The sequence below is a fragment of the Gadus chalcogrammus genome, chromosome 19, assembly GCF_026213295.1.
Source record: "Gadus chalcogrammus isolate NIFS_2021 chromosome 19, NIFS_Gcha_1.0, whole genome shotgun sequence".
NCBI classification, from domain to species: Eukaryota; Metazoa; Chordata; class Actinopteri; order Gadiformes; family Gadidae; genus Gadus; species Gadus chalcogrammus.
Window position 1 is genome coordinate 889,221 of NC_079430.1, and position 144,179 is coordinate 1,033,399.

The following is a 144,179-nucleotide window of genomic DNA, read 5'->3' on the forward strand; positions in this document are numbered from 1 at the left end:
GGGAAGGATTGTCACGCTGGGGACAATGGGTGCAAAGATGGACAAAGAGGCCTCGCACCGGGGAGACCTTTCAACGGACCAAACCTACTCCTGGATCCAATCTGGGTCAGGCTGTGCAAAGGTGCCAGTTCTGATGCAACACTATGGAAGTAAATCTGTGCCATCGGATTTTGAATATAAAAAGCCATTGAATTCTAAGCACAGAATATTTATGCCTTCAAATAACGTATCTGGATTTTTTGCCTCTGAATTTAACTCTTACAATTTTCAATAAATCATTTTCAGCTTTATTGTTCAATGTTAAAAAATTCTAAATCTAATATTGTGTATTCTAAATCTAATATTGTATAATATATATCTAATACTGAAAATTCAGTGTTGACATCCGGGGACCCAAGGAAGAGCAATCGATCCTAGATGCTAGATCGCGGCCAAGCAAGGAGAGCGAGAATAAGATCGAGCGTCACTCACTGGTTCTTTCTTTCTTGATACAAACATTAATTCTAAACAGTATTTCACACAGTAGCCTATAATAGGAAATGCTCAAAAGTACTAAAACACTGACTGTAGCTTTTTATGGGGAGAGAAGCAACAAGGTGGTGGTGGACCTTACTAAACGCCCTATCCATTGTGTCTGTAAAATGGTAATCAAATCAAATCAAATGTATTTATTAAGCACATTTAATAAGGTGAGGGGGGGGGGGATCTTATGTCTTATTTATGTTTTTGTTATAATGTACACCAGTTTTTTTTACTGCAGCGTGAAATAAACGATGAACTAATGCCTGCATGAGATGTGTGTGTGATTGCAGTGACTTGGTTGGATTTACATGCAGCGTAAGGGTAATTGTATAGGGTCAAGGAGACCAATTTATTAGGGCACCAATTTGGGGCAATCCGCTGAGGTCACTTTGCCTACGTTTGGTGTGATGCTGGGGCGATCTGTTATGTGATGCTGAAGCCCGCTGCCCACTGTGGAACGGGAGCGCAGAGCCGACAGTATTGCGCAACTGAAGCGACAGCAGCCTGTAGTTCCAGTGGAAGCACAGCGTGCCTCGGGAAGAGGTGCCCGACAGCAACCTGCTTTTAATTAGTCATCCTCATATCTGTATCATGTCACTCGGTGCGGAATAGTGTTGGCTCTGCGCGCTCTTGCGCTCTTGTTATGCCACCATATCAACCATTTTGCTCCAGCCACTTAACGTGCACCCGGTGTCACAAAAAGAATAGCCCTACCCCCAATCCGAGTGATCGATGACGATAGAGGCGTTGAGTTTTAAGCTTGGGCATGTTTCCGTACGTGAACGACTTCATGCCTGTCTACGCTTCAAACTCGTGCATGTCGCAGAAAATGTACAACAGCGCCCCCTGGGGTCATGCTTTTCGTTGGCTTATCTCCCCATAAAAAGCTACAGTCAGTGTTTAATGAAGTCGATTTACCTTTGAGCATTTCCTATTATAGGGTACTATGTAAAATGCTGTTAAGAATTAACGTTTGTATCAAGAAAGAAAGACCCAGCGAGTGACGCTCTTATTCCTGCTCTCCTTGCTTGACCGCGATCTAGCATCTAGGATCGATTGCTCTTTCTTGGGTCCCCGGATGTTAACACTGAATTTTCAGACATTGAATAACGTTGAATATTTTATTTTGAATATTTTTACATTGAATAATAAAGCTGAAAATGATTTATTGAAAAATGTAAGAGTTAAATTCAGAGGCAAAAAATCCAGATACATTATTTCAATGCATAAATATTCAGTGCTTAGAATTCAATGGCATGTTGAGCGTTAAACACAGAAGGTGATGGAAGATCCCAAAGCAGAGAATCTGAAAAGAATAACTTCAGCCTAATGTTGTTTTTTTTTTAATGCTGAAACCACGACTTCTTTGACGTGTGGTCAATAAGCTTTGAGCCGAGAAATGCGAGCTAACAGTCTCCATTAAGGTCGGCAAATTCAAAGTTTTGAAAATTAGGGTGTTTTGATTACCTTAATCTCCTTAGTCTTTCTAGTCCAAGTCTTATAGTAAATTACACCATACGATTATTAAAACAAATATATACATCTTATTATTCATAGTCAATGTTATTTCTTACACAATATATCACCCAAAACAAAATTGGTTTAAAACAAAAATGCTTTCCCGAAAGCATAGTTGGTAACAAACGTCGTGAAAACGCTCATAGCTAACGAGGACTCCAGGGGTACTCGTAGGATGCTAAGAGCATCGTTAGCCTACGATAGCCTCAGTGGCGTCACCAGCGGACATTCCGTGTACTGGATGCGTTTTATTAGAACACATCCAATACTACGGAATGTCCAGCTGGCGCAATTTCGCAACCAAAAACAGTGGTTACCGCCGATATATTACTCATAGACTACAGTTAGATTTAAACAGCAAAGATAGAGACATGTTAGAAGTCAACAACATAATTTATTGCAGCAAATTAAAATTCCATTTCCATACACACCCTTCAGTCCTTCACCTGTTCATACACACCCTTCGGTCCCTCACCTGATGATACACACCCTTCAGTCCTTCACCTGTCTATAAACACCCTTCACCCTTCAGCCCCTACATTAAGCCCTGCCCTGAAGTGGATGCAGAAAACATGTTGAATTACCGAATGATATGTCAAGTTTGGGAGAAGAAGAGATAGCCACACATTTTGGCTACAGACTATTTAATTTGTGGACGAACCGAAGAAAATAAATATGTGTAGCATTTAAAAAAGAAATGCATTTCTTTTATTTTTAGAAAAAAAAAGTGACACTCATTTGACAATGATCATTGTAACAGTATTCAAAAAATGAAACATATCTATAAACATATTTTTCTCCTTCCCTCATGCTGGGTAAAGCGTCCAATAGGGATCAACCAGGAAGTGGAATCACAACAGTGTTACAATCCACTGGTGCGCTGGGGAGAGGGGTGGAGGGTTTTAGAAGGAAATGGTGGATAAGGAAAGGCTCTTTAGCGATGTTTCACTATGGGGAATTGGCTGGAACTACTCACACTCAATCCTGACTATAGGGGATTGAGAAGAGTAAAATGGCTGTCGTTTCCACGCCCCATGGTGACATCGCTAATAGACCCCTTCGTATTATTTCCCCATTTCCTCACTCGAAGAACAGGGACTCATGCCCTGAACAGCAAGTGTGATACCATAACATATCCATGTTTACAGCAGGCAAGCAGGTCCAAACAGATCATAATGATAATCATACAGACTGACTTTTTTTTTTACAAAAATTGACCCAGACACAGTCAGTCAATGAAAAAAAACCGGAAACAATATACATTTTCTTATTATTCTGTACAAATGAGTAACATCACAAGACAACATCAACGTTTAACAAACAGTATTGTTATTCTCGTGCCACAGGGAACAAGATGATGGGGGAGCAAACAGGCAGGTCACCTGGCAGGATTTGATGCCGAACAGTGTGAGTCAGCTGACAGGAAGTGTGCAACTGTGACACTGTCAACATTGGCTACAGCACTCGCTCTTACAAAATGTACAAAACACTGTTTTTTTTTCCTAACTACAAATATTCACACCGACACGGGAAGCAGACGACTCCAGGTTTCAAATGGTTTCAAGGGACTTAAAGAGCCCCCATTTGGAAAATCTATTGGCCTTCACAAGCCATTACAAAAGTAACCCATTTGTGACATCAAAAGTGGGAGTCTACCCAGATATATGAAAGATACAGAGCAACCTACCAGTTTATTGAGCGGATTGTACGAACTGGTCTGGTCTGATCAATCCATCATGCATCTGGATTGACACAGAATATTTGATTTTTACATGGCTTGTAATTGCTAATCAATTTCACCCTGGAGGTTTAATAGGGGCACTTTACAAAAATTGCTTCAGCGGCCAACACCAAGAACTGAGCAGGATTTTAAGGAAATGTGGATAGCCAACAAACCCCCCACTATTAGTTACATTGTTGGGATATGATATGTTTAAACTGCACGATCTGTACGCTAGGTCCAGAGGCAAAGCGGGAGAAAAGCAAAGGTATACCAAAACCTCTGCTAGTGTGGTTCTGTTGCTCAAATTATTCATTATTGTTGGTTTAGCTGGCAAGAGGTGGTTGTGTTTGTATATATCCTACCTACACATCCTTAAAAATGCTTGCCCGAACCCGACAACCACTGTTGAATTCTTCTTGAGTCAATTGTTTCTCCTCGATGCAAAGGGTTCAGCTTGGCAGGCTAGCAAAGGGAGCTAAACAAGCTTATGAGCTAAGCTACTTTGTGTGATAAGTTTGTTTTCTAAATAAGCTGGTGACTATGCTAAGATAATTTGTGAACCAAGCTAATTAGCAAGCTAAACTTCTTTGTGAACTGCACAAACTAACAAGCTAGTTTGTGGGCAAAGTTAGTTTGTTAGCTAAGATAGCTTGTGAGCTAGTTTGAAACCATTCTAAAACGTGCCGTATGTTCTCCTCCCCACAGGGTATTAACCCTGTGGGGTGTAGGGTTTCTCCAGCGTTCTGCTGGGGTCAGCCGATCAGCGGGGTTAGCAGTCAGAGCCACGCGGCCGTGCGTCCACCTCATTGTGTCTGGAAGTGCTGCGGAGACGCAAACGTGACCCGGTGCTGACCCCTTAGTCATGTGACCTCCGTCATCGACGCCGAGTGGTTCTGAAGGTCAGGAGGAGGAGGGGTGAGTGATGGTGTGGGTGAAAGAGAGGAGGTGTACAATTGAAAGAGAAAGATAAGAGTGATGGATAATGAAGTAAACAAATGGAGGGCGGAAGAAACGGGGGAAACAACTCATGTCAATACAGTAAGGAATTGGCATTGCGGTCAATTCAAAGGGTCCTCAGTTCGTGTTTGTCTGTGTGCGTGGGAGATCATCTTGATGGATGGAGAGCAGAGGAATAATGTCTAAATAGACTATTTTAACCAGGGGGGAGCGTTGGAGCAACACGAGGAATGAACAGAGGAGGTTGTGTGTCCTCCAACTCTCATCCATTACCAGTTATCACCACACAACAAGAGGCAGACGTCTGGGCTGCTGCTCGCCCTACTGTGTTTGTGTGTGCAGATGAGGAGCAGAATAACAGAGGGAGGCTGTCTGTGTGCAGGGATGTGACTCTCATGAAAGCCTCTCTCCCTCTCTCTCCAAGGTGTTTGTCTTTCAAAGAGCGCTATTTCTTCTGGGTGTGTGTGTGTGTGTGTGTGTGTGTGTGTGTGTGTGTGTGTGTGTGTGTGTGTGTGTGTGTGTGTGTGTGTGTGTGTGTGTGTGTGTGTGTGTGTGTGTGTGTGTGTGAGGAAGAATGTTAAAAAGCAAAAGGGATCAAATAAGAAAGTAAAAGGGAAAGCAAGTGAGAAAATATAAATAAAAGAAGTAGCGAAAGAAGGAAAGAGGAAAGGAAATAGAGCGAAAGAAAGTAAAGAATTAGACATTATATAGGATGAGTTCTGGAATATAATTATATGATTAACACAGGTTTGTGATATTTTGACATGTGACTGTGTGTCTACACCAATGTACTGTCAATCACTGTTAAGCAATTATTGAGGAATCGAATGGATCAAGTTATGCAACTTACAAGCACTAACAATGATAATCTAGTTTGAATGTCTCTAGAAGAATGAATATGAATATTCAGCACAAAACATTCCACCAACATTTTAAATATGCCATGGAAATTAACCACAAAATATTTGCGGGATAGATTTTACATTTAAATGCACAGTACTAAAAGTATCCTGAAGGAAAGTAACAGATAGCGGCAGAAACACGCATAGAAAAATGGCACAAACGTACACATAAACACACACACGCTTATAAGAACAAACAAACACGCGCACTCAAACACACAAATGTTCAGTCGCTTAGGGGTGGGGCCTTCCATTTAGTTTAAGGGCTGAGTAAGAGGTTTATTTAGGTTTAACGGTTATTAGTGGGTTTAAAGGGGTTTCAGCAGATTTAAGGGGGTTCTGTGTAAGCGAGAACTTAAGGGTTGCATTATGTTTGAGGGGCTTAAGCATGCTTATAGGGTTTCAGCAGATTTAAAGGTGTAGTGTATAGAATGTGTGTTGGCACAAATTTATTCTATTTTTAATATTTATTTTTTCATAAATAGTTATGTATATGAATCGTTGCGTTTTCGTTGCCTTAAAATAAGCCACTATCTAACTTGCAAGCTATGACCATACTTTTAAAAAGGTAAAAAAAAACCTCTATATCTATTAAGGAACCTCATCCCTTGGCTGCTAAATGCTATGGTAGATGTTAACATCATTTTTGAAGTAACTTCAGGCAACTTACAGGCCACCTTAGATTATTCTATGCTGTTTGAAAGAGAGGGGAGTCAGTTGGTTTTAGAGGATGATTAAGGGGTTTTGCTAGGTTTAAGGTGTTCTAGGTACCTGAGTATTAAGTGTTACAGAATGTTTAGAGAGGAATCAGGTTTACATTTTTTATCAATTCACCATTCAATCAGAAAGAAAGAAGATAAAGGATACATTTATAATTGCGAGCAAAGTGCCAAAAATAGCAAACTAATACTGAGCACTGGGCCTATTGTATCAGATAATGAGGTGAAAACGTACGTAGGCACCATGAGTCAAAAGGTTGTCATTCAGCTGTCAAGATGTCCTTCAGCCTGAGGTTGTCAATCAGCATGCTTCAGTAATCATCGGTCCTATGGGTATTCACCTTGGACTGCATTTGGGTCTAATTCAGTATATTTGCGTGCTTCTGCAAGTTGCATTACAAAAAATTAATAGCTGTTATTTTTAAGACACACAACTGTGAGTTTAGTCTTTACATCAATTTGATTCATACTTCTACTCCTTGATTAGTTTGGGGTGGCAACCTGCCAGTTTTAAATTGTTTCAGTAGGTTTGAGGGGTGTCGGCAGGTTTAAGTAATTCGGGATAACTGAGCACTAAGGGTAAGAGTATGTTAAAAAGTGGTTCTGCTTACCTGAGCACTAAGGGTTTCCAAAGGACTCTCCACCCGTGGGAAGGTCATTAAGGGGAGACCGCGGTAATCTTCAGTCTTCTGTTGAGTGACAGCACCGTGGACACCCTTAAAGTTGTTCACCACACACACACCCTGGATAGTAACACACAGTTAAATTCAATTAATCCCCTGATGCATTTCCTTCAGCTGTAAATCTACGTTTATAATTATTTATATTAAGGCTATGATTAAGATCACACCCAACACTTGATCAAATAAAAGAGGAATAGTGTGATGTGACGGTGAGCCGTGGTAGATGTGTAACCTGTCAACACCAGCCCTACTGCAGCCGGTGGATTTGCTGCAGCCGCTGTATCTGGGTCGAAGTGGATGTGATACCACTCTATGATCTTCTGAATGCAAGTTTGAGTTATCTAGGTCTATTCATCGCGTTAAACTGCAGGGAAAATCGACCAAATAATGCAACTTATAATGAAACATTCAATGTTATAATTTGGAAATAAATTAGAAAGTATTGTCTGTTGGGGTCCGGTCACACTGTCACCCACTAATGGACGGATAAATCACTAAACATCCACCAGAGACCCCTCGTCAAGTTTGACTACAGCTTACCAACCCCCCCCCCCCCCCCCCCCCCCCCCAAAATGCCCCTGTATCAACCCAGCACTGTGTTCCATCATTGAGCCGGGAGAGAAGCGAGGGTGAGGTGGTGTTAACTACACAGGAGAGCAGCGAGAGGAGCACAGAGCACTAACACAAACACCACCTCCATAAACACCATGGGCCCACCCCTGAGGAGAGAGAGGGGGGGAGGAAGAGAGGGGGAGGGGGAGAGGAGGAGAGGGGGAGAGGAGGAGATGAACTGTCGGAGGTGAGGAGAGGGAGATTAGAAGTGGAGAGGGAGATTGGAAGTGGGGCGGGAAGGAGATAGGGGTTGAGAGGGGAGGAGAAGAGTGATGAGGGGGAGGGGATGCGAGGTATTAATAACAGAGGGCCGGTTGACATCTGTAACAGCTGAACTGGCCTTGATCAGGTTTCTGAACCCTGCCCTAGTAACCATCCAGCAGCCAGCTCCCCAAACCACCCCTCCCCAAACACACACCTCCTCCAAACACACACCTCGCCCAAACGCACACCTCCCCCAAACACACACCTCGCCCAAACGCACACCTCCCCCAAACACACACCTCGCCCAAAACTAACAAGCCCCCCAAAACACACGCCTCCCCAAACAAACCTCCCGAAACACAAAAACCTGACCCACACCTCCACTAAACATACACCTCCCCAAACACACCTCCCCAACACATGGCTCCCAAAACAAACCTCCCCCAAACACACACTACCCAACCACACCTCACCCAAACACACCTCCCTCAAACACAGACTTAGAAGTTCACAAAACACTTGTCCAGTTCATATGCAGTAGGAACCTTCTACAACAGCCATATAGTACATCTCTACTAGAGGCAGGCGGGCATCCTTCGATCACAAAGGCCCTCCCCTTCTGCTGTCACCCATCTGACCGCATTTCTGAAAGAATATGTATATGGTAGTCACGGGCGATAGAGAAGCCATTTTTTCTTTCCGTTTGAAATGTGCCATGTATGAGGGTTACGAATTCAAAAGATACCTTTGAAGTCTAAGGTGACATATTATACCATCAGATGTTAGTAAGATTAACCGTTACATGCCGTTTGGAAAATCTGCCTCTTCTGACATCACAAGTGGGCATGTTCACCTTCAGAAGAGGCAGATTTTTCAAAACAGCTTGCGAAGGCTAATCACACTCACATCTGGTGGTATAATATGTACCTTTAAGAAAGTCGCAGTTTGTTGAAAAATACGAACATTTAGTTTTATGTGAAGTGCACTACATCTCTTGTCTTGCACAAATAAATCATCAACACCAGCGACTCCAGATCATTTTATAACGTCACTTACGTGGCTTTTGGGTTTGTAGCCATAATAATTTTGTTTTAGGACAGTTTTTTTCAAAATTCGGACCTTCGTGACTAGGTTCCTTTTAACTGACATAAATCCTCTGCGTAATTCAGCCCATTCCAAACTGTATCAGGGACTGATCAGTCTCTAGCTGTCGACTATGTTGTGCTCTTCTATGGTTCGTGGCGGACTGTGGAAGGGAGGGACTCAGGCTCTCTTCAGAGGAGGGGTGACCTTTTAAAGACATTTAAATCATAAAATAAGATAAGAATTTGAAGATGAATGTATAATAAAGGTAAAAGAAGATTGAATAAAAAATATTCCCATGCAGTCATTTGTAATAGAAAGCTATGGCAAACAGGATCACATTGAACACCTAGTTCAGTTATTAATCAGTGGAAAGGTCTGGAAGTTATATTTCAGATGCATTTCTAATCCAGAAATGTTAACTTTAATTTCCTGCATAGGGTCATATATTAATGGGAACGGGGATCAAAATGCTTCATCTGTGATTTGACAACAGTATCAATACATCTTATTTTGTTTGCAAAAAAGCTCAGTCTTTGAACAATGTCTGGAAACTGGACACTTGCTGAATAAGGGGGCTCCTCTCATTCGGCGAGTCTACCGGTGGCTTACATCCATAAGGGTTGCATACCGCTATCTGCTGCACTGTCAATGGCCCATTTATTCTGGCGTCACTAAGCCACGTAAGAAAGAGCTGCATGGCTGATCAGTAAAGATCTCTCATGCTGCTTTAAAGGTTATCCCAGTAAATTGACTTAACAATGTTTGACAGAGGCCTAGCGTTGTATATGGTATTGTAGAGCGCCGTGGTATATTAGAAAGCTCTAGAAGGCTGGCTCTGCCCCCGTGTTGCGGTGCGGTCTCAGGGGTTGGGGTCCCCTGTCCGCCCATACCTATAGATGATTCCCCTCCCCCCTTGGGCAGTACCCCCCAGAGGTCAGGGACCTACAGCCATACACCCGGGGGGCCTCAAGGGTGCTAGAGGAATACTTTGATGCTACACTGTTAACTTTGGTGTGATATAAACGAGGAAGGAAACAGCCCATAGAGCAGACGATAGAAGCCCAACAATTGATGAACACGATTGTTTTGGAGAATAGCTGTAGTATAGTGCTGTAGTCCAGTGGGAGCCTCTCTCCGGACACCCACCGGTGATAGATTATGAAATGGCTTAATAGCTGATCAATATCACACCTGCACAACCTGACCATCCCAGTCGCATAACTTTAACTGAACCTGCACATGTTCAGTTAAATTGGGTAAATGCACATGCTGCATTTACCCGATTAATCAAACTCCAGAGACGACACAATCTCGGTCTGTGTGTTAGAGAGTGTGTGTGTTCTGTCCAATTATTGAGGACCAAGATGGCCGTCCATCACATGGTTCACTGTCGACACCCACCTCAAGGGGGTCATTACCCACTATGATTCGATCACACACATACACGCACACGATTAGAGAGTGAGACAAAGGGAGAGAGAGAGTAAGGTAACATGTCTTCACTGTTGGGTGATGCTGACCTACAGCTGAGAAGCAGCTATCGGAGAAATCCATCAGTTCCCTCTCCTTATCTCCATGTCTCCCCCCCTCCCTCTGAATCTCTCATCCCTCTTCCCCTCCTCTTCAGGTTCTCTCCTTCTGCCAATCCTAAAACGTTCTCCTTGCCTCCTCCTCATCCCTCCACCTCATCCTGGTTCTCCTCGTCTCTTAATCTCCTCCCCATCTCTCCTCACCTCTTCCCATCTCTCCTCATCAGCCTCCTCTATCTCTTCTCACCTCCTCATGCCTCCTCCCCCTCTTTCTCCACCTCCTCCCCATCTCTTCTAACCTATCATGCCTCCTCTCCCTCTCTCTCTCCACCTGCTGATGAGTGTCTGTGACATCCTCCTAAACTTGTTTTGTAGATGCCCAGGTGAAGTGGGTCATACCATGCGCGTTTTGTACTGGACGCACTTGAACACAATGCCTTTGAATTACACTCTGGAAACGTTGGTTTTCCATCAAACCAAACATGAACCGGAATCCACTCATTCGAGGTAGGAACCCTGGAATAGAAGCAGGGACTGGTTCCTAATCATTGTCAACCTTCAGAGCCCTTTCTCCTGATCAGCCCATGCACGGCCTGTTAATCACCCCACTGCCACTATTTATGAGCGTACAGCTAATAGACCTGGGTTGCTCTGTATACCTGCACCATCATCAATATCTCTGGCCAGGATCTGCTCAGATCCTTCACACTCAACGTCCGAAGAAAAATGGATCAGGCATTTCTCTACATTTCACAAATTCAATGTCTACTGGTCATAACACCCAGAACATACTCGAACATGAACAGCTATTGTGCCGCAGACGTGGTTCTGGTTCTGTCCAATACTTTCTTTATGAAACTAGTTTGAGCAGCACTGATGCATTTTCTTTTTCTTTTTAGCTAACCCAATGTTGACTGTCTGCTTTGGCTGTAGTTCGCCTCACTAACTACAGTCAGTCTACATTAAAACATTCTGTCTTTGCCAAACAACGTAAATAATCAGGTATTATTTTAAAAAACAAACATTCCTCCCTTCTTCCAGCGTCAATTTCTACAGTTTACGAGGGGACTGTGTGCCCTTGAGCTACGGTATTAAATGTACGGCAACCTCCTTTAGGTCCTCAATCTACTTTGATGTCACTAGAGCACATGTACAAGGCGTGGAGAATAAACTAGATCACAGCAGCGGCTTCTGGATTAAACCATTCAGCCCTCAAGGAGGAGTATGTGATAAGAGAGGCTGCCCCTCACCCAGCTGACTCCCTCTGAACACCGTCTGACAGCCCGGCAACACACTCAGCACAGCAGAGGGGGAAGGCTGGCCGCTCTGACCCAGTCTTGTTTTAGTCTTGTGATAGACTGGTCTTGTTATAGTCTTGTGATAGTCTGGTCTTTTTTAAGTCTGGTCTTGTTTTAGTCTGGTTTTAGTCTGGTTTTAGTCTCTCCCTCTCTCTCTCACTCCATCTCTCTCCCTCCCTCTCTCTCTCCCTCTCCCTTGTGTTCAATAAAGCTTGACCGACGGCTGAATAAATGCCTGGTGATGTAGGGAGCGCCCTCTGCCTCCTGTGTGTCTCTCCGTCTGGCATGCGGAGGCTGCTGCTGTCAGACATTCTGAGGATGCGATAGCCTGGCTCTCTGAGATAGCTTTCCCTTTCTTTTAGTCGGTCGGCCCCCGGTTTGGAGACTGCAGAGGTCAGCTCTGCGTGTTTACCTTGGCTTTCTTCTTGGTATTCAGCAGCATGGACAACCTTAGCACCTCACCACAGTACCAATGCCGGGTTACAGGGTCTCCTCTATACTAGAGGATCATATAATATTATTTAACAATTATTCGCCGAAGGCGAAGTGAATAGTGGGGAATAGCCCCTGAGACTGAAGGTCGAGGGGTCTATTCCCCACTTTTCACAGACTATTCCCCACTATTCATGGAGCCTGAAGTATTAAACAAGATAACACCTCCACGCAATATCCCGAGTTTGAGATCTCAATTATGGGATTGCCCAATATCCCGAGATAGCGAACCAATTAATTTGCGCCATCTTAGGAGGTTCATGTGTAGCATATACTAAACTACTATAGACACTACACTTCTGAAGGGGCTTTTCTATTCAAATGTATTTCTGCACTGTTGCATTTTAGGAGTCTTTGTAAAGGCATCTGACAGAACTTTGTGTTTGAGGTGAGCTATAGAAACAAACCTGCTAATACCGTAACCTGATTCTACTAGTCAGGTTCTAGTAGTCCCTTCTAAGAAACCTGTTCACGTTCACGTTCATGGTTCACGTGCTCCACAGAATAACTGAAAGACCATTCCTATCCCATTTCTCATTTCTGACTTTCAAATGAACAAGGCAATACCTTAAAACATACTTAGCACTCCACGTACGTTTCATGAAATACAGTTGGGACCCATATTAATTCAGAAACGCTTCATAATTCTCTACAATCCCCTTGCACTTTCTTCTTCTCCATTTCACCCCTGCATTGCAGTCCCTGAGTCTCCCTGTAATATCCAACCCGCCCTGAGCTCCACATTAATCCTTTTGCTTGGAAGGACTGTTGTGCCCATCTTCATAAAGTTAGGAGCACCCACAGACCTGTAGAGGCACCTCCTAATGAAGAGTAGGGAGCATCAACAATTTGGGGTGGAAAAGTTCCCACAATAAAGCTTAAACATAAATGTTTTAGAGTACTAAGTGAATTACATCCAGCAATCCAAAAACAATATTCAACATTTGCTAGTATATTCGGCAAGTTATCCTACTGAAAAATAAAATTACAGAATAAATTTGAGACTTAACAAAAGAGCAATACACCTAAACTTATGGACATTATGTTTCCATAAAAAACAATTTCAGATCTTACAATGTAGCCCTGCATATTTTAAGTATTCACTAAATAAACACCCCACCGAAATGGTACATTCCCCCGGGAACACCCCTACAAACACGCAATGGCAGCGCAACATGGTGTGTATTTAATTTGAACAGGTTTCATTTAATGTACTGATTGATGTACCAACAAAAAAGACAAAGTGAATTAATCTGAACAAGGGCACATACTGAGAGTGTCAACTAGGGTTTGTATGGATAAAAATACATTTTGCACAAATGCTCCCAATTTTATTTTGAGGTTGAATGGATACAATTCGGTTGCCTAGTCAACCAAAACAGTTGCAATTTCAAGTCGCCTCTCACCCAACCTGTTTCCCTCACCCCTAGACACGCTCTGCCCTCCGGTCGCGTGTTGCTTGGGTTCACCCAACCCTCCAGAGGTCAGGGCAGCAGCAACATGCTATACTATGAACCGGTTTGGCCTTTGGAGCCGCGCGGAGTAACAGACCAACGTCCACACAGAGATGGGGAATATCCAGTATATATGCAGGCTTGGCCGTTTGTTGGATGACCCCTTTGTGTACAATTCATTGGGGGCCCGGTGGGAATCAAACCCCTAACCCTGGCAGTGTGTATGCCTTGCTCTGCCAGTGGAGCGAGACAGGACCAGATTGATAGATATATCTATACATCTATCTATACAGGTATAGATATCTACATATATATAGCTATATCTAAATATTTCTAGATCTAGATCGATATATAGATATATTAAGGGTGATAAACGCAATAATAATGTTGATGCAAATTTTTGTGAAAGCCACAATGAATGTGGATGCATTGACGTCCTAGTACTGCCCTTTAGATGCCTGCGACGTGCTCAGCTAGACCTCCATCTCATCGAGAGACGAGCGTGAACTTATGGTCAGATGGCCATGAGCAGCTACAGGAGCCGACCAGGGGACTCACAAACTATGGTGCAAAAGTCGAATGTGCACAAGACGAGGCAACTAATGTTTGTCCATCATTTAACGTACTTCCTCTTAAAATCGCAAAACTCTCATAGAGGCAGGCTACACCGAACCATTAACATATAGACCGTTTCATTGATCTGAGTTAAAGGAATAACCAGCCTGCATCTCACTGGAAGCAGGCTTCACTCCCCCCGTCTGTGGGTTTCATTCTTTAGGTTTGAGCATATAAGAGTAATCCTGTGCTCGTCATTATTCACACATCCCCTGTTGGTTGTAACTATTGAAGTATCCATACCCTCACAGGACAAGGCTGCTCCCCCTGCTGCTATCTTCTTTATGTGAAACTGACTTTAATGGGGGATCAGCGAATGATTCCCAAAATAATGAGGTCTCTAAACGGCATGAACCAAGAACACTTGCATGTCAAAAGTTAAACGGGAAGCAAAACTAGTCTTTCTTCAAAAACAAGAATAAGATTGCGATGAAAGACTTGAATCTGTATAGGCTCCTTTAGCAAACTGTTATTAATGAGGCCATTTTTTACTGTTGTTTTGACTCACTTCCTTACCCAATGATGCATTGATCAACTTGATTCCATGAGTGCAAAACTCCTTGAATAAATCCCAATCAATGAATACTAAAAATACATATACCGTTGATCAACAGTTGCTATGTGAGCTTTTTTGGAAATAAAAAGAAGAGGGCTAGCAGCAGGTCTTAAATCATCAAGCATCTTTCTAATCATCGTTCTAATGCTGTAAGTCGAGATTTAAGCATATCGGTAAATGTTTGCCCAGATGGTTTCAGCCTGTTGTTTTTTTGTTAAGGCTAGACAAAAGGTTGGAAACACTAAATTGTGTTTAGGTTCTTATTTGATGTACAATAAAATATAAACATAAATTTTTAGCTAGCATAATTTGTTGACTCCCATGGACAAATATACAAGTAAAAAAAAATCCCTTTGTGGTGCATTTTGAACAGATAAAAACAAATGATGTGTGATTATTAACTATGGAAAACATGTGATTAAGTATTTGAATCGCTTGACAGCCCTGAGAGAGAGAGAGAGAGAGAGAGAGAGAGAGAGAGAGAGAGAGAGAGAGAGAGAGAGAGAGAGAGAGAGAGAGAGAGAGAGAGAGAGAGAGAGAGAAATATCTATGTATATGTTTATATATATAGATATAGAGAGGGAGAGAGAGCGAGAGCAGAGAGAAGACGAGAGAGACAGACAAAGAGAGAGAGCAAGCTTGATAAAGGGAGTGATAGACAGATAGATACAGCGATAAAGCATCTATTTCGCGTCTTTCTCACTCTCTCTGAAGATAAAACCATAGATGGAATATTATACAGGACGTCTAGATGAAATATAGCAGGGAGCCTTTGACGGTGACCTTATCTGAACCAGACCCCTGTGAAGTTGAGTGGAGTCTCACCAGGAAGAGGGCGACGGCCGTGCCCAGGACGAAACCGGCCAGGACGTCCGAGCAGTGGTTGCGGTACTCGGACACGCGGTTGAGGCCGGTCAGGAAGGCGGAGCACAGCGTGACCAGGCACAGCACAGGCTTGGCCAGCCGGCTGGACTTGGTCCTGATGGTGCTGGTGATGTACATCTGGAGGAGAGGAGCACGTTAGCACTGAAGACGCCCAGGGACCCTTCCCCCCCAGATCCGCATCCCTCCCTCAGGGGGAGAGGCAAAGGGCCTGAACAGGACCTTCTACCCACGCGCAGTCAGGCTTTGAATGCACACCTTTCTAAATCCATTATTCTAAATCAGACAGACACATGTAAGAGATGTAAACGTTCCTTAGAGCTGAGGTAGACATTAACAACGCATGCCTCATTAATGTCACTCCACAGAGAAGGAGGTGGGGAGAAGTGTATTTGTCGTTGTTTCTCTTAAATCACCATCAAAATTATTATTACCGTATTTTCCGGACTATACGTCGCTCCCGAGTATTCGTCGCATCAGTCAAAAAATGCTCCATGACGAGGAAAAAAACATATATACGTCGCATTTATTTTAAAACATTTAAACAAGAACGTTTAGTCTGGAGAGACTGAATAAAATTGCAATAGCAATATAGGCTATACATAAACATAACAAGCCAAAAAGTCCCCGACTTCAGTCTGCATCACCAAATCCATCGAAATCTTCGTTCTCGGTGTCGCTTCTGAACAATTCCGCCATCTCCGGAGGAAGATGAAGCGCCGTCTCCTCTTCTGCTGGGCTGTCATCAGACTCACCATCAGCGTCAGTTCCAGTTAGTGCGGCCTTTCTGAATCCTGACAGGATGGTTTCGGTTGTCACTGAAGTCCATGCTTTGTCGATCCATCCGACAACTTGCTGGAAGGTTGCATGTCGCATCCTCCCGGTTGCCGTGAAGCTGTGCTCTCCATCCACCATCCACGTCTCCCACAGGTGACGTAAGACAGCCTTAAAACTGCGGTTCACTGAGATGTCGAGTGGCTGGAGTATTTTAGTTAAGCCTCCAGGTATGATGGCAGGTATGGAGTTGCAAGCTTTGATTTTGTTTTTAATCTGTGCTGTTGTGTGTGCTCTAGGGATGCAAACAATTAATCGATTATCGATTAATTGTCGATAAGAGATTACTCGATTAAAATAAATTACTTGCAATTAATCGCATTTTTAACTCGTAATTCCCCAACCGTCCACGTGAGGGCGCGCTTGACGCCAGACGTACTTGACGCACACGCGGGAACACAAGCGGGATCACAAGCGAAGCAGAACAAGCCAAACGAAAAGCGGGACACTACTAGCTGTGTTCGAAATCGTTCCCTATCATGGATGTAGTGCACTAAATAGGGTGCACGCCATTTTCTAGGGTGTTTGAATTCTCAGTGGTCCACTATATAGGGCACTATATAGTGGACTTAAAATAGGGTACATACGATGTTCCCTACATGTTACTCCCGTATACCACAATGCAATGCGGTTGTATTTTTCCAGGGGAGAAGAAGAAGCCGAATAACCGCGAAAACGAATACATTTAATGATGGAGTCTCCGGCTTTCGTTTAGAAATGTCAACAATTTATTTGGGATTTAACATAGAATATTTAACATTCAAAATTAATTAAACAAGGAAATGTAACATTCAACATCAATACAACCTCCAGCTTTCGTCGTGAGTGCCCGGTTTGTTTACTTGATGTGGGCGCATCTGTCTGCGTCACACAAATACCCGGCGCATTTACTGACGCAAATGACGTTTAGAAATGTTCAGCGTAGTGTCCGAATTCTCGTTCCCTATTCCCTATATAGTGCACTATATCATGTACACTATATAGGGAATAGGGAACGAGTGTATAGCGAACGATTTCGAACACAGCTGACACGATGAAGAGGGCAAAACGGAGTGCAGTATGGAGCCACTTTAAGTTGGTTAATGACGACAAAGACGCCAAATGCACAATATGTGGAAGTATTTTGACAAATGTACTTATTGTAAGTCGCTTTGGATAAAAGCGTCTGCTAAATGCCCTAAATGTAAATGTATTTTAAAGTACAACAACTAAACGACTTCGTTGAATTACCACCTAAATGTGTCACATTCAGAAGGAAATTCAGCTTCTCAGAAGAATTGCCGCTTATCAATTAATCGATCATCGATCGATAAGATGAAACAACTATCGATTAATGAATTACTCGATAATTTGCATCCCTAGTGTGCTCGCATACTGTCCATCACAAGTAGGGCTTTGCGTGTTTTAAAGAAGCCATCAGGACGTTTAGAGAAGCACTTTGTTAACCACAAGTTCATCTTTTCTTCATCCATCCACCCTTTCTGGTTTGTGGTCACGACAACAGTGGAGGGGAATTCAGTTTTCGGCATGGTCTTCCGTTTGAAAATGACCATCGGTGGCAACTTTGAACCATCTCCACAGCATGCGAGCACCACCGTGATGTGCGACCTCTCATGACCTGTTGTCACTATGCTCACACTTTTTTGCCCCTTCTCTTCAACACTTCGATTCATGGGGATGTCAAACGTGAGGGGGACCTCGTCCATGTTAACTATATGGTCCGGTAACACATTGTGTGTATTTACCTGCCTTTCAATGAAAGCACGGAAACTGTCAATCTGGGCTTGAAAGTTCGGTGGCAGTTTCTGACACACCGTGGTCCGTGCTCTAATAGACAGGTGGTTGCGTTGCATGAAGCGATAGCACCAAGATGGACCGCCAGCAAAATCAGTGATATTCATCTCCTTGGCAACTACCTAGGCATGGAGACGCAGCTGCACCGTTCATAAGCCCCGGCCAGCAGCACACTGTTCAATGACCCATCTGTGGACTCGTTCCTCCAGCTCTGGCCATCGGGCTTTCAGCCCCCGGTTAGCTTTCTTTGTTTTTTTCATCGCAATTAGAGTTTCCTCGGCTTTTCGCCAGTCCCGGACAAGTTTTTCACTCACCCCAAACTTTCTTTCTGTTGCTCGATTGCCGTTTTCGGCTGCATACTTTATAATCTGCAGTTTAAATTGTGCAGTATAGCTTTTTCTTTTGTGTTCTCTTTTGTTTTGTCTACGGTCTAGTTTATTTATAATTCATTCAGTGGTGCAGTAGGCTTGCAGCGTTCAGTTGTAGGCCTAATGAATGACGGTGCCATCTTGCGGCCGAAGATTATGTACGCACAATTTTGGCATATAAATCGCTTCGAAATATAAGTCGCAGGGCAAGCCAAACTACAAAAAAACCGCGACTTATAATCCGGAAAATACAGTATTTTTTTTTTTTTTGACCTGCGGCCCTTTTTTAACGGTCTGAAACGCAAGTGAGCAGCACGAAGTGCAAGTAGCTTTGTGGGCGGATATCTGGCGCTGTTGCTATCATAACTGGTCTGAAACCCGTAGGTGTGTTTTGGGCATAACGTGCAACAAACCAATGAGAGTTCCATCTCCCATCCCCTTTAAGAGCAAGCACATTTGAACTTGACAAATTAATATTTTGACAGCGCGTTTGCAGTCTCCGCTGAGACAGATGCATGACCACATGAATTTCAGACTTCAAATGGCTCAGTTTATGGTCAAATAATAGGCCTAATTCACACATGGAAAAGCACTTTTCTTCTACAACTTCAGAAGCATTGAGTCGTCATGTAAATTTGGGCAAAGAGAACCTGATGCATATATGATATGCGGATATCCGCAACTGGGGGTCTATTTAATGATATGCGGCAATGCATAAAAAAAACTTGTTTCTTACCATTATTGTACACATTATCGTTATCGCCTTGTGTTCATAATATGCAAGTGTCCCCCCATTAATATACATTGCCATGGACTGTATTATGTGTTACGAGTTTAGTTTGCATGTGTTCAACAGATGGGTGCACAAACACGCGCAAAGCATCACCCGCATTCATTCATTCTTTTTTACACTCACTCGCTGTAAACTTATGTTTTTTCACGATCAAATACTCATCAATCCTAAAGGTTATGGGCTTGTACAAGATGTCTATGTCAAGAAAATATGTGTTTGCTGTACGGTGTTTGCAGAAGCATTGTTTTTAAATCCAAGTTCTTACCGCTGTATCAACTGTTCTTTCCCAAATAATTTAAAGGTCCCATGGCATGCTACGTTATGGATGCTTTAAGTGGGCTCCTAACACAGTATTTGAAGACCCTCCCGAAATTCAGTTGTGGTGCAGAATTATAGCCACTACGAGTCAGTCGCACATTGAGCTTTCCCCAAACGCGTCGTTTCGGTGTCCGTAGCTTTAATGCAAATGAGGAGGAGAGTAAATAAAAAAATTCTGTGAACACTCCAGATTCAGAACACTCCGGGTGCTCCGGCGGGAATCCTGGAGCTCTATATCTAAATAATAAAATATAATACCTAGACATCTATATCATATAATATATATTATCACGGCCAAAAGCTGTGTGCGCCTCCAGACGATATTATGACTCTCGGGTTCTCCGACATCTCTGGTTCTTCCACTTCCACATCAATCTGAAGTAGACTTAACCGCATGCAGCCCGCTGCCGGCTGGCAACAATCCCTTTCTCCTCCATGTCGCATTTCATGTGCTTCAGGGAGTCAAAGCCAAAGATCCTTTCCCCCAGTTCCTTCTCAACCATGGCTGAGATAACCCCAACTACAGTCTTGTTGTGGAAATACCAGAGACGTCAAAGAACCGACGTGTTATGCGCCATAACACCAACAGCAGAACGGTTATCCAAATAACAACACTTGCTTTACAGTGTGTGAAATCACACACACACACACACACACACACACACACACACACACACACACACACACACACACACACAGACACACACACACACACACACACACACACATTCAGAGCTCGCACAGTCGTAGCTTATTGTCTAATTGGCGGGCCAAATCCTCTGGGCGTGCAAGGCATAGAAAGGGGAGAAAACTTGGCCCCTTATGACGAGATATGGGGCCACATTCCAAATCAGCGCGCCTGAGCTTCCATTTTTTCAACGGCGAGCAGGATACCTACTGCTCGTTTTACACCGAACGCAAGTATTAGCCACAAGGGGACGATAGGCAGGCAAGGGAAACTCATATTAATGTCAGAAAACCGTGAGATTTTCATGCCGTGGGACCATTAACCAACGTTATGATTGACCCTTAATTAGATTTTGTTTTGGAAGGCTAGGATATAGCCTACTTTGCTTGAGTTTATTATTATTCTATAACGAATGGCATAGCCTACTACAGTGTTAATTCATGCAACCCTATGGATACATTTTTTTCCACAACCCACATCATCATCATAATATTTAAATTAGGCTAATCATTTGCACGTTTGTGCTGTGTTTAGCCTACTGGTGTGAAGGCTAATGTTGCAGTTCTGACCTGCCATGGTACGTCAAATTAGCAACACCAACTGCGCTATCCACTAGTGCACCTAGACCGGGTATTTTTCGGTCAGTGGCGCAATGGCTTTTTCTATCAGTAAAATAGCACCATGTATCATTTGAGCAGGAACACGCCTCTGCTTTTCGCCGACACGCCTCTCAGGGCTAAAGTGTAGTGGCGCGAGTTTGTTGCGGGGTAAAACCAGCTTCACGCCGGGTTCAAACTAGCAACGAGACATGCGTTAGTGTAGAAAGTAAATTGCGCTGGGTAGAAGATAGGGCCCCTGGTGAGAGTGTTTCCTAAGTGAAGTGTGTTTTTAGGAGAGTGTTTACAGCATGCTCCGTTGATAGCTCACTTTACTTAAAGTATGCAATTAAATATGCTTAACAAGAGAGGGAGAGGCAGGCAGTGGAGAGTCATACACAACGTGGGGGTGACTTCAGCATACTATCATTTAAACCAGCATTGTATCATCAGTTTATTTGTAATAATCATTTGCAATCATTGCAGCTCGCACGCTTTGTTCAAGATATTGTGGCAGACGCCAGGGAGGAGTGAGGGGAGTGGTAGGTCCGGCAACCTGCTGGCTCCACCCCCAAGCCATATATGGACTTCCTCACGTTAACGAGGCGAGCCTGGGGATCGTTGAGCAGGGGAGCTTGTGCTTAAAGGAGCTAGCAAACAGACATGTGGGGAGGTTGATGTTGGAAGAGGAGCTAGGGCTAGGTAAGGACAGGCAGGATCTGTGTGATCGCCTGGCAGTGTGGCACGCCCAGAGAGAGAGAGAGAGAGAGAGAGAGAGAGAGAGAGAGAGAGAGAGAGAGAGAGAGAGAGAGAGAGAGAGAGAGAGAGAGAGAGAGAGAGAGAGAGAGAGAGAGAGAGAGAGAGAGAGAGAGAGAGAGAGAGAGAGAGTGAGAGAGAGAGAGAGAGAGAGAGAGAGAGAGAGAGAGAGAGAGAGAGAGAGAGAGAGAGAGAGACCCTTTCCCACCCTTTTCATTTACTAGGTAAATAAACCCTTCGGCACTGGAATTGCTGTGTGTTGTCATTTATCGGTTCAACTTGGTAGCGTGGAAACCCCACACCCACTGGCCCGCTACAATATAAGGTGGAAAGTCTGCTGTCAGAGGGTGTACAATTCCCAGGAGGTACAGAGTTTTATTCCCCAGTGCAGTCTGCCTCCAAGCGTCGATGAGCGAGACGCCATGGCTCCTAGCTACCCCTTGATGACTGGTATCTGAATTCTCTGAATTCAATATATTTCAAATGCATTCCTAGTTCATGACACCCCACATTTGGATGCACCTCCTCAGCCCTTAGAAGGTTGTTATGTTGTGCTACTCCTCCTCCTCTCCGTACACTTATGTTTTAGCTTTGCTCCCACAATATGGTTAGCCATTTCAGGATGAGGCTCTGTCTCCTCCCAGGGCCATCGCCTTCATAACACACAATCTCAACACTTGAGGAGTGGCAGTCTGTTTTCTTCTTTCAGACTTCTCCCCCTTACAGTGTCATGCTATTCAAGAACAGATACTTAATTATCCTTATTTTAACTTAAAAGCTTTAGATGTTTGTGATAACAGATCTGCGGCAGCAGTCGGAATACAGAGAGAAATATTAATAATACATGATACTACTGCAAAGGTCCCAAACGTTATTGGTGCTTAATTGGCAACTGAAAGATTTGCCTTAAAGTAAGTCCTCCACCAGCACCAGCTCAGCAGACCATGAAGAATATTAGAGACTAAATGAAAACTGAAAGGAAAATTGACTGAAACATTCTTGCCTCATTGAGAATGAATGTCAGGAATACATAAATAAGTTGTCCTACAAAGTTTAAAGGCCTTAAATCCCCCTTTAACAGAAATGTGTTAAGTGGTTATACCCCAAAGCCAAAGAAGATGGGGTTAATATCCCAACCAATAGGATAGGGATGCTAGCCTCTGTACAAGTAATTTACGTGTACATGTATGAGTGTGTGTGGATACTTAGATAGATGAGTGAATGCATGTGTACATACATGTGTGTGTGTGTGTCTCTCTGTAGCCCCTTAAACACATGGTCTACGACTAGTGCTAATCCGGAATATTTGAATATTCTGATATTCGTTCAATCAAATCAAATATTCAGTATGCAAACGCTTTTGGTTCCTTTTTTTTTTTTTTTTATGGGAACATTTTCTTCATGATTTCAATATTATTACAACCTGTGGTATATTTTCAAAGCGCAGGTGGAAGGTTGGGTTTCATTTAATCTAAAAAGCCAAGTTAGATCCCAGGAAAGAACTTGTAGGAAACATGGAAGGGTGCGTGACTTCTGTTTGAGACTAAGGGCCTTACAGCCTCAGTTGGGTAACGGCAGCCATCATCAGAAGGGCCATACATGGGGTGGTTCAACATGGGTTTCAACTAACAACCCCATGTTACTAAACTAAAAATAAAAATATTTACTGTGTCTGCGTGCGTGGGTGCGTGTGTGCATCTTCTTGCTTGCATGCGTATGTGCGTGTCTGCATGCGTGTGTGCGTGTGCGTTTTTCCGTGCGTGCATGCGTATGTGTGTGTGACTGCGTGTATGCGTATGTGTGTGTGTCTGTGTTCATGTGTCTACGTGCGGGTGTGAGTGTGTGCATGCGTGTGTTTATGGGTGTGTGTGTCTCACCGTCAGGTAGACGGCGGCGTACACACTGAGTGCGGCATCCTTGGAGGGGAAGGAGCGGCGTGCACGCTCCACCAGCGCTGCGCTGCCCGTGCACACGTTGCCATGGGCGACAAACTGCTGGTGTAAACGGCAGTCGGCGCCTGTGTAGTTGGGCTTGCAGATGGACAGGAAGTAGGGAGACAGACCGCCCGTCACCACCTGGCCCGCATTAACAAAGATGTCCGTCGCGAACAGACCGAAGGCAAACACACCTGGAGTAGAGAACACAAAGTAGAGTAGAGAAAATACAACACAGATTACACTAGAGAACACCGATTGGAGTGGAGAACACAGATTAGAGTAGAGAACAGATTAGAGTACGGAACAGATTAGAGCAGGGAACACAGGGTAGAAAACACAGATTAGAGTAGAGAACACAGAGTAGAGTAGAGAACACAATCGAGTAGAGAACACAATAGAGTAGAGAACACAGATTAGAGAAAACAAATTAGAGTACAAAGATTACAGTCATGAACACAGATTAAAGTAGAGAACACATATTAAAGTAGAGAACACAGATTAGAGTAGAGAACTGATTAGAGTAGAGAACTGATTAGAGTAGAGAACTGATTAGAGTAGAGAACTGATTAGAGTAGAGAACACAGATTACAGTCGAGAACACTAATTAGAGTCGAGAACACATTAGATTAGAGTAGAGAACAGGTTAGAGTAGAGAACAGATTAGAGAAGAGCACACAGATTAGAATCGAGAACACATTACCGTCATTTTCAGACTATAAACCGCGCCTTTTTTCCCATTTTTCGATTCTGCGGTTTATATAACGGTGCGGCTAATATATGGATTTTTACAGCTAACGGCCACTCGGAAAATTAGTATTCAAAGCTTAAATCAGTATTCGGAGCTTCGTTTTTTTTTTTCACGTAGGCTACGTGACGTTACCAGAGCGAGGGAGGCAAACTATAAGCGTCAGCGACACCAAGCAGAGAAGCGAGAGAGGTGGAGTAAGAATAGATATCTTGTTTCCCTTTACTTTATAACACAACATTAGCGGGATCTCGGGAGGAAAAGTAATACTTAGCGAAATGCTAACCTTAGCTTAGTTGTTTGTTTACGTTCGCTGTAAAGCGCCGCGCCAATCCACTGTGGCTGGTTTGCTGCAGAGCGTGAGCGTCTTGGGAATACCCGGACAATATAATGGATATAATATGGACACATAAGACAATCAATATTCGGTATTTGTTATGGATTTATTGTACAAATTCCCTGAAAAGATGCACGTTCCAGGATGAATTGAAAAGCTCCCGTAAGGGCTGAGATGGCAGAGGACAGCTGATTAGGAACGGAGCAACAGCTGTTCGCTTTCACGGGGAGAAACTAAGGAACCTACTTAGGCCACCAATTAACGTTCAAAAGCTATTAAATCTTCCAAAGAAATATGCAGATACTGTCAAAATCGGTTCCAGGAAGTATATAGGAATTATTAATGTTGTTTTTGATGTTTTTTCTGGAACGAGTATTCAAATATTCGGTCGGAAAAACCAACGAGTATTCGAAGCCTGAAAAATGGCATTCGGGCCAGCCCTAATGGTAATTAAACATTAAAACACCTGCGGTTTATAGTCCAGTGCGGCTTATATATGTACACATAATTAAATGTATCTGCTGCGGTTTAAACTCCGGTGTGCCTTATAGTGCGGAAAATACGGTAAATTAGAGAACACAGATTAGAGTAGAGAACACAGATTAGAGTAGAGAACACAGATTTGAGTAGAGAAGAGATAGAGCAGAGCACAGAGTATGATATATATACAGTACAGACCCAAGAGTAGAGCAGGGTAGAGAACAGATAGTGTACAGTAGTGGAGAGCAGAGTGAAGAGAATTGATCAGAGTATAGAGGTAAAACCAGTGGCGTCACTAGGCTGTTTTATTCGGGGCTTAAGCCCCGGATATTATTTAATTAGCCCCGAATATAATTTCTGGGTCAATTAAAAAAATAATAATAACAAGTTTTTTCGATATTTATTGGTATAGATACTGGTAACTATGGATTGCATTAATTCAATTCAGTGTTGAAGTGATACAATGATTCTAGTCACTAATGGTAGTTAATTATTTAGAAAGAAACATGGGGATTCCAGGGACATCTCAAAATAAAGTAGCCTAGTCCTTATGGAAAGATAATAAACAGTTTAAAAACATAACCAGACTGTTTACCACCTCAAGTGAATTAACCTATCCTATCCCCAGTCAGATCCATCTATCTATCCATATATATATGTGTGTATATATATATATATATATATATGTGTGTATATATATATATATATATATATATATATATATATATATAGTCTGTCTCACTTGTATTCATTTTACTCTGAAATAACTTGAATGGAACTTTAGATGTTTGGGGATAAGCAGCACAGCAGTCAGGTAGCTATTTAAAGCTATAATAAACTGCGTATTTTGTTTATTTAGGTAAAGCATTATGAAAATATTTGCATGCACAATAAAGCAGACAAAGAAATTAATAATCTTTTTGTTTGCCCACAGGGATACGTTTCTTTTCCCTCTGGGCTAAGCCCCGGATGTTTCTGAAACCTAGAATCGCCCCTGGGTAAAACCGTACAGTACAGTGGAGGGTCTACAAAAATAAAATAGAGTAAAGGGTAGGAACATGCATTTATATATATTAGGGGTGTGACGAGATCTCGTGCCACGAGATCTCGCGAGATTAAACTCAACGATATTACCCGTTGCGTTAAAAATCTGTCTCGCGAGATTTGTGAGCTATCCAAACTTCTATTTGTGGCCTGTAGGGGCAGTAACGCGCCGTTGCTACGCATAACCCGCCAGAACCTAACGAAGGAGAAGGAAAAGAAGAAGAGGAGGAGAAGGAGGGGAAGCAGGGGAAGCAGCCATAGGCAGTCAGAATGACGTCGGAAAATACCCGTATTACCGTCGAAGATGCCCCCGCCACTTTTAAATCATTTGTTTGGCAGCATTTTGGGTACCCGGCGGAAATTACGAATGGCAGTAGAGTGACTGATAAGACACGGACAATACCAAGTTTTCAGTGACATACTTGGTCAGACTCTGTTTGCACTATTTGCACTCTGTATTGACGGAGTACAACTTTGATTTGGTTTTGCAGATAATATTGTTTATTTTACTTCAACTTTTATAAATTTTAGTTTTAGTTTCAATTTAATGCATGTGAAGAGTTATAATAAAACATTTCAAAATGCATGTGCAACTCGGTTAAAGGTCCCATGACATGAAAATCTCACTTTGGGAGGTTTTCTAACATAAATATGAGTTCCCCTAGCCTGCCTATGGTCCCCCAGTGGCTAAAACTTGCGTTTGGTGTAAAACTAGCACTAGCTGTTCTGCTCGCCTTTGAAAAAACGGAGGCTCAAGCGCGCTGATTTGGAATGTCTGTGCTCATGACGTCATCAGGAATCTCAGCTCCTCCCCTTACTCTGCCTGGCCCGCCCAGAGACGTTGGCCCGCCAATGAGACTCGACTGTGCGAGCGCCACATGTGTGTGTGCACACACACACTGTAACGCAAGTGTTTCTTATCGGTTCTTTGACGTGTCTTGTATTTCCACAACGAGAGGTTATCTGAGCCATGGTTGAGAAGGAATTGGGGGAAAGGAACTTTGGTTTGACTCGCTGAAGTACATGAACTGCGACATGCTGCCAGTTGCCGCGAGGCACCATCGCCCGGCAGCGGGCAGCCGGCAGCAGGCAGCGCGCGGTTCAGTCGACTTCAGGTTGATGTGAAAGTGGAAGAACCAGAGACGTCGCAGAACCCGACAAAGTCGTTTGTGATTCATAATATCATCTGGAGGCGCACACAATATGTTATATGATATAGATATCTATGTATTATATGATATTATTTAGATATAGAGTTCCAGGACTGTAACGCAAGTGTTGTACACTTCCTTGTTATTTGGATAACCGTTCTGCTGTTGGTGTGATGGCGCATAACACGTCGGACTCTCGTCTCTGGTATTTCTACAACGAGACTCGTATTGGGGGTTATCTCAGCCAAGGTTGAGAATGAATTGGGGGGAAGGAACTTTGGCTTTGACTCCCTCAAGAACATGAACCACGACAAGGAGGAGAAAGGGATCTTTGCCGGGCAGCGCTTATGCAGGGACCACCGCCTCCGGCGGTGGTCCCTCAGCGGGGCTCAAGCGGGAGACATTCGCCGCCAACAATCCCTTTCTCCTCCATGTCGTGGTTCATGTTCTTGAGGGAGTCAAAGCCAAAGTTCCTTCCCCCCAATTCATTCTCAACCTTGGCTGAGATAACCCCCAATACGAGTCTCGTTGTAGAAATACCAGATACGAGAGTCCGACGTGTTATGCGCCATCACACCAACAGCAGAACGGTTATCCAAATAACAAGGAAGTGTACAACACTTGCGTTACAGTCCCGGAGCTCTATATCTAAATAATATCATATAATACATAGATATCTATATCATATAACATATTGTGTGCGCCTCCAGACGATATTATGAATCACAAACGACTTTGTCGGGTTCTGCGACGTCTCTGGTTCTTCCACTTTCACATCAACCTGAAGTCGACTGAACCGCGCGCTGCCTGCTGCCGGCTGCCCGCTGCCGGGCGATGGTGCCTCGCGGCAACCGGCGGCATGTCGCAGTTCATGTACTTCAGCGAGTCAAACCAAAGTTCCTTTCCCCCAATTCCTTCTCAACCATGGCTCAGATAACCCTCACGACAGTCTCGTTGTGGAAATACAAGACACGTCAAAGAACCGACAAGAAACACTTGCGTTACAGTGTGTGTATTCACATTGATGTGGACGTTGAAGAACCAGGAACGTCGGAGAACCCAACGCGGTCGTTTGAGATTCATAATATCGGCTCACACAGCTTTTGGCCGTGATAATATATATTATATGATATAGATATCTGTGTAGGCTATATGATAATATTTAGATATAGAGCTCCAGGACTCCCGTGTGTTCTAGAATATTTACAGAAAACGGCTAAAGGCTGTGTGCGCCGCGCCATTGCGATACATCCACTGTAAACAGAGCGCATGGTGGCTGCAAGCTGCTCAGGGCCACACCCCCACCCTCCTCCTTGACACGCCCACCGAAACAGCGCATTTGGGGGAAGCTCAATGTGCGACTGGCTCGGAATGGCTGTAACTCTGCACCACGGCTGAATTTAGGGAACGTCTTTGAATACTGTGTTAGTTGCCCACTAATACCTATATTAAAGAATACATAAAATAGCATGTCATGGGACCTTCAAATAAAAGTCTGTTGTTCCAGTCATATATTTTGTCATTGTAGTTTTCTTAAAATCTCGTCTCGTCTCGTTCTGGCGAACCGAATATCGTGTCTCGTCTTGTCTCGTGAGTGTATCGTCACACCCCTAATATATATAGTAGGTTAATGGCGAGTAACATTATAATAATAATAATATTTGAATATGAGAAACAAAGGCATTTTATTTATGAATACGATTTATTACTCTGTATGTTGGAGTCTGCAAGCTCTGCCCAACCACTAAGGGGTGTGACGTCGGTCGGGCATGCTCACTGATGGCTGTGAAATATGATGATTATGTGGAGCGGTTGTCCATGAAATGACCCTCCTTCCTCTTCCTATCCAATGGGCGTGGAAGCACCATAGTATGACTGAGCTTGAATATAAAGCACATTTTGCTCTCACTTTGGTTCACCGTCTTGTTGTTGACAAACACACAACTGTAGTTCTAGCCTGTTTAGGAATTTCAGATTGCAACAATTGTGGTTTAGCCACAGACTTGTTAGATACATAACCTGCTGGCTTAATGTTGCTACCCAACAAAGTGCTTCCTTACTTGCTTTGATGAGCTAAACTGACTCTAGTGTTCTCAAGTTTGTGCTCAGGTGCTGCCCCTGCCCCACAAATAGGTTTGTTCAGTGTCTCTTTGTGGGGTCATTGTGTGTTTGTGGGGTCAGTGTGTGTTGGTGGGGTCAGTTTGTGTTTGTGGGGTCAGTGTTTGTTTGTGGGGTCAGTGTTTGTTTGTGGGTGTCTTGTGTGGTCAGAATGCGTTTGAGGGGTCAGTGTGTTTGTGGGTGTGTTTTAGGGCTGCAGGATATATCGGCTATGCGCGATATATCGATATAATTTCCAAGGGGATACAAGATTTGACAATATCGTTTATATCGATAAGCGTTAAAATGGTCAGTTTCCCCCTCAAGCGTCTGCAGCGCTTGCCTTGGAGACTGTGAGCGCGACCCCTCCCACTCTGTCTTTCCGAACGTGCCGTGTGCAAAGACGCCTCATTCCCGCCCCCGCCGCCCCCTCACAACACAACAAGCATGGATGATACCCGTAAAGAAAACGAGACGGCGGCGGGAGACGAATTTGTTTCAAAAAGGAGAAACAACGGCTCCATAATGTGGAAATAGTTCGGGTTTAAAAAAAACAGATGAGCAGCAGCTGCAGGTCATCTGTAGAGAGTGTAGCAAAACCGTTGCGACTAAAAGTGGAAGCACGACAAATCTGTTCCACCATTTACAGCAGCGGCGTGATAGTTTCTTCTGCCCCGAAACCAGGGCCGGCGCTCGGCAGATGTGTCGGGGGCGCCCTCTGGTGATGCTCTTAATTAATTAATTAAAATATACTAAACAAGCGAAATGAAACCAAACATGTTCCCAAATGGAACGGAGAAGGGAGGGGGCGGGGGATTAAAGTTACGGCGCACTGAAACCCTCACCGTAGTACGCAGGACAATGCGACGAAGCCAATGCTCTTAATGGTAGCTAATGTGTGTAACCTACAGCTTTATATTGTTTTGCATAGGTGATTATTTTGTGAAGAAGGTGAAAAATTTCCCTTTTTTTTTTAAACATGTTCACTCAATTCTGTTGAAAATAACTATAAAAAATCATATGTTGCAGTAATACTGACCTATGTTTTAATAAAAGCAGTGTTTCCCCTACCATTGTTCAGGCCTGGCGGGCCGCCAGGCCAACGAGCGCCCCCGCCAGGCCAACAACAGGCAAAAAAAAAAAAAACGAAAAGAAAAAAAAAGTGTCGCGCGTGCGCAGATTATGCCCCATCATAACGGACAATCTGACAGCATTAAGTTATATCATCATTAGCATGGCACTGTCACACTAAATTTGTTCCGGCTGCCAAATACGTAATCCATTCCAAACCTGCCCGGCAACAGATGATCAGAACCTTTCGAATGACGTGAAAGGTTCACGAACATTCGCGAACCTTCTATCTAGCGATCCGTTATCTGTATTGTGCTATTTCGTCCTTGACCTGCTTTAAACACTCAGTTTACTTGCTAAATTTGATTAAACAATGAAATACAATACAAATATAAAGTAAAAACAAGTGTTATCTAGCGATCCGTTTTCTGTATTATGTTATTTCGTCTTTGGCAACATGAGCGCAAATGTTTTTTGAAACCCGCTTTAAACACTCAGTTTACTAGCTAAATTTGATTAAAAAATGAAATACAATACAAATATAAAGTAAAAACAAGTGTTATCTAGCGATCCGTTAACTGTACTATGTTATTTCGTCTTTGGCAACATGAGCGCAAATGTTTTTTGAAACCTGCCCGGCAACGGACGACGCGATCATCTGTTGCAGGCAGGTTTGGAATGGATTACATATGGATGACGCGCCCGGTACAAATTTGGCAGCCGGTACAAATTTAGTGTGACAGCACCACCAAAAATTGTATTGTAAATAAAATTAGTTTATTGTTAATAACGTGTTTATTGAATCATTATCAACTTGTGATGGCTAAGCAAGTGTTTTAGATGGAAATAACCAACAAATACTCTAGCATCCCGTGAAAAATGTATAACAAATCACACTATCAGCTCTTACCACCGGGCCTAAAAAAAATTCTAGGGGAAACACTGAAAAGTGCTTGCAACATCTCACATTTGTCTTTTGACTTGCAAAAAAAACATCTAACCCAATCTATAGAAAATATCGAGATATATATCGTATATCGCCATTCAGCCAAAAAATATCGGGATATCATATTTTGCCCATATCGTGCAGCCCTAGTGTGTTTGCGTGGTCAGTATGTGTTTGTGGAGTCAGTGTGTGTTTGTGGGGTCAGTATGTATTTGTGGGATCAGTGTGTTTGTGGGGTCAGTGTGGGTTTGTGGGGTCAGTGTGTGTTTGTGAGGTCAGTGTGTGTTTGTGGGGTCAGTGTGTGTATTTGTGAGGTCAGTGTGTGTATGTGGGGTCAGTGTGTGTATGTGGGGTCAATGTGTGTTTGTGGGGTCAACATGCAAGCCCCTTTAATTGCATGTGTGCGGCACATGGTGGTCCGTCTACCTATGAAGCGGATGATGCGGCGGACCAGAGGGTTGAGGTAGCAGCAGTCTCCGGTCACGATGGTCCTCTCCTGGACCAGGAGAGCGTCCCTGGTGGAGCGCATCACGTACATGCAAACCTCGCCCACCAAGATCTAACACACACACACACACACACACACACACACACACACACACACACAAGGGGGGGGGAACCAGTGTAGAGTTTAGACAGGCAGAGTGTTTTATGTGCCTGTGTGGTCGATTATGCAGACCCTAATGGACACAAATATCAACCTCTTCCTAAATCGCCCCCAGGAGAACGGCACTGCCAGACTGCATTCAAAACGTTTCTAGCTCCAGGCATGAACTCAATCATCTAGAACTCTTACCCTTATGGCAGTATGTACGTTTGTCTGTCTCTCTGTATCAGTCGAACTGCGTCTGCTCATACATAAAGGGTATACTGGTATTGCTGGAAATATGCAAACCCCTTGGCCAACTGTAGATAATTTTATGATTCTATGTTTATTACAACAAAAGTATTTTGATAAAACATAATATCGATTTTTTTTAACCTTTGTGTCGTATTCGTTTCACCCCCCTCACTTTGGTGCTCAAATTTGACAGGCCAGTTCTTACATCAACGCAAAAACCATTGATCATCACCAAATTGTATTTAACTCCCTTTAAACCTGTAAACAATGTATCAGACAACTGGTTTACATGAATAACTGCACTAAATAACTCCAAAATTAACATTTATTGTAAAAAAAACATCCACATGAACTCATCGTGTGTGTGTGTGTGTGTGTGTGTGTGTGTGTGTGTGTGTGTGTGTGTGTGTGTGTGTGTGTGTGTGTGTGTGTGTGTGTGTGTGTGTGTGTGTGTGTGTGTGTGTGTGTGTGTGGGTATGTGTTTTTGTGCGTGTGGTGGTGGTGGTGGATTTGTGGTTGTGTACCATCTGATGGATGAACACAATCTAGGGTCACCCATTCATTTCCTATGGCGGTCATTTTTGACCGGGAACACCACAGGTGTTACAAGACGAAACAACTCAAAATTCAATGAAAGTAGTCATCAGCAATTGTATATGTTCAAATGCCTAGTGTGGAGGAAATCATAAGCCCTCGAGACAAATAAATGTGAAACACAATATTTATGATTCATCGAAATGGAAATCGGTCAAATTTGACCTGAACACGACAGGAAGGTTAAGCAGATGCAAAGTGCTTAACATATCATACTAATAAAATACATTACACTGCATTTAAAATGCATTGCAATGGACCAGAGATAGAGCAGACAACAGACTAATGCGAGCCACGTGCTGCGCTTCAACACCTTGACTACCAAAGGACCAGGCAGAAATAGATACAACAATACATTATTAGATAAAGAGCCACCACTTATGTTCAAGATTCAAGATTCAAAAAGCTTTATTGTCTAGTATGTTGCCATACTAGAAAATTGTCTTTTGACTGAAGGCTTGGAGGTGTGTGTGTGTGTGTGTGTGTGTGTGTGTGTGTGTGTGTGTGTGTGTGTGTGTGTGTGTGTGTGTGTGTGTGTGTGTGTGTGTGTGTGTAATTAATTGTGTTATTGTAATATTGTTACACTATAATCCCCATACTGCATTTATTTTTATGTTGGTTTAGATTAAACCATTGAAACTATTTTTAAAGAGGAATTTATTCAGCGGCATACGGAAGCGGTCCCCGTTTCATTGGTCCAGGGTTTGGTAAGTGACCAAGTAGGGGAATGATTGGGTGTCATGTGAACAAACCAACGGGAGATCTTCTGGAGAGGGTCGGGCGGGAACTGAGAGAGCTGGTCTAGATGATGGGGGGAGGGGGAGAGGGACCTGGGAGGTCATCAGTGTGAGGGCAGTGAGGGAGCATCGGTACGGAGTACAAGGCCATCAAACCCTCTGAGATCCACCAGTCCAGCATGAGGCCATTACTCTAACAAATGAAGAGCGATCGAACATGACAGTGAAGTGGATGCTCCCCTCCAGAGTGTACCCGAGGGCCAAGAGAGGTGGCTGCTGATGCCTGACCCGTTCTGCTGCTCTGATTGGTTGAAAGGTTCTCCAGTATCATCCAGAGGCAGCCGGTGATTTCCCCTTGAATATGAACTGAGGGCTCCAGACTAATACTCATTCATGAATTAGTGTGGTGACGCCAGGACACCTCCAAGGCTACCCCAGCACACCCTCACCTCACAGGCTATGTCAGGCTACCCCAGCACACCCCCACCTCCCAGGCTATGTCAGGCTACATCAGCACACCTCCACCTTCCAGGCTACTTCAGCACACCTCCCAGGCTACATCTCCCAGGCTACACCTCCCAGGCTACACCTCCCAGGCTACGTCAGCCCACCTCCACCTCCCAGGCTACTTCAGCACACTTCCGAGGCTACATCACCTCTGAGGCTACGTCTGATGGCACTGCAGCCTCCACACTCAGGACCATGGAGGAGGAGGCCATCCCTTCAGGGTTTCTGGGAAGAAGCCTGTTCGGACATAAAGAGCCAAGCTTCTCTTATCTAGCAGAGACACCTGGGGCAGAATCAAGCATGAGCTTGAGTTTGACTGGAGAACTAAACCTATTATTTTACTGGGTAACGTTTTGTATTTATTAGTGGAATATCCACTTTGAGCTGGAGCTAGTTGTCCGAACAGTCTGAGTTTAACAAAGATATATTGGAGGTATATTTGACACATGCAGAAGTCAGTGAGCTTCTACACGATTTAAACATTCGATTGGTTTATCAGGAGAGGTTGAAAGGTCAACTTTCTCAGACAAAAACTGCAGACAGACACTATATAAATGTAAATGTATTTAAATGTATGATGACTATATGCTATGTAAGGTGACCTTGGGTGTCTTGAAAGGCGCCTCTAAATTAAATGTATTATTATTTTTATTATTATATTACACACAAATACACACACAATTATTTTATTAAAATAATGTCCTTTTTAAATGAATGATGATATGCCATTTAATTAAATTCAGGTCCTTCTTAAACCATAAACGTGCAGTAAACTCCTGACCAAGCACTGTGGTGAGGCCTTGTTGTAACCAGCAGCATTATAGCTGATGACCTATAGATTTAATCCTCAGCCCTGGATGCCTTCCTACACGCTACATTACGCAGCAATTACCAGCTCTCAGCTAATTGGCTGATATTCCCCAGGGTGCCATCGTTAACCATGATTGGATACTGACCCCTGCTGGTTTATGAGGTTGGAAAGGGTGGGGAGGCAGAGCGAAGGAGAGCGTGAAGAGAGAGAGTGTGAAGAGAGAGAGCGAGAGAGAGAGCGAGAGCGAGAAACAGAGAGTGTGAAGAGAGAGAGCGAGAAAAGCGGGAGCAAGGGAGAGAGAGCGAGAGGCTCCCTAAGGAGCAGTCAGGAGCAGACACACCAAGCGTGTTTGCATGGGACAGCTAGATCGGATGAAGCCTTATACCGATTGTGCTACTCGAACGGACCGTGTCATTATCCAAACGTACATGGCCTTTAAGAGATCGCATAATGGTCGGATCATGGCTGATTCCCCTACTCTAGGTGGCGCAGTAGCCCTTTCAACAAGTGGTTGTAGAGCCACTTCTGGTTTACCCCTAAGTCTCAGCAGCAACAAACTCAGGCGGTATTCGAGAAAGATGTTTTCAGTAGACAGCTGTCAGTTCACTTGTCCATGTCATTCCTCCGACGCTCCATTGTTCCGACCTCTCGGTCGTATGCGGACTCCTCCGGCGGCGGAGCAGCGGGAGGAATCCAGCCGGAGGAGTACGCATACGACCGAGAGGTCGGAACAATGCAGCATCGGAGAAATCACATGGCCCCGAAGTGAACTGACAGCTGTCCCGCATACGGCAACAATCTCTTTCTCCTCCATGTTGCGTTTCAATCTGGACTTCAGAGAGTAAAAGCCAAAATTCCTTTCCCCCCCCCAATTCCTTTTCCACTTTGGCCGAGATAACCCCCACTACGAGTCTTTGTTGTGGAAGAACCAGAGTCGGAGAACCCGACGCAGTCTTTAAAATTCATAATATTAGGGAATATTCAGTTTGGTCGCGGCGCAATGAATGAATAAAGATCGTATACACGTCAGAAGAGAAAAACGTTTATTTTGACAGATGTGCCCGAAGATACTTTACAACCTCGTTGATGACCAACGTTTAGGAAAACATGTACTTTTAATTCAGCCTTGGGTGAAATCGAAGCGTAGTGTGTACTGAATGCATGTTGATGATGATACACTTCTGATAGGGGGTAATGGTATGACACCGGCTTCCTCCATCTTCTGCGTCACCTTTTTAAATAAATCGCTGTTTCTCGTTTTCTGACGGCGACAACCATAAACATATAAAGAAATAATTGAATATTTATACTTATAAAGAAATAAGAATTGTTTATATGTCTATAGCAACATCAACACGACTACTGTCTCCTTCTACTTCCGGCTCATGTCCCCCGGCCGCAAGATCTCGAGTGTGCACAGAACGCCAAATCCGATACGAGATAGGATGCGGGTTTACATGCAGGTAGAAACCGGACTATGATAGAGTTATCTAGGTGTTCTTATCCGATCTCGCTTGTCCGTTCATGTACTGATTTCTGTCCGAAGTAGATCGGGTAAAGGTGTTTACATGCATTTTAAAAATCCTGTTGAGGTCTTATTCGTTTCTTTATCCGATAATGACTGCATGTAAACGCACTGAGTCTGATGGCTCTTGGAGGACAGGTTGGACAGAGCTTTGGATGAAGCCCTGTGGCGAGGAGGGATGAACCCCTGTGGCGAGGAAGACCCCCCATTGATGGAGACAGAGACAGAGACAGAGGAGGAAAGAGGAAAGAAGGAAAAGACCCTTTACCATTTAACGCCATTGCAAAATCAATAAAACAGAATAACAATTTGACAAGGTGACAATTTCAGTCAACTTGTTCTATTTAAATCAATTAGTTAATCACTACGCTAAGTGAAACTGCAATCAATGTGAGCAGTTACTATAACCGTAATAATTTAATACTATAATTTAAGAGGTGGAAGGCATTGTAGCGTTGTGCACATTGCCTACAGGTCAGACTGCAGACATCGGGCTTTGATCAAGAACTTCTTTGCTTGGAGTTCCGTACCCTAACCATCCATTATACATGCTAATGCCTGCTAATATCCACAGTAAGCGTGTAAGTCTAGGTGTGGCGGTAGAGTTGCTGACTCAAGGAGGACCACTGATCAACTCTGTGGTCCTGAATGATTAAATGACGTCGGCTGGACGAAGAGAGGGAGAAGGCGGCGACAGTAAGGGTCTGCTATCGCTGACACAGCGCTACCGAGGAAATACATTTTACACTCTCTTTATTCACCACTCCCTAAGATAGTATTTGAAGCGGGGAGGGGGAGAGGGAGGGGGAGAGGGAGAAGGAGAAGGAGAGAGGGAGAAAGAAAGAGAGAGAAGCCTGGCTCAGCTCTATTCTAGACATCCGAGCTGGCCTCCACCATGGAAAACACACACAGATTAAACAATTATATATTTCTTATATTCACAGTAAAGCAAAGGCATAGATGATTCAACCAATGGAATTGAGCCAAACATAATTCCATTGGTTGATGGAACTTACTCTTCCAAATACAAAATATAGAAGAGTTAGGACATGACAGAAGAGATCAAGTAGACGCAAAATGTAAGAGATCCAAAAGATAGATGAGATGGAGGAGCAAGAGATACGAAATTTGCAAGAAATAGAAAAGATAGAAGAGATGCACAAGATGAAATAGCTATACGATGGATGATGGATACAGAGATGAAATAGATATAAGACAAAAGAGGTAGAAGAAATATATGTTTTAAGCATAACCATCAGAGTAAAATGCTGAGCTGAACAGCCACAGCATATACCATTTCATTCACCAGACAACCTCAAGGAAAACAGAATGACACAGTTAAATATTCAAATTCATATCCTCTCTATTGCATGAATATTAACTACTTCTGAACAAGCACTATACCACAGGTCACATAATTGATATTTTAAAGTAACCCATGGCAAAATGAAAGAGACTGATTGGATATTCTGGGCTGAGATAGATAGATTCATACTGACTTGACTCTGCAACCCTGAAACCACTGTTAAATTCTACAGGTTTTGATGAGCTTTGTTCAAAATAAAGTGACCTTGATTCAAGGAGGAAATAAGTATTTAATAATCGTGTGTGTTGGGAGACTGCGTCAATGTGTTATAGGTCAACATAAGTGGAGCATTACTGCCACCTGGTGGTTTGTTTAACTTCCGACTGCATACTGATCTGCAAGTCAACTACAGAACATGTTTGGTTTTTCCTTGGCATTTCTGAATATATCTCAATGAGCTGCATTAACAGAGGTACATCAGGAGGGTCAACCTACTACATCATTCATGGTGCATTGTGCCCAAGATGCATTCTGTTCACAGATTTGAGCTCATGTTAATAAGTGACTTGTTAAAAGGAGAACTTTTGTATTTTTGAGCCTATTCTTCTTTAATTTTGGGCCTTGGGGACTAATTCAGACAACACTCTTGTACATTGTTCCAGTGTAAATTCAAATCAGAGCATTTCAGTTGCAATACTTGCAATATTAGGAGACATACAGTTACGGGATGCGTTGCCCTAAAGCAGTCATACTCAAGTAGTGGCCCGCGGGGTGTCTATTAATGGCCCTCGAGCTGTTTTGAAAAGTTTTTTTAATTATAAAAAAAAAAAAAAAAAAAAAATTGTGCTGGGCGCTCTTATTTTGAAACCGCGCGCCGCGATCTCAATACGAGGCTGGGGGTTGTAACGATAAACAGATAGCACTCCAGCCCACAGACCGCTCCAGCCCTCCCAAACTCGAGGCAGACGGTCCATCTCAGCAGCAGTCAAGGCCGATTTAGACACAGAGACGTAAGCACGTAATTTACACAAGGGACTTGTTTTAGACAAGTTTTGATTTACGGTTCTTTTAAGGTTCCTTAAGGATTGCGCGTGTTGCAAGGGGATTCTCCGCCAGAACAGTAGGGGGAGCAACGAACGAATCTGTGGGCGTGGAAGTGGAAATCGCTGGCTTGTTTATATTTATAATTATCATAATTCGTTCTTGTGTTTTCTTCTTCTCCTTCAAAATTCTTCATTCGCTTCTGTCACGGCCTTTTAAAAATGGCGCTATTATGCGGTAAAACCGGAAATGTGAGACTCCTGAAAGGATGTGGTTAGCTGGCCAATCACAGTCTTTGTGAGCTGCGTAGGGCCGTAGTGTTTTAGTCGCATAGTCAGGAATTTTGACCGACGCACTTAAGCACGTAAGGGGGGATATTTTACCGCGCAAGGGGGGGTTATGTATCTTACGTGCTTACGCGTTACGTCTAAAACAGAGCATATATCGGCCTCAGTCACACGTATACCGACCGGCCCCTTGAGTCACTGAAAAAAAAATGTGTGGCCCCTCATCATTTCTACTTGAGTACCCCTGAAGGATTACATTGCATCCGGTTTCGGAAATTTCAATTGAACATTCTCGATCAATACTGGACCAGTGTCGAAGACTGTTGTCTGCAATAGTCCCAACATGACAGGAACACAGGCGCCAGGTTCTAAAATCCAAGGGTTTCCTTTCAATCAAGCATAAATTGTATTTCTCTGTAGTATTCCTGATATAATTTAATTAGTGGCAGTCAGTGAGTGATAAAATAAGCCCCTTTCGAGGCAGGACATTGATGGCCCTTTGTTGCTCAAAAGTTTTCATGCAGCGTTCTCCCTGTATACTGGAATACTGATAAAAACAAATAGTTGCCCATATTATTTCCATAGACCCAAAAAGATCGGAAAATGGTGCCCGAAGTTCTCCTTTAAGCCAGGATCACAAATCAGTGAAATACAAATATAGTCGGATTCAAACTCTGTTTGCCGATGCCGACAATCTTTCACCGTCAGAAATCGGAAGTGTTGAACGTCGGGACGTGAGAACGGGTGTTCGTTCCCCATGTAGGGTGTAGGGCTGTCACTTTTTATTCGAAGTTCGAATATTCGTTCGAAGGTGGGGTGAAAAGTTCGAATTCGAAGTGTAATTCTCCATTCGAACTGTAAAAATGCGCTATAAAGAAGAGAGCGGCGAGTGGCTTTTCCTCAATAAAGCGGCCCTCCTGGATCCCCGCTTCTCCCGGTTAGTCCACCATTCCCCTGCACAGAAACATCTCGTGACTGAAAGCCTCTCACACAAGCTCATTGAAACGGAGACCGACACTGATCGCACACGACAGGGAGAAAAGTCCGCTGCTGCACTGGGCGCGATGGGCAGCCTGTTTGGGGACTTATACAGCACGGCTGACAGAAGCAGCTGCAGCGGTAACGGAGAGCTGCGAGACTACTCGTAATTTTCTTTCCGTAAGGAATAAAAAGAGCAGCATGCCGTGTTGGAGGTCGGCCTAACAGATTGTTCGTTTATATAGGCTGTGTGTGCCATGGACGACATGCGCTCCGCATATCGCGCTCCGAGCAGTTATTGTTAATGCGTAAAAGACAGCCGCACTTGTGTGTCGGAGCTTCCTCTTGTTGTGTTTACAAATGTGTTATCAAAGATGTGTTTTTATCCTGTGCTGTTATGAATTCAGTAGGTATACGTGATTTCCACAAGAAATAAAAAGAAACACGACAACAGTCGTTGTCGTGTTTCTTTTTTATTTTTTTTTTAATAGTTCTATGGGGGGGGGGGTCGAATGTATTCGAATGTATTCGAATTAATTATGGACATTCGAAATTCGTTCGAATTTCATTTTTGGAAAAAGTGACAGCCCTAGTAGGGTGATACGGTCAGAAGCCTGCAATGGGGCATCCTGGACACGTGCTATGATGCCCCAACGTAAGGATCAGCGTGTTCCATCTGTCGGACCGTTGGTGTACGGTCATACAGACTCCTCCTCCTATGACAGACTTCATGATGACTGAAACACGGACCCCTCCCCCCCGACCCCAGGTGAACTTGACATTAAAAGAGGGTAAGACAGAAGTTGAGATGAGATGCAGAGACTTACGATGGCGGTGGGCGTGGCGGCCACCACACAGTACAGGAGGAGGGGAGGCACGAAGCTGACCTCGTCCGACCCGGGGTAGGGCTTCAACAGCTCGGGGTCGTGACAGAAAAAGCCCTGCACGTGCACGCCGAACAAGTCTGTGCACTCCAGGTAGTAAGCCAGCAGCACCGTGGCGGACATGATGACCAGCTGGGGGAGACAGATCAATACTTCAGTGGTCCCCAAGGATGGGGCATCAGGAGCAGACAGCGTGGAAGAACACACGATTAAGTCAACTTGGATAAACTGAGTAGAATAATAGAATAGTAAAAAAAAAACTCATATGTATTTGCAGAATGTCCAGATGACACACGTATCAAAACGACAGTATACACACACAAACACAGACTCTGAACTGAGGAGAAGAAAGGAAGAGAGGGATTATCTACCCTGACTGCTCTCTCTTGCTCTCTCCCCCTTCCTCGCCCCCCTCCCCTCCCCCACCCGGCCCCAACCCCATCTCCAGGGCCGACGGACTGCGGGGGAAAGTGAGGCAGCCCAAGGCAGAGGGGGGCCCCATGGCAAAAAAAATAAATAATTATCCACCCGCCCATAGTGTTAGGCGTCGCACATGGCCTCGTCTCCCCCCCCCCCCCCCCGTCAACAATCGTTCTACCCCCCCCGTCAACAATCATTCTACCCCCCCCCGTCAACAATCGAGGGGGGGGCCCCCATCAGTACCTCGTGTATAGGGGCCCAGGATTTGGTGCAACGGCCCTGCCCATCTCAATCTCTCTCCCTCACGTCCCCATCTGACTTTCTCTCTCTCTCCAGGCATCCACATATTTTTCTGGCTAGGGTATCTTTTAAGTACGATGTTTCAAAACAAAACACTGCCAGGGAGAGACAGAGAGGAAGAGAGAAAGAGAGTGTGAGGGGGTGGGAGAGGGAAAGAGAAAGTCTTTAGAGTTATTTCAGTCTTTCTTTCCATCCTTTTAAGATCCCTCTTAACTTTTATTATTCAAAAGTTTAATGAATTCCTTCCCCCTCTCTCACAGACACACTTTGTCTCTGTCACACACACACACACACACACACACACACACACACACACACACACACACACACACACACACACACACACACACACACACACACACACACACACACAAAATAGCACTCTTTGAAAAGGCCATACCTTGGAAAGAAGAGAACAGACAGAGAAAGAGAAATTGAGAGATGGAGGTAGAATAAAGAAATATAAATATATAGAGGTAAAGATATCGAAATATAAATAGATAGAGGTATAGATATAGAAATGGATAGAGCGATATAGAAATAGATACAGATACGTATATAAATATATAGAGATAGAGATAGCGATATAGAAATAGATAGAGATACGTATATAAATATATAGAGATAGAGATAGCGATATAGAAATAGATATAAATAGATAGAGGTATAGAAATGGATAGATAGAGATATAGAAATAGATGGATATAGAGGTAGAGAGAGAGTGACAGAGGGAAGAAAAAGAGAGACACTACTAAGTCCAACAACGCTATGATGTATGGTCTATCCTCCTTCTATGATATAATATAAGGCTTCAATGTGGCTTGGTGCATAATTCTGATGTTCTAGTGATGAGTTATTGGGTAAAACTTTACAATAACGGTAAATCTTTTAAGCATTAATTAATATTTGTAATCCGTTAAAAAAAATCTGTTATTAGTATATAATCATTATTAAATAGCTTTAGCATAGGAGTTAGTATGGGTTAAGTTAGGGTAAGGGCAAATCACCAAATATTTGAACTTAATACCATAATCGACTTGAACACCATTAGTAAATAATTACCAGACCTTTAGCTTACCGAATGTTTATTACTTCATTAACTCATGTTAATTAACGGTCAATGAATGTACCCTCGTTGTAAAGTCTAACCAGTTATCGTACATTGTGTGGTGTGTTGTGGTGCGTCGTAGAGAGGTGTTAAGTTGTGTAGTGTAGTGTTGAGTGTAGTAGTGTGTTGCATGGTAATGTGTAGTGTAGTGTTGTTGTTGGAGGATGTTGTGTTGTTCTGAATATACACATAAGTGAATCCATCATTAGTGAATCCATCATTCCATCAATGCAAATAGTGCCAGATGATGTTCTCATGGTATTCATGTAGCAGCAACTTTCATCCAAAGCCATTTGCAATGAGACACATGTCATTCAGACTGCAGCCTGGCTGGTCTGATTTGATTTGTGTTCACATGCTCAAGCGGCCAAACGTGTGGTTCATGTTTCTGCCACAAGAAGTCAGTAGTGGTCAATTTAAAATAGACAAACGTGACATGAAAGATGGAAGAGGAAGGCAAATATGAATAGATTTCTTAAAAAAAAAAAACCATTTCTACGTTCTACTCCAACATGATTATTTGCAATATTTTTCAGTTTCATCTGAAGCAGAGGTCTTCCAAAGGGGGTCCGCGGAGGTACTGCAGGGGGGTCCCGAAAGCTTTGGTTGATTAAAAAAATATATATTCCCCCCACAATTGTTTCCAGAAATGTAAATAGCCAGCCAGCCAGCCAGCCAGCCAGCCAGCCAGCCAGCCAGCCAGCCAGCCAGCCAGCCAGCCAGCCAGCCAGCCAGCCAGCCAGCCAGCCAGCCAGCCAGCCAGCCAGCCAGCCAGCCAGCCAGCCAGCCAGCCAGCCAGCCAGCCAGCCAGCCAGCCAGCCAGCCAGCCAGCCAGCCAGCCAGCCAGCCAGCCAGCCAGCCAGCCAGCCAGCCAGCCAGCCAGCCAGCCAGCCAGCCAGCCAGCCAGCCAGCCAGCCAGCCAGCCAGCCAGCCAGCCAGCCAGCCAGCCAGCCAGCCAGCCAGCCAGCCAGCCAGCCAGCCAGCCAGCCAGCCAGCCAGCCAGCCAGCCAGCCAGCCAGCCAGCCAGCCAGCCAGCCAGCCAGCCAGCCAGCCAGCCAGCCAGCCAGCCAGCCAGCCAGCCAGCCAGCCAGCCAGCCAGCCAGCCAGCCAGCCAGCCAGCCAGCCAGCCAGCCAGCCAGCCAGCCAGCCAGCCAGCCAGCCAGCCAGCCAGCCAGCCAGCCAGCCAGCCAGCCAGCCAGCCAGCCAGCCAGCCAGCCAGCCAGACAGACAGACAGACAGACAGACAGACAGACAGACAGACAGACAGACAGACAGACAGACAGACAGACAGACAGACAGACAGACAGACAGACAGACAGACAGACAGACAGACAGACAGACAGACAGACGATGTGGTGCCTACGAAAAGTCTGTGTTTAACCAAACCGGAGACCCTGGATTAATTCTGATATATAAACAGCACTAACTACGAGGAAAAAGGCATTCAAAACCAAAGATACAACTGATATAAAAAATCCCTGCTATAACCTCAGAAGAATAATCAAGGCAGCCAAAAGGGATTATAGCAAGAAAATAGAGTCACAGCTGAACAGCAATGACCCACGCAGAATGTGGAAGGGACTACACACAATCTCTGACTACAAAGAGACCCCTAGCCGCACAGCTGACTCCACTGACTCTACCAGACGAGCTGAACAGCTTCTACGCCCGCTTTGAGCTCAGACACACCAGCCTCCTAGAGAGAACCTCCTCCACAGAGAATACAGCCAGCGCTCTGGTCATCACAGAGAAGGATGTGTGTGTGGTGTTCAAACGCATCAACATCCGCGAAGCGGTCAGGTCAGATGGGATACCGGGCCGGTTGCTCAAAGCATGTGCTGACCAGCTGGCTGGTGTATTTACAAACATTTTCAACCTCTCCCTCTTCACGGGCATAGTGCCCACCTCATCAGTCATCATCCCAGTACCAAAGAAGGGCAAGGCAACATGCCCAATACCCATTGCTCTCACCCCCATAGTGAGCAAATGATTGGAGAAGCTCATCAAGGTGTGGATCTCTAGCACCCACCCTGGAGCCAGCCAGCCAGCCAGCCAGCCAGCCAGCCAGCCAGCCAGCCAGCCAGCCAGCCAGCCAGCCAGCCAGCCAGCCAGCCAGCCAGCCAGCCAGCCAGCCAGCCAGCCAGCCAGCCAGCCAGCCAGCCAGCCAGCCAGCCAGCCAGCCAGCCAGCCAGCCAGCCAGCCAGCCAGCCAGCCAGCCAGCCAGCCAGCCAGCCAGCCAGCCAGCCAGCCAGCCAGCCAGCCAGCCAGCCAGCCAGCCAGCCAGCCAGCCAGCCAGCCAGCCAGCCAGCCAGCCAGCCAGCCAGCCAGCCAGCCAGCCAGCCAGCCAGCCAGCCAGCCAGCCAGCCAGCCAGCCAGCCAGCCAGCCAGCCAGCCAGCCAGCCAGCCAGCCAGCCAGCCAGCCAGCCAGCCAGCCAGCCAGCCAGCCAGCCAGCCAGCCAGCCAGCCAGCCAGCCAGCCAGCCAGCCAGCCAGCCAGCCAGCCAGCCAGCCAGCCAGCCAGCCAGCCAGCCAGCCAGCCAGCCAGCCAGCCAGCCAGCCAGCCAGCCAGCCAGCCAGCCAGCCAGCCAGCCAGCCAGCCAGCCAGCCAGCCAGCCAGCCAGCCAGACAGACAGACAGACAGACAGACAGACAGACAGACAGACAGACAGACAGACAGACAGACAGACAGACAGACAGACAGACAGACAGACGATGTGGTGCCTACGAAAAGTCTGTGTTTAACCAAACCGGAGACCCTGGATTAATTCTGATATATAAACAGCACTAACTACGAGGAAAAAGGCATTCAAAACCAAAGATACAACTGATATAAAAAATCCCTGCTATAACCTCAGAAGAATAATCAAGGCAGCCAAAAGGGATTATAGCAAGAAAATAGAGTCACAGCTGAACAGCAATGACCCACGCAGAATGTGGAAGGGACTACACACAATCTCTGACTACAAAGAGACCCCTAGCCGCACAGCTGACTCCACTGACTCTACCAGACGAGCTGAACAGCTTCTACGCCCGCTTTGAGCTCAGACACACCAGCCTCCTAGAGAGAACCTCCTCCACAGAGAATACAGCCAGCGCTCTGGTCATCACAGAGAAGGATGTGTGTGTGGTGTTCAAACGCATCAACATCCGCGAAGCGGTCAGGTCAGATGGGATACCGGGCCGGTTGCTCAAAGCATGTGCTGACCAGCTGGCTGGTGTATTTACAAACATTTTCAACCTCTCCCTCTTCACGGGCATAGTGCCCACCTCATCAGTCATCATCCCAGTACCAAAGAAGGGCAAGGCAACATGCCCAATACCCATTGCTCTCACCCCCATAGTGAGCAAATGATTGGAGAAGCTCATCAAGGTGTGGATCTCTAGCACCCACCCTGGACCCTCACCAATTTGCCTATCAACACAACAGATCGACAGACGACGCCATTGCCACAGAACTCCACTAAGACCTCACCAAACTTGACAAGAGGAATTCCTATGTGATGATGCTATTCAGCATTTAATACCATAATACCCTCGGAATCATAAAGGACCCCATCCATCCCAACCACAAACTGTTTGAGCTGCTGCCGTCTGGGAAACGGTACCGAAAGCCTCGGGCCAAAACCCAGCGGATGAGGAGTTTTTTTCCCCCAAGCAGTCAGGCTCCTGGAGGAATCCACTATCCACAAACCAGCCCCACGCATGATACACTGTAAAACCTGACAAGTTAGTTGAACTTAAACTATTTGAGGAAACCAATTGCCTTGAACTATTTAAGTTTACTAACTCAAATAAATTAAGTACCAGCAATTATTTTATGTAAGTAAAGATAACTCTTATAGCTAGAGTTATTGTGACATGTGTATTATGAGTTAGCATTACTAATTCCATTTACTGAGGTGAAATGTAAAGAATTAGCTTTTTACACTTAAATGCAGCAATTCATTCAACGTATATAACATGTGTTCATGTAACTTATTACATTCTAGTTACAACAACTTAAAATTACATTTCGTCTACTCAATTCATTTGAGGAAACCGATTGCCTTAAGCCAATCAAGTTAAATGAACACAATGGATTCACCAATCTCTGATCCAACTTAAATTACTGTGGCGAGCAGCGCGTGAAGGACGAGACGGGAGCCCAAGTTTAAATGGCGGCGCAACTCTCGTGCCTTAGTGCACCGCACGACCACGAGAGCTGGCTATATTCATACACAACAGAAAACACGGCACCACTGACCAACACACACAACACTCTCACTAATGGTCCCGATCACACACATCACAATTAACACACAAACAATAAAGAACCCAAACCCGTTAACCCCACTTAACCTAATAACACATCAAGTTATAAAAAGACAATAAAACCCCTTTTCCCCAAACATTATGATTACCCAGACTCCCCGGGGGTAGGAGTCGCCACATTATTTATTAAGCTGAATGCTGAACATTCATAACATTTCCATGGTCATTTCAAATAGTCATTTAAACAGCTTTACTAATTATTATTATTTTTAAACATGCCATCTCTTTAGCATCGGTGTTCTCTTTCTACGACGTCTTTCTGTTGGTGTCGGGTCAGCCATCTCTTCTTCGTTCGTTACTAGACTCCGGTTGCATTGTGGGATAGCGTAGTGAACTCCGTGGTTTACTTTGGCGGTAGCACGCATTCGGAAACGTCTTCTACACAATGCGTAGGCTACTGAGCATTCCGACGCGCTATATTTTTTGGCGTACTGCAAAATGCATAGTAGTCAAGTATGAGTATTCGGATTCAGCCGTTTTTGATAAATGGGTTTCCCAAATATAAAGAGCTAGCGCCTGTTAAAAGACACACAAGCTGTTTGAGACACAATCAAAAAAAGTTGAACGAAAATGTGTGTCATAAGCTTATTTATTTATGCCAATATTCTGTGATTAACTTTAAATCTTTACACTGTGATCATTGAAATTATGTCACAGTAATTATTTGTTTTAATTGGGCATTGCATAATCATCAGAAATTATTATAAATAATAGAGATAGCAATAAAAACTAATTACACAAAGTGTAGCTTATATAGTCTAATGAAAATGATATAGCTACATTTAAGTTAAATAAGTCAATGGAACACACTGGAATAAATAAGTTAGACTTAAAATGTTCCATATTTGAGCAGCACTCAAAACAAAAGAGTTATTATATCAATTATTGATTCTTAAGTTCTGTTCATTCAGGTGAATGAGTAACCCCAACGATTTTTGAGATTTAAGTTACGTCTACTTAGTTCTTTTAGTAAGATGTACTGTTAGGTTTTACAGTGTACCACAAGAGACTATCCAAATACAAATAAACTGTTATTGCCACTTTTGCATTGCACTGTATTTTGCACGGCAATCAACCGTGGCTGGTACTACTACCACTCCGCACTTTACATTTGTTACTTATTTCTGTTACTTAATTATGTTACTTATTTTTACTTATTAGGGTGCCAAGCACAAACTGTGAAGGCAACCTATTGTAATTGTCAGTTTTATTAATATTATTCCGCCACGTTTGACACAGCCTAAACCGATCGCACGCTTTTTATTAAACTTACTACAGCTGTAGAGGCTGACTCAAGATTAACAGAGAGAAAATATTACACTGATTGGCCAAAATGTCGGGCAATAGCAACAGTCCAAAAATGCAAACTTTGAACAAACATATCTCGTAACCGCTTTGACTTAGTCATGAAACTTTGTTCACACATGCATATCCTCATGGTGAACAAATATGCTTCACATCATTTGGATGGCTTTACAACTATCTTGAATTTCGTTAAAAACACTAAATTCCCTAAGGATCCTAGGTTTTTTCACTTAGACAAAAATAGCACATATCATCTATGGACCAATGTCTTCAATCTGACATAAAGCGAAGTATGTACAATAATGATTAAAGCACCCAGGAGCCATTGACTTCTAAAAAGGGTGTGGTTTAAAACACGTAAAGTCTTAAATGCTTACATCAACATCAAAATGAACTCCTATGATCTTGAGTCCAACACCAAAGTTGTTCAGAAGTTAACCCTGCCACCTGCCACCCTTGCACCCCTGAGCCCCGAGATGTGTCGGGACAAACAGTACGGACAGAGACCGACCATGAACCTGTCGCCAGAGAGGCGAGCTGTGCATGAGTCGGCCACCCGTGCACCCCTGAGCCCCGAGAAGCGTCCGGACGGACGGTGCGGACAGAGACGGAACAAGAACCAGTCACCATGGAGGCGAGCTGTGCATGCGTCGGCCACCCGTGCACCGCTGAGCCCCGAAATGTGTCCGGACGGACGGTGCGGACAGAGATGGAACCAGTAGCCACGGAGGCGGGCTGCGCATGCGTCTGCCATCGCCAACAAGGGCCCATCTCACAGAAAGCAGATGAACCAGACACTCTGATTATAGGAGACTCAATCATCAAGGATATAACCGGGAAGAAGATCAAAACATGCTACTTCCCAGATGGAATTTAGTGATATCAACCAGATCTAGCCACAATCATATTGGAAAACCCCAAAATCTCAGATTATTGTGCATGCAGGACTTAATGATATTCGAAGAGAACAGTCAGAACTTCTGAAGAGGGATTACACTGATCTTTTGGATACACTGGAAAAAAATACAGATTAAGTCATTCATCAGTGGACCGATACCAGCAGTTGACAGGGGAATAAACAGATTCAGTCGTCTACTTGCACTGAATACATGGTTTTCCAGAGTCTGCAATGAAAGAGGAAGGGGCTTTATTGACAATATCAACTTATTCTGGGGACGCAAATATCTTTTCAGAGCAGATGGCCCACACCCAAACAGGTTAGGCTCAAAACTGTTAAGGGACAATCTTCTCTTCTCACTTTCCCAAAAATCTCCATGGCCTGACGCACAGGCCACAGTCACAGGTTGAGAAGAAGCAAGACTACAGCCTCCCCCACACATCCACTCTGCCACTATCTGACACACAGATACCAGACAGCCCACAGACCTTGAAGAGAGAGACAACAGACCGCCCGACTCCATCGACACTGTGCCTTCCCCCATCGCTGATAATAATAATAATAATAAATGAAATTTATATAGCGCTTAATATGGTACTCTAAGACGCTGATGCTAGCTTGGAGAGGAACGGCCACCCCCCTCCTCTGCATTTCCCCATCGACGATGACCTCCAGCCTCATCTCTCCCATAGCCAAAACAACAACTTCAGCTCCACTGTCTCCTCCCTTTGCGATATTCCAGCTGAATTTAAGAAACTGGAATATGTTGGCATCAAACTTACATCTGTGTCAATGATAGCATCGCCACGTCATGGCCACAGGCTGATAACACCCAAGAGGAGGGCGCCCAAGCCCCCCCCCCCCCCCCCTGTACTGATAGTAGTCCTGAGTATTACTGAGACAAAAAAGGGTTCAGCCGTAGACACAGTATAAAGGTAGTTTCACATAATCTGCTGAACCCAAGGTTGCCTACGTGAAACCATGGCAACTTTTGCATTCATGCTGTAACCACTAAGAGAGTAAACAAAGGGAAACATAGACACACTGCTAACCTCACAAATCTCATATCTATTGCCTCCAAACCAAAAACAACCTTAAAGCCTATCAACAACACCATCAGGATGGTTCTACTTAATGTTAGGTCTCTTAATAACAAATCATTTTTAGTTAATGATTTTATTACCACTCTTAAACTGGATTTTATGTTTTTAACTGAAACATGGCTGGAACTAAATAACAACCGTGATCGTTTTGATAGAGACAGCTCCTCCCAACTATAACTTTTTTGATGCATATAGATCTGGAAAAAGAGGTGGAGGGGTTGCTGCTGTATTTAAAAATGTATTTCAGGGGAAACAGATGTTATTTGGTGATTTTCCTTCATTCAAATACCTTAGTGCTGTATTGAAATGCTCCCCCAGAGTTCTCCTATTAATTATTTACAGGCCAACCACATTAGAGTTTAGATTCTCTGCCGACCCACGGGCCGGGCTGATATTTCCCACCACTATCCTCGGGCCGGGTCGGGCCGGGCCTTTGATCAAGCGTTTTTATTTTAATTTTTATCGTTGGTTTATAAGCCTAATCTGAGGAGAAATCTGTGCAATAAACAGAAATATTATAGGCCTTTAACACACGGGTCTTCTCAATGCCTTGGAACGCTCCGTTCACTTGCATGGGTAGTAGGGGTGCAACGGATCACAAAACTCACGGTTCGGATCGGGTCACGGTTTTTGAGGATCATTTTCGCATCAACGACGAAAAAGATAGCAAGACAAATGTGACTTAGCTTTCAATTGCTTTTTTGTTTTTATTTCCAACATTCAACAGTGAATAACAGGCTGTAGAGTGGGCGTGTCTGCAGCACTGGGATCTTTATCTCCCACTCCGCTGTTATGTAGTGCGCTTGCAGGAAAAAAGCACTGCTTAAATGCATCGGGGAGAAGCATTTGCTGCGCATCTTTTCTTTTCCCTCCCGTTACTCCCGACACAACGGGATGATGTCGCCTCACGTGGCTGGCCATGCTCGAGGTCTTGCTGTGGTCGTAGGGCATTCTGGTGCCACAGTGCCGACACACCATGGCCGTTTTGTCCACCACCCTTATTCCGTTTTCATTATAGTGCACACGGAAGCCAAAGTGCTCCCATACAGCTGATTTAAATGATGAAGCAGGCCTCTCCAACTCCTCCGCTCTGCCACTCGCCATGCTGCCACGCTAAATGTTCAGAAGCCTAGACTAATTAAGATTGCGCCGATCACGTGAACGCGCAACTATTATTTGTCAGCTGACCCGTGGATCACGGGCGTCCCGCCCCGTGAGGGTTGACCCGTACGGATCACGGGAAATCCGTGATCCGTTGCATCACTAATGGGTAGTAGTCCGGTGACTTGTCAACCCCAGCGTCTTCCGTTTCTAAGCGACGTCACCGTCTTTGCAGACAAATTTTTCTCTGCTGATCAACACTACGAATGCTGGTAACAAATAAATTGTAAAAAGACACACCATGTGAAGTTATTTTTTCGTTTTGGCAAGTAGCCGTGTAATAAGCGGGATAATGTCTAGAGCGTCGCCGGTCATTATCGAAAATAAGCCCCTTCAGGGCGAAGCAAGACACCTTCGCTGCGAGTCAGTGTACTGTTCGCCCTGTCTGGGCTTATTTTTCCGATAATGACCGGCGTTCTATACATTATCCCTTACATATACCGGTATATTTAGCAGAGTAGGCCTAGTAACAAATGTGTACAAAGTTACATAATAAAAAAAATGTCGGGTTGAAATCGGGCTCGGGCTCATGATTACAGTTAATGTGTCGGGTCGGGCCGGGCTCGGACAGAACGTGCACGGGCTCGGGCTGGGTCGGGCTTGATTGTCTGGGCCCGATCTAAGCTCTAACCCACATACTCTGCAAATTTTTTCCAAAGGCACCCTGGAGAAAAGCTGCCTCTGTAACAGCACAGAAAAAAGAATGCAGGAACATCTGGCGCAAAACAAAACTTCATATTCACCATGATATCTGTAAAGAGAGCCTCCGTGCCTACAACTTACTTAAAAAGTGCTAGAGAAACATTTTTCTCCAATATCATTAAAACCAACACTAATAATGCAAAAACCCTATTTGCAACTGTTGACAGAATGACCAACCAAACACAAATTCCACCTGATCTCCATTCCACGCAGAAATGCAATGAGTTTGCAGCTTTTTATACTGATAAAATTTAAGGCATCAGACGCGCCATCAATATCTCCACTTCAAGCAAAAATGTTGGACTGCCACCCTGTTCAGGCAAAAGTAACGTGGCAAGGATGGCATGCTTTAATGTTATAGACTCTCAAACTCTTGCGGAAACTGCGACACAACTAAAACCATCCACCTGTTGCCTTGATACTTTACCTACCAACCTCTTTAAGAATGTTTTCGACTGCCTAGCAGTAGACATAGTGTAGATAGTTAACAACTCTCTCCAGTCAGGCAATTTCCCAAAAGCTTTGAAAACTGCAGTTATTAAACCCCTTTTAAAAAAGCGGAGCCTAGATGCCTCTATTATTAACAACTACAGACCAATATCAAATTTACCCTTCATAAGTAAAATCATTGAGAAAGTTGTCCTCCAGCAACTTATTCACTTCCTGGCATCAACTGGTTACTATGACACCTTCCAATCAGGATTTCGACCCCTGCACAGCACTGAGACCGCCCTTATTAAAGTTGTAAACGACATCCATCTTAACACAGACTCTGGCAAAACCTCAATACTAATGCTACTTGACCTCAGTGCTGCATTCGATACATACTTCTGGACAGGTTAGAAAACTGGTTGGGGCTTTCAGGCACAGTCTTAAATTGGTTCAGGTCCTACCTACATAATAGGAACTACTTTGTTTCCATTGGCGACTTTGTATCAGAATCAACCAACGTGACATGTGGAGTCCCACAAGGTTCGATCTTAGGACCCTCTTTATTCAACATCTACATGCTCCCACTAGGGAAAATCATGCAAAATAACAATATTGACCATCATTGCTATGCTGAAGACACGCAAATCTATGTATCGCTATCGCCAAATGACTATCAGCCCATAGATCTGCTGTGCCAGTGCATTGAGCAAGTGAAAGAATGGATGTGCCGAAATTTCCTTCAAACAAATGAGGACAAAACAGAGATAATTGTATTTGGTTCTAAAACGGAAAGGCTTAAAGTAACCCAACACCTTCACTCTCTGTCCCTGAAAACCTCAATCAAAGCCAGAAATCTAGGGGTTATCATGGATTCAGATTTACCTTTCGTCAGTCACATCAAACCAGTTACAAAATCTGCATATTATCATCTTAAAAATGTAGCAAGACTTAGAGGGCCTCATGTCCACCAAAGACTTGCAAAACCGTGTACATGCCTTTATCACTAGTGCTGCTGCTAGAGTTCTAACAAAGACCAAAAAATTTGAACACATTGCACCAATTCTTAAATCGTTACATTGGCTTCCTGTCGGTCAGAGAATTGATTTTAAAATCATGTTGCTAACCTATAGCCCAAAATATTTAACTGATATGCTTCCACTACATAAGCCATCTAGACCACTAAGATCAGGGCCGGAGTGGGACTCATTTTCAGCCCTGGAGTTTAATGCCTCAGACCGGCCCACTTTAGATCACAACCTATCCTATTAAAATAATGTAATTCTAACTTTACATGTTAAGCATACAATAGCGCACTGTTCTCTAAAGCCTTGTAATTCTGTGTATTTTTTCTAAAATAATCACAGAAGCATACAGCCGACATCTTTCTTTATTCTGGGTGGAAATAGTAACATAGTTACGCCATTAAATGCGTTTATGCAAACATTTTTAGCGAGAAATGTGCATTTTACTTTCATAATGTTTGCTCGTTGAATGTGAAGGATGTTTGGTTTGATAGTTATGATGAAGAGGGAACGCTCCATTCACTTGCATGGACAGCGTCTCTGGTTGCTAAGCAACCTCAACGTTTTGGCGGACTATCTGCTGATCAACACTACGAATGCTGGAAACACACCAGACACACCATGTGAAGATATTGAACCCGATTACTGTTATTTATATCCGAGATTATTTAATCTAACCCGATCTAAACTCTATCATGCACCCAAACACGGCGGCGTTTGGGTTTCCTACCTCGGACTCCTAAATCCAGCGCAGCCACAGGCGCGTTGAACCATTTTTGTGACACACAATGATCAAGCGTCAAGTTAGGCACGTTACACGCGTTTGGTGTGACCGTAGCATTATGCGGTTTCACCCAAAAAATCGGCTTTGTGTGGACGGGGCCAAGAAGGCGAACACACGTCACCAAGACGGGGAGACAGCGCCAGGCGACTTACGCCACTATCTGCCAATGGATCGTGGATGCCTGGGCTGATATAACAGTCTCAACTGAGGTCCAAGCTTTCAAGAAGGCAGGAATAATCACTGAACTGCCAGGCAACAGCAGCGACACTGACTCGGATAATGACGAGAGGGATCCGGGCATGTTGGATGCCGTACTCGCCCAACTGTTCAATTCGGACACACAAGAATTCGAGGGATTCGTAGACGGGGAATGAACTGAAAAAGTGAGCTTACTGTTAAGAGATATTGATATTGATCAGATATTGTTAATATGCACATTAACGTTTGACCATCGTTACCATGGGAGTGACCGGAGTTGTCAGAACGCTTAATAAAGTTTGACTTTATCTGACTGTTTTCGTGACATTCCTTTTAGCACAGCTCGGTCTAGTCGATGCATAACGCAACCCCAGTCAAACGTTTGACTGCAGTATCTTCTATTCTATGCGCCTTATAATCCGGTGCGCCCTATATATGAAAACAGCCATTCATTAAAGGTGCGCCTTATAATCCGGTGTGCCTTATAGTGCGGAAAATACGGTAGTCCTCGTTTATATTTCTTTCGAAATGGTGAACTTTTGCATGGTGCCATCTTCTATGTCAGATCCAGTACCCTCCGCCAATGTACTTCAGTTTTATCAACAGCCTCTGTTATCTTTGCTTCAGTCGCTGTGGATGTTAGTTTTTGCTGGTGAAGTCCCACCCACTGGCACTGCTCTAATAGGTCTGTAGCGTCAGTGGGTCCCACCCCCTAGAGGGGAGTGGGACTAGTGGTTGTAGTCTTACGAGAATCATCCCTTCTTACACTTCCTATTTTCTTGTACGCAAAAATCGTCATATTGCGTCATTGTAAACAGGAAGTGTTGGAAATCGATACGGATCTCTCCAGTCTCTCCAGAAAATAAGGGAATGATGCTAGACCATTCAAAAATATGAGGGGGGTTCTAAAAATACAAAGCTTATGTGAAATGGGTGAAGTTGCCCTTTAATGAGCAATCCTACCTGCACACTCTGGACCTGTGGGCTCATGGCTGGTGCTTGGTGATGCATCTTGTATTTGAGGGGCTACAAGACAAAGTTTATGGCCAGTTATGTGGTGTCGCATCATAATATTATTTAAATTATGTAACATTAGGTTAGACAGGCTATATGTTACAACGCCACGCAATTCATTGACCTGATAGGCTAATTAATTCACTTGAACGGTGCAGGTAGTTGCATTTTGTTCAACATCTTCTTGTCTTACCCATCGTTTTAATTGGGCGTTTTAGACCGCGAGCACGTTTGATTGAAAAAGCTGCAGATTTTTGAACATTTGGCTGCATGTGTCTCCAGGGCTTTATCTTTTTTAATCCTCGCTTTTTTTTTTTTTTTTTTTCCCTTGCTCTTTTTATTTTCCATTTTGCATTATTATTTTTCTTGCACTTCTGGGGTGGGAGCTAGGCTACAAACACCACTGAAAGTGTGCGGCGTGCACGGACGTTACGTCAGGCTGCGTCTGCGTCTGTTTCTTGTTGGTGGGCGTGCCCTTAACCTGCGTCCGCGTCCCAGTTTCATTGACATAATCAAACAGACCGCCAGCTCCCTGATATGATGACAGATGACAAAAGAAAAGAGCTGCAAGTGGAGACGGCCCAGCGACATCGGTAACAGCCTACACGTGATACCCACTCAGTGCCATGACTGAACACCGGCACAAAATAAATAAAAATAATAATTGAACACCGGCCCTCGCGGCCCTAAAGTCAGACCGGCCCACCGGGAATTCTCCCGGTCCTCCCGATTAGCCACTCTGGGCCTGATTAAGATCCTCTGAGACCAATCTGTTAATTATCCCCAGCGTCAACACGAAACATGGGAAAGCAGGATTTAGTTATTATGCAACAAATATCTTAAATAGATTGCAATAGATTAAATAGAAGCTTTTTTAACTTTGCCTTTAATTTCAATTTGAATACTAAAATGCCTTTTTAACTTTCTATTTTACTAATTTCTTTGCATATGTTTTCTTTTACTTATCTATTATTTTATTTTATTGTATGACAATGTTCATATGTGAAGCACTTTGAGTCTGCCTTGTGTATGAAAAGTGCTAAATAAATAAAGTTGCCTTGCCTTGCCTTAACCCATTTATGCCTAAATGGGTTAGGCATAAATGGGTTAAGGCGTTTGGGTTTGGGTTTCCTACCTCGGACTCCTAAATCCAGCGCAGCCACAGGCGCGTTGAACCATTTTTGTGACACACAATGATCAAGCGTCAAGTTAGGCACGTTACACGCGTTTGGTGTGACCGTAGCATTATGCGGTTTCACCCAAAAAATCGGCTTTGTGTGGACGGGGCCAAGAAGGCGAACACACGTCACCAAGACGGGGAGACAGCGCCAGGCGACTTACGCCACTATCTGCCAATGGATCGTGGATGCCTGGGCTGATATAACAGTCTCAACTGAGGTCCAAGCTTTCAAGAAGGCAGGAATAATCACTGAACTGCCAGGCAACAGCAGCGACACTGACTCGGATAATGACGAGAGGGATCCGGGCATGTTGGATGCCGTACTCGCCCAACTGTTCAATTCGGACACACAAGAATTCGAGGGATTCGTAGACGGGGAATGAACTGAAAAAGTGAGCTTACTGTTAAGAGATATTGATATTGATCAGATATTGTTAATATGCACATTAACGTTTGACCATCGTTACCATGGGAGTGACCGGAGTTGTCAGAACGCTTAATAAAGTTTGACTTTATCTGACTGTTTTCGTGACATTCCTTTTAGCACAGCTCGGTCTAGTCGATGCATAACGCAACCCCAGTCAAACGTTTGACTGCAGTATCTTCTATTCTATGCGCCTTATAATCCGGTGCGCCCTATATATGAAAACAGCCATTCATTAAAGGTGCGCCTTATAATCCGGTGTGCCTTATAGTGCGGAAAATACGGTAGTCCTCGTTTATATTTCTTTCGAAATGGTGAACTTTTGCATGGTGCCATCTTCTATGTCAGATCCAGTACCCTCCGCCAATGTACTTCAGTTTTATCAACAGCCTCTGTTATCTTTGCTTCAGTCGCTGTGGATGTTAGTTTTTGCTGGTGAAGTCCCACCCACTGGCACTGCTCTAATAGGTCTGTAGCGTCAGTGGGTCCCACCCCCTAGAGGGGAGTGGGACTAGTGGTTGTAGTCTTACGAGAATCATCCCTTCTTACACTTCCTATTTTCTTGTACGCAAAAATCGTCATATTGCGTCATTGTAAACAGGAAGTGTTGGAGATCGATACGGATCTCTCCAGTCTCTCCAGAAAATAAGGGAATGATGCTAGACCATTCAAAAATATGAGGGGGGTTCTAAAAATACAAAGCTTATGTGAAATGGGTGAAGTTGCCCTTTAATGAGCAATCCTACCTGCACACTCTGGACCTGTGGGCTCATGGCTGGTGCTTGGTGATGCATCTTGTATTTGAGGGGCTACAAGACAAAGTTTATGGCCAGTTATGTGGTGTCGCATCATAATATTATTTAAATTATGTAACATTAGGTTAGACAGGCTATATGTTACAACGCCACGCAATTCATTGACCTGATAGGCTAATTAATTCACTTGAACGGTGCAGGTAGTTGCATTTTGTTCAACATCTTCTTGTCTTACCCATCGTTTTAATTGGGCGTTTTAGACCGCGAGCACGTTTGATTGAAAAAGCTGCAGATTTTTGAACATTTGGCTGCATGTGTCTCCAGGGCTTTATCTTTTTTAATCCTCGCTTTTTTTTTTTTTTTCCCTTGCTCTTTTTATTTTCCATTTTGCATTATTATTTTTCTTGCACTTCTGGGGTGGGAGCTAGGCTACAAACACCACTGAAAGTGTGCGGCGTGCACGGACGTTACGTCAGGCTGCGTCTGCGTCTGTTTCTTGTTGGTGGGCGTGCCCTTAACCTGCGTCCGCGTCCCAGTTTCATTGACATAATCAAACAGACCGCCAGCTCCCTGATATGATGACAGATGACAAAAGAAAAGAGCTGCAAGTGGAGACGGCCCAGCGACATCGGTAACAGCCTACACGTGATACCCACTCAGTGCCATGACTGAACACCGGCACAAAATAAATAAAAATAATAATTGAACACCGGCCCTCGCGGCCCTAAAGTCAGACCGGCCCACCGGGAATTCTCCCGGTCCTCCCGATTAGCCACTCTGGGCCTGATTAAGATCCTCTGAGACCAATCTGTTAATTATCCCCAGCGTCAACACGAAACATGGGAAAGCAGGATTTAGTTATTATGCAACAAATATCTTAAATAGATTGCAATAGATTAAATAGAAGCTTTTTTAACTTTGCCTTTAATTTCAATTTGAATACTAAAATGCCTTTTTAACTTTCTATTTTACTAATTTCTTTGCATATGTTTTCTTTTACTTATCTATTATTTTATTTTATTGTATGACAATGTTCATATGTGAAGCACTTTGAGTCTGCCTTGTGTATGAAAAGTGCTAAATAAATAAAGTTGCCTTGCCTTGCCTTAACCCATTTATGCCTAAAACGCCTGCTAAAAACGCCTGCTAAAATCCTATGCTATTCTAGGAAAAAGAACCTCATTTCCTGAGGTTTTTCTGAGAAAATAGTAAGAATTGTCAACGTCTACATAAACCTTAATATCTAAGCCTCTGGAGCACCTAGAAACATGAAATAAAAAGCATTTTAAAGGTAAGAACTACAGGTTTTATTAAAACATGCTCCCTGAGCACAACCATAACAGCAACATTTTAAAAACATTCTCAAAACAAGATTAAGAAGAAAAAACAGTATAAATCAATGATATAAAATACAACAAATAACATTTTAACCAAAGCATGGTAAAGGCACACCCCTGACCTGCAGATCCAGCAACAACTTCACGCTGGTGTAAAAGTTGTCCATGTAAACACACAAGTTTGACCCAAAATACGGTTTAGCCAGGTATGACACAATCCGGTAAGCCAGGCCTGTCTCGGTCTTGCCTGCAATGGCCCCTGTGTAAACTTGAAAATTGTTTATGTAGCCTGTATTGCTCTCTGCCATGACCCACACCTTTATCCCCCACTTCACCGGCTTCATGGGGAGGTACTGCCGGAAGGCAAGGCGTCCCTTGTATTTTACCATGGACTCATCCACGCTCACAAACCCATTGACCTCATAGAGGGCCTGGAACTGATGCAAGAGGAGGTCCATGAACCGCTGGATCTTCCAAAGATTATTGGATTTATCCAAGGCAGGGTCCAAGTTATCTTCTAGATGGAGATATCTGAAAATGCATATATGACAAAGAATTTGAGCCTGACATTTATTTCCATCATTGTGTTTATTTGTATTATGTTATTTATAGTATTTATATTCATAATTGTATTACTATTTATTCATTATTCCATTATTGTATTTATAACTAACATCATTGTATTTATTCAATATCAACCATCATCACCATTAGTAATTGCTATAGCACCACTATCATTACTGGCCATTCCGTTTTCTAAGAGAAGAGAATGGAACTCGGAAGAGAGCACAAGAAAAGAAAACATAAATATTTACCTCCAGATCATGTCGAAACGGTCCCTTGACATTTGTTTGGTAGAGCCACTTAGTTTGCCTCCAGTAATCGCGGCGTGCTGGTAGCTTTAAAATTCCAAAGCAAAGACACAGCCCGAGGAATGTTTTCATTTCTGTTTTCGGGACCGGGGTCCACTTGAGGTCGCCAGGGTCTGAGCTCGTACCTGTTGCGCGTACCGATTCGTTGGAATCCGATCCAGTGGCTCAACCGGCACAAAATCATTCTCGTCCTCATTCTCATACTCAAATCCCTTGAATTCTATGACAATATCACTGCCATCGCAATCAAAATCCTCCATGTTCATTGCTACTTCTCGGTCGCCAGCTAGACGCGTCGCTAAAAACAAACATAGAATATCGCGTGGCTATATGATTGATTGACGTGATTTTCAGCCAACCAAAGTTCGTTTTGGTGGTCTCCTGATCTTTACCAAAGCCTTTAGACCCACCCCATGTGTATTTTTAACCAACCAGAGTGAGTTATATGCTGCATTCGTCATGAAAACAGCACGTGTACAAAATGCTGCGCTACGCAGCAACCGACGGTAAAGCACCGTGGTAAAGTTAGTTTTATATTGGACGTTGGATATTCGACACATTCGAAAATTCTATTTAGCACTGGCTTCGATGGACGAATTTGTGTCAAACCAACTTAGATGTGTTAATACAAGGCCTACCTATGTAAAACAAAGCTTATTTCTTTAAAAAAAAAAACATTTGATTTTCTAAAAAAGTGTAATGTTAAAAAAGGCTATAAATCTATTATGCGGCTTGACCTTTTGACCTACACATATCAAAACACATCTGGTGAACTCAGCTAACTGCCCCACACATAACACAAAGCTTCTTCTCTCAAAACACCTACCCTTTGATTTTATACAATTTTTTTAATGTTAAAAAAGGCTATAAATCTATTATGCGGCTTGACCTTTTGACCTACCCATATCAAAACACATCTGGTGTAATCAACTAACTGCCCCACACGTAACACAAAGCTCCTTTTCTCAAAACACCTACCCTTTGATTTTATACAATTTTTTTTATGTTAAAAATGGCTATAAATCTATTATGCGGCTTGACCTTTTGACCTACCCATATCAAAACACATCTGGTGAACTCAGCTAACTGCCCCACACATAACACAAAGCTTATTTTTTCCAAAAACCCACCTTTTGATTTTATACTATTTTTTTAATGTTAAAAAAGGCTATACATCTATTATGCGGCTTGACCTTTTGACCTATCCATATCAAAACACATCTGGTGTAATCAACTAATTGCTCCACACATAACACAAAGCTTATTTTCTCAAAAAACGTACCCTTTGATTTTATACTATTTTTTTAATGTTAAAAAAGGCTATAAATCTATTATGCGGCTTGACCTTTTGACCTGCCCATATCAAAACACATCTGGTGAACTCAGCTAACTGCCCCACACATAACACAAAGCTTATTTTCTCAAAACACTTACCCTTTGATTTTATACTATTTTTTTAATGTTAAAAAAGGCTATAAATCTATTATGCGGCTTGACCTTTTGACCTACCCATATCAAAACACATCTGGTGTAATCAACTAACTGCCCCACACATAACACAAAGCTTATTTTCTCAAAACACCTACCCTTTGATTTTCTATATATTTTTTACTCTCAGAAAAAGCTATAAATCTATTATGCGGCTTGACCTTTTGACCTACACATATCCAAACACATCTGGTGTAATCAACTAACTGCCCCACACATAACACAAAGCTTCTTTTCTCAAAATACCTACCCTTTGATTTTATATTAATTTTTTACTCTCAGAAAAAGCTATAAATCTATTATGCGGCTTGACCTTTTGACCTACCCATATCAAAACACATCTGGTGAAATCAGCTAACTGCCCCACACATAACACAAAGCTTATTTTTTCCAAAATCCCACCTTTTGATTTTATACTATTTGTTTAATGTTAAAAAGGCTATAAATCTATTATGCGGCTTGACCTTTTGACCTACCCATATCAAAACACATCTGTGAACTCAGCTAACTGCCCCACACATAACACAAAGCTTATTTTTTCCAAAAACCCACCTTTTGATTTTATACTATTATTTTAATGTTAAAAAAGGCTATAAATCTATTATGCGGCTTGACCTTTTGACCTATCCATATCAAAACACATCTGGTGTAATCAACTAATTGCTCCACACATAACACAAAGCTTATTTTCTCAAAAAACTTACCCTTTGATTTTATACTATTTTTTTAATGTTAAAAAAGGCTATAAATCTATTATGCGGCTTGACCTTTTGACCTGCCCATATCAAAACACATCTGGTGAACTCAGCTAACTGCCCCACACATAACACAAAGCTTATTTTCTCAAAACACTTACCCTTTGATTTTATACTATTTTTTTAATGTTAAAAATGGCTATAAATCTATTATGCGGCTTGACCTTTTGACCTACCCATATCAAAACACATCTGGTGTAATCAACTAACTGCCCCACACATAACACAAAGCTTCTTCTCTCAAAACACCTACCCTTTGATTTTATACAATTTTTTTAATGTTAAAAAAGGCTATAAATCTATTATGCGGCTTGACCTTTTGACCTACCCATATCAAAACACATCTGGTGTAATCAACTAACTGCCCCACACGTAACACAAAGCTCCTTTTCTCAAAACACCTACCCTTTGATTTTATACAATTTTTTTTATGTTAAAAATGGCTATAAATCTATTATGCGGCTTGACCTTTTGACCTACCCATATCAAAACACATCTGATGAACTCAGCTAACTGCCCCACACATAACACAAAGCTTATTTTTTCCAAAATCCCACCTTTTGATTTTATACTATTTTTTTTAATGTTAAAAAAGGCTATAAATCTATTATGCGGCTTGACCTTTTGACCTACCCATAACAAAACACATCTGGTGAACTCAGCTAACTGCCCCACACATAACACAAAGCTTATTTTTTCCAAAATGCCACCTTTTGATTTTATACTATTTTTTTTATGTTAAAAAAGGCTATAAATCTATTATGCGGCTTGACCTTTTGACCTACCCATATCAAAACACATCTGGTGTAATCAACTAACTGCCCCACACATAACACAAAGCTTATTTTCTCAAAAAAACGTACCCTTTGATTTTATACTATTTTTTTAATGTTAAAAAAATAGTATAAAATCAAAAGGTGGGATTTTGGAAAAAATAAGCTTTGTGTTATGTGTGGGGCAGTTAGCTGAGTTCATCAGATGTGTTTTGATATGGGTAGGTCAAAAGGTCAAGCCGCATAATAGATTTATTGCCATTTTTAACATTAAATTTTTTTTATAAAATCAAAGGGTAGGTTTTTTGAGAAAAGAAGCTTTGTGTTATGTGTGGGGCAGTTAGTTGATTACACCAGATGTGTTTTGATATGGGTAGGTCAAAAGGTCAAGCCGCATAATAGATTTATAGCCTTTTTTAACATAAAAAAAATAGTATAAAATCAAAAGGTGGCATTTTGGAAAAAATAAGCTTTGTGTTATGTGTGGGGCAGTTAGCTGAGTTCACCAGATGTGTTTTGTTATGGGTAGGTCAAAAGGTCAAGCCGCATAATAGATTTATAGCCTTTTTTAACATTAAAAAAAATAGTATAAAATCAAAAGGTGGGATTTTGGAAAAAATAAGCTTTGTGTTATGTGTGGGGCAGTTAGCTGAGTTCATCAGATGTGTTTTGATATGGGTAGGTCAAAAGGTCAAGCCGCATAATAGATTTATAGCCATTTTTAACATAAAAAAAATTGTATAAAATCAAAGGGTAGGTGTTTTGAGAAAAGGAGCTTTGTGTTACGTGTGGGGCAGTTAGTTGATTACACCAGATGTGTTTTGATATGGGTAGGTCAAAAGGTCAAGCCGCATAATAGATTTATAGCCTTTTTTAATGTTAAAAAAATAGTTTAAAATCAAAAGGTGGGATTTTGGAAAAAATAAGCTTTGTGTTATGTGTGGGGCAGTTAGCTGAGTTCATCAGATGTGTTTTGATATGGGTAGGTCAAAAGGTCAAGCCGCATAATAGATTTATAGCCATTTTTAACATAAAAAAAATTGTATAAAATCAAAGGGTAGGTGTTTTGAGAAAAGAAGCTTTGTGTTATGTGTGGGGCAGTTAGTTGATTACACCAGATGTGTTTTGATATGGGTAGGTCAAAAGGTCAAGCCGCATAATAGATTTATAGCCATTTTTAACATTAAAAAAATTGTATAAAATCAAAGGGTAGGTGTTTTGAGAAAAGAAGCTTTGTGTTATGTGTGGGGCAGTTAGTTGATTACACCAGATGTGTTTTGATATGGGTAGGTCAAAAGGTCAAGCCGCATAATAGATTTATAGCCTTTTTTAATGTTAAAAAAATAGTTTAAAATCAAAAGGTGGGATTTTGGAAAAAATAAGCTTTGTGTTATGTGTGGGGCAGTTAGCTGAGTTCATCAGATGTGTTTTGATATGGGTAGGTCAAAAGGTCAAGCCGCATAATAGATTTATAGCCATTTTTAACATAAAAAAAATTGTATAAAATCAAAGGGTAGGTGTTTTGAGAAAAGGAGCTTTGTGTTACGTGTGGGGCAGTTAGTTGATTACACCAGATGTGTTTTGATATGGGTAGGTCAAAAGGTCAAGCCGCATAATAGATTTATAGCCTTTTTTAATGTTAAAAAAATAGTTTAAAATCAAAAGGTGGGATTTTGGAAAAAATAAGCTTTGTGTTATGTGTGGGGCAGTTAGCTGAGTTCATCAGATGTGTTTTGATATGGGTAGGTCAAAAGGTCAAGCCGCATAATAGATTTATAGCCATTTTTAACATAAAAAAATTGTATAAAATCAAAGGGTAGGTGTTTTGAGAAAAGAAGCTTTGTGTTATGTGTGGGGCAGTTAGTTGATTACACCAGATGTGTTTTGATATGGGTAGGTCAAAAGGTCAAGCCCCATAATAGATTTATAGCCTTTTTTAATGTTAAAAAAATAGTTTAAAATCAAAAGGTGGGATTTTGGAAAAAATAAGCTTTGTGTTATGTGTGGGGCAGTTAGCTGAGTTCATCAGATGTGTTTTGATATGGGTAGGTCAAAAGGTCAAGCCGCATAATAGATTTATAGCCATTTTTAACATAAAAAAAATTGTATAAAATCAAAGGGTAGGTGTTTTGAGAAAAGGAGCTTTGTGTTACGTGTGGGGCAGTTAGTTGATTACACCAGATGTGTTTTGATATGGGTAGGTCAAAAGGTCAAGCCGCATAATAGATTTATAGCCTTTTTTAATGTTAAAAAAATAGTTTAAAATCAAAAGGTGGGATTTTGGAAAAAATAAGCTTTGTGTTATGTGTGGGGCAGTTAGCTGAGTTCATCAGATGTGTTTTGATATGGGTAGGTCAAAAGGTCAAGCCGCATAATAGATTTATAGCCATTTTTAACATAAAAAAAATTGTATAAAATCAAAGGGTAGGTGTTTTGAGAAAAGAAGCTTTGTGTTATGTGTGGGGCAGTTAGTTGATTACACCAGATGTGTTTTGATATGGGTAGGTCAAAAGGTCAAGCCGCATAATAGATTTATAGCCATTTTTAACATTAAAAAAATTGTATAAAATCAAAGGGTAGGTGTTTTGAGAAAAGAAGCTTTGTGTTATGTGTGGGGCAGTTAGTTGATTACACCAGATGTGTTTTGATATGGGTAGGTCAAAAGGTCAAGCCGCATAATAGATTTATAGCCTTTTTTAATGTTAAAAAAATAGTTTAAAATCAAAAGGTGGGATTTTGGAAAAAATAAGCTTTGTGTTATGTGTGGGGCAGTTAGCTGAGTTCATCAGATGTGTTTTGATATGGGTAGGTCAAAAGGTCAAGCCGCATAATAGATTTATAGCCATTTTTAACATAAAAAAAATTGTATAAAATCAAAGGGTAGGTGTTTTGAGAAAAGGAGCTTTGTGTTACGTGTGGGGCAGTTAGTTGATTACACCAGATGTGTTTTGATATGGGTAGGTCAAAAGGTCAAGCCGCATAATAGATTTATAGCCTTTTTTAATGTTAAAAAAATAGTTTAAAATCAAAAGGTGGGATTTTGGAAAAAATAAGCTTTGTGTTATGTGTGGGGCAGTTAGCTGAGTTCATCAGATGTGTTTTGATATGGGTAGGTCAAAAGGTCAAGCCGCATAATAGATTTATAGCCATTTTTAACATAAAAAAAATTGTATAAAATCAAAGGGTAGGTGTTTTGAGAAAAGAAGCTTTGTGTTATGTGTGGGGCAGTTAGTTGATTACACCAGATGTGTTTTGATATGGGTAGGTCAAAAGGTCAAGCCCCATAATAGATTTATAGCCTTTTTTAATGTTAAAAAAATAGTTTAAAATCAAAAGGTGGGATTTTGGAAAAAATAAGCTTTGTGTTATGTGTGGGGCAGTTAGCTGAGTTCATCAGATGTGTTTTGATATGGGTAGGTCAAAAGGTCAAGCCGCATAATAGATTTATAGCCATTTTTAACATAAAAAAAATTGTATAAAATCAAAGGGTAGGTGTTTGGAGAAAAGAAGCTTTGTGTTATGTGTGGGGCAGTTAGTTGATTACACCAGATGTGTTTTGATATGGGTAGGTCAAAAGGTCAAGCCGCATAATAGATTTATAGCCATTTTTAACATTAAAAAAATTGTATAAAATCAAAGGGTAGGTGTTTTGAGAAAAGAAGCTTTGTGTTATGTGTGGGGCAGTTAGTTGATTACACCAGATGTGTTTTGATATGGGTAGGTCAAAAGGTCAAGCCGCATAATAGATTTATAGCCTTTTTTAACATAACAAAAATAGTATAAAATCAAAAGGTGGCATTTTGGAAAAAATAAGCTTTGTTATGTGTGGGGCAGTTAGCTGAGTTCACCAGATGTGTTTTGTTATGGGTAGGTCAAAAGGTCAAGCCGCATAATAGATTTATAGCCTTTTTTAACATTAAAAAAATAGTATAAAATCAAAAGGTGGGATTTTGGAAAAAATAAGCTTTGTGTTATGTGTGGGGCAGTTAGCTGAGTTCATCAGATGTGTTTTGATATGGGTAGGTCAAAAGGTCAAGCCGCATAATAGATTTATAGCCATTTTTAACATTAAAAAAATTGTATAAAATCAAAGGGTAGGTGTTTTGAGAAAAGAAGCTTTGTGTTATGTGTGGGGCAGTTAGCTGAGTTCACCAGATGTGTTTTGATATGTGTAGGTCAAAAGGTCAAGCCGCATAATCGATTTATAGCCTTTTTTAACATTAAAAAAAATAGTATAAAATCAAAAGGTGGGATTTTGGAAAAAATAAGCTTTGTGTTATGTGTGGGGCAGTTAGCTGAGTTCATCAGATGTGTTTTGATATGGGTAGGTCAAAAGGTCAAGCCGCATAATAGATTTATAGCCATTTTTAACATAAAAAAAATAGTATAAAATCAAAAGGTGGGATTTTGGAAAAAAGAAGCTTTGTGTTATGTGTGGGGCAGTTAGTTGATTACACCAGATGTGTTTTGATATGGGTAGGTCAAAAGGTCAAGCCGCATAATAGATTTATAGCCATTTTTAACATTAAAAAAATTGTATAAAATCAAAGGGTAGGTGTTTTGAGAAAATAAGCTTTGTGTTATATGTGGGGCAGTTAGTTGAATACACCAGATGTGTTTTGATATGTGTAGGTCAAAAGGTCAAGCCGCATAATAGATTTATAGCTTTTTCTGAGATTAAAAAATATATATAAAATCAAAGGGTAGGTGTTTTGAGAAAAGAAGCTTTGTGTTATGTGTGGGGCAGTTAGTTGATTACACCAGATGCGTTTTGATATGGGTAGGTCAAAAGGTCAAGCCGCATAATAGATTTATAGCATTTTATGAGAGTAAAAAATATAAAATCAAAGGGTAGGTGTTTTGAGAAAAGAAGCTTTGTGTTATGTGTGGGGCAGTTAGCTGAGTTCACCAGATGTGTTTTGATATGTGTAGGTCAAAAGGTCAAGCCGCATAATAGATTTATAGCCTTTTTTAACATTACATTTTTTTAGAAAATCAATTGTTATTTTTTTTAAAGAAATAAGCTTTGTTTTACATAGGTAGGCCTTGTATTAACACATCTAAGTTGGTTTGACACAAATTCGTCCATCGAAGCCAGTGCTAAATAGAATTTTCGAATGTGTCGAATATCCAACGTCCAATATAAAACTAACTTTACCACGGTCAGGAAAGCCTATGTTGCGCTACGCAGCAACCGGCAGGAGGGGCTATGCTGCGCTACGCAGCATCCGGCGCCAATGGTTTGCCTTAACTGAAAATGCCGACTTTGGACGGACATATTATCTGACCTTTTTTCTTCTACAGTCACAAAATCCTGTGGACATTTGTACAAATGTGCCTAGGAAACCCAGTACCTGTAAAAAAAATGGTGGCTGGACGTCCAAATTAGCCCAATCAATGATAGATGACTAAAGGTGGGGTTAACTTGAGTCAATCATCACCAAACTTGGTGCATATAAAGAAGCATAGGTCAAGGTTAACCAGGCTAAAGTTAATCACAATAGGACTACAGGGGGCGCTAAAGCGATAAATGTAAAACTTTAAAGAATCATTACTCCTCAGCGTTTTGACGTATGGTCATGAGTTTTTTTTCGCCCATCAACGGATACAAGCTGAGGCTATTCCAGCGTTGTCAACTGTATGCAAACAAAAACGGTCTTAATTGTTTTCGTCTTAATGGTCTGTCAGGGTCACAATGGACCGGTCTAGGTCTAATTGGTCGGCTTTAGGCATGGCACCCGTAAAATGCTGCTTGCAGCTTTAATTTGTACTTATTTCTTACTTATTTTATTATTATATTTTATTAGTCTTCTGAATAGATATGTGATGAGAGGCTGCATCTCAGATCACCCAGCACTCACAGGACTAGTCTGCTCACTAATGACTGTGAAGGGTGTGTCATTATTAATTAGGAGTCATTCGGCGGACCTCTTAATTAAAAGCAACTTACAACAAATTCAGATGCATGTCCTTAAGGGGGTAGATTTTAACGCTGAACCCAGAACCTTCCAGAGGGGAGTCAAACCCCCAACCACTAGACTTTTCAGGCCCATGATAAGTGATCATTGTGCAGCTCCCCGATTTTTCACACATAATGAAATGAGTTTTTTAAAAAGGCGGAAAGGAATTTAATTGTCCGTTATTCCCTTTATATGATTCTATTATGGCTACCTAATTTATGGTGAAAAAAAAAAGCAGTTTTGAATAATTGATGATATTTGTGGAATCAATAACTGGGTGAGCCATTTGATACCAACCCCCCCGATGTCTCCTGGCTGGCGGCTAAGTGGATCGGGGGGGGGTTCCAAGATGGAGGAGGAGAGGCGATCACAGGCCTCCTTCACACTGACGGCAGAAGTGGCCTAAAACCAGCTCAGATCCTAGGTTTTCTGAACAGTGTTAATAGCACAACTCACATGGAATCTGAACTTCACAATTCTGATTTTGGCCACCTTCATCGATGTGGAGAAACTGTGAAAACAGTAGTTAATCGTAATGTTGGAATGTTGCAATTAATAATGATATAGAGGTCACCCAAACAGCACCTGTGTGTTTCTCTTCAATAGCGCTAGTATGTCCAGCAATTTCATCAAAACTTTGAGGAAATTGCTGGACATATATTTTATTTTCAGAGGTTTGCATTTATTGATTGTGCTTCTCAATAAATTGCCTAACCTAGAACACTCGTCAACAACATCGCCTAGCTCTGATCACCAGACCTGGTAGGAGAATCCTTTTATAGTGAAACACACAACATGCCCTCAGCATGACAGCTCTCTATGTGTGTGTGTGTGTGTGTGTGTGTGTGTGTGTGTGTGTGTGTGTGTGTGTGTGTGTGTGTGTTTCTAGGAGAGAGGTTAGGAGTCCTGGGACTTTGCTGTGATTAAAGTCTTGAGCTGACACTAATTTAATATGGAGCTGCAGCATCTTCTCACATGCAGATCTTTAATATGCATATGAGTGCATGTGTGTTAGGGACTAGATTCATGCATATCATACAAAAGCCCAAACCCTAACCTTACACACAGACTCTTCACTCAGTGACATACACAGACAATCACATCAACCCATTAAAATTCACATTACAATCTGGTTACGGAATTTGCATGATAAAAAACAGTTCCTATGTTGGGTTCCATAGGTACTAATATGGAAGGAGTTTGCAGTTAAGAAACCTTGGTATCTGCTATAACAACATTACAACCAGGGTTCGAATGCACAAGTCAACCAATTGTATCTTCTCAGACACATAGAGGGAGGAAGAAGCTTACCTCTACGAAGATGAAGCAAGGCAGGATGGAGAAGCTCCGCAGGGGGGTGGTGGTGGCCATCTTGTCTCCCTGGCTGGAGACCCTCCTCTCACAGCTCAGCTCCAGTCAGGCTGAATAGACACAAGATCCTCCATCAAATTCCAAGATCACCACATCTGCTTGAGTGACAGCCAACAGGGCAGGACTTGGTACACAGGGCAGGACTTGGGACACAGGGCAGGACTTGGGACACAGGGCAAGACTTGGGACACAGGGCAGGATTTGGGATACAGGGCAGGACATCGGATAGAGGGATATTTGGTTCAGTTTATTAGTCAAAAAGCGATGTATTGTCATTGTCGTAGCTTTGTTCTTTGCCATGGTGTTATTATTCGTACTCTGTTGCTGTTACATGGTGCACACACCACATAAGTACGTACATATGTACGTATATAAGTACGTACATACGCACATACATGTATACGTACTTATGTACGTACTTGTGTACGTAATTATGTGCGTACATATGTACATACATATGTACACACACCAGTGGCGGCTGGTGGTTTTTAAAGTGAGGGAGGAAGGACTGCGTGCTTGGTTGCCATTGGCCTGCTTGCACTGTTGGTGTATGGTGGCAAAAGAATGTGAGACTCAAGCTGTTTCAGGGTGTTTTGGTGAACTACAAAATAGCAGGGAGGGAGGTATGTGAACAAAATGTATACAAAGCCACCAGTGGCATCACTGTAATTTCAGAAGGAAAGGATGCAAAGCATATTAGTCAAATCAGGCCTACTATTGATTTGTAAAAGTAAATCAAAAAATCTGGGCCTATCATTGGGCCTATTTTTGCCCTCACTGACTGAAGTTATTTAGCTGTTTATTTTTGCATTACAATTGCTTGTAATGCTACCAGTAAGTCATGCGTACCTAGCAAACCATGTAGCACTCACAACACTGACGTTGCCATTACTTCTGGTGACCTTGATTTTGGGAAGTGGTCTACCTCTTTCTTTGGTCGCTAACTTAGCACTGTAACTGTAAATGGAATGCTTTTTGTAATAAGACGTTAACAATGTCCTCCGTTTCCAATGTTTCCATTGTGCATTTAGGATCTCGCTATCGCAGATTTCACTTGCTCTGCGTCTCTCAGACTGAGCACCGCGGCAATGCAGACCGGGTTTGCTATCGACAGCGTTGCCAGATTGGGCAGATTTCCCGCCCAATGATAATCTTTCCAGCCTAACATGGTTAAAAGTAGCCCAATTGGGTGTGAAATCTGACCAATCTGGCAACACTGCTCAACATCCAGGGATCCTGCTTATTGGTTCATAGCGCAGACAGATAGATTTTTGCGCGAATCAGACCCCTTAAGGTCCCACCCACTCAGAGGAGGATTTTCCTCCTCTCTCCCATTGAAACCCTCGTTATCCACCGGCGCCAGTACTTTCAGGAAAATGAATGGGAGTCGACGGCGGCGGAGGGAGGACGTTCCTCCCTGAAGTAATTGTCAATAGGCGATAGGGGGTGCTAATGTCCCTTTACCCAGGGAAACGAACATTATATATTCAAAGGCAATAAAGTAGTCATATTTAAGGGCATTAATTCATTACAATAGTCTGGGCAATCTACATTTTTTATTCTCAACAATGTTAGGGAGGATCTTCCTCCCTCTCCTCAATGGAGAAGCCTCCACTGGTACACACATATGTACACCAGAGATGGAAATTAACTTTTTTGCCCACCAGCCACTGTGGCAGGTAGATTTAAAAATCTACCAGCCACTCATCTTTTTTACCAGCCACTTTTTATACGCTATATATTTTTCAATATATGCGTACATTTTAAACAATAGTAACAATAGATAAGAAAAGTGTTTTTCATACACATCAGTTGGTGTTACGATGACAAGTTTGGGGATAATTCATCTATACAAAGTATTTTCATTAAAAAACGAATTGACATATTAATAATAAAACAACATGCATGGCTACACCATCATAAGTCAATAGGAACATTTGTTTTTTTGTATTTACATGTGACTGCATACAAATGTGTCCACACAGACATGGTAACTAACGTATGATAGTAAGCATTATATGCCCTTAACACTAATATTCAGAAGAAAATATGTGTGGCATTCAGTCCAATGCTGAAAATATATCTGTGGCATTCAGTAGGCCAATGCTGTGGTAAAGTGTGTAAAGTATGACCAAGTGTTTCTTTCTGTTCAATAGATAGAACTTTATCAATCCCCTGTAGGAGAAATTTGTTAATGTTTGTCCCTATAAAACAATAATGGTAAAATAATAAATACAAAACACGACGGTAACTGAGTAGGTCAAACCGTCCAATCTGAAGGCTCTACTTAACCACTCCCCCTACTCACTTCCACCAATGCGAAGCGAACAGAACTGAGTAGGGGAGGGCGTAGCCTAACTAGTTTGTGAACGACCCAGAGAAACGCAACTCAAATTCAATGTGAACATATATGAGGCTTTAATAAAATCCCGGACGATTTTGAAATTCCGACACACATTTTTTAAAAGTGTGTCAAAAAGAGGGCATGTCCGGGCAAAAGAGGACGTCTGGTTACCCTACCGTGTGGCGTGTGAGCGTGTGCATGGGTTGAATTGCGTGTGTCTCACGCCGAACGCGTGAGACTTGAGAGCCCTGTTACCGATATTATCCCGGATATTGACAGTCGCAGTTCAGCAAAAGAGGCGTAGAGGAAGAAGGGGCCCCGGATGTTGACAGTAATGGTTGTGGAACTGTGCAGCGCCGTATATAACGAATGTATGAGATATGCAAATTTGATCGGACCTGACTGGAAAGTATTACCCGCCACAGTGGCGGGTGAAGTGACACAATTCACCCGCCACCATACAAATCCACCCGCAAATGGCGTGTGGCGGGTGTTAATTTCCATCCCTGATGCACACTCATATATATATATATCAGTGGAGGCTTCTCCTCCATTGAGGAGAGGGAGGAAGATCCTCCTTAACATTGTTGAGAATAAAAAATGTAGATTGCCCAGACTACTGTAATGAATTAATGCCCTTAAATATGACTGCTTTAATGCCTTTGAATATATAATGTTCGTTTCCCTGGGTAAAGGGACATTAGCACCCCTATCGCCTTTTGACAATTACTTCAGGGAGGAAGGTCCTCCCTCAGCCTCCGTTGACTCCCATTCATTTCCCAGAAAGTACTGGCGGCCGGTGAATAACATGGGTTTCAATGGGAGAGAGGAGGAAAGTCCTCCTCTGAGTGGGTGTGTCCTTACAGGCGTCTGATTCGCGCAAAAATCTAGTCGCGCTGCGCTATGAACCAATAAGCAGGATCCCTGGCTGGTGAGCAGTGTTGCCAGATTGGGCAGATATCCCACCCAATGGGCCTATCTCACAAAAATCGGGAATGTCGTCACACCGGGTAAACATTCTTCCGGCGAAGTCATTTTTGTATTGCCGTCAATGCAAAAATGGATCGTTTCTTCGCCACTTCCCTGGTGGGTTTTCCCAATTTGCGATTCAAAGATGTGCAGAAGATTGTGGAGACACACTCAGCAACACCACAGTCCAGGCTGCCAAGGGGTACAAGTTTTTTTTGGAGGAGTTTGTACACAATTATCAAGGTAAGTGGTCTAAGGTGTTTTGTTGTTGTCAGTAGGCTACTCAATGGCCTTGCTCAATGCTCATTCATGTTTTGTGATGACAAGCAAACCATATACGATCCATATAAATCGTCAGAAATATTGTCAGTGCGTGAAATGTGTGTAAAATGATCATATTTGTTATGTGTAGACTATAATATTATGAACATAATTAGCCATGGTGGCTATGAAGTCTCCGTGTGTAGCGTTAGCAATTTAGCATTAGGTTAGCCAAGGATAGGTTCAGCTAGTTATTTGCTGACCAGTTTTCTTCCGATCAGCGACATATTATTATGTATGTATGTATGTATGTATGTATGTATGTATGTATGTATGTATGTATGTATGTATTAGAGATGCACCGATTGCAAAATTCTTGGCCGATACCGATTTCCGGTTTTTAAGGAGGTCTGACCTGCCAAAACCGGTTTTTCCGATACCGATTTTCTAAGAAATAATTATAATCATATAATAGCAGTGATGTTGATAGGTTTTCAATGTAGTGAGTCCCCGGGACCCACAGGTGGCGAGTTGGGTGGGTCCCTGAGAAATTCAATGGGTCCCGACTCCCCAGTTTAAAAAATGTGTTTCTTTTTTATTATTATTCTATTTCTTAAATTAAATTAATAGTGTTAAACTCAATACATGAAATTGTCATCTGAAAAGCGCAGCCATTTGTAGTATGTGGTGAGACACTGCTTCAGAAAAGTTCGCTTTTTTTGGGAGGAACATGTAGAAGGTTGAGGCACTTCTTCTGCAGTGGGCTCATCAGGCTCAGTAGAGGGGGAGGCAGAAGTAGGTACAGGCAATGTTGAGGTACTCTCTCTAGGCTGATCAGAGTCAGGGAGGAGTGCAGAGGTAGTGGGGACAGAAAATGCAGCTGCAATAATTTGCTGACCTGCAATAGGTTTAATCTTTTTCTTTGGTGGTATTTTTGCGTTCTCTCTTCTCTGCCTGTTTCTCGAGAAAAACTGGATCTCGTTGGAAGCGCGATGTATGCGCAGGCGCCGTTTGGGCATAACAATATGGCGGCTTCCGTTCAATGTCGTTTTCATCACCACCACCGGATTATGTTTCATTTATGTCATTACAGCACGTCCCCTAAACGTTACAACATAATCGACACGAATGAGCACAGCATCGAGCAGTGGAAACGTGGGTTTATTTACTATGAAGTTCGCATTTTTAATTGTTGAAATGAAATCAGCGGTGACGAGCTAGTTGTTTTGGTAGCGGCTAAATTAGCATGTCGCGATACTTTGAACAGGGGATCACGTCTGCGTCGAGTAGATGCGCAGAGGGTTGAAACAGCGCTTGTCCGGCCTGCTCACAAGAAGGTTTCTTTGGCCAGTTACTGTACATTAAACACGAGTTGTTTAATGTTCACAATGTATCGTTTTTCATGGGGAAAATGAGATGCGTCCCCGGGACGCATGGATCGTGAGTTTAGTGCGTCCTTTCAGATTTTAATGCGACATGTTTTCTTTCCGCGCTCTGGGCGCCTTGAGCTGCTACGCACCCCGCATGCGGGTGAGTTTGATCGGCCGATTGTGGCCGATTGGATACAAAACCGGCTTTTTTAATCGGCGGCCGATTGATCGGTGCATCTCTAGTATGTATGTACATATTTTGGCATCCCGCCCCTTAAACCTCGGTCCGGGTGGGCCGGAGGTACTGTGGGAGACGGCGTGTACCGCCGTCACCCACCAGACGGCAACCGAGAGCAGCCCTTTCGCCTCCCCAATCAGTGTGATTGGGGGAGACCTGGCCGGTGGCAGAGGAGCCATGTTAAAAGGAGGTCGAGGACAGACAGGAGGGAAGGACGGCAGCGACGCAGAGATAGAGGCTCACGGAGACCCTATAGACTGAATGATTGTGTTCCATGTGGACCGTACTAGTCTGTTGCAATAAACGCCGCAAACGGCTTTAAACCCTGTACCCTGTTTGATTCGTTCCTGGAACCCGACCCTCCAAGGACCGGGTTACCACATATGGTGGAGGATGCGGGCAACCGAAGACCCCACTACAAAACCCCGGTAAAGAACCTACCCAGTCCGACATGCAGAACCCGGAAGGGACCACAACTAGGGATGCAAATTATCGAGTAATTCATTAATCGATAGTTGTTTCATCTTATCGATCGATGATCGATTAATTGATAAGCGGCAATTCTTCTGAGAAGCTGAATTTCCTTCTGAATGTGACACATTTAGGTGGTAATTCAACGAAGTCGTTTAGTTGTTGTACTTTAAAATACTTCCACATATTGTGCATTTGGCGTCTTTGTCGTCATTAACCAACTTAAAGTGGCTCCATACTGCACTCCGTTTTGCCCTCTTCATCGTGTCAGTGTCCCGCTTTTCGTTTGTCTTGTCCTGCCGTGTTCCAATACCCGTACTGTCCGTACTTACTAGCCAAAATTTGAGTACGCAGTACTCCAATTCAGATCCGGCGAAAAGAAGTATACTTCAAGGACCCGGATGCCGTACTCAAAACGGGCTAATCGTGAAGTGTGGATCGAAGGACACTCCCCGTACTCAACGGCAGCCTTCTTAGCTACGTTGCAGAAGAGGCGGAGCCAGGCTGAGCCAAAGTCGGCGCATTTTCCACATAGCCTGCATTAATAGAGTCATTTTGTAGTTTTTATAGTTTTTATAGCTTTTTATAGCTGCTAGGCGTAAATAGTTCACCGTTCAAAGCGGGATGTTTATTGCGGGGGAGGAGCCACGGCGGCAGTCGTGATCGTAATTTCCGGTTAGTGCACCACGGAGTACTCGATTTGGAACAGCACTCACATCTGAAAAATTAACGTAGTAGCCAGTGCGGATAGTATACTTCCTTTAAGTATACTCATGGAAGTACGGGTATTGGAACACGGCACTGCTTTACTTGTGTTCCCGCTTGTGTTCCCGCGTGTGCGTCAAGTACGTCTGGCGTCAAGTGCGCCCTCACGTGGACGGTTGGGGAATTACGGGTTAAAATGCGATTAATTGCAAGTAATTTATTTTAATCGAGTAATCTCTTATCGACAATTAATCGATAATCGATTAATTGTTTGCATCCCTAACCACAATCTCCGCCACCGCCCAGCGACAGCAGCAGGCGCGAGCCGCCGAACAGCAGCGGGAAACGGCTGAGAGCCTAGCCCTGCTCCGCGAAGCAGTGCTCCGACTCACACAGCATGCCGTCCGCGACGCCCCGATCACCGCCCCGACCAGCCGGCTCACCAAGCTCGGCCCCGAGGACGACGTCGAGGCATTCCTGGAGGACTTCGAGCGGACCGCCCAGAGGAGAGCTGGCCAGAGGAGCAGTGGGCCCATATCGTAACGCCGTTCCTCACCGGACCAGCCCAGCAGGCGAGCCAAGACCTGCCGGCGGAGACCGCCCGGCAGTACCCAGCCCTGAAGCAGGCGATTTTGGCCTATTACGGGCACAACCTCGCGGCCCGCGCACAACGCTTCCATGACGTCCGGGGCCCGGTAAGGACGCAGATTGCCCCGCACAGCCGGCTAGTAAAGCGGTGGCTGTCGACCGGAGAGGGTCCCAGCCCTAGGGACCGGGTCCTGATAGACAATACGATCCGACAGCTCCCGCCGGGTGCCCGAAGGGTACTGGCCCACCACCATCCCGACACGGTGGACGACCTCGTCAGACAGCTTGAGAACTGGCAGGTGGCCCAGCGGCTGAGCGACGGCACCGGATACACCCCACACCCCCTTTTTACCGGGGAGGGCGGAAGGTTCGACCCGACCAGGCCAGTTTGGCAGCGCCCAGCCACAAGACGAGGCCCTGAAGCATGCCTGGAGCCATGTGGTGTCCCACGACGGACAGCCCAGAGACTCGGTGAGTCACCTGCCATACCCGCACTTCAGCACTACTGTTGAACCGGGTAGCAAAAGGAGAGGGGGGAGTGAGGGAACAGTTGGTAGTGCCCCGGGCGTATGTAAGCAAGGTGCTTTATATGGCCCACACCCACCTCCTGGGAGCCCACCTGGGGATGGACAAAACCCGGGAACGGGTCTTGGCAAGGTTCTACTGGCCGGGGGTCAAGCGGGACGTAGAGCGTCACTGTCGGGGGTGCCCCGTGTGCCAGAGGGTTGCGCCTAGGGCCACAGTCAGGAACCCCCTCGTCCCCATGCCGATTATCGAGACCCCCTTTGACCGTATAGCCCTAGACATTGTGGGGCCCCTGCCCAAGACATCCTGGTACTAGTCCGCCACCCGGTACCCCGAGGCCCTACCCCTGCGTGCAGCCACCGCGAAGGCGGTCGCCCGGGAACTCATGCTATTGTTTAGTCGGGTGGGGATAGCCAAGGAACAGATCAGGGTTCATGCTTCATGTCACGCGTAATGAAGGAATTACTCAGGCTTCTGCAGGTGAAGCAGCTCCGGACTTCAGTTTACCACCCCCAGAAGGATGGCCTGGTGGAACGGTTTAACAAAACCCTGAAGCAGATGCTAAAAAAGGCCATGGACCTCGACGGCAAGAACTGGGACCAGCTTCTACCACACGTCCTGTTCGCCGTGCGGGAGGTGCCCCAGGCGTCTACCGGCTTCTCGCCGTTCGAGCTCCTATACGGACGACGACCCCGCGGTATCCTGGACATAGCCAAGGAGGCCTGGGAAAGCCAGCCGTCCCCCCACCGCACCACCCTGGACCACGTGGAGCAGGTGAGGGACCGCATGGCCCAGGTTTGGCCCATTGTCCGGGAAAACCTCCGGCAAGCCCAGCAGGCCCAGGCGAGGGTCTACAACCGGGGAGCCCAGTTGCGAACCTTCCAGTCCGGAGACCAGGTACTGGTCCTGGTCCCCACAGCAGAGTGCAAGTTCCTGGCCAAATGGCAGGGACCGTATGAGGTAGTGGAACGGGTGGGGGACGTAAACTACCGGGTAAGACGACCAGGGAGGCGGAAGCCAACCCAGGTGTACCACGTCAACATCCTGAAGCAGTGGAGTGGCGAGCTGTCACTTTTTATTCGAAGTTCGAATATTCGTTCGAAGGTGGGGTGAAAAGTTCGAATTCGAAGTGTAATTCTCCATTCGAACTGTAAAAATGCGCTATAACGAAGAGAGCGGCGAGTGGCTTTTCCTCAATAAAGCGGCCCTCCTGGATCCCCGCTTCTCCCGGTTAGTCCACCTTTCCCCTGCACAGAAACATCTCGTGACTGAAAGCCTCTCACACGAGCTCATTGAAACGGAGACCGACACTGATCGCACACGACAGGGGGAAAAGTCTGCTGCTGCGCTGGGCGCGATGGGCAGCCTGTTTGGGGACTTATACAGCACGGCTGACAGAAGCAGCTGCAGCGGTAACGGAGAGCTGCGAGACTACTTGTAATTTTCTTTCCTTAAGGAATAAAAAGAGCAGCATGCCGTGTTGGAGGTCGGCCTCACAGATTGTTCGTTTATATAGGCTGTGTGTGCCATGGACGACATGCGCTCCGCATATCGCGCTCCGAGCAGTTATTGTTAATGCGTAAAAGACAGCCGCACTTGTGTGTCGGAGCTTCCTCTTGTTGTGTTTACAAATGTGTTATCAAAGATGTGTTTTTATCCTGTGCTGTTATGCATTCAGTAGGTATACGTGATTTCCACAAACGTGTTTCTTTTTTTTAATTAATTATGGACATTCGAAATTCGTTCGAATTTCATTTTTGGAAAAAGTGACAGCCCTACTCCCTACTATTTTGTAGTTCACCAAAACACCCTGAAACAACTTGAGTCTCACATTCTTATGCCACCATACACCAACAGTGCAAGCAGGCCAATGGCAACCAAGCGGTGGTCCTTCCTCCCTCACTTTAAAAACTACCAGCCGCCACTGACATACATGCATACATATACACAGCGCCCTCCATAATTATTGGCACCCCTGGTTAAGATGTGTTAAAAGCCTTTAAATAAATTCAATTTTTATTGCAGAAGCATACTCTCACACTGAAAGCTGTAGAAAAATGTAACCTTCAACTCAAGTGAAATTGAAGTAAAAAAAAAAAAACCTGAATAATAGATATTATTTTTCATAAAATCACCTGTTCCACAATTATTGGCACCCCTAACAATTCCTAGGATATTAATGTAATTAAAGTATTTCTGTCATTTCTACAGTAGTTTACAAAGTTGATCAGAGTATGTAGGAACATGTAATTAGTAATTCATAACTTCCTGCTTTCCTGGGGTATAAATATAACGTGCCACAGAGGCCATTTCTCTTCAACATGGGAAAGACAAAGGAACACACCGTTCAAGTAAGGCATATGTGTCGACCTTCACAAATCCGGCAATGGCTACAAGAAAATAGCCACTCGCCTACACCTGCCCATATCTACCGTCATAGGAATCGTCAAGAAGTTAAAAACAACTGGAACAGTGGGAAACAAGCCTGGACGAGGACGCAAGTTCATTTTGCCACCACGCACAGTGAGGAGGATGGTAAGAGAAATAAAAAAATCTCCAAAACTCACTGTCACAGAATTGCAAGGAATGGTAGCATCTTAGGGTCACAAAGTCTCCAAAACAACCATCAGGCGCTAGCTAGATGCCTACAGGCTGTTTGGGAGGCATGCACGGAAAAAACCTTTTCTCACTCAAAATCCTACACGCAAATGCCTGGAGTACGCTAAGCGGTACATGACCTTCAACTGGGACCGTGTGCTTGGGTCAGATGAGACAAAGATAGAGCTTTTTGGCACCAAACCCTCTAAGTGGGTCTGGTGGAACACAAAAGATGAGTATGCAGAAAGACACCTCATGCCCACTTCGAAGTATGGGGGAGGATTGGTGATGCTGTGGGGCTGTTTCTCTGCCAAAGGCCCTGGGAACCTTGTTAGGGTGCATGGCATCATGAACGCGTTGAAATACCAGGACATTTTAAATCAAAATCTGGTGGCCTCTTCCCGAAAGCTGAAGATGGATCGTCACTGGGTCTTTCAGCAAGATAATGACCCTAAACATACGGCCAAATCTACGCAGAAATGGTTCACCAGACACAGAATCAAGCTCCTCCCTTGGCCATCTCAGTCCCCAGACCTCAAACCCATTGAAAACCTGTGGGGTGAGCTGAAGAGGAGAGTGCAGAAGAGAGGACCCAGGTCGCTGGATGATTTAGAGAGATTGTGCAAAGAGGAATGGTCGAAGATCCCTCTTTCTGTTTTCTCCCATCTTGTGAAACATTATAGGGGAAGACTAAGTGCTGTTTTGTTGGCAAAGGGGGGGTTGTACAAAGTATTAACATCAGGGGTGCTAATAATTGTGGCACACTTAACGAAATTGGGGAAGACTTAACGAAATATGAAATCTGACCACTAGATGGCACTACACTACGCAAATGCACAATATTGACACAATATTAAAGAGTAGGTTTAAAGCTTTTATTGGTTTTCTATTAATAAACAGATGCTAAAATATAACATATAAATAAAATAATACAACTATATATAATATTGTACGACAGACCTGGATAAACAACATACATTTGAATAGTAGACATATACATATTTTTAGACATTTTGAGAAAGGAACTATGGATAGTGCTAAGGCAATAAAACAAGCCATTCAACCACTGGAAAACCAGGCACTATTCAATAAATTTGTAAGGAACAATAAATATTTAAGGGCAGTATAAGAATAGCTTTGTGGGTGGATGGAAATTTCAAGCATTAGTCAAGGAAATATACCTGGGTATCAGACCCATAGCACTCGAAAAGGTGCCTGTTTAAGTTTAGAAAAAGTATAGAGAATGCCAACCTATTAAACCTACAGGTAATAACATAACATAAGAAAAACAGGTACATTGAATACGTTTGTAGAGAACTATTAAAATATATACATATAGAAAGCTCCAAAGAGTTCTACAGACCATTATTCAGGAATTTTGAGTAGCCTATAGGTTTATAGTAAACTATAGACATCTGATTATATACAGAGAGTAGTGTCCTTTCCTGAGGGGCTCAGAGTAAGTGTCCTTTCTGTCCTTCTTCTGAGATGGAGGTCAGGGTTAGGGGAAGGGAAGCTGGAGTTTTGGCCTGAAAAACATGAGTAGGGAAAAGGATGGAGTGCCTTTCATTTTTCAGCAAGTTACAATATAATTGGTCAGCATAATGAATGGATACTTAATCAATTAAATTGTATTGAAAACAAAACATCTTGAACAAATTAAACATGTCCTACCTTAAAACATTAGCTGTCGTCTCAGAAGGTCACTGGTCTCTGCAACCTTGTTGATCACCCCATCAGTGTCCAAAGACATGAGGATGTTTTTTTCTGTGGCCATGAGCATAAAGGCTTCCAAGTGCTCCTGGTTGATAGTGCTCCTAAGTCTATTCTTTCCAAATGTTTGTGTAGAAAAACTTCTCCACAGGCCACTTGAGTAGTTGATATTGTTAGAAGAAATTTGTAGGCCAGTCCAATTACATGGTAAGAGTTTTTCACTAAGTTGTATTGTGCCAGGATAAGGTAAACACAAATGGCACAATTCTTACACATAGAACACTTAACACTGACCAATTCTGGCCCTTCCACTTCGCATGGTTCTTCTTCATCACCATCCTCAGTGCCTTCAGGTGAATCCTCTTTTCCTGAGGTCCGCACATTGTACTCCTCTAGGGGGGACAGCTTTAGTCTTTCCCAATGTGTGGCGAGGCTTGCCAGCTCAGCCTGTAAGGTACCAGTAGTGGCTCTGGCATCAAATTTTAGTAAGCATTTACTGATGTTTTGCATTGCAGATCCAAGTCCCTTATCTCTTACGTCAGAGAAGTTTTTCGGATCCAGGCAGGCAAAATCCGAGCAAAGCTTTCCACTCACAGCAAAGCGCTCATGGATACTTTGGGTGACGGTGTCGATAATGACATTATGAACAGTCACCTCAAAGTCCCTTTCAGCTGCTGTTAATTGCTCATCTTCTGCCAGCTCCCCTGGCATTATCTTATTTTCTTTACCCGTTTTTTCAGGTAGTGCTACCTCCACCTCCATCTCCCAGTCCTTCTCCAGCAGCTCACCATTGGCCCACCCCACAAACTGGTCTGCAGCTTCTTTAATGCCACTGAAGTCTCGCACACACCTCTTCAGCCTATCCTCTGTTCCCACTACCAGTCGGTGTGCGGTCAGGAGATCCATCCCGCTTGTCTGAAGGTATTTGGACAGGGGGGATGTTTGCTCAAAAATCCTGAGAAAGATTTGGGCTGTGAGAATTGTCTAAAATTTTAGGAGACCATCCATGTATCCTTTAGCCTTGACTCTAGCACTTGGCTTCATTGTTGGTTCTAGTTAAATTGCTAGAAGAGTCAAGACTAAATCTATATACATGGCACTGTCGGGTCTTCCAAAATACCCAAACACCTTTCTCAGAGCAGCATCTTTAGCACACCACTGTGTCTGTCCTATTGGAGAGAGTCTTCGGTGCCGCTTTTCTGTGCTGGTTTGTTCCCACTTTTTCATTTGTTTGAACGAATCCCTTATGAAAACAGCGATGTCTTTCAGTAGAGAGAAAGGCGAAGCACTTTGAATAACACTGCCTGTTGTGTCCGCTAAAACCAGGTTAAGGAAATGTGCATAGCACCAGACATGGATTTGGTTGGGGGACGCCTCTGATGGAAAGGCAGAGAAGCCTTTGTAACTGCACTGCATATTGGCTGCCCCATCTGTAGCACTCCCTACACAACATGACACATCGAGGTTAAGGGTTGCTAGTGTGTCTTTCAGGAGGTCAAGAAAATACTGCCCAGTAGAGGCCTCACAATCAACCAGAGCGACCAACTTCTCATGGACCACATCTGTGACATACCTGAGAATCACAGAGCACTGGTCTTTGGTGGGGATGTCTTGAGTGGTGTCAATCTGGACAGAAAAAATTTTGGCTTCTCTGACCTCACTGGTAATTGTCTCCCTTATCAGCTGCCTGATCGCTTTGACAACCTTGTTGATAGCGTCTTTTGATAGCAGAGTGACCAATGAACCTCTGCCTCTTGCCCCAGCTTCATGCTGTTTTTTACTTTTTCCAATACATTCCGATAAATGCTGTTGCAGGCAAGGGTCATACCTACTCAGGAGCATGACCATTTCAAGGAGATTACCGAGGTCTATGCTTTTGTCTTCCAAAGTGTAGGCAGCTTCAAAGTCTGAAACCCGGTAGCTTACCCCGTTTACCTTGATAACATTGACGACCCGATCCATCACCTGCCGTTTCTTTCTGACTTGCTCTTGATGCAGGGAGAGCTGATCCCCCCCTAATCTGCTCTCAATGTCCCCATGATGTGCCCTCAATAAGTAAGCCTCTACATAGTCTTTATGTATGAGACTTCTTTCATGCTCCTCAATTCTCTGATGTACATGCTTCCAGGATGCATGCCTCCTCTTGCAAAAGGGCCATCATAAGCAGAGGGCTTTGAAAATACTAGGCAAACTGTGCAGAAGAGAGCATGACTTTCTTCACAGTAGGTCAACCACTTGCGATTCATTCCATCCCTACTATTAAAAATATTAGGCAAGGTTCTACTTGGGGTTTGTTGGGGGTGATATTGAAAAAAGAATGACAGATCTTTAGAGTTAGGACAGGCAAAATAATTGAAGATTGGAATCTCCTCAACTGGTTCAGCCTCTACACGCTCAATTCCTACCTCAGCTTGTCCAACTTCTATACTTTCAGACTCCTCTTCAGCTGCTCCAGCCTCTTTGCGTTCAACATCCCTCTCCTCATCAGTTTCCGTTTCCATCCTGGACCCTGAGGCTTCACTCTCCCTTGCACTGACCGACAAATCATCTTCCTCTATGCCTGGTTTAAATTGTAAAATAGAAACAGCTTTAATGAACAGTATTACCACTACATGGTTAAATGCAACACATAAATGATGCAATCATTACATTTCCCTATCATATTTCACTAATGAACACATGCATTTTGTTTAGCATACACTAGGGGTGTGACGAGATCTCGTGCCACGAGATCTCGCGAGATTAAACTCAACGATATTACCCGTCGCGTTAAAAATCTGTCTCGCGAGATTTCTGAGCTATCCAAACTTCTATTTGTGGCCTGTAGGGGCAGTAATGCGCCTTTGATACGTCTAGCCTGCCAAAACCTAACGAAGGAGAAGGAAAAGAAGAAGAGGAGGAGAAGCAGGGGAAGCAGCCATAGGCAGCCAGAATGACGTCGGAAAATACCGAAAATACCCGTATTACCGTCGAAGATGCCCCCGCCACTTTTAAATGATTTGTTTGGCAGCATTTTGGGTACCCGGCGGAAATTATGAATGGCAGTAGAGTGACTGATAAGACACAGACAATACCAAGTTGTCAGTGACATACTTGGTCAGACTCTGTTTGCACTATTTGCACTCTGTATTGATGGAGTAGAACTTTGATTTGGTTTTGCACATAATATTGTTTGCACTTGGAAAAAAAAGAGAATTATTTAATTTAATTTATTTTACTTCAACTTTTATACATTTTTGTTTTAGTTTCAATTTCATGAATGTAAAGAGTTATAATAAAACATTTCAAAATGCATGTGCAACTCGGTTAAATAAAAGTCTGTTGGTCCAGTCATATATTTTGTCATTGTAGTTTTCTTAAAATCTCGTCTCGTCTCGATCTCGTGAACCGAATATCGTGTCTCGTCTCGTGAGCTGAGTGTATCGTCACACCCCTAGCATACACTGCATTCTATCCTCTGTTGTACACCTTGCAATGTGTGCACATCCGTTATTGTAGCCATGACTTCTCCTAGCATTGTCTGATCAGCGTCATCACAATGCTCAAACTTTTTTCTTGTATAGGCTATAGGTCATGGTTGAATAATCAGTGGGAGGTATGAACGAATAATCGATTATTCGATGTGTGCCGACATTCACCAACGCAGCCATGGATCATCGGCAAGAAAACACTTAATATCTTAAATGCAAAAACAGGGAAAAATCTAATTTATACTGATATTAATTGGGGATGCGCATTTCTGGCATAAATACTATTCAATATTCGTATAATAATATCGAAAATCGGTCAATCAAGAACCCCGCACGCACCTCGTAAACACGCACACACAATGACACAGGGAGAGGTTTTGATGAACAAGTGTGAAATCAATCTGTTTATTTCAACGTGGGCTTAGGCAAATAGGTCTAGGTTCCAAATATGTTAACATATTCTCCATCCATTAAAAGAGAAAGATCAGTTAAGTCATTAACTTGTCAGCTTGTGCTAGCTCCCGCCTAGCAATAACGTCAGTAATTGAGCTCTGGCCTCTGGCTAACTGTTTTTCTTGTCAATTCACCTGCACAACTCGTTGATGCCTGATTTCGGAATAAATCCGATATTTTCGAGCACTTAGATGCATTCCCCTCCAGCATCCGCTTCTTTTTTATTCTGGCCTTTTCAACCCCTCCTTTCTCTTCTTGCCTTCTATCATGAGTGCATGGGTGCAAGTGCAAACAACAAGCAAGCAACCACGAACTTGCCCGCTTTCTCTGTCAGACGCATCTTTAGGGTCATGCCATTAGACGTGGGGCCGATCATATATCCCCCTACATTTCCGAAAATGGACTTGACCTGCAAGCTGTTTATTGGATAAACGCATTTCCCATCCCAGGAGTCTTTGCTCCATTCTACGTCAATTCAAGAACAAACAAAGTAATTAAAGTAATCTGTAGTTCGTATTTTTTATTTTTTATACTTCTAATTAGGCTATGTAGCTTAAATAATGACATAATCAGGCCGTATAGAATGCAACATGTTTAATAGCCTAACTTTCAATAGATGGGGAAAAACATGAACGTCTAACATGAACGTCGCAATAACAGGGCATAGTGTTACGAGCAGCATATGTGTTTGCGCGAGAATGGCAGTGTGCGTATGCTTGTGTGAGTGACGTCAGCGAGTGATTGGACGAGCGAGGAGAGCGAGCGGTAGCGTGTGTGTCTAGTGAAGAAGCAAACGAGTCCGGTAGAATAAAGTACCCATCCTGTCAATAATCGGTGGCCGCTTCATTCCGACCTATAAGCAGACAAACCAGTCAAATCACACAAAACAATAGAGACAGGATCACACAGGCAATTTTTTTCACGCTTGGCCCACTCTGGATAAATGTCGTTCATATCGCATATGAGGACTTCGACGGCTGTGGAGAAATGCAATCCTCCGTAGACACGGAGAGCTGTCAGCAACAGAGAGGGCATCTCGTCGCATACTTACGGCATCGATAGGAGGGGGCGCTGTCAGCAGACTATTATTTAGACAAATTATTAGCAAATTTCAATCTGACAATTTGACCGGAGAGTTAGGGCATATCGCGCTTCTGCCTTCTCACACCGCGAGACAGGTTCGTGGCTTTGAGTGTCGTGATTTCGGTTTCGATACGCGTATCGTTACAGCCCATACCTGTGTATTGTTTATCATATGTGGTAAGAGTGTAACATTTTCAACTCAGTTCCTTGGTAGCACCTACTTACAGTAAAGCCCAGTTCAGACCAAAGATTCACCTTGCAACGGCTTGCAACTCGCAACGCCTTGCAACGCCTTGCAACGCCTTGCAACGAGACGGGCTGCGACGTTCTAAAACTGGGCAGTTCACACTGGCTGCAACGCGCTGCGACGCTAGGTGGTTTCCATAGCAACTGTGAACGCTCTGGCACAGCTGAGAGCCGCAACATTATCATTTGCGTAGGTTAGATTAGTTAGGTTTGCAATTATTTTTATTTTTATTTTGCTTGAGAGTAGGCTAGAGTTACTGTGTTTTGTCATTCTCAACTACATCTGCATTGGAGTAAATAGCTGGAGCTTACAGTTAGTTTATATTACCCGTTGTACTTGGATACATTGCATTTTCCGTTAGTTGAATTTCAGTTTGATCTGTCTTTGTTCACCATCGGCTCAACTATTACTTGGAGATGGATAAGTTAATCATGAAAAGGAGAAGACGGCGAGTTATAAAGCCAAGAATATGGAGCCGCAGTTGGTTACTTCAGCGGCAGAAACAGGGTGCCTACGCCAATCTGTGTAGAGAGCTGGAAGTCGGGGATATCGACCAACGTCGGTTGATCCTCCAGCAACTGAATTAAGTTCTCCTCCCTCTCCTCGGACCAGAAGTCTGCCATCTTCGGATCTTTTTATGCTGGAGTGGACAGTACGGTACCGGGACGGAGTAAGGCCGTGACGTACAAGTTGTTCTGTGCTGTGATTGGCTGAAGAGGAATAGTTAAATCGCCGCGTTCTAAAACTGGACCTTGCGATTTGACATGTTCAATCTCTGGCGACTCCTTGCAACGCCTTGCGACGCCTTGCAACTCCTTGCAACGGCTTGCAACGACCCGTTCACACCGCCCCTGCGACGTTCTAAAACCGTCTCGTTGCAAGCCGTTGCAAGGTGAATCTTTGGTCTGAACTGGGCTTAAGAATCACTTCTGATGGAATAAAATGATGTGTATGAAAAACACTTCTTATCTATTGTTACTATTATATTGTTTAAAATGTACGCATATATTAATAAAAAAATATAGCGCTGGTAAAAAAGATGAGTGGCTGGTAAATTTTTAAATCTACCTGCCACAGTAGCTGGTGGGCAAAAAAGTTAATTTCCATCTCTGATACATACACACACACACTTAGGATCTATAAATTGGACGCACACAAATATTATAGTAGTGATAGAAATGGGGAAAATAATGAGAAAACAATGCTCGCAGGCCATACTCTAAAGACGAGTGATTTGATGAGATGTCCAGGTCATGCAGTGTGTCTGTACAAGTTTGTAGAAATGTCTCGGAATACTGACTGAATTACTCAGAAGGTTACAAGAAGAAAGAATGTAATTGAACTATAGCCATTCAAATCCTGTAGCATAAGCCTATATCTCACATCATTCCCTCTTTATTCGATACTACGAGGAATGAGATACTGCATGCACAATGTATAGCACAAGGTTTTTCTGCCAGTACAAACTAGACTCTCAATATGAAAATAGACGGTTCCAATTAATACAAATGATACGAGTTTGGTTCAGCTTGAATCTTAGATCAGATATTGCTGTAATATATTCCATGTTGGAAGACCCTTGTTGAGGTCTCTGCAAGCCTAGCGATGTCATGTCAACAGTAAGTCTTACTGATGTCCCTAGTGTTCACAGCTCTTAGTGATGTAAGTGATGCCACTGTTAACAGATAGTACGGCTCAGTGATGCCACTGCCCATAATTAGCATCTCTAATTGAGGTCACAATCCGTTACATCCTGGGAAATTCAGGCGATGTTAACACAGCGATTTCAACGATTATTTGGTACGTAAATGTCTCTTACAGGGATGCAAACACATGTATGACAAAAAAAGAGAGAGCTACCCGAAGTCGGAAAAAATGTGATGGCATGATATCCTATTGTCATGGGAAGACATATGCTATATGCTATATGCCTAGAAAGATAAAAACGATATTAGTTACTCAGTTAAAGTGACTTTTTAAACTAAGTTAATTTATTTTAACACACACACAAACACACACCTCTGCATTGGGTTTCGGAGAAGCTGTGCAACACTTTGTCTATTTATTGTTGTTGTCACTTTCCTCCGATGAATGTCTGCCTTACAGTGTGCATGTACACCCCTGCTGGCATAATTAATTTCTTTAATGCAGAGTGTGCATTTAGCACATCCTTTTTTCTAAAATTTTTTGAAAAAATCAGACAGTGGAAAGTTATGCTTCACTGAATTCACCTCAGTCGTGACTTCTAATTTTAGCCCTGACCACTTCCAACTGCACTTGCACCCTGCGTCCTGCTGCACAATAAGTGCATCCTTCTCTGATATTTCCCACCACTATCCTCAGGTCGGGCCGGGCCTTTGATCGAGCGTTTTTATTTTTATCATTGGTTTATTGGCCTAATCTGAGGAGAAATCTATGCCATAAACAGAAATATTAAAGGCCTTTATTACACAGGTCTTCTCAATGCCGCGCAACGCTCCGTTCATTTTGGTAGTAGTCCGGTGACTTGTTAACCCCAGCGTCTTCCGTTGCTAAGCGGCGTCACCGTCTTTGCGGACAATTTATAATTATTGCTCTGCTGATCAACACTACGAATGCTAGTAACGAATAAATTGTAAAAAGGCACACGATGTGAAGTTATTTTTTTAGTTTTGGCAAGTAGCCGTGTAATAAGCGGGATCATGTAGGCCTATAGAACATCGCCGGTCATTATAGAAAATAAGCCCCTTCAGGGCGAAGCAAGACGCCTTCGCTGCGCGTCGGTGTACTGTTCGCCCTGTCGGGGCTTATTTTCCCGATAATGACCGGCGTTCTATACATTATCCCTTACATAGTTATTTAGCAGAGTAGGCCTAGTAACAAATGTGTACAAAGTTACATATGTGTTAAAATAAATGTCGGGTTGAAATCGGGCCCGGGCTCATAATTACAGTTAATGTGTCATGTCGGGCCGGACTCGGGAGGAACGTGCACAGGCTCGGGCCGGGTCGGGCTTGATTTTCTGGGCCCGATCTAAGCTCTAACGTGCGCATGCGCATCCAATATTTAACCTTCAGTCGACGCGACGGCAAGGGCTGTGATTGGTCCCCTAACAAAATCATTTACGGAATCACTTTTCTTTACTTCGAATGCTCGAGGGGTCTCAGTCAGTCAGATTACGGAATATTGACACCTGCACGCGCGCACCGATCGACACCCCACCCCCCCCAAAAAAAAAAACCTCTTCGGATCTGCACGAACCACACAGGTCCCCAAAATGTACGATAAAAAAGCGACTCGCGCCAAAAAGCGCGCCGTTTGCATGTCTGCTATTAAGTCACTATCACTGAATGAGTTAACACACTGGAGATATTGCCATAGTGATATGTTCTTCACGATGGACTACTGATGAAGCCTCTGCATTTATATTATTATGAATACTATGAACTGGTTGGCTAAACTATTTGTATCACTGGGAAGGATCAAGATGTTGCCAAATAGAGCAAAACAAAATTTTTCGGGTTAGCAGTTAGTGATGTTTAGTTACATTTCGGAAAAATGCGACTTAATTGATTGTTGTGACCCAACTGTAGCGGATCGCAGTCCAAGTTCGCCGCGAGGGACTGAACGTGGGAGAAGACACTGACGAGCAGTTTAAATAATTTGGTTCCACTTCTTGGTTTGCGTTTGATCCTTTATTCTTTCACTTCATAAAACACGTAAAATGCTATGTGACCAGTGAAATTGGCGTGCGTAAGTGCGGTCAACAGAAAGAATTCACTCCAAGCTCACTCTCCCAATTCCGAAAAAGCGACCAGGTGAATGCGATCACATATGACCACTTCTATTAATGCCTCTGCAGCAGCAGCCCAGCGGTCTCCATCGCATCTCCTCCTCGCTGCTCCAGCCATACATCCTGAGCTTGAGCATGATGAAAAGCTTTTGCAGACAGTAGTCCCATGGTTCTTTCCTCCCACCACCATTCACCTGTGATGTCACTTTAGCAGTGTAATTTCCTAATGAAAAGCAATCACACAATACTCCCACACTCATCACCTGTTACCCCTGCCCCTTAACCTTATGACACCATGTTACGACCCAGGGTCGTATGTGTATTTTTCAGTGTTGGATTTCGTCTGTGCTGTGGTTCCTCCCGGCCTGAAGGTGGTGCTACCACCATTGGTGTTTCTCCAGGTGCTGGCTGTTGATTGGTGCAGGGGCTGGAGGAGCTGCTATAAATGGCCTCCGCTGGAGACAATCATCCTCCTTCTCTTGACCCTGCTCCCAACTGCACCAGGCTTACCATGTGGCATTATATTGTATTGTATTGTGTTTTGTTATGTTAAAACTTAAGCAGTCCAGGTAATCGTAGGGGTGAGTAGCTTGTTTGGTTTATCGTTGTTTTCTCCTGTTTATCACATAGGGAGTCAGTGAGAATCCTGTGAACTTTGCTTTCTTTGGTTTGTCGGTTAGGGAAGTTAGTTTTGGGGTTAGATTGTTTTGTTTGTTGTTTTGGCTATGCTCACCCCGAGGCTCCATCAATTGAATTAAATCAACTTATGCTGGACTGCAGCCCTGTGTGCCTGGTCGTCCTTGGGAGTGGGAAAAGAGGGGAGCACCATGTGTTATGTCCGGTTCCCCTAGGCCGGTCGTAACATAATTGGGGGCTCGTCCGGGATCGTTTAAAGAAATTATCTGAGATGTTTCTAGTTGTTTTGAGTTTGTTTTCTCAGTGAAAAGTCACTTCCAGTGGTTCACAGTGGGTATTGGCGTCCGGGTGTGCACGCTCCCGCCTTCACAGGTTACTAACAACCCCCTCAGTCAGACAGAAGTGTCCAGCTGGGTCGCACAGCGGCTCCTCCTTCGGACAATTGTTTTTTGTTTTCCTTTATTATTTTCGGAGAAAATCCTGGGCGGGGATAGAGTTCCCCGACGGAGGTAGGCGTTTCAGGACTCCGGTCGCTGAAGTTTTGCCTTTCAAGTCGCCTCGAGCCCGGCACGCTCCAGAAGATAGACAGGTTAGTTCTCGTTAGGTAGGGTCTGGGGGATGTTTGTTTATTGTTGGGTTTGTTTGTGTGCAGCATCCGGCGTTAATAGTTATTACGTCTGCCGCGGAGTTAGTTGGTGACACGCTAAAGTGTTGGTAGCTTAGCCTAGCGGCTAAGCGCTATTGTCGGTGTGATGGCTGGTGTGACAGCGTTTAGTGTGGAGGAGTTTGTGGCGTGTCTGCGTGCCTGCGTCTGCGTGCCTGCGTCTGCGTGCCTGCGTGTGTGTGCGTACCTGCGTGTGCGTACCTGCGTGTGCGTACCTGCGTGTGTGTACCTGCGTGTGTGTACCTGCGTTTTTTTGTGTGTGCGCCTGCGTCTGCGTGCCTGCGTGTGTGTGCGTACCTGCGTGTGTGTGCGTACCTGCGTGTGCGTACCTGCGTGTGTGTGCACCTGCAAAACATCCGTTTTTTTTACAACCAAATGTTGAATACGATTTGAAGGCACGAGTCCTCCACTCACCGTGAGACTGCTCTAATGTAGCAAACTTAGTTTGCACTTATGGGAGGGGGTGTTACGTGTGTGTGTTTTTCCTCTGCTGTTCTGTGTGCTGTTCCAGGTATCACCCTCCCCGTCGGACTGATCAGACACACCTGCAGCCCCTCAGCAATCACGTGGATTGGTATTAAGCTGCAGGGATGAGAGCAGACGTGGCCAGTGGGCCAGATAGGCGAACCGAGTGGGTTCGCTGTCGGTCGCAAGTCGGAGCTACGTGGGCTCTTCGTCGTGGCATTACTCCCTCAGTGGAGGATTAGTAGCGTTTGTTGCTCCCTCAGTGGAGGGTAGTGTTTGTTGCTCCCTCAGTGGAGGGTTAGTAGTGTTTGTTGCTCCCTCAGTGGAGGGTTATTGTTGTTTGTTGCTCCCTCAGTGGAGGGTTAGTGTTGTTTGTTAGTTCGTAGTCCGTAGTCCGTAGTTCTTAGTCCGTAGTCCGTAGGTTCTTAGTCCGTAGTTCGTGGTCCGTAGTTCTTAGTCCGTAGTCCGTAGGTTCTTGGTCCGTAGTCCGTAGGTCCGTAGTCCGTAGGTTCGTAGGTTCTTAGTCCGTAGGTCCGTCGTTCGTAGTCCGTAGCCCTTCGCCTTAGCGTCGGCCTCTGTAGGTGCTGTCTGTATATGTTCTTATTGGGTCAAACATTTCCTGTAGAGGAGGAAATGTTTGTTCTTAGGTGGGGGGGTGTTACGACCCAGGGTCGTATGTGTATTTTTCAGTGTTGGATTTCGTCTGTGCTGTGGTTCCTCCCGGCCTGAAGGTGGTGTTACCACCCTTAGGCTCTCTCCCTCTCCAGGTGCTGCTCCTCCCGGCCTGAGGGTGGTGCTACCACCATTGGTGTTTCTCCAGGTGCTGGCTGTTGATTGGTGCAGGGGCTGGAGGAGCTGCTATAAATGGCCGCCGCTGGAGACAATCATCCTCCTTCTCTTGACCCTGCTCCCAACTGCACCAGGCTTACCATGTAAGCCTGGTGCATTATATTGTATTGTATTGTGTTTTGTTATGTTAAAACTTAAGCAGTCCAGGTAATCGTAGGGGTGAGTAGCTTGTTTGGTTTATCGTTGTTTTCTCCTGTTTATCACATAGGGAGTCAGTGAGAATCCTGTGAACTTTGCTTTCTTTGGTTTGTCGGTTAGGGAAGTTAGTTTTGGGGTTAGATTGTTTTGTTTGTTGTTTTGGCTATGCTCACCCCGAGGCTCCATCAATTGAATTAAATCAACTTATGCTGGACTGCAGCCCTGTGTGCCTGGTCGTCCTTGGGAGTGGGAAAAGAGGGGAGCACCATGTGTTATGTCCGGTTCCCCTAGGCCGGTCGTAACACACCACAACACTGATCTAAAGAGGTTGAATTATATGTGTTAAGTCCCTTTTGCCTCTAGTACAATGGACAGGTTGAAGAGCCTGTTTAAAGTAGTAGAATCTTAGCCTGACCAGACCCCTCTATTGACAGTGGATCCCTTTATACAACCTGACACACACACACACACACACACACACACACACACACACTTTGGTGGCATTGGTGCACTTCTTCATATATTCAAGATTAATATTAAAGTCACAATGTGTACGATTTAGCCACTCCCAGTAAGTAGGCAGGACACCTTCAGAAAACTAAGGCCCCGTCCACACAGAGCCAATTTTTTGGTGAAACGAACAAAGTCTCATCCGTTCTGGCCGACTGTCCAGACGGAGCCGGCGGATCCGGTGCCCGAAAATGCACTTTTCTGAAACCAGGTGCCAGGGTGGATTCAAATAAAACCGGACCTATGCGGTTTAGTGTTAGGATTCGTGTGGACGCCTGAAACGCAAACGATGACGTCATCGCCCCCCTACCAGCTTGGCAACGTTAGAGTTGCATTGATTTTTGATTTGTACTATTTTTTATCATGCATTCACGCAATGACTCCGTCTTTACGGAGATATTCCTGAAACGCATCAAAGGAAAACGGAAGGGAAAAGATCGTTCCCGTGTGGACGGGGCAGAAAACACAGTAATCAAATCTGTCCAATCGAACTGCCTTTGCAACTCGTTTCCAGGCGAGAAACACAAGCAAAGATCCCCGACATCAGGAACATGATTGGTCAAAACAAGTTAGGAGCTAATTTGAACTAGGTGGTACGGTATAAACGGTTCTGACGGTATACCGGTGTGAATTTTCGCTACGGTAGGGATTTTGACGTTACCGCGGGACCGGTGTGACAAGTAGATGAACACTTTCTTTTTTTCCCCCTTTTATTTTGACGAGCGCAGAAGCAATGACATCATCACAATGCGTCCAGGCAGCCCGCGTAAGCATCACAATGTTTACAAACATATCCATGTGCACAACATGCACGAGAGAACGGCAGTGGCTTAACAGACGGAGATATGGCTGAAAGCACAGCACGCGAGGAAGAGGTGCAGTTGGTGAAAAAGAAGGGTTCACATTCCATTATCTGGACATGGTTTGGTTTTAAAGTGTGAGACACCGAGCAGAAAACTGTCAACTGCAAATTGTGCAAGAAAACAGTGGTGGCAAACTGCGGTAATACCACTAACCTTTTCCATCACTTACAAAGAAATCACGTGTTGGAATATGAACAAAGAGAGCCAAAGGATTGCGGCCTCCGCAGACTAGCAGCGGGAAGAAAAGAGCTGTCTCGGCGTCTCAAACATCACTCACGCAGGTATTTTCCAGAGGCAGTCATTACGACAAAAAAAGCCAGCGGTGGAACGAGGTAACAAACACCGTCACTGTTTACCAAGATGTGGTTCCATTTCAAACGGTCAATCGAAAGGGATTCAAAGATATGGTCAAGGCACTGGATCCCAGGTACGTGTTACCTGCGCGAACACATTTCAGTCAAATTGAGATGCCGAAACTGTACGTCAAGGTCCGCAAGCAAGTGGAGAAAGAAATCCGAAACATCGAACATTATGCAACGACCACTGACTTATGGTCAAGTCGGACAATGGAGCCTTATCTAAGTTTGACCATCCATTTCATCAACAACAAGTGGGAGTTGTGCAGCAAGTGTTTACAAACGTCATGTTTCCCCGATGACCACACTTGGAGATGCAATCGCCCAAGGCTTGAGGGAATCGCTTGAATCATGGGGACTTAAAGAAGAGTCGCAAGTATGCATCACCACCGACAATGGCGCAAATGTTGTGAAGGCAGTGGCACTGAACGACTGGACCAGATTGCAGTGCTTTGGCCACCGGCTGCACCTCGCCATCGGTAGGTCTAAATGTTTTTTTTATTCTATTTTTAATTTACAACTACACGGGGCATTATGAACCATTAGGTGGAGCCTAATGGTTCATTTTACACTGTTCTTATATCCTTGTAAGTATTTCAGTCAGTGTACTGTAATAGGTGAGGATGTCTTTTAAAAACATCTTTCTCAATATATTTTTTTCTGGTCTGTCAGGTTATCCTATATTTAAAAATTTTGATTTGTATACACAACCAGTGTGAATTTGCAATTATGCATGACAGGCTATTTTCTCTCAAAAATGATCAGGATGTGTGTACATAGAATAATTCCTAATCATTATCATTATTCTTTATATATATGCACATTAGGGCTGCACAATATATCGAATTTTTATCGCGATGACGATATTGGCGTCCCACGATGACACGTATTGTTCCCGCGATATTTTTGCGATATTTTTTTTTTTTTTTTTTTAATTTAAATTTAAATTTTAAATAATGCACCCGCAAAAAAAAGAAAACGAAAAAAGAAACGAGCCCCGCCCATGCAGTAAACGCTCTACCTCCGCTGCAAATCAAACCAAGCGCTCCCTGTACACCTGTCTGCGACTGCGTGAGTCCGGCGCGAAGCGTGAAAAGAGGGGGGGGGGGGGGGGGGGGGTGGGGGGGGGGGGCGTGGCCTGGCGGCAATTTGCCGCTGAGCACAGTGTGTGGCTCCTACCTCAAGGGGGTGGTAGAATTTCGAAAGATTTTTTTTTCAATGAATAATCGTGGTAAATAATCGTGATATCAATATTGATCAAAATAATCGTGATAATCATTTTGGCAACAATCGTGCAGCCCTAATGCACATACCTTTATTAATTTTATGAATATATATTATTTTATGTTGTGTGTTCTCAAATAACATAAAATGTATGTGGATGTGTGTACATATAGAATAATGAATTATTTATTTTACAGAGAGAAGTGCCAGAGAGCCTGTTGTTGAACGTGCAGTCGGCATATGTAAGAAGATTGTGAGTGCGTTTTCCTACTCATGGAAAAGGAAGAGAGAATTGGCTGATGCCCAGGCTGAACTTCGACTACCTCCTCACCGCTTCATTACCGAAACGCCAACCAGATGGGGATCTCGCCAGAAAATTATCCAAAGGGTGATCGAAATGGAAAAAGCCATATCTCAGGTCCTTAGGGCTGAAAGGAAAACCTGGCACCTGGTGCCATCATGGCAAGAGATGGATGTTCTGGAGTCAGTGAGCAAGACCCTTGGCCCCCTGATTGAGTTCACTGATGCACTCTCCGGAGAAGAATATGTCAGTGTATCATACCTCAAACATGTGCTCCATCTTCTCAACAACACTGTCCTGACTCCAGCTGAAGATGACACAGACCTGACAAAGGATATGAAGAAGTCCATCCTCAAGTATTTAAATGAAAAATACTCTGAGGCTGCCACAGATGACCTGCTAGACATGGCCTTCCTCCTAGATCCAAGTTTCAGAGCAACATACATCGCAGATGACAGGAAAGAATATGTAAAAAATAAAGCTGCAGCAGAGATTCGGTCCCTCCGGTCTTCGGGAGCGGGCCTTCTTTCATTGCCGAAGGTTAAAAAGAAAACGGCTGGACAGAGAGTGTTTGCCTATCGAGCCCCCTTCCTATGGAATAGGCTGCCATCAGTGATCAGGGAAGCTGACTCTGTGGAGCTATTCAAAGGAAAGCTCAAAACGCACCTCTATAATCTTGCATTTGGAGTGTGAAAACGACAGATGCGAAGTGAAGACTACTCTGTTTGCTTGTGCTTTTCTTAATACATTATACATTCCCACTATGTACTTTTCCGCTCTAATTCACTATTCTGTCTGTTCTAGCGTGTTGCGGGTACTGGACTGGATGCCTGGACTCTCCTCATGGAACCGGCCAGAACCCCATCACCATTTTAATATGATGTGCATGTATTTACCTGTATGTCAATTGTGGCACCCATTGCACTCCTGACCATCCCTGGAAGAAAGGATCCCCTACACTGCGTTTCTTCTCAAGATTTCTTCCTTGCTGATTCAAGGGAGTTTTTTCTTGCCCGTGTGGGGGCATGGGTAAAGGGGTGTGTCACAAATATTTGGCCTGTTAAGCCCTTTGAGACTGTAATGGTGATTAAGGGCTATACAAATAAAATTTAATTTAATTGAATTGAAATTGAATTGAATTAGATTACGTCACTGCTGCAAAGACAGGCTAATTCTACCGAAGAACTCTGTATTCCTGCCACCAGTGCCCCTTCAGAGAGGGCATTCAGCATTGGTGGCAACATTGTGACCTGCCACAGATCTGCTCTGAAGCCAGAGACAGTTGACAGACTTGTCTTCCTTGCTAATAACCTGTAATACAACAGCCACTTTCAGAAATGAATGAGTCATAAGAAGGGATGTTAAATTAAAATATTTGTTAAGCAAATTTTGTTTGTTTCTGTTGTACTTTTTTTGTTTGTTGCACTATGTAGGCCTATTCATGCTTTGTTACTGAAGAGCAGCAACTTATTTTTAATGTTGTGTTATGAGAGTTGTTGAAACATGTTTATTGTTTGGGGAAAAAGTTTCTCTCCTGCTGTTATTGAATTTAATATTATGCTGCTATATTTTATTGTTTTAAGGGTAAAAGCAATGAGGCCAAAGTGAACAAAGAGACAATGTGCAATTATGACAGTTCTTGCAATACTGTTGCTGAAGAAGAGTCACTTACATGGTTTCAACAAATATACCATTGTGGTAGTTTTATTTTGTTCAAGTTGGTTGAGGGAACGATACCTCCATTGCAGCTGCACTTGAATTCAGTTTGTATTTTAACTTTGTGCAGCTTGATTATATTGTATTTCAACACTTCTGTACTATGTGAAATGTGTCCCAGTAATACAAAAGTACTGTAATAGCTGCCTAACCAGTATTTTACCAATTCAGAAGCATTTACATAGAAACTAAAAAATAAAATTAAAATACTGCGATATAATACCGTTACCGTCTATGCCTCAAATCATACCGTGATATCAATTTTAGTCCATACCGTACAGCCCTAATTTGAACTTTAGTTAATCTAAAGGTTTTTTTCCCACTTCGTCAGAGCAGGCAGCAGGAATAATGAGAAATAAACACTTTAATGACAAACGATGACGACCTTGCCCTATTTAACGTGTTGATTACTGCCTACGTAAGCACTTCTTATTGGTCACAGTAGTGAACAGATGACTGCCTCAACATGTTGCGGCTTCCTTCATCTCCCTTATGCAGAAGGATTGAAAAACATAGGATTTGAAATGTCATACAAGAGACAACAGAAGAGGAAACACAGTAGAAAGAACGAAACACAGACAGAATGGCCTGTTCTTATGGTTTACCTTCTCTCTTTTACGTCCAGATGGTTATTGAGATGGATTGCTAGGAAGTATTTGATGGCAGAGCACCTAAGAGGGGGGGGGATGGTAGGGTCCAGATCTCGGGGGCCCCCTGACCCAGCCACTGGACCCCAGGTCCTGGAGCGCTGTGGGTCCGCTACAGGCTCTGTCTGATTGACACATCGTCAGTGTGTTAATGTGTGTGCATGTGTTTGTGTGTAATGGTGTACACATGTTTTTGAATGTGTGTATGCATGTGTTTTTAGATTATGCTCCCATGGTAATGGTTGACTGCGCCATACCAACTTAAAAGAGGACATTGGCTGTACTTTATGAGGCTAAAGATACTGATCAATATACCACTATCTTGGTATATCTTGAGTGACTTATCACATGATCTTGTCTTAATAACAAGCCTCACTGTGTGCAGTCTGAAAAGTATGGATGTGTGTGTGTGTGTGTGTGTGTGTGTGTGTGTGTGTGTGTGTGTGTGTGTCCCTTCAGATTGGGTCTAAATTTAGATCAAACAAGCCCTTGTTCATAATATATTCAATGTTTTCCGCCATTTTCTTCTTAAAAACCTCCTGCATTGGAATTGGCAGTATTCCCAGCTAAATAAGGGAATCACTGTGTCTCAAGAATACCGTTTCATTGAAGAGGATCTTTCCAAAATACACCTGCTGACTGTAAGACGTAAGCACAATAATATATATTTGCCAATAGGTTTGGCAGGTTCACAGGTAAATTAAACATGGGAGAGAATACAAATAAATATTGATTGTCAATTGATGAAACCAATATAGAACACAGACAGACACTGAAAATTACGAAGGTATTGGGATGAATACAGATGGTGAAATTTGCATAGATCCAATGGAAATAGATGTGAATGGCTGTACACTGTTTGAATATTGTGCTTCTCATGGAGCGGGTGATACAAATTCTCATAACTTTTTTTTTTCTCATTTTCGTCCGCTTATCCGGGGTCGGGTCGCGGGGGGAGCAGCTCAAGCAGGGGGCCCCAGACTTCCCTTTCCCGGGCCACATTGACCAACTCTGACGGGGGGATCCCGAGGCGTTCCCAGGCCAGTGTTGAGATATAATCTCTCTACCTAGTCCTGGGTCTTCCCCGAGGTCTCCTCCCCACTGGACGTGCCTGAAACACCTCCCAAGGAAGGCGCCCAGTGGGCATCCTTACCAGATGCCCGAAACCACCTCAGCTGACTCCTTTAGTAAAGGAGCAGCGGCTCTAATCCGAGTTCCTCACGGATGGCTGAGCTTCTCACCATATCCCTAAGGGAGACGCCAGCCACCCTTCTGAGAAAACTCATCTCGGCCGCTTGTACCCACGATCTCGTCCTTTCGGTCATCACCCAGCCCACATGACCATAGGTGAGGATAGGAACGAAGATCGACCGGTAGATCGAGAGCTTTGCCTTGCGGCTCAGCTCTCTTTTCGTTACAACGGTGCGGTAAAGCGAACGCAATACCGCCCCCGCTGCTCCGATTCTCCGGCCAATCTCATGCTCCATAGTACCCTCACTCGCGAACAAGACCCTGAGGTACTTGAACTCCTTCACTTGGGCTAAGGACTCATTTCCTACCCGGAGTAAGCAATCCATCGGTTTCCTGCTAAGAGTCATGGCCTCAGATTTAGCGGTGCTGATCCTCATCCCAGCCGCTTCACACTCGGCCGCCAGCCGATCCAGTGAGTGCTGAAGGTCACAGGCCGATGATCCAATGAGGACCACATCATCTGCAAAAAGCAGTGACGAGATACTCAGACCACCGAACTGCAACCCCTCCCCACCACGACTACGCCTCGATATCCTGTCCATGTATATCACAAACAGGATTGGTGACAAGGCGCAGCCCTGGCGGAGACCAGCACCCACTGAGAACGAAACTGACTGGCTGCCGAGGACGCGAACACAGCTCTCGCTTTGGGAGTACAGGGATTGGATGGCCCTGGGGATAGACCCCCTTACCCCATACTCCCGCAGCACCTCCCACAGTTTCTCCCGGGGGACCCGGTCATACGCCTTCTCCAGATCCACAAAACACATGTAGACCAGATGGGCATACTCCCAGGCCCCCTCCAGGATCCTTGCGAGAGTGAAGAGCTGGTCCGTAGTTCCACGTCTGGGGCGAAAACCGCATTGTTCCTCTTCAATCTGAGGTTCGACGATCGGCCGAACCCTCCTTTCCAGCACCTTGGAGTAGACTTTACCAGGGAGGCTGAGAAGTGTGATACCCCGGTAATTGGCACACACTCTCTGGTCCCCCTTTTTGAACAGGGGAACCACCACCCCGGTTTGCCACTCCTTTGGCACTGTACCCGACTCCCACGCGATGTTGAATAGGCGTGTCAACCATGACAGCCCCTCAACACCCAGAGCCTTTAGCATTTCTGGCTGGATATCATCAATCCCTGGGGCTTTGCCACTGCGGAGATGTTTGACTACCTCAGTGACCTCCACCAGGGAAATTGACGACGAATCACCATCAACCTTGAGCTCTGCCTCCAACATAGAGGGCGTGTTATTCGGATTCAGGAGTTCCTCAAAGTGTTCCTTCCAACGTCCGACGACCTCCTCAGTTGAGGTCAACAGAGTCCCATCCTTACTGTACACAGCTTGGATGGTTCCCCGTTTCCCCCTCCTGAGGTGCCGGATAGTCTTCCAGAAACACTTTGGTGCCGACCGAAAGTCCTTCTCCATGGCCTCTCCGAACTTCTCCCACACCCGCTGCTTAGCCTCCGACACGGCAGCAGCTGCAGCCCTTCGGGCCTGTCGGTACCCTGCAACCGAGTCAGGAGTCCTCCAGGATATCATATCCCGAAAGGCCTCCTTCTTCAATCGGACGGCTTCCCTGACCACCGGTGTCCACCATGGTGTCCGAGGGTTACCGCCCCTTGAGGAGCCTAATGCCGCTTTTCCACCGCACATGTAGCTCGACTCGACACGACACGACTCGACACGACTCGACACGGTAGCAGCGCGGGTCCTTTTCCACCGCAAATAGTACCTCCGGGACGTGGGCGGGGTCGTCTGCGCGAAAGGGCCGTGACGTATTTTTGTACGCGACGCAAACAACACCTACGTAACCCACACATGGACAGAACCCACATAACAACAATGGAGAACATCGATGCGATGGTATTCGTGTTCGTATTATTAGCTGGCATGTTGAAGAAGTGGAATATGTTGGCTGCGGCGCTGCTATGGCTGTTACCGGCATGGTTGCCATGTCGCTCTCGTGACTTCGTCACACTCTCTGGCCAATCAGTGGCCGGCCGTCTGCCGACGTCACCTTTTAGCATCGGCTCAGACGCTTGGAACCTAGAGCGAGGCGGTACTAGAAAAAGCAGCCACTTGAGGTACTAGATCGCGGTGGAAACGCAAAAAAGGCGAGCTGAGTCGAGTCGAGTCGAGTCGAGTCGTGTCGAGCTGGTACCATGCAGTGGAAAAGCGGCATAAGACCCTGAGGCCACAGCTAGCCACCGCAGCTTCAGCAATGGAGGCTTTGAGCACCGCCCACTCCGGCTCAATGCCCCCAACCTCCACAGGAATGCCAGAAAAACTCCGCCGGAGGTGTGAGTTGAAGATACCTAGGACGGGGGCCACCTCCAGACGTTCCCAGTTCACCCGCAATACTCGTTTGGGCTTACCAGGTCCATCCGGAAATTTCCCCCATTCCCTGATCCAACTCACAACCAGATGGTGGTCGGTTGACAGTTCCGCCCCTCTCTTTACCCGAGTGTCCAAAACATGCGGCCTCAGATCAGATGACACGATCACAAAATCGATCATTGATCTTCGGCCTAGGGTACTCTGGTACCAGGTACACTTATGAGCACCCTTATGTTCGAACATGGTGTTTGTTATGGATAATCCATGACTAGCACAGAAGTCCAATAACAAACGACCGCTCGGGTTTAGATCAGGGAGGCCGTTCCTCCCCACCACGCCTCTCCAGGTGTCTCCATCGTTGCCCATATGGGCGTTGAAGTCACCCAGCAGAACTACGGAGTCCCCTACTGGAGCCCCATACAGGACTCCATTCAGGGTCTCCAAGAAGGCCGAGTACTCTGAGCTGCTGTTTGGTGCATACGCACAAACAACAGTCAGAGTTTTCCCCCCTACAACCCTTAGGCGCAGGGAGGCGACCCTCTCGTCTCCAACACCGCGGCGCTCAGCCGGGGATTTATGAGTATCCCCACACCCGCCCGGCGCCTCACGCCCTTGGCAACTCCGGAGAAGAATAGAGTCCAACCCTTATCCAGGAGTACGGTACCAGAGCTGAGACTGTGGAGGTAAGCCCCACCAGATCTAACTGATAGCGCTCCACCTCCCTCACAAGCTCCGGTTCCTTTCCCCACAGCGAGGTGACGTTCCACGCCCCCAGAGCCAGCTTCTGCCGCCCGGGTCTGGTCCGTCGAGACCCCTGACCTTCGCTGCCACCCATGTGGCTGCGCACCCGACCCCAACGGGTCTTCCCACAGGTGGTGGGCCCATGGGATGAAGAGAGGGGGGTGCCACGTAGTTTGTTCGGGCTGTGCCCGACCGGGCTCCGTGGCAAACCCGGCCACCAGGCGCTCGCCATCGAGCCCTCCGTCTGGGCCTGGCTCCAGACGGGGGCCCCGGGCTTCCTCCAGGCCGGGTCACATCTCCTCTTCTTACGTTATTCATTGAGGATTTTTTAACCAAATTAATCCAAGCTAATAAAGAACCCATCCACTGGTTAAACCTGTCAGGCTGGTGAAATCCTGCAAGACTCCTTTTTTGTCTGTCATATTAGATTCTACTAACAGTGCTAGCCTTTGGCTAATCTGCTTTAGATAAACCTAACACAGGTCATGTAGTACAAGCCTCTTAAGGGACACATTGTGTGTATCGGCCCTGTTTGGATAAATAAGCATATGTGTGACAATCGTGTGCGTGTGTGTGTGTGTGTGTGTGTGTGTGTGTGAAGAGGTGTCAAGAAACAAAATACAAATACTTTGTTAACTTACTTAAGCAGAAATTTTGGGTATCTATAATTTACTGGAGTAATTTTTTTTTTTTACTTCTACTTCTTAGATTCTCACGCACTTATCTGTACTTTCTACTCCTTAATTAAAAAAAATTGCCTTGTTAACTCCTATTTAATTTCGGCTTGTTTTTATTCCGCCGCCGTTAAAAAAAATACAAAGAAAAAGACCTATCCAGATATTTCGCGCCATCGGATAGAGTGAATTTGATTGGTTGGATGAGAATAGAAACAGATACCATTCTGACAACCCAATTGGTTTATACGCGATCCATGGCACCTGCGCATGACCAGAGCCCGTCTACATTCTCTGACATGACAGAAATCGCGCCACATTCCATTTCCAGTTACGAAATAGCAGACGTAGATGAGCGAAATGTCCCAACCAAGCACCAGTGAGGAGGTTGGTAGCCAAGAAGACCAGCCAACCCTTCTACATCCCTGGCCGTACCTGGAAGATTTTTTTGAAATGGTTGGATGCAAAAACAACTCAGTTCTTACTCGTTACATCTTAAATTCCTGCAGTTATGCTTGGATACATACATTTACATTCCCAATAAAGGCTTTTGATAACATGCCTCTGAAGTTTGACTTTTTGCACCATTCCAATAGTGGAACTAGTCATCATATCTTCCGCTCCATGAAACACATGTTAATGCTCAGTAGTACACATATGGTTCTTTAATGTATTTGCATTGTACTAATATGCGTTCATTTTCAATGGGCATAAATGTGTCTGAAACAGGTGCATCCCAATTTCAACATTAACATTATAGTCATTAGATGGCCTTTAGCAAAATGTTTTTTTGGGGGAAGTTGGGCAATGTGCTATAGAGGTGTGCTGTGTGTGTGTCACTAATTCATGGATGGGATAAATGCAGTGACCAAATTCCTTGTATGCGTGAGCATACTTGGCAAAAAGCTGATTGTAATTCTATAGGGCACTGTGGCACACCCTCAGCTTTTGTCCTTAATGGCATTTTTTCCCCTTGCATTACTTTACTTTAATACTTTAAGTAGTTTTGAAACCAGTACCATTATACTTAAGTAAAAAGCTTGAGTTGATACTTCAACAGAAGTATCTTTAAACGCTAGTATCTATACTTCTACTTGAGTAATGAATGTGAATACTTTTGACACCTCTGTGTGTGACACACAACCAAGATGTATAGCACGCAGGACGTGGTTCATAAACCTCACCAGTAGCCACATTGGCCATCAAAGGTCAGCCCCAATACACAGGAAGGCACTATAGCCGCAGGTAGTATCTAGCTAGGCTATATTCTAATACTTGTGTTCACCTGAAGTTATACATTTGCAACAGTGCCACATTATCCTTGTGTGGGATATGATGAATAAAACAGAAATCATCTGGCATTAACATTCCAGGTCACAACGATGAATGTTTGAGGTTCTGCTGTGTTGGAGAGGTATATGGCACGTGGGACAAATACAAAGAATTAACGCGTCTTATTGTCTTGTTTTCCTCTGGATTGTTAATCTGCTCTCCATCTCCATCTTCATCACATGTCAGAACTTCAAAGAATCATATATTATGTGTCATTCAAATACAGAGCATTATAATGATATAATGACTCCGAGCCCTATACTTTAACGTAAGAGTGATAGAAGCAACAGGCCCAATACAGGCGTATACCATCATAAGGACGTCCACCAAATCTGGAGTACGGGGATGCAACTACGCTATAATAAACAGAAATAATCATATATTGCTATGAAAGTCAATATCATCAAAAGTGTCTGGCTCGCTAGACTGTAGTAGGTTAGTATTAGGTTTGATGAGTTTTTTCAACTATAAATTTAAATGATCACAGATTAATAACGTCCAGTAGTCGTGGTCAGAGTGATGCCTTGTCTCATCAGCATCACTGTAACACATGGCTCGGTGCACGATGTGAATCCTGTCCGAATTAGCAACAGTCGGGGGTCTGCAATAGGAATGGGGAGGTTGGGGGGCGGGGAAAGGAGAATGTGCTCCGACCAAAGGCACATTATATGGGGACTAGAAACGACTAATTGCCGCTAATTACTGCTTGCAGTCAATAAGAAATCCTCTGTAGTCTCCTCGTTGTCGCCCTCGTATTTTCTCTGCTGAGCCCAGCCGGGTATGAGGTCGGGGTTACTTGCAGGGACAGCAGGTGTCCATCAAGCTCTATCTCGCATCTCCTCCATCGATCCGAGCCGCTAAGACTACGACCGATCCCATCGCACGACCATAGTAACCATACGTCCTATGTGCATTGTGTTTCATTTACAAAAACGTCCATCGCCGCTCCGCGACCATGCATCCGAAGCGGAGGCCATTTAAAGACAGAGAAGACGCTCCGCTTCCCAGATGTCCGGACGTGCCCGCTCTCCCTCTGCCCAGGCATGGCCACAGACAGACAATAGCACATCACGGCGGTGCTGGTGGAGGAGGTGAACACACAGAGTCTGCACTCGGCTGAGGTCTTACCGTATTGGGAGGAGGCTGAATCCATCCAAGAGAGACACGTGAAATGGTCTCCAAACGCGTTCATACCACTACTCCCATCGATCAGGAAAGCCACATTGCTTCTCCGTTTGTGATGACTACCACGCAGCGTGTGTGCGAGCGTACAGCTCACTCACTGCTCGTGCACATGGAGAAGAATGTGTGCTGCCGTGCCTGTGACGTAGGATGGGCGTGGCTAGCAGACACGCACACGCATGGTTGTACGGTGAAGCGCACTGGTTCACGTTGGGACCCTACGAGACGTATACGGTCTACCGAGTCCGACACGTCCAGTGTGTCCACCCCCCCCCCCCCCGTGCCCCAGACAGACCTGTCACCAGGTCCACAATCCGATTTTTTTCCATGAATGTATTATGAATGTTGAGTGAGTGTAATCTGATCGAGTCGACAAGAAGAAAGGCGGAAGGAATTTATACAAACAATAAATAAATATATTTTAGTACAATAACCTCAAAGTCTTCATAATTAATGAGTGTTTCAAATCACTGACACTGCAGTCAATTTAGCTTTAGATTGAATGCAAATAATTGTAGCAGTTGCCAAACGGAAACATAAAATCCCAAATGTACGCTCATAAAGAGTATGCCTACACAAGGCGTCCTAAATAAAATGTAGTAAAAAGCGATCGAATAGGATTTAAATCGAGTGGTGGACTTGAAGCAGGTGTCACAATGTTCTTAGCATCCTACGAGTAGGCCTACCCCTGGAATCCTCGTTAGCTATGAGCGTTTTCACGACGTTCGTTACCAACGATGCTTTCGAAAACTGTACGATGCTCGTACGATGCACTTCACGATCCTAGGCTAACGATGCTTTCGGGAAACTGCCCTGGGCCTCGATGGTAACGAACGTCGTGAAAACGCTCGTAGCTAACGAGGAATCCAGGGGTAGGCCTACTCGTAGGATGCTAATTAAAAAATTTGGAGTATGCAATAATACAAATTATTCTAAAGAGGTGTCAGAGACTCCGTGCGCAGCCCCGCCTTCCACAGTGAACCAAGAAAGCCTGCGCCGTGACGAACGGGGGATTTGACCCCCTCGGTTTTACACACGTAACTTAACTTGAGATAAGAAGGTGAAATCGCCCGGCATGCCAAGCGGCGACCGAACCGGCTCGGCAGTGTAAAAAGACCTATAGCCAGGGTTCGAGTTAGGTCGGAGCCAGTGGGAGCTGAGCTCCCATAGAGACCGGTCTGGCTCAAAGCAGCAAACTCAAATATCCGTGGTGGTCTCTGAAAATACAGCAGCATAATATTGTTATTACAAATAAAGCTATTTTCACTTCCACATGGAGAGTAATATTGACGTTAAGTAAGGGATAATAGAACGCCGGTCATTACCGGGAAAATAAGCCAAGACAGGGCGAACCGGACACCGACGCGAAACGGAGGTGCTTCAACCTGAAGGGTCTTATTTTCGGCAATGAGCGGCTACTTGCCAAACGAAAGAAATAACTTCACAAGGTGTCTTTTTACAATTTATTTGTTACCATTCGTAGTGTTGATCAGCAGAGAAATAGTTAGCCAAAGAAGTTGACGTCGCTTAGCAACCGAAGACGCTGGCGTTGTTGTGAAGGGCCCGTGCAAGTCAACGGAGCGTTCCACGGCATTGAAAAGAGCCGTGTCATAATAGCCCATATTTACGTCCAATATCCCCCCCCCCCCCCCCCAAACCCTAACCCAAACCCCCCCTATTAGCAGGATTCTAGACCAAGCTCTCCTAATCGGGTCAGCAATAGCCGTTTGTCAATGCCTAGCCTCTGCATTTGAATGTAATGAATGAATGGAACGTTGCATTTTTTATGTCTACAAATATTCTAGACTAGAGAGCCAATCAATAAAACCTTATGCAGAATCAGATAAAGTCGGCTCTTTGCTGCACAAAGTATGTTTTCAGAAATCAGCACATTAAGACAAATGTAGTTGTCATGCTGCTATTTTGGATTTTTGTAATATGGAATTATTTCAGGGGGGGGAAATGCCGCGTTCAGGATTAGGACTGATATAGCATATGTCGGCCTAGGCCTAATCAATTGTGTTTTAATATCTTTAGCATTCATATTATTGCATCCTTTTATTTACGTAGGCCACTCTGCAGTTGGCCTTGATGGGGAGATATTTTAACCCTTTTTAACCCCATTTTCCAGCGACGTTCCTGCGTCTCCCCCTGCGTCATAGCCCGTTTCAGCACCGTGTCAGTAGCTGCGTTTACATCTAAAAGGTGATATGAATCTTTAGAAAGTTCCCAAAAAAGTAATTTGAATTAGGTGCGTTTCCATCAAGTGGTTGGAGCGGGTAACTTCCTTAGTTCTGCCTGGAGGTGGCGCTGTAGGCAAAACATTTATGCCGATAGGTGGCTGTAATAAATGGTAGAAGTAGAAAAGCTGTAACAAATGTAACAAAAAGCGGTTAGTCTGCCAATAGAGAAGAGTATCAACAAACATGGAGAGAGGAATTCAGCAGCAATTGGTTTCCCATGGGCAAGTCATAGCTGTTCTTTCAGTGAAGTTATCATTGGCTATTTTAACTTCCATCCATAGACGAAGAAATTGAGAAATCACAATGTACACAGCGGTAGCAAGGGAAATACGAGGACAACGTCGAGTGCCTTACGTATGGGAGAGCACAATAGGGTGATGACGTTACACCTTGATGTTGGCAGGGTTACTATTGCCGGTCGTTATGCGGAAATCAAAGACTAGGTGCGTTTCCATCCCCCTGATTTTATGCGAACTTTGAAGTATCGAATCAGTAAACGGTGATGGAAACACCAACATTTGCATAAAAATCCTCTAATTCGCAAAAAAGTTTATCCGCTCGCTTGAGGTGGTTTTTGAGAAATGCGAAAGAGAGTAAATTCGCAAAGTGGGAGATGGAAACACACTTTTCGAAACAGCTGTGACGTAGCGAACTTTGAACACACAGGACTGACAGTAGCTGCGTTTCCATCTAAAAAGGTGATGCGAATCTTTAGAAAGTTCGCAAAAAAGTAATTCCAATTAGGTGCGTTTCCATCAAGTGGTTGGAACGGGTAACTACCCTAGTTCTGCCTGGAGGTGGCACTGTAGGCAAAACTTAGGCCAACTTAGCGATTTTGTCGCTATATTTAGCTACTTTTCAGACCCCTTTGGCGACTTTTTTTCAAAACAGCGACAAGCGACAAATCTAGCTACTTTTTCAGCTGTTATTGGTGACTTGTGGCGACTTTTTGAGGTGAAAGCACTATCGCTATTACCTCTTCACAACGAGCACCGGGTGCTTGCGCGGCCCCTCCCCCGTCTCAAAGCATTTACAGGCAGCCCAGTCCTCGTGCAGCAGTCCCTCCCAGCTGCTCTGTTAGCAGGAGCTAACAGGAGACGTTCATGCCTCGGCATCCGGGCTGCAAATGAATCCGCGTCCCGGCCAGCAAGCCGCCGCCGACTGATCCCGCCCCCTGACGTACAGTCAGGGCGGGAAAATTTAATATTTTCTTTGTCTAAATAAAATAATAAATCGCTGTGTTACATTGACTCACACTGCCTCAGGCTCAGTCACTTCACCTCACCTCGTCCACTGTGTGTGTGTGTGTGTCTTTACCATGTCGCAGTCAAAACTTTACCAACAAAAATATAGGAAAGAGTGGGAAGCAAACACTGCTTTTAAGGGCTGGTTAAAGCCGTTTATTGGAGATGATAAACGAGCATACTGTAGCTATTGCAAGGTCGATTTCTGTGCCAAACTCAGTGATGTGAAGAAACACAGTTCAACCCAAAAGCATATTCAAAAGGCAAAGCCTTACAGTTCAGCTCAAACAACGCTGCCATTTATGGTAAGCAAAATTGATGTCTCCAAAAAGGCTGAGGCTACTATAGCGTTAGCAATTGCTGAACACTGCTCCCTCCTAGCATGTGACCACATTGGGGAAGCATGTAGTTCAGCTTTTTCCGACTCCGCTGCTGCTACGCATTTCAGAATGCACAGGACTAAGTGCACTGAAATGATCAATGGTGTCCTAGCACCTTACTTTTTGAAAAAGTTGGTGGCAGATGTGGGTGAGCAGCATTTTAGCCTCCTCCTCGATGAGGCCACAGACATCAGTGTGTCTAAGTACCTTGGTGTTGTCATCAGATACTTCAGTGAAACTAAAGGGACAGTGGTTTCAACATTTCTGGGGCTTGTTGAGTTGGACGGAGGAGATGCCCATTCTATTGCCCGTGCTTTGTTGGCTTTTTTAGAAAAGTGCTCTCTTGTTAAAGAGAAACTCCTAGGGATAGGCACTGACAATGCCTCTGTAATGACAGGGATAAATAATGGGGTCCATACAGTTCTCAAACATGAGTATGGCCTTAAAGACCTTGTCCTCATTCGATGTGTGTGTCACTCCCTGCAGCTTGCGGTTACTCATGCATCCAATGACACAATCCCACGCAGTGTGGAGTATCTGGTAAGGGAGACATATAAATAGTTTTCGGTGTCTCCCAAACGCAGGGAGGCCAACAAGGCCATTTACGAGACCATTAACTGTGGGGAGAAACCCTTACAAATTACAAAGGTGTGTGCTACACGTTGGCTCTCCATTGAACCCGCAGTGTCACGCATTTTGGACCAGTGGGAGGAGCTTAAGCTGCATTTTGAGGTCACCAAGTTCAGTGAACACTACTACATGGCTGAAGTTTTATACTCCGTACAGTGATCCTCAAAATATCTTGTACTTGACTTTTTTGAAGTCAGTGCTGGGTGAGGTACAGTTGGCCATGAAGGCTTTTGAGGGAGAGCAGGTAGATCCTCTTAAGCTACTTGACAGCTTGGTCAGCCTCATCAAGTCTGTGAGCAGCAGGGTCCTGAATCCATTGGCAAAGGTTGATGTTCTCAAAGGGACAATAGATGGATACATCCATAGACCGCGGAACCGGTCGGGCCAGGGGGGCCGTGGCCCGGGTAACTTTTTGAAATGATTATTAAAAAAATAAATGAATGTTGGCCTGCAAGTTTTTATTTCAACTCAAAACCTGTCGACAAGATCAAACTTAAACACAACCCATGCTGTAATAATTTAATCAATGGTATTACTAAACCAATATTGTTCACGTCACATGTCATGCATGAATGTTGCAAAATGTAGACCTATAACTGCGCAGCACTGAAAATCGCGCGAAAGAAGTAGAGCGTTCGTTTTCTACACTTCGTCGACTGAAATCATACCTCCGATTCACAATGACACAAAAAAGACTGAATGACTTGATGAACTGCCATATTCACCGTGACATTCTGGAGGACATCGACATGACAGCCATCGCTAAGGAGTTCGTGCAGGCCAATGACAGACGCAGGCAGGCCTTTGGGAAGTTTTAAGCGTAGGTCAATGGTTTTATTAGCACCGCCGTGTGCACTCTTCTTTGTTCAATGTTTTTATACTGCATTGTACTGATACAAGTGAGTTTATGTTGAGTTAACATCTTACTGTGGTGCTTTTGTTGTGTATTGTTGGCTGATTGAGCATTTTATTCTGCACAGTTATGTGCTGGCATGTTGTGGGCTTAAGTCATGACCATTGATTCATCTATGTAGGCTAGCCTTCTGTGCTGTGTTGACTGTTTTGGCAATTTGCGCACTTCTGTGCTGGCATATTTTGGACTTGGGTTATTAGTGTTGTTGGCTGTTTGGACATTTAAAGTAAAATCATCCTGGCAAAGTGATGTGCATCCGCATCCGGTTTCTCTCTCTCTCTCTCTCTCTCTCTCTTTAGTACTGGTACAAGCAAGCAGTTTCAGTTGCGGTTGCGTTACCACCGACCACCGAGGTACCTTTCTTGTGCATTTTATTCTGCGCTGTTCTGTGCTGGCTGACGTGACTGATGGCATTACGTGCGTGTCCTCGTATACCGTGCATAGCCTTGGCTATGGATAATGTCGGACCTAAAATGTTGGTAAAATGTTGGTGACCCCCTCTTGCGATTGTGGCCCCCCCTTGTTCAAACACGTTCCGCGGTCTATGGATACATCAGTCCAATACCATACCTTGGTTACCTTTTTGACTCAAAGGCAGCTGAGCTCCACCTCGTGAATGACGAGGAACACAATGTCCCTCACAAATGAGTTGAGGATGAGACTGCCGGACAACATTGAGACATTGAAATACATGTCAGTTTTCAATGTAGAGGAAACTCTTAAATACAGCAAGAGCCCTGGAGAAATGGTGAAAATAGCCAAGCTCCTTGGCTACGCACCTGAAGTAATCGACAAGATTGTCCAGCAATGGCGTGCCATCCATCTCAGTGACTGGATGGAGAAAAAAAACACACTGGGCTTCTGGAGTGAGATCTGGAAGTTCAGGGACGCAGCTGGTATCAACCCATTTCAGGAACTTGCCATGGCTGCTGTGTCTGTGTTGTCCTTGCCACACTCGAATGCTGAAGTTGAGAGAGTGTTCAGCCAGATGAGTGTGGTAAAAAGCAAACTCAGGAACCGGATGTCCTTGCAGACCTTAAACTCCATCCTATACATCCGATATGGAGCTGTCAGGTGATGCTTGCTTTGAGCACCAGCTGCCTGATCATGTTTTGAAGCTTTTTGGAACATCAGCTGCTTATTCATTCAAGGTAGCTCCTTCAGATGAACCTGCAGTAGAGAGCCTTGACCAGAGTGACAATGACTCACTGGTTCTGTGAGATAGCACAGCCTGTCTGTGTGTGGAGGGAGGTCTGGAGTAGGCCTATCTCTGCCATTTAGATTGTTAATATATATATTGTATACAAAAATATGTTATTTTTAAAAATGTTCATGTTTAAATGTGACCTGTTGTAGGCTCCTACGCGTACCATAAGGTTAACTTAAGAAAAAAACATATTAAAATAAAAACAATAAAAATAAAAACTTTAGAAGGACTAACTCTGCAAGAGTGGGTCCATTTAGATTGTTAATGTATATTGTATACCAAAAAATGTTATGTTTAAAAATGTCAATGTTTTACTGTGACTTGTTATGCTACGGCCACACCAAACGCGTTACTCGCGTTGGATAACGCGTGTAACGTGCCTCACCCTACATGCCCACTGCACCGTCAGTCAACGGACGTGGGAAGGGGTTGCTGACTGATGGGGGAGTAGTCTTTGCAGAGGCATCCGTCAGCCAATCAAATCGCTTCGCCGGGTTCTTCCCGCTTCTTCCTGCTTGTTGCGATGCAAGATGACCCGCTTTCCCGCTTTCCAGTATCGTCAGAGCCCGAGTCGCGTCACAGTGCTTAAATTTGCATACGCGATCTGAGCCGCGATAGCCAATCAGCGTGGAGCTTGACCCGACCTCACTGGCAGAGAGTAGTGAGCTTGGACAGAAGCATACGGCCGACATCTTTCTTTATTCTGGGTGGAAATAGTAACATAGTTACGCTATTAAATGCGTTTATGGAAAAAAAATTAGCGAGAAATGTGCATTTTACTTTCATAATGTTCGCTCGGTGAATGTGAAGGATGTTTGGTTTGATAGTTATGACGAAGAGGGAACGCTCCGTTCACTTGCATGGACAGAGTCTCTGGATGCTAAGCAACCTCAATGTCTTGGCGGACTATTTCTCTGCTGATCAACACTACGAATGCTGGAAACACACCAGACACACCATGTGAAGTTATTTAACCCGATTATTGTTATTTATATCAGATGTTATTTATTCTAACCCGATCTAAACTCTATCACCCAAACACGGCGGCGCTTGGGTTTCCTACCCCGGACTCCAGCGCAGCCACGGCCGACAACTATCTTTATTCTGGGTGGAAATAGTAACATAGTTACGCCATTAAATGCGTTTATGGAAACATTTTTAGCGAGAAATGTGCATTTTACTTTCATAATGTTCGCTCTGTGAATGTGAAGGATGTTTGGTTTGATAGTTATGACGAAGAGGGAACGCTCCGTTCACTTGCATGGACAGAGTGTCTGGATGCTAAGCAACCTCAACGTCTTGGCGGACTATTTCTCTGCTGATCAACACTACGAATGCTGGAAACACACCAGACACACCATGTGAAGTTATTTAACCCGATTATTGTTATTTATATCAGATATTATTTAATCTAACCCGATCTAAACTCTATCACCCAAACACGGCGGCGTTTGGGTTTCCTACCTTGGTCTCCAGCGCAGCCACGGCCGACAACTATCTTTATTCTGGGTGGAAATAGTAACATAGTTACGCCATTAAATGCGTTTATGGAAAAAATGTAGCGAGAAATGTGCATTTTACTTTCATAATGTTCGCTCGGTGAATGTGAAGGATGTTTGGTTTGATAGTTATGACGAAGAGGGAATGCTCCGTTCACTTGCATGGACAGAGTGTCTGGATGCTAAGCAACCTCAACGTCTTGGCGGACTATTTCTCTGCTGATCAACACTACGAATGCTGGAAACACACCAGACACACCATGTGAAGTTATTTAACCCGATTATTGTTATTTATATCAGAGATTATTTAATCTAACCCGATCTAAGCTCTATCACCCAAACACGGCGGCGTTTGGGTTTCCTACCTCGGACTCCAGCGCAGCCACGGCCGACAACTATCTTTATTCTGGGTGGAAATAGTAACATAGTTACCCCATTAAATGCGTTTATGGAAAGATTTTTAGCGAGAAATGTGCATTTTACTTTCATAATGTTCGCTCGGTGAATGTGAAGGATGTTTGGTTTGATAGTTATGACGAAGAGGGAACGCTCTGTTCACTTGCATGGACATGGACTCATCTAGCTGCGTTGGCGCGTTGACGCGTTGGAAGCGTTGAACCACCACACAATGATCAAGCGTCAGGTTAGGCGCGTTACTCGCGTTATCCAACGCGAGTAACGCGGTTGGTGTGGCCGTACCTTAACGCCTCGTTTCCACATACGTACATTCTCGTATGCGATCCAACCGCCTCCGACCGAAAGTCCATTCATTCCTATGTGATTCTCCGTAATGTCCGTTTTACCTCCGAGACTCCTCCCCTCCGTAAAATTTCTGTCTGGTATGTCCGTAATATACGTTCAAAAAATAAACTTTCGCCGTCGTTTTACGGAGATACCGTATGAAAGTTTTTATGTTTTTCACAAAACATGTAAGTACCTGGCAGGCCAAACTCCTCGCCGATCTCTTTCCAAGCCTGGTTGGTTTTGTTTTTATCTCTGTATATGTCGATCCTCATGTTCCAAAGTACCGGTCTCCTAAAAACGGCCATTATCATACGTTCCCCCATCTTTTTGGCTGGCGTAAATAAATTCATGTCCGTACGTAAAACACTAGCGACCACTTCCGTAAATTTACGGAAGCACGGATACGAAAAACATACGTATGTGGAAATGAGGCGTAACTTGACGCTTGATCATTGTGTGTCACAAAAATGGTTCAACGCGCCCAACGCACCTGTGGCTGCGATGGAGTCCGAGGTAGGAAACCCAAACGCCGCCGTGTTTGGGTGCATGATAGAGTTTAGATCGGGTTAGATTAAATAATCTCGGATATAAATAACAATAATCGGGTTAAATAACTTCACATGGTGTGTCTGGTGTGTTTCCAGCATTCGTAGTGTTGATCAGCAGAGATATAGTCCGCCAAGACGTTGAGGTTGCTTAGCAACCAGAGACGCTGTCCATGCAAGTGAATGGAGCGTTCCCTCTTCGTCATAACTATCAAACCAAACATCCTTCACATTCACCGAGCGAACATTATGAAAGTAAAATGCACATTTCTCCAGGGGCGGCGCCAAACGGTTGCTTGCCGTTGCTATAGCAACTCCAAGCAATTACTCAGAAACCCCAGAGCAACCCCTGATTTTTTGTCAAACTCAAACAACATATTTGAAATAATGCCATTTTCCGTAAAATGGTATTAAATAAGTTCAACTAAACCTATGGCCGAATGCGGTACCCGTCACCATACCGACCATTCCTGTCATATGAATCACCAGATTAAGTGCATAATCACTGAGTAGCGTCAACATTTCAGGGCCGTGACTGGACTGTCGTTCAAATCAACACGAGTCAGCCTGGGACTCTCCTCTCCTCCCCTCCCCCTCACCGTGCCCAGTTCCCGAAAGAAAACATACACACAATTAACACAAACTATCCCAAGCAATATGTACAATATTAATTATTATTTTATGTACATGAAACAATAATTTCATTAATAGCAGTCTTACGAAAAATAAATAACATTTCAAATATGCGGACATCTCGCGGCGAGATTATCAGTCAGAGATGTTCGTTGCCGGCTCGTTGGCGCTTAAAAAATATGGACAAGTTTTTACTATTTCGAAAGAAATCAAGTTCAAACACGACTCGCGATGGCGAGGCTGAGGATGGGCTCGTTAATAGCCAGACTTGTGTTGGACTTGGCAGTTGTTCGGAGGGGGGTTATGCTGAGGTCAAGAAACGGAAGAAAATATTGTAGCCTACACAGTTCTGAATTAGCAAAACAATGTTAGCACATGCTTGCTAGCAATGTTGGTGTGTTAAACCGTATGGATTAAAGTGGAATATTGCAAGAAGTCCTGATCAAGACATCGATTTAAGGTAGGCCGTTTGGTAATTAAGTTTGCCCGTCGCAGCATATTGACTTGGGGCCCATGTGATTTTGTTTTGAAGTAGAACTAGATTATAGGTTTGGCTCATGCCAAAGGATGGGTTTATCGTAGCCTGGTATGATCCGCCCTTAATAGAAGTATTATGAAGTATAATAGTATCAACACTAATAGCAACTATTGTATTAATGTTCCACATAGGCCTACATTTGAGACGTATCGCGCAACTAATTTGAATGCTTTGGAATGTACCGTGGCGACGGTGGGTCTGAGATGTGCAATTCACCACTATTGACAGGACAGCTAACCTTGTAGTTGGGGGACTGCTGACGGGCTGTTGATTGAGAGAACTATGTTGTTTGTTATATGTCGTGTGGCCGCAGTGCCACCTGGACTAGCAGTGAATGTGTACATGCCGCTGGGCTATTTTCATGTTGGCCTTCTTAAAGATCTTCCTCTATATTGTTCTATGTCTTTACGTCTTTATATCTGTGCGTTTGTGAGGGAGAGGGAGAAAGATAGCGCACGTTGAACTGTCAAATGATACGATCACACTCAATCACAGTGGTGAGATTAGTCTGTGTTGTTACTGTACTGTAAACTTGCCTCGTACGGGACCGCAACCACCCCAACCCGTGCCGAAAATGTCTTCCCGGCCGTGCCTCTGCCAAATTCAGGTGTTTTGATCAAGGTTTTTTTTTTTGACCAGCAACCTCTTGAATTCATACAGCAACTGTTAAGCAACTGCAACAAATTATTTCTGGCGCCGCCACTGCATTTCTCGCTAAAAATGTTTACATAAACGCATTTAATGGCGTAACTATGTTACTATTTCCACCCAGAATAAAGAAAGATGTCGGCCGTATGCTTCTGTGCAAGCGTCACTACTCTCTGCCAGTGACGTCGGGTCAAGCTCCACGCTGATTGGCTATCGCGGCTAAAGCGGCATGCGTTAAATTTTTTGAACTCCGGGCGTTACTGCGTTTACGTGCGTAATTACGTGCAACTACCGCGTCTAACGTCCCTAACGCGACGCTTCAACCCGTGTAACGCGTCTACGCGCCTAAACCAATGGTTCCCTATGCAAAAATGCAGATTTTCGACGCCCCTAGCGCGAGTAACGCGGTTGGTGTGGCCGTACCTTTAGGCTCCTAAGTGGACCATAAAGTTAAAAACCAAACCAAAAAAATAATATAAATAAAAAACAACAAAAAAAACACCTAAGTAACTCTGCCACAGTGTCCCTTTTTGGTCACTTTTGCCGGTCCCAAGCCCGGATAAAGGAGGAGGGTTAGTTTATTTATTTTTACTTCCGGTTATGCAAATTAGGCGATGACGTCATCTAGCGACTTCTAGCGAATTTTAGGAGAGCCAATAGCTACTTTCCTTACTGAAGAGTTGTTGACATGAGACAGGCATGTGCATAGTAACAGCTCTCCCTGTATTGTATTTTGTTTAAGGAGAAAGAGATAATTTTGGTGGTATATTTTAATGCAGTGTGTGTATTATTTGTTTTAGCATGCAATGTGATGATTTTGGAATAATTGTATTAACTAATGAAACGTTTGTTATTATTATTTATATCAGACCATGTGCATGCTAAATAGCTTAAAAGTTGGTTTTGCTAACACAGTAATGCTACTGCATTGGAAGGTTATTTCATTTTATTTTCATACATGCAGAGCCTGTATGAAACACCCCAACGCTTTATGAAGACATTTTGTGTGTTGTCTTCTGTTTCCAGGTATGCTCCAAAGTGTAATATATAAATAGCAATCTTGTATTTCAGTTTATATCAATGCTGTTGTTTATTATTTTATATGACTACTGTTTGTATTTGTTTTGTAATGTTTAAGAAATAATTGTGTTCTTTTAGGTAAAAAAAATAATTATTTTGATATAATAAGGTAGAGCAGTGTTGCCATGAGACGGAGAGCCTGTAAAGATCAACACCAGAAGACATTTTGTCTGTTGTCTTCTGTTTCCCGGCCTTCTTTAAAAATAAAGAAGATAAAAAGCACGCCGTTGTCGTATCAGTTCTTCACTGAATGACAACCGTTACACAGAGCAACCCACAACACTTGAATATTCCTTTTAAACATTTCTCTGTTATTTACTTAATTGAGATCACAAAGTCATCCACTGCTGCTCCGAATCCCCACTGTCTGGAGGCAGGACTGCAGGATGGTGTGTGTCGTGTCTGTACTACAGGCAGCTGTGTGTGTCTGTACCGTGTGTCTGTACTCAAGGCAGCTGTGTGTGTCTGTACTGTGTGTATGTACTCCAGGCAGCTGTGTGTGTCTGTACTGTGTGTCTGCACTCAAGGCAGCTGTGTGTGTCTGTACTGTGTGTCTGTACTCCAGGCAGCTGTGTGTGTCTGTACTCCAGGCAGCTGTGTGGTGTGCAGAGCGAGGCTCTAGTGGAAGTATCCAGAGTATGAATGACTCAACAGAAGTCTTGTTTATCTGACACACAACACATTGGTTACTGTACACAGGAGCAGCATCTCCCAATGGAAACGCACAAAAGAAGATTGAAATGCAGGGCATCCCTTATTCCAGCCTGTCTTGGTTGCTTTGAAGGGTGAAACAGCTTGACTCTATATGAGCAACCACTCTCTTTATTTTTTTTTACTTTCATTCAAAATATCCCCAGCCCCCTCTGACAAACTGCTTAGTCCTGTTTGGCTTTAATGTGATTTCAACATAGTGCTAACAACCATAAACATCATCGACTGTCCTACTCTGTTCTTAACACCATGCAGCACTTTCTCTGTAGCTCCTGTAGTAAGTGTACTTTGAAGCCTTGCTTGTAAACCGCTCTGGATGAAGATCATGAGGACAGAGGATGTGGATGTGAAATGTATCTAAATTGAGCTGAAAGCAGGGATTCTGAGATTAAAACACATATTCCCAGCAGAAACGTATGGGAGTGGTAGGGGGAGTGAGAGTGTAATGGGGGGTTCTGGCTATAGGGGTGTTAAGTGATCTAGATACAGCAAACACGCCACATTAGACTTTGTACCCCCCCCCCCCCCCCCGCCCTCATCCTTCATATTCCCTTCCTTAACTTTGCACTCTCATATTCTCTCTTTTCATTAACTTTATATCTAAAGGAATTCATTTAGGCAATTTCATTCAAAGTGACTTTCCTCTGACGTAACTCTTCTCTCTCTTCCTTAGCTCAGTTCTCTCTGGTACATCCTCTCTCCTCCACTCTGGTATCACACACATTTAAAAAGAAACTGGGCGGAAAGTAGAAATGCTGCTAAAATAGAAAATGAACAGTCAGTATTTCTCTATGAAGATCCTCCTCAGTGGTACACTCCTTAGCTGCAGAAGGAGTGGATGGTTTCCAGTGCTATATTTAGAATTGGGTAAACGTGTGATTGATGAAAGATAGCAAAGAGGAGAGAGTCATGCTGGGCTCCACCTGACTGGTTGGAACATTTCTACAGCCATGGAACTGCTGATATTCAGTTGTGTGATTAATTTCATGCTTTAACTTTAATATGATAGCTTTAAAGCTATGTATGGATGGATGGGTGGATGTGTGTTTATGGATGGGTCATACCAACTTTCTCTAATAGTGCCCACAATCAAACTAATCCACAAGTTTGAGTCTGTGTTTCCACTGTGATGCTCATAGACATAGAGACTGAGGAATCTGTGTGAGGACAGGGGTTGTGTTATAGGTAGTGTGATCATTCAGAATTTCTGCGTGCAGAGCAACATTTCAATAAGTTGCAAGGGTAAGGGGAGGAGGCGATGATTTTGAACTGATTGGAATGCAGCCTAAGCCTTCGCTTCTTAATCGAAGTAAGGTGCTTGGTTCCTGGTTTAATGAATGTACGTAGAAAGAGACACTGAACACAAATTCACTGGTTCCCCACCAAGCTTCTCAAATGCAACCAGTTGGTCAAGGCAACACAAAGCTACCGTTCCAAAATTCGAACCATCTTGATTCACCACCAGGCTCACGTTCAAATCAGTAACTAAACAAAACACACCCTCCTTACTTATGGAAATGTTGCTTTGCATTCAAAATTCAGAATCACCACACTGACTATAGCACAGCCCCAGTCTTACTTCTAACTGTATGCCTCAGTCTATATGTCTGTGAGCATCACAGTGGAAACAGAGACTCAAACTTTTAAGGGGTCCCTATTTTCCCACCATGTTGGGCCCTGGGTGCAACCCAGGGCCTCGTTCGATAACGATGGATCATCGCTCCTACGATCATTCTCACGATGGATCTTGCGAACCATCGGGAATTTCTTTGGAGCGTTTCCCGAAACTCCTTTTAACATGAACGCGCATTCGCTGCACTCACGACGTTCGTAGGATTGTTGTCTACTGACACGGTGCTGAAATGGGCTCCGTACTGAGGTAGACGCAGGAATTTCGCAGAAAAATTGGGTTAAAAAGCGTTAAAATCTCTCCCCATCAAGGCCAACAGCAGAGTAGCCTACGAAAAGAATAGACTGCAATAATTTGAATGCTAAAGATATTAAAACACAATTGATTAGGCCTAATATTTGTAGACATTAAAAATGCAACGTTCCATTCATTCATTATCATTCAAACGCAGAGGCTAGGCATTGACACACGGCTATTGCTGAACCGATTAGGAGAGCTTGGTCTAGATCCTGCCCATATTGTTGGGGAGGATGAAGTAGGCTATAGGTCTTTTTACGCTGCCAACGCCAAGCCGGTTCGGTCGCAGCTTGGCAGACCCGGCGATTTCACCTTCTCATCTCAAGTTTCCTGTGTAAAACCGAGGGGGTCAACCCTTGGTCGTCACGGCGCGGGCTTTCTTGGTTCACTGGAGAAGGCGGGGCTGCTCACGGAGTCTAGACCTCTGTAGAACAATTTGTATTATTGCATACTCCCGAATGTTTTAATTTTTTATGAATGAATAATGAGTTCACGTCTGAGTGTAGACTACAAACGCGATTAACTATGGTCAGGGATTCAATTCAATTCAATTTTATTTGTATAGCCCTTAATCACCATTACAGTCTCAAAGGGCTTAACAGGCCAAATATTTGTGACACCCCCCTTTACCCATGCCCCCACACGGGCAAGAAAAAACTCCCTTGAATCAGCAAGGAAGAAATCTTGAGAAGAAACGCAGTGTAGGGGATCTCTTCTTCCAGGGATGGTCAGGAGTGCAATGGGTGCCACAATTGACATACAGGTAAATACATGCACATCATATTAAAATGGTAATGGGGTTCTGGCCGGTTATCCATGAGTAGAGTCCAGGCATCCAGTCCAGTACCCGCAACACGCTAGAACAGACAGAATAGTGAATTAGAACGGAAAAGTACATAGTGGGAATGTATAATGTAATAAGAAAAGCACAAGCAAACAGAGTAGTCTTCACTTCGCATCTGTCGTTTTCACACTCCAAATGCAAGATTGTAGAGGTGCGTTTTGAGCTTTCCTTTGAATAGCTCCACAGAGTCAGCTTCCCTGATCACTGATGGCAGCCTATTCCATAGGAAGGGGGCTCGATAGGAAAACGCTCTCTGTCCAGCCGATTTCTTTTTAACCTTCGGCAATGAAAGAAGGCCCGCTCCCGAAGACCGAAGGGACCGAGAAGGACTATAAGGAATAATCAAGTCCTTCAGGTAGGATGGAGATAATCCATGCAAGGCTTTATAGGTTAGCAATAGCACCTTAAAGTCTGATCTGAAAGTTATTGGTAGAGAGGCGAGAATAGGTGTAATATGATCAAACTTTCTCGTTCTGGTCAGCAGTCTAGCATTGTGCCGCATTGTGTACCAGCTGTAAACTTTTTGTGGTAGAGTAAGGTAATCCCGAGAACAGTGTATTGCAATAGTCCAGTCTTGACGAAACAAATGCATGAATCAGTGTCTCTAAATCCACTGCAGATAACATTGGTCTGATTCTTGCAATGTTTCTCAGATGGAAAAAGGCAATTCTAGTTATACTTCTTATATGTTGGTCAAAGCATAATTGAGGGTCAAACAGGACACCAAGATTTCTGACGGACGCACTCTGTGGGATGGCGAAGCCATCCAACCACAGAGAGACATCCTCAAACTCTTCCCGGTCCCTCTTCGAGCCGATAACTATCAGCTCTGTCTTCCCAGTATTAAGCTGTAGGAAGTTTTGTGACATCCAGCCCTTCACAGCAGCCAGACAGGACTCAACCCTTTGAATCTGGGCCGAGTCCCCGGAATCTACAGGAATGTAGACCTGGGTGTCATCCGCATAGCAATGGAAACTAATTCCGAAGGATAACGTCGCCCAAGGGAAGCATGTAAATTGCAAAAAGTAATGGACCAAGAACCGACCCTTGTGGTACGCCAAAGCACAATTTACAGTGCTTTGATTCTGCACCCTCATGATGCACAAATTGGGTTCTATCTGTGAGGTACGATTCAAGCCAACCAAGAGCCGTACCCCCGAAACCAACATAGTGTTCAAGACGGTGAAGAAGAGTGCCGTGGTCGATCGTATCAAACGCAGCGCTCAGATCCAGTAGCACAAGCATTGTGCTTGTATTTTTATCAAAAGCTAAAAGGATGTCATATAGAACTGTTGTAATAGCAGTTTCAGTTGAGTGGAAGTTCCTGAACCCCGACTGGAAAGGTTCAAAGAGATTGTTCCTCGTCAGATAATCAACGATTTGCTTTGCTACAATCCTTTCCTGTACCTTGGACAGGAAGGGCAGATTCGATATAGGCCGATAGTTCCTGACTAATTCAGGATCTAGGCCAGGCTTTTTGAGTAGCGGTTTTAACACCGCAGCCTTGAAATTGGAGGGAACAATTCCTGTTGAAAATAAAAGATTCATAAGCGAGAGGATAGCAGGCCCCACCGTTGGAAGAAGTTCCTTAAGAACCCTGGAAGGGAGAGGATCCAACACACAAGTTGTTGGCTTTGATGCCTTTATCACCCTCTCAAGTTCCACCAAAGGAATTGCCTTAAACTCCAAGAGAGTTACATCAGAGTTCACCATCCTGCCCCACAGGATGTGTAGGATTAGCCGCACGGCAAGCATCAATTTCCTCTCTAATTGATTGAATCTTATTCTCAAAGAAATCCATGAATTCACCTGCCATTATTTATTATAACACATTGGTAATGGTGTATCACGTGCGTCTGAGCCTAATGTGGGCCATTATGTTCTTAGTTTGAGAGAGACAGTCCAGGAAATGTTTGAGCAGGCAGGGCACTTAAAAGGTGTGAGAGAAAGTGGGGGGGATTTGTGCAGACTGACATAGGCTACTCATAAAACGTAGCATAAAATAATGTAAAAAAAAAAAATAAAAATAAAAATTATAAAAAGAAATATTGTATTTTTTTATAAAAAACAAGCAAAGGAGCAGGCAAAAGGCTGGGATATGGTGGATTGGTCACGTTGACGGGAATGTTTAGTGACATGTGGGAGGGTGGAGGGGGTTAAAAAAAGTCTCAATCACTCTTCGACGTGCATGAAAACCAGCCGCGTAGTTATGAGGGAGGCCGTCCTCACACCGATCTTCCTCGTCGTCATCGTCCTCAATGTCCTCCGGTTCAACCAAAGCTACCCCAGCCTTAGCTGCAATGTTGTGCAACATAGCTGTCACACATATCACAGCGCATGACTTGGCCGGCGAAAACTGGAGCCGTCCACTGGACTTGTGAAGGCATCTAAGGCGCAACTTCCACCTCCCGATCGTGCGCTCAGGATTAGGACTGCTATATATGTCGGCCTAGGCTTAATCAATTGTGTTTTAATATCTTTAGCATTCATATTATTGCAATCTATTCTTTTCGTAGGCTACTCTGCGGTTGGCCTTGATGGGGAGATATTTTAACCCTTTTTAACCCCATTTTCCTCCGACATTCCTGCGTCTCCCCCTGCGTCATAGCCCGTTTCAGCACCATGTCAGTGGACAGGTACAATCCTAAGATCGTCTTGAGTGCAGCGAATGCGCGTTCACGTTAAGAGGAGTTTCGGGAAACGCTCCAAAGAAATGATCGATGGTTCGAAAGCTCCCTCTTTCGAACCATCTTACGAGCGAAGATCCATCGATATCGGGAAACGGGGCCCAGGTGTGTTGTGGGTAAGGAAAACAAATGTCAGCGCGGGAACCAGGCTGTTTCCCAAATTGAAGGCTGCAGCCTTGCTAGGACGCGTCCTTGCTAGTCGCGTCCTATGGAGATGAGACTAGAGTGCTAGCTCGAGTGCTTCCTAGCGTTTGTAACGTTCAGACTTTGGAACGACTTGGTAGTGTGGAAGCGCTTCCGCTTCCGCTTTTTAATACTGCGTGTCTGCTTGTAAACACATGTGCGCTTATGAATAAAACATGGCAGCAATCAAGCTGATCGATATTTATTTGACTTTTGTCTGTTATGAATGCGGTCATGTCTCCTTCGCATGGAGCCTCTTTGGGGAAGTCACAAAAGCTTTGTTGCGGTTGATAGAATCGTCTTTATTAAAAGGAATATCCATTCAATTTTTATAAAACTAAGTGAAATTGTCTGAGAACTTAATTCATGCATCACATTTACAGTACGTTTGATTACTATTATGCAGGGGGGGAAGGACAAAGAAAGAGATGATAAACATGTATTTATTTGGATATATTATTTAACTGATCTGATTCATTCATTCATATATGCCTACAATCTACCAGTGGTTTGAACACATAAGTATATCATATAAAATACAATTATATACGTTCATTAGAAATTACAAACATTGCAAATGATCGGTTGTGCATTAATTTTACAACATTGGATAGTGGCACTATCCTATGGAAGCATATATGTAGCAAAATTCAAATGGCAATGCAATTTGCAATTTGCAATTCAATAAGTAATTACGTTATGCAATTGACAATGCATTATGCAATTTCATAATGTAATTTGTAAATACGTTATTCAAACTGTATTTTAATATGCAAAGTGACAATGCAATCCTCAATTAAATTTGCAAAAGTTATAACAATACAAATAGAATAACATTTTGTCAAATTCTTTGAGTTCCTTTATACAAATTGAAAAGCTATAGCGCCCCCTTGATTGCAATCCACTTCGCCACGCTCTGTGTGTTGCGATTTTCAAATGACATTTCAATCCGCAAAACGGAATCCAAAACGGAATCCAAAGAGGAATCCAAAAAGTCAATATGCAAAGTGGCAAACGTATCAGCCAATCAGCGTCTGGGCGGGAACTACTTCACTTTCTATTGTGTCTGACTGTTTTATGTGTGGGGGGTGGGAGTAGTGATGGGACCGTCTGAGACGTAGAGTCTATGTCAGTCGTGGCCCGAATTATGTGTGGCACATAGATGGATATGACAAATTGAAGCCGTATGGGATATGCATCAGTGGTTGCATTGATGGGTTCTCGCCAAAGATGATCTGGCTAAACACCCACTCAACTAACAGCGACCTACGTCTTATAGCGGGGTATTTCATTGATTCAGTGATGCAGCATGGTCGCCCATTGAAAGTGAGATTGGATCGCGGGACGGAGAACACACACATTGCCGCAATGCAAAGTTTTATTCACAGCAGTGAAAACGGCATTTCCCCAGACTGTCACTCTAGGTCCAAGCACGGGGAACCAACGTATTGAACGCTGGTGGTGTACGGCTGATTTCTATGAAGCACTCTTTCTAGAGTTCTTTTACTAATGTTTATGTTGTGCTCCATAGATAATCGAGCCAAAATTTCAGCATTTGTATACCTCCGTCTGAAATAATCTTTAATAATCGAGTTCATCATCTCCAGCTAATCTACTGTAATAATAGGCTATATGTAGCACCTATGGATAAGCTACAATTAGGCTACAATGACTGGTCTGGTCCTGTTGAGAAGTTATCTCATTATAATGAGATAGTATCTCATTATAATGAGATACTATCTCAAAATAACGAGATACTATGTCAAAATAACGAGATAGTATCTCAAAATAACGAGATACTATGTCAAAATAACGAGATACTATCTCAAAATAACGAGATACTATCTCAAAATAATGCGTTGTGACCTGCATTTTTTTTCTTTTACGTGGCGGAAACGGGCTTCCATACATACGAACTAGAAGTGAACAAGGAAATTACGAGCAAGTGACGTAGTTCCCGCCCAGACGCGGATTGGCTGATACGTTTGCCACTTTGCATATTGACTTTTTGGATTCCTCTTTGGATTCCGTTTTGGATTCCGTTTTGCGGATTGAAATGTCATTTGAAAATCGCAACACACAGAGCGTGGCGAAGTGGATTGCAATCAAGGGGGCGCTATAGCTTTTCAATTTGTATAAAGGAACTCAAAGAATTTGACAAAATGTTATTCTATTTGTATTGTTATAACTTTTGCAAATTTAATTGAGGATTGCATTGTCACTTTGCATGTTAAAATACACTTTGAATAACGTATTTACAAATTACATTATAAAATTGCATAATGAATTGTCAAATGCATAATGTAATTCCAAATTGCATTGCCATTTGAATTTTGCTACATATATGCTTCCATACTATCCCTTCCGGGTAAACAAATGTTTGCGCGCCACCCGGCGCAAAAAAAGCCTCCGTTTGCTGGGCTGACCCTAAAAAAAACGATTCAACACAAACATAAATAGGTATACATAAATAATGTAATCTTGTGAGCGAGTAAATTGACATTGGTGACAGTGGTGTTTAACACCAGCTACGTCCATGCAAAATATAGCAACGTATCATTAAGTTGCAAAAACGTTTGAAAAGTGGCACAGGTCTTTAGGCTTGATTATTTGCATTAACATGATGAATCTATAAAAAGCAATACGGCACAAAATATTTCTGAAAACTAATATAACTTCACTTCATTTGAACGTGTACTGCGCTGCCATTTTCAAGAACCCGCCCAGTAAACGCAGAGGATTGTGGGTAGTTTTGGCTCGTCTAGGATGCAGCGATGCATCCTTGAAAAATCTCGGAATTCTCAAAAACAAAGGACGCAAAAATGGCGCGGCTTTCGAGTGACATCAACATTGGAACAGTGCTTGTCGGCGTTCTATGACGTAGCGTCCTTAAAAGGGCGGCCGTTGAGCATGCTTCCTTGACATTGGGAAACAGCCCCAGTCTGAGTCTACGGTGCAAGGTGATAGTAGTGTAATCCAATATCCAGCTGAAAGCTAGCAAGCAAGTGCCTTTGATGCTCGTGAATGTACTACTGTGAAGGAATAAAGCCTAGTTCATATTGGTGCAACCAACCAACGCCTCAATGTTTGTGCTTCGGCTCTGTTAACCCGGACCACTAGACGCAAGCTACCTGCAACGAGCCAAGTCATTAGTATGAGACCAGCTCGCTCCCAACTACGGTTCGGAGCGTGGAAGCTGTGAAGGTAACACACGGTCCAATAAATAGTGAACTTCATCACAGCCTCACCGAAGCGCCTACAGTGCTTATTTATTATTATATTATAATATTATTAATTAATTATTAATTTATTATTACTGCACATTTATATTTATACTTTTATTTATTTATTTATTTATTTATTTACTTAACACACAGGTCACCTACAAACGGACAGTTACATGTATATAGTATGTTTGTTTTATCTTATCTTTATTTTATCTTATTCAAATAGTTTTGTACTATAATTTTATTTTAAATTAGTAAATTTATTGTATATATACTGCTTTTCGCACTTCTCTTTTCCCACTGTACTGCTGGTCACCTGTGAATATCTCCCAAGGGGGATTAATAAAGGACTATCTTATCTTATCTTAATGCAACAATGCAACAATCGCAACAAAAAACGCCTTCAGAAATTCTCAGACACCCGCTGGTCTCAGCATGATGCATGTCTAGTAGCCTATGTCTTCTGTCTTTGATCAATCATTCGATTTTATTATATGCCTTGTGATGTGGCGTTTGATCGGTACATTTCGTCTGCGCATGTATTTTTGGAATTTTCAATTGCTGCATAAATGATGTTGTTGTTGGCTTCTAACATGTCTTTATCTTTGCTGTTTAAATCTAACAGTAGTCTATGAGTAATATATCGGCAGTAACCATTGTTTTTGGTTGCGAATTTGTGCCAGCTGGGCATTCCGTGGTATTGGATGCGTTTTAATAAAACGCATCCAATACACGGAATGTCCGCTGGTGACGCCACTGAGGCTATTAGGCTATCGATGCTCCTAGCATCCTACGAGTACCCCTGGAGTCCTCGTTAGCTACGAGCGTTTTCACGAGGTTCGTTACCAACGATGCTTTCGGGAAACGGTGTGAAAACTGTACGATGCTCGTACGACGCCCTTCACGATCCACTTAGGCTAACGATGCTTTCGGAAAACGGGGCCCAGTTCAAAATTGACCCATTAGTGACAAAACAAGTGGGAGGGTCAACCGACATGACTGATGGATGGATCAGCTGGTACAGAGCACTGGGTACAGGCTGGTAGGATGATGAATCGATAATAAATCAGGGTTATTTTGGGCAGGTAGAAAACCCCTTAACCAGTCCAAAAATACTGTCTATAAACGATCCTGCCCCCATCCACATTTCACCGTCCCATCCTCACTATCCACCCAGCCATCGCTTGATCCTTCCACATCTTCTTCTATCTGGCTGAGGGCCAAAACAGAGCAGAATACCTAGGCCTGTGGCCAGAAACTCAGCAGTAGTGAAGCTACTCTTTGGCTTTGAGTGTGTTTGTGTGTGTTTACATTGTTATATGTGTGTGTGTTTGTGTGCTTGTGTGTTTGGGGGTTTGTGTGTTTATGTGTATCTGTGCGTGTGTGTTTGTGTGTGTGAAGCAGTGTATTGATTTGGGGTGCTTGGTTTCCCAGATTCTCTCCAGAGCAGGACTGGTTTCCATGGCAACGTGACAGGCTGGCCGGGAAGCGCCGGCCTTGGCTGTGATCAGTGTTTCTCACGACGACACACACACACACACACACACACACACACACACACACACACACACACACACACACACACACACACACACACACACACACACACACACAGACTGAACACTGAATAATAAATTCCACACAAACACATACATCTATCCAGGCTGCGAGGAGCTTTTAAATGTACTACTACCTCCTTCATAATGATCGACTATGGACTCTGCTCAAAGCCAGACACAATCTAATGCACACAGGAAACAGCAAGATGCTGCACATTAATATTACACACTGCCTGATGTGGTTTCTGCATGTTCATGTTGGATAGTTGTACAGTAAATGATCATTGCTGTTGTGATCCAATACTTCTTGTCTCTGCTGACGTCTCTTTGTGGGCTCCAGGTTCTGCTGCCCGGGGCCCCACTGACAGTACCACGTAATGAAACGTGAAAGGCCAACAGGACAACGTTCTGGGGCCTCAGCCCCACTGACGGGCCAACAGGACAAAGCTCTGGGGCCTCAGCCCCACTGACAGGCCAACAGGACAATGTTCTGGGGCCTTAGGCCAACAGTACCACGTTGTGGGCCCTCAAGCCAACAATACTAGGCCCTATTATAGGCCCTAAGCCAGGCCAACAGGACCTCATTCTGGGCGTTTAGGCCAACAGTAGCATGTTCTGGGGTTAGGGTTAGGGTTAGACTCCATCTTTTTGAGTGGTGACTGACGCTGAGAGTTGCCATTGAGAAGTGAGTCTCTGATTGTCTGTCTGTCTGTGGAGCCTTTCCATCATCACGGCCCGGGTCCCAGACTCATAGACGGGACCCCCGATTACCCTGGGGGAGCCCAGGGTTGAGCAGAACACTGAACATCATTTAGACGTACTCTGTAGGTGTCGTGCTTCAAAGTGAAACAAGCGACCGCATGAAGTCTGCAGCAGGGTTGTAGATCAATCAGGTCTCAGGCGTTATTCAAGACTATTGGCTATGGACAGGAGGCTTGTGACTAGTAGACTTGTGGTTGTAAGCCTTAATTATCGTAGTCTATGATTATCTAAAGGTGTAGCTGACACTGCATTTCTGCTTGTGATTACCATCATCTATCTGTGTGCTGACGCTGAAGAATGGAGTCTATTTCAGCTTTCTGTGTATATTTAGAACCTGATTTAATAGTTATAGTCTTACTCATCTTTTCTGTAATCTGTGATTTGTTGTTTGTTGGAGTTAAGGCTCTGGGATTTTCACACTTTATTAACTTTGTGTGACTAACAATGACCATGTGTGCTGTGCACATATGTAATGTGTGTGGTAGACACAGGGTTATTGATGAGGGACAACAGCAACCCTGACGGGCATCATGCGCAAACAGACACACACGGTCACAACAAAGACACACACACACACTCACACACACACACACACACCCTCATACATTTTCACACACACACACACACACACACACACACACACACACACACACACACACACACACACACACACACACACACACGCACACATCCTAACACAAACACACAGACCCTCACACAAACACAGACACACACACACATCCTCAGACAAACACACACACACACCCTCACACAAACACACACGCACACACACACATACATACAAACCAACACACCACACACACTAACAGAAACACACACACACACACACACACACACACGCACACATCCTAACACAAACACACAGACCCTCACACAAACACACACGCACACACACACATACATACAAACCAACACACCACACACACTAACAGAAACACACACACACACACACACACACACACAACAGACACTCACAAACAATCACAAAGACACACAAACAAACAAACAAAACCTCTCTCTCTCACACACACACAAACACGCACAGCCTCTCACACACACAACACACATACCCTCACACACTCTCACAAACACACACAACCACACACGCACAAACACACACACACGCACATATATTACACACACACACAACTAAAGTCAGCGTGGTGCTGATCTGGGGTTTGTGTTGATCCGGGGCTATAAATATCTCGCCCTAGTAGGTTGTCGTGGCAACCAACAAACGGATGCCAATTGTGGGGATGCTGAGCTCCTTCAAGAATCAGTATAAACACAACAAGGGTAGAGACAAGTGGAGGGAAGGGAGGAGAATAGAGCAGTAGGGAAAGAGAAGCCAGCTCTCCAGGAGAAGGAGGTTCCACTGAGGCTCATCTCAGACCGACCAGAAACACCGTCCCCAGGAGAACCTTTACCTTACACATTTATTCTTCAACTCATGTATGTTTTTGCAATCGTTAATATTGCTTCAGAACCACCCCACGGCGCAAGACTGACATGTTCTACTAAAGGCAACGGTGCCACAATCCTTTTTATTTGGTGGCACCCTAACAGATCTTGCCGCCCTTTGTTGACCACTGTGTACCTGTAATGGTTTGTCCTTTGAAACGATAGTTACGTATGTAACTACGGTTCCATGAATTCCGGATGCTTTAGCACTGGATGTTCCATCTCGCGCATGCGCAGGTCGAGTAATTATACCAAAAAAGTCACCTGTGACACCTGGGTGACCCGAGAAAGTCTATATATTCCGGAGTCATAACCTCTTTGTCTGTTACGGGGGCTGCAGGAAGGGGGCTGCCCTGTCGAAACAGAGACTCTCCCACTGGGTTGTGGATGTGGTCTTGAATGCCTATAGGGCACAGGGGCTCCCTATGCCCTTGGCCGTTAAGTGCCACTCTACCAGGAGTATGGCTACATCATGGGCTGCCTTGAAGGGGGTTCCACTTCAGGACATTTGCTCCGCGGCTACATGGTCCTCATCATGTACGTTTGCCCGATACTACAGGGTTAATGTCGCTGCTCCTCATCCTGTGGCGACGGCTGTCTTGTCGACGGTTTCGAACCCTTGATTGGTGAGCACTCTTCGTGACCTTTTTGGTATTAGTCATCCAGTGCTAAAGCACCGCCTCTGGCGGTCAGTAGGAATGAAATAGAACGATAGTTACGTATGTAACTACGGTTCTATGAATTCCGGATGACCGGCAGAGTTCTCTGTCACTCAGACTTCTCAGATTCCGCGAGAAGATCCAGTTGGAACCCCCGATGTTATGCAGGGTCGGTCTAAGAAAAAGGAGGTGTTTGCTGCAGTACATATGGGGTTAATTGACCAGGGCGTGTTAGAAGATGACGAAACATCTAGCCCAGGTGGTTCACCCAGTAAAGGGGCAGGGGCTGGATTTGTCTCAGTGGGTACGGGTCTAACCTTTGCAGAGCAAAAATAACTGTTAGCCATGCAGATGGAGTTTCAGGCCCGAGAATGCCAGAAAGAAAGGGAGGTGCGTCTTGAGCTGGAGAGGTTGCGCCAGGCAAGACCTGATGCTGACGTAGCTGTTGATGCAAGGTCTAGGGACAGCTTGGGTGATATGGTCCGTCTGATGCCGAAATTTAATGAGAGGGATCCTAATGTATTTTTCTCATTATTTGAAAGTCTGGCAGAGGAGAGAAGTTGGACAGTTACAGACCGCACTGCACTGATTCAGAGTGTGCTTCCGTCGAAGGCTCAAGAGGCCTACTTAGCACTTGACCCTGTAGAGAGGAAAGTGTATACTAAGGTGAAGGATGCCATACTTCTGTCTTATGAGCTATGTGCAGAAGCCTATCGATTGCGCTTCAGGAATTGGAGAAAAACTGAGACGCAGACATATGTGGAGGTGACGAGGGAGATGGTAAGCCACTTTAAACGTTGGCGTGAGGCAGAAAGGGTCACTACTCTCGATGACTTGTGTGAAGTGTTGTTACTAGAACAGTTCAAGAATGTCACACCTGAGCGCATTGTAAATTATCTCAATGAGCGTAAACCAAAAACCGCCCTTGAAGCGGCCAGGTGGGCAGATGAGTTTGTGTTAACTACCAAAGTTCCATCTGAGTCACGTGGTCATAGCGGGGGAGGTTCTAGGTTCTTAGCTCCATACCATGCAAAGTTCCCTAGTGGGAACTTGGGATTCTCTGCTCCTAACCCACAATATGAAGAAGTTCGTCCCAGCAAGGGTGATTTTAACTCCACATGCAACTATTGCTTGGGGAAAGGACATTGGAAATTGAACTGTCCTGTGCTGAAAAGTAAAAGTAATGGTGGGAAGGGTTTATCTGGGGGTACTAGTAGACCTCATGCCCTGGCAGTTCCGGTCTGAGGAGGACAGGGGGCACTAGGCCTAGATGCAGAGAACATGTGTCCTGAAAGACCGGCCATGGTGGCGTCTGTTGTGCCAAGCCTTCCTGTGGTTGTCGAGGTTCCAGGCGTCTCGGAAGGTTCTAGCTTGCTATGGGCAGATATGGTTCCGCCTGATTACAGTGAGTTCATCAGGGAAGGTTTTGTCTCATTGGTGGGTAGGTCACAGAAAGTACCTGTAAAGATTTTGCGTGAAACCGGGGGTTCAGCATCATTCATCCTAGACTCGGTGTTGGATTTTTCTGAGGAGTCAAGTCTGGGGAGGAGTGTTTTGATCCAAGACATGGGGATGCATACTTGGCCGGCTCCCTTACACAGAATCGAACTTGACCATGAGCTGGTAAAAGGAGAAGTGGCAATAGCACTAAAATCAAAGATGCCTGTAGAAGGAGTGTCTGTCGTTCTAGGAAACGATTTAGCTAAGGGGTGGGTTTGGGGAGGTGTTCCGCCTCCTGTGGTGACTTCTGGGCCGACTATCTCCACTGTGCCAGACAGTAGTGAGAAGGAGTTTCCAGAGGTTTTTACTGCTTGCGTAGTAACTCGTTCGATGAGTGGGACAGGGCCGGAAAAGGGGATTAAAGAGTCTGGAAGATTTAAAAATGCTGTGTCTCAACTTCCTGATCTGCCTCTTGCCCTGTCCAAGAGTGAGCTGATTATAGCCCAGCAGGAGGATCCTGAGCTGAAGGGACTGTTCAGTGAGGTGAAGCCAACAGACGAGATGGAGAGTTTAGCCTGTGTGGGGCCGCTCCCTCCATCCAAGTCGGGGTGCATCTATCTGTTGACGGTAATGTGTCAGACCACACGTTACCCCGCTGTGTACCCTCTCCGCTCTATCACCACACAATCGATTGTTAAGGCTTTATCACAGTTCATATCCTACTTTGGAATTCCTCGGGTCATACAGAGTGACCAAGGATCCAACTTTACGTCACGAATGTTTGCAGAGGTTTTGGGCCAGCTGAAGGTCAAGCACAACAAAGCTAGTGCTTACCATGCTCAGAGCCAGGGAGCACTGGAAAGGTTCCACCAAACCCTGAAGTCGCTTATGCGTTCATACTGTACTGAGCTTAAGGGGGATTGGGAGGAAGGGCTGCCTTGGCTTATGTTGTCAGCCAGGGAGGTGGTGCAGGAGAGCACAGGGTTTAGCCCCAGTGAGTTGGTGTTCGCACACAAAGTGAGGGGTCCCCTTTCAGTTTTGCAGGATGGCCTAAAAGTTGCAGAGCCGCCTGTCAACCTGATTGATTATGTGAACGGTTTTCATCGTAGACTACATCTGGCGGTTAAGATGGCCGGTGATCATCTGACAGCCGTCCAGAGTAAGATGAAGCGGTATTATGACCGCAGAACAGAGCCTTGAGTGTTCTGTCCTGGAGACCAGGTGTTGGCATTGCTGCCTATCCTTGGTTCGCCATTCCAGGCCAAGTTCGCTGGACCGTACACCGTGGTCCGACAGGTCTCTGAACAGAACTATCTGGTTGATACTCCAGACCGTAAGAAGTCAACACAACTGTGTCATGTGAACTTGCTGAAAGCTTACTATGCCCGTATATCTGTGCCAGGAGCGGATGTGGTTCAGGAGGTTAAACCTGCTATGTTGACTACCGTAGCTCACATGCTCCCGGCATCTGTTTCAGTAGGGGAAACGGGATGAGGAAGAGGGGGATGTGAGAGGGCCTGGGGACGGCGTGCTGCGTCCTCGGCTCAAAAACTCAGAAACGCTTGCAGATTTAGGTGGTCTATTCTGCCACTTGTCAGAAGAACAGGGCAGGGATCTGTCGGGACTGTTGGCTGCTTTCCCTTCCCTGTTTTGATACTCCTTCCTGTACCCACTTAGTGCAGCATGACATCGATGTTGGGGATGCAAAGCCAATTCGGCAAAGGTTCTACAGAGTTCCCCTGGAGAAGCGCCGCCGCATGGACGCTGAGGTTCAGTATCTGCTAGATAATGAGCTGGCTGTGCCTTCAAATTACAGTTGGGCCTCTCCATGCCTACTGGTGGGAAAATCAGACATGACAGACAGGTTTTGCACAGACTACAGAAGGGTAAACGAAGTGACTAAACCTGATTCTTTTCCCTTACCGAGGATGGAGGATTGCGTGGATGCGGTAGGATCTGCCAGATTTGTGAGTAAATTTGATCTATTAAAAGGATACTGGCAGGTCCCGCTGACGCCACGTGCCCAAGAGATCGCTGCCTTCATTACATCATCGGGGCTGTATTCCTACAGGGTCATGAGTTTTGGGCTCCGAAATGCGCCTGCCACTTTTCAGCGTCTGATGAACCAAGTAGTGGCAGGGCTGGAGGGCGTAGCTGTTTATTTAGATCAGGGGTGCCCAACCAGTCGATCGCGGTCTACCAGTAGATCGCCGACAGATCCCAAGTCGATCGCGAGGGGTGAAGAAAAAAAAAAAAAAAAGTTTTTTTTTTTTTTTAATGAAATTAAATTTAGGTAGCACATGTGCTGTTAACAGCAGTTGAAAGCCGTCAACAGTAGTTACACACTCCTAAACGTTGGCATGGCTGAGGGGAAACAAGCTAAGACCTAGCTACCATTTTCACCCTGAGTGGGAGGAAGATTATTGATTATCGTTGAGAAGGTGCCGTGCGCAGACGGAATGAAACCCCCACTGAAGTCCGTAGGTTCACGATACAACCCCCCCCCCCCCCCCCGTCAACAATTGTTCTCTACCCCCCCCCCCCCCCCGGATTGAAGGTAGGTTTGCTGGTAGATCTCGGGAGGTTGGCTACTTGAAAAGTAGATCTTGGGTCAAAAAAGGTTGGGCACCCCTGATTTAGATGATGTCGTAGTATACAGTGACACTTGGGAACAGCACAGGGATCGAGTCCATGCATTGTTAGTTAGTCTCCAAGACGCTAACCTCACAGTTAACGTGGCTAAATGTGAATTTGCCAGGGCCACTGTTACGTACCTGGGGAAGGTTGTGGGACAAGGACAGGTCTAGCCAGTAGGGGCCAAAGTCTGTGCTATCGACAAGTTTCCACCGCCTGTCTCCAAGACTGAGCTTAGACGATTTTTGGGTATGGTTGGCTACTATAGAAGTTTTTGCCCTAATTTTTCTTCAGTGGTCGCCCCATTGACTGGCCGGCAGAAGGTCAAGTTTGAATGGTCTCTGGCCTGTCGGCAGGCTTTTGGCCAAGTGAAGATGCTGTTGAGTACAGCTCCTGTCGCGGGCGCCAGAAGGGTTCAAGTAAACCAGTTCCCGTTTTCCCTGACCGATCCCATTTAACATTTTGCCTTTCCTCCCTTTGACATTAATATTGTTTAATTTCTTTGTTGCCGCAGCCTTGTTTACAGAGGCCACATACGTATGTTGGGCCTCTGTTTTAAGGGGGAGGGTGTTACGTCCCCCTGGTAACGTATACCATGGCGGTCAGGGAAGGTGTCCTCCCCCTGTGTGGTGGGGGAGGCGCTGCTTCACTACTTGGGCCATTTGGCTCTTCCCTTTCTGCAGCAGGTGCAACTGATTGACCTGATTGGCCTGATTGGCCTATAAAAGGAGGAAGAAATCCAGCCTGTCGCTCTCGCTGCTGGGGGACTGAAGCTGCTGCCAAACCTCATCGTCTTTATTTTGGTTTTGTTGTACATTCTCATTACACCAGTCCATAACACATTACACATAGTTAAGCTGCCATCTACACTGATGCTTAATTTCCTTGTTAGGGCCTTTTATTTTTAAATAAATGTACCAAGAACTTGTCACTGCGTGTCTCCCAATTTGTTATGCCATGCTTGAGCCATGTGGTCATAACAGGAGCCACCAGAAGTAGGCTGTGACAGCCACGCTGGACCCTGTCCAGCGTTGCCAGTAAAAGGGGAATTGGGGGAAATGCATAAAGCAGGCTGGCCAAGCATGAGCCAGAGCGTTCTGCCCTAGGGGACTGGTCCTCTCCGTCAAGGAGAACCGAAGGGGACAGTGGGTGGTCTCTTCGGAAGCAAAGAGATCCGCCACTGCCCTGCCATACCTGTCCCAAATCATCCCCACCACCTCCGGATGGAGTCTCCACTCTCCGGGGGGTGGCCCTTGGCGAGAGAGAAGGTCTGCCGCTGTGTTCCGGACACCTGGAACATGGACAGCCCTCAGGCTTAGAAAATGGGGGAACGCCCACGGAAGGAGCCTTTGCGTGACCCACAGGCTCTGCCTCGATCTGGTGCCCCCCTGATGGTTGACGTGGTAGACTGTGGAGGTGTTGTCTGTCCGGACAAGAACATGTCGGTCCCTCAGAACTGGAAGGAAGTGCCTGAGAGCTAAGAACACCGCAAGGAGTTCCAGCACATTTATATGCTCCATTCTCTGCTGGGCATCCCACTGGCCTCTGACAGTCCTGCACTGCCACACTGCACCCCAGCCGGAAAGGGAGGCGTCCGTCTCCACAACCTCCCGCCGGGAAGCTATCCTCCCTAAGGGCGACCCCGCAATCAGGTATGCCCTCTCTCTCCAGGGTCTGAGGGCCCGAAGGCACCGCCCAGACACCCTGACCATCTTGTGTCTCTGACACTTGGGGTCCAAGTCGAGACCATTCACCCAGATCTGAAGGGGACGCAATTCCAGAAGGCCTAGTGGGACCACCATGGATGCTGAGGTCAGCATACCTATCAGTCGAAGGAAGAGGCTGTATTCCAGCAACTTCCCCCGCCTGAAGCGCTGTAGCAGCTGCAGAATGGTAGCTACGCGCTTTGGAGAGAGGCAGGCTCGCATGGCCACCGAGTCGAGCACCAGCCCCAGATAGCTCACAACCCGACATGGTGTAAGGTTGCTCTTGGTAAAGTTGACCAAGCCGGTCCACATGGCTGAGGAGCATGGCTGTGTCCCTGACTGCCTGCTCCCGAGTTGGGGAAATGACCAACCAGTCGTCCAGGTATGGCAGTATCGCCATACCTGTGGCCTGTAATGGTGACAGGGCTGTTGCTACACACCGTGTAAATATACGCGGGCTAGAGACAGCCCGAACGGAAGAACCCTGAACTGGTACACCTTGCCCAGAAAAGCAAAGCGGAGGAACCGCCTGTGACGTTGGGTAATAGGGACGTGAAAGTAAGCGTCTTTCAGGTCTATTGATACGAACCAGTCCCCCTGAGCGACAGCCTGGAGGACGTCCGCAACACGCAGCATGTGGAAGGGAAGAACCTTGAGGAACTGATTCAGCCCTCTCCAGTCCAGAATGGGGCGAAACCCGCCATCCTTCTTCGGTACCAGAATGTAGGTTGAGTAGAACCCATGGAGCTGTTCTTGTGGTTCTACTACTTCGATAGCACCCTTCCCAAGGAGGGTGGCTACTTCCTGTTTCAGGACCAGGGATCTGTCGGGATTGGTGACCACGGTAACCTTGATCCCGCTGAAAGTTGGGGGCCGGCGTCGGAATTGTAGTGTGTACCCGTTGGATAGCGTGGACACTATCCAAGGGTCTGTGGTCTGCTCTTGCCAGTAGCTCAAGTGCTGCTGAGAAAAGCGTCCGACGACCGGCCCTTGGACTTCAGTACCTACCCCCCCTGCCCCTAGGGGCCCTGGGGGGGCGGCGGCTGGGCGCCGAACCTCTTGGCGCCTGAAATGCCACCCGTGGCGCAGAGCTACGGCGCTGGTCAGCCCGTGCTGAGAAGTGCTGGCCCCTCGATTGTCCACCTGAACGTGGTTGAGAGCTATAGGCACGGGGTACCGCAGAGGCCCCCGGCCTAGAATGAAGCAGAGGTGCACGCCGTAAGCTAGCAAACTGCTGGCTAGCCTGGCCAACCTGTACACTTCGCTCCAGGGCTTGAAGAGCAGCTGGCCCAAATGTCTGGCCTGGGACCACTGGAAGAGAACGGAGGGTCCGTCGACACACCTCCGAAAGTGGTGACTGCGCCAGCCAAACCTGGCGGCGCGCCAACGTAACAGTTGACATTAACCTGCCTAGCTCCCTAGTCATGTAAGCAAAAGTTTGCAGTGAAGCATCACTGAGGGTCTGTGCTGAAGGATCAGCACCTGACCCACGTATAGTCTGAGACAGCGACAGAACGATGTGAGAAAGCGAATTCCCAAGACGTCCCACACGGGCAGCAATGTTGTAACTCCTGGTAAGGAGGTCATCTGTAATCCGGCACTGGGGCCGAGGGCAGCGCGCATCGGTTCTCAGAGCCTCGTCCGGGGAGACAACCAGGGACGCTATAGCAGGCTCAATCGGAGCTAACCGGTCCAAGCCATAAGAATCAGCATTGGCCATAGTTGCCAGACCTCTGCTATCACTAGTGTGATGGGAGAGAGCCCTTGAATCTGGCCAGCATCTATGAAGCTCTGCGATGTACGGCTCAGAGGGGGGCAAAGAGAAAACGGAAGGTTGAGCGGCCTGTGGAAAAAAGGCGTTCACAGGTGCAGATGAAACAGGAGCTTCATCCAACCCCAGTCTTGCCAGGGCCATTCGCACGGCTGGTCTAACAGTGTCGCAGCCGGACACTGACCCTCTAGCCGCCCAGAGACCCTTGAGAGAACGCCTGAGAGGCAAGGGACGCTTGCTCTTCCTCCTCTGCAAAGAGGCTACAGGACGCAGCTGTAGACAGCATGTCATCCTCTGTATAAGTGGGTTGCGCAGCCGCAGGGGCCGCGGCTGGTACACCCTGAGCTGGTTGGAGGTTCTGTAGGAGGGCTTTAATCTGAGCAACCTCATCCGAGAGCTTATCCACTTGGTTCCCCAAGTTTTCGACCTTACGGGATTTCCCGGGGGGTCCCCCAGCTGCCGAGGCACGGCGCCTGGTGCCACTAGGACCAAGACCCGAAGGGGGCAACCCTGGTCTGCCCTCCACCTCAGCCAACCTAGCTAGCCTCAGTGCATGAGGCATGAAACTACAGTTCATGCACGGGTTACCTGACACTGCTTCCCTGAGGTGTTCAACCCCGAGACACGCAGGGCACTGGTCATGGCCATCCTCCGCCTGCAGGCGACACAACTATGGGCGCTTAGCATGTCGGCAAATTAATTGCAAGCAAATTAATCAGTAGGCTAGGCAATCGAGCTTTAGGCGAGAGCACCCGAGCAACGACGCGACACCCCGACAATAACAGTGACGGCAAGCTACAGGCGAGAGCACCCGAGCGACGCGACACCCCGACAATAACAGTGACGGCAAGCCTTGGAAACCCAAGCAGCCCACTGGAGAGCAAATTAACACAGGCTAGGCAATCGAGTTCTAGGCGAGAGCACACAAGCAAAGACGCGACAGCCCGACAATAACAGTGACGGCGAGCTACAGGCGAGAGCACCCGAGCAATAATGCGCCCGACAATAGAGTGACGGCGCCAGGAAAATACAGTGACGGCTTTTGGAAACCCAAGCCACTCACTGGCGATTAAATCAAAGAGCGCAACTGGCTAAATAAATACAGCGACGGCCGCTTAGACCCCAAGCCGCGCACCGGCGCATACAAATGAGCAACCGGGCTTAGGCGAACGCACACGAGAAACGGTGCGAGACCGAAAGAATAACACAGCGACTGAAAACTAGCCGTCAATTAATGCTCTAAGCAAATTAAAGCAAAGGGTAGAAAGGTGAAATCAGCTGCCGCGTTAGCCGACGGATAGTCGCCTACGCGTAGCCTACACACTTAACTCACCCCTGCCGAAATCAAACAAATTGCAAGTCGCAGCCCTTGGTGGACGAAGTCAAATCGAGGCACCGACCCTTGGGTTACAAGGCTACTTGCGACAAGCTAATATGGTATTTCTTACAACAAACAATGTTTGTGTGTCCTTCTAGTACGCTACCGCGAGAAGATAGAAGGAACAGATCCTCGGGTGACTCCGGAATATATAGACTTTCTCGGGTCACCCAGGTGACTTTTTTGGTATAATTACTCGACCTGCGCATGCGCGAGATGGAACATCCAGTGCTAAAGCACCGCCTCTGGCGGTCAGTAGGAATGAAATAGAACGTCCATCTGTGTACGTTCATTTGAAAGGATTCCCCCACTTGAAATGACCTAAACCATTGGAGTTCTTTCTCTTAATAGCTAGCTGCTAATGAAGTCATATACTCCAGTTAGGGTTTGTATTTTCTCCATCCATTATCATCATTCAGCGTCTTAGAGTACCATATTAAGCGCTATATAAATTTAATTTATTATTATTATTATTATCATTCTTTGCATGCTCTTGCGTAGCACCAGTGCTGCGGTGCAATTTCTTTGAAACTTTGCACAATGTACTATTTTTTCAGTTTTATGATCCTTTTGAAGTACACCAATGCTTTCAAAGCTGTGTTTTAAATGAACCTTAATTGGCTCGTGTTGCCAACAAGAACAGCTACACAGACGCCACGCTATGATGTCCACCACCGATCCAAACTACAAGGATGGGCAAGATCAAATAAAGAGAATAATAATGACATCTAAAATATATCGAACAATATCAATCAATGAATTGAAATCTCTCCTACAGCGACATAGGTTTGAAGTAGCTTGTAATGGCTCATCAACACGACAGCTGGCGATGCTATAAATGTTCTTTTTCTCAGGGCAGTAAGCCACAGTACTGGTATGATGATGGAGCTTTACAAGGATCTCTACAACGGTAAAGGGCCAGTCAGCTCTTGGGCCTACGGTCCTACATCACTAGGTTAGTGTGCTTTACTGAGCTCATACAGCTCAAGCAATGGCTGATTCTCTCAAAGTAAATTAATGTGACCTTCATGAGGGGAGAAAAATTAATGAGGCAACAACAATAACAGTGGAATAATTAAAGATGCGTGGTGGTGTAGAAGCAACAGACATACCTCCACATGCACACAAGCAGCACATATCCAGATACCAACAAACACACACATTGTCTCTCTTTGTCCCTTAAGATACACCCAGACTCATAGAAGATAAATGCCGCAAAATAGAAGATCAATTATAATAGTCTCTCTATCTGTAAACCATAAGTGAGCGCTCTAAATGACTTCCTATCTGTATGACAATAGCCAAGCTCTTATTCTTTACAAT

At 44.4% G+C, this 144,179-nt stretch overlaps 2 protein-coding genes and 1 long non-coding RNA gene across 6 annotated transcripts; 2 read left to right on the forward strand and 1 right to left on the reverse strand.

The window, feature by feature from the left end:
• Positions 1 to 2,358: 2,358 nt before the first annotated feature.
• Positions 2,359 to 107,848, reverse strand: plppr1 (phospholipid phosphatase related 1). Of its 4 annotated transcripts, XM_056577896.1 has the most exons (9): positions 107,529 to 107,848; positions 85,078 to 85,232; positions 70,831 to 70,940; positions 41,162 to 41,350; positions 32,134 to 32,266; positions 23,777 to 24,027; positions 15,696 to 15,872; positions 6,953 to 7,084; positions 2,359 to 4,656 (listed from the first exon to the last, which is right to left on the reverse strand). In XM_056577896.1, exons 3-9 carry the CDS (start codon positions 70,888 to 70,890, stop codon positions 4,624 to 4,626), a joined length of 975 nt encoding a protein of 324 aa, XP_056433871.1. In that variant the 5' UTR covers positions 70,891 to 70,940; positions 85,078 to 85,232; positions 107,529 to 107,848; the 3' UTR covers positions 2,359 to 4,623. The 4 variants fall into 4 exon arrangements, with proteins under 4 accessions (XP_056433871.1, XP_056433870.1, XP_056433873.1 ...); XM_056577895.1 differs by lacking the exon at positions 85,078 to 85,232; XM_056577898.1 differs by lacking the exons at positions 2,359 to 4,656; positions 85,078 to 85,232 and adding an exon at positions 4,717 to 5,171.
• On the forward strand, positions 92,035 to 94,643 carry LOC130372116 (uncharacterized). Its single transcript, XR_008893302.1, has 2 exons — positions 92,035 to 93,933; positions 93,979 to 94,643. It is a non-coding gene; the product is annotated as an uncharacterized LOC130372116 (long non-coding RNA).
• On the forward strand, positions 94,957 to 98,754 carry LOC130372113 (E3 SUMO-protein ligase ZBED1-like). The gene is made up of 2 exons (XM_056577894.1): positions 94,957 to 96,657; positions 97,600 to 98,754. Exons 1-2 carry the CDS (start codon positions 96,477 to 96,479, stop codon positions 98,394 to 98,396), a joined length of 978 nt encoding a protein of 325 aa, XP_056433869.1. The 5' UTR covers positions 94,957 to 96,476; the 3' UTR covers positions 98,397 to 98,754.
• Positions 107,849 to 144,179: the final 36,331 nt, after the last annotated feature.

Coding starts and splice junctions, on each gene's coding strand:
- plppr1 (XM_056577895.1), bottom strand. CDS start 70,890: ATGGCCACCACCACCCCCCTGCGGAGCTTCTCCATCCTGCCTTGCTTC. Junction 7,085..15,695: donor CGGCCGTCGCCCTCTTCCTG/GTGAGACTCCAC, acceptor GTTACTATCCAG/GGTGTGTGTGTGGTGAACAA. Junction 4,657..6,952: donor TGGAAACCCTTAGTGCTCAG/GTAAGCAGAACC, acceptor CCTGACCTTCAG/AACCACTCGGCGTCGATGAC.
- LOC130372113 (XM_056577894.1), top strand. CDS start 96,477: ATGACCACACTTGGAGATGCAATCGCCCAAGGCTTGAGGGAATCGCTT. Junction 96,658..97,599: donor CCGGCTGCACCTCGCCATCG/GTAGGTCTAAAT, acceptor TTTATTTTACAG/AGAGAAGTGCCAGAGAGCCT.